Source organism: Martes martes (genome assembly GCF_963455335.1).
Source record: "Martes martes genome assembly, chromosome: 10".
Classification (NCBI taxonomy): Eukaryota; Metazoa; Chordata; class Mammalia; order Carnivora; family Mustelidae; genus Martes; species Martes martes.
The window spans coordinates 101,840,576-101,967,978 of NC_137898.1; the positions used below are offsets into that span (position 1 = coordinate 101,840,576).

At 48.6% G+C, this 127,403-nt stretch overlaps 5 protein-coding genes across 8 annotated transcripts; all 5 read left to right on the forward strand.

The window, feature by feature from the left end:
* The first annotated feature begins 1,055 nt into the window (after positions 1 to 1,055).
* On the forward strand, positions 1,056 to 10,109 carry MPZL2 (myelin protein zero like 2). The gene is made up of 5 exons (XM_080815571.1): positions 1,056 to 1,303; positions 2,332 to 2,498; positions 2,981 to 3,191; positions 6,593 to 6,740; positions 9,709 to 10,109. The coding sequence occupies exons 1-5, from the start codon at positions 1,246 to 1,248 to the stop codon at positions 9,770 to 9,772; spliced, it is 648 nt and encodes a 215-aa protein (XP_080671697.1). The 5' UTR covers positions 1,056 to 1,245; the 3' UTR covers positions 9,773 to 10,109.
* A 4,576-nt stretch (positions 10,110 to 14,685) lies between these two features.
* MPZL3 (myelin protein zero like 3) lies at positions 14,686 to 38,122 on the forward strand. 2 transcript variants are annotated; one of them, XM_080815865.1, is made up of 6 exons: positions 14,686 to 14,811; positions 24,161 to 24,327; positions 27,243 to 27,453; positions 28,795 to 28,960; positions 30,913 to 30,976; positions 35,068 to 38,122. In XM_080815865.1, exons 1-6 carry the CDS (start codon positions 14,739 to 14,741, stop codon positions 35,092 to 35,094), a joined length of 708 nt encoding a protein of 235 aa, XP_080671991.1. In that variant the 5' UTR covers positions 14,686 to 14,738; the 3' UTR covers positions 35,095 to 38,122. The 2 variants fall into 2 exon arrangements, with proteins under 2 accessions (XP_080671991.1, XP_080671990.1); XM_080815864.1 differs by lacking the exon at positions 35,068 to 38,122 and having other exon boundaries at positions 14,688 to 14,811; positions 30,913 to 31,527.
* A 119-nt stretch (positions 38,123 to 38,241) lies between these two features.
* JAML (junction adhesion molecule like) lies at positions 38,242 to 66,849 on the forward strand. Of its 3 annotated transcripts, none has more exons than XM_080817840.1 (11): positions 38,242 to 38,858; positions 39,077 to 39,192; positions 44,392 to 44,455; positions 47,239 to 47,393; positions 49,292 to 49,517; positions 54,316 to 54,428; positions 56,669 to 56,906; positions 59,987 to 60,125; positions 62,356 to 62,416; positions 64,058 to 64,144; positions 65,728 to 66,849. In XM_080817840.1, exons 3-11 carry the CDS (start codon positions 44,413 to 44,415, stop codon positions 65,797 to 65,799), a joined length of 1,134 nt encoding a protein of 377 aa, XP_080673966.1. In that variant the 5' UTR covers positions 38,242 to 38,858; positions 39,077 to 39,192; positions 44,392 to 44,412; the 3' UTR covers positions 65,800 to 66,849. The 3 variants fall into 3 exon arrangements, with proteins under 3 accessions (XP_080673966.1, XP_080673968.1, XP_080673967.1); XM_080817842.1 differs by having other exon boundaries at positions 38,750 to 38,858; positions 64,061 to 64,144; XM_080817841.1 differs by lacking the exons at positions 38,242 to 38,858; positions 39,077 to 39,192 and adding an exon at positions 39,299 to 39,452.
* Positions 66,850 to 74,570: 7,721 nt separating this feature from the next.
* Positions 74,571 to 83,441, forward strand: SCN2B (sodium voltage-gated channel beta subunit 2). The gene is made up of 4 exons (XM_080817732.1): positions 74,571 to 74,655; positions 81,782 to 81,948; positions 82,236 to 82,446; positions 83,041 to 83,441. Exons 1-4 carry the CDS (start codon positions 74,586 to 74,588, stop codon positions 83,238 to 83,240), a joined length of 648 nt encoding a protein of 215 aa, XP_080673858.1. The 5' UTR covers positions 74,571 to 74,585; the 3' UTR covers positions 83,241 to 83,441.
* Positions 83,442 to 96,115: 12,674 nt separating this feature from the next.
* Positions 96,116 to 115,995, forward strand: SCN4B (sodium voltage-gated channel beta subunit 4). Its single transcript, XM_080815572.1, has 5 exons — positions 96,116 to 96,441; positions 104,182 to 104,354; positions 105,382 to 105,610; positions 108,175 to 108,304; positions 112,125 to 115,995. Exons 1-5 carry the CDS (start codon positions 96,381 to 96,383, stop codon positions 112,216 to 112,218), a joined length of 687 nt encoding a protein of 228 aa, XP_080671698.1. The 5' UTR covers positions 96,116 to 96,380; the 3' UTR covers positions 112,219 to 115,995.
* Positions 115,996 to 127,403: the final 11,408 nt, after the last annotated feature.

The following is a 127,403-nucleotide window of genomic DNA, read 5'->3' on the forward strand; positions in this document are numbered from 1 at the left end:
AATCGTCAGTTTCTGGGTTGCTAACCCGGGGATTAGGGTAATTCTTTTCTGCTCAGGGTTAGATTCCTACTCAAGCTGCTTCTTCATTCAAGGTGTAACCTTAGTTTGTCTTCTGCTGCTGTTTCTAGACCTGCTTCATTGATCTGTCACAATTAGTCACCCTCTTTCCAGACAAGGAGGCACCTTTTCTCATTTAAGTTCCTCAGCTCTCCAGATTTTTTAGGCAGATGGCTGCCCTAAAAATGGCAGATGAAATCTGAGACACAGGAAAGTTATTATGAAAACTTTTTCCTTGAGAGTCCTCTGCGTCCATAGTTCATGCTGGGTGTAATTTTGCAGGAAGAGCATTAGACTTAAGAGTCACAAAAGTTTCGGTTTTTACCAGCTGTGCAACGTTGGGCAAATCACTTACCTTCTCTGGGCTCTTAGTATCCTCTTAGCAAGACTTCATGGGACTATTGGGGAGGCGAACTGGGTTGAGCTAGTAGCTTACATGGGCAAGGTTGATGTCCTGCTTCTTCTTGAAGTTCTTCAAAGTGTAGGCATCATTAAACATGGAGATTTGTTTGGGCTGGTTTATTTTAGGTGGGTGTCCGGAGAAAGCTACAAACTAGAAAAGGCACAGAGATCCTTGTGCTAATGTTTGACTAAAAACTGAGGGTATAAACTGGAGGACTTTTTGTCGGAGAGGGGCTTAAGGCATTCGGAGTGTTTTGGAGTCAGGAATCCGGTCTAGGCCCCGTGGCCCCAGGGAGGTGCTGGGGAAGCGGAATCATTGCGAGGTGATTTCAACAATCACTTCCCAGGCCAGCGGGAAGCCTGCTTAGAAAAAAACGGTGTGTGTTGGGGGCCAGACCCAAAGCAGCCTGGGACATTCCAGATTGGTATCACATCCTTTGGCTGGTTCTGAGACCATCCAGAGGCCAGAACCCCATCAGAGGAACTGGAAAGTAGGGAGCGGACTGCAGGGTTTGGAACGAAGCGCAGACTGCCTGTAGCACAGAAGGCGGGAGGGAGGAGAGGAGGAGGGCAGTAGGGAGCTGAGGCCCCACCTCATTCCAGCAAAGTGCGGCAGCGGAGCAGGGGTGAGTCAGAGGCACCGGCGCTCAGCCTCCCAGTAGGTGAGGGGCTGGCGCTTCTCTCCGGGGAGCAGCGCGGTTCTGTTCTTACCGGGGTGGCCTTGGCAGGCTGCTGGAGCCCTCGGTCTGCCCGGTCTGGTCTGCGCGGCCAGGGCTGGGTTCCCTCATGTATGGCAAGAGCCCTTCGCGTGCTGGGCTGCTCCTCCTTGGCATACAGCTCACAGGTAAGAGCCGGCGGGCTTCTCTCAGCCTCTGCTCCTTCCCTGCCTATCCCAGAGAGTTAGCTAAGTGCCTCCGAAGTCACAAGAGCTTTGTTGGGGAGCCTGAGCCACAGTGGCTGTTCGTTCTGGTTTTGACTTTACTGAAAACTGAAGTTGGTGGCTTGTTTTTGGAGGACTGATTTTGGACAAACAGGTTTAGGTGTGTTTCGGCAGCTAGTGATTTGGGCACAGAGAGGGCTTTTTAATCTCAGGTTACAAGTCTTTTTTCTTTTTTTTTCCGTCTGGCTACTCTCAACCTCCCACTGCAGGCAAGACTTGGCACCAGGATTTCTGTGTGTGGGTCTCATTTGGGACTCGCAGCAGCCCTGGAAAAGCGGAGAATTTAAGGAGAGAGGGCCCTCCCCCCACCCCCCGTAATTTTGAAACTGCCCCAACGTGCAAGTTCTCAGTGTAAATGTCATGGTAAAAAAAAAAAAACCAACAAAAACAACAACAACAAAAAAAAAACAAAAAACGCCACGTGGTATAGAAGTTCCAGGGGTGCAAGGAGAAGCTGGGTTGCATGAACTCAATTTCTGCAGAAGGCTACCAACAGTGTGACATCATGACCTAACAAGGACCCTGTCCAGAAAACTTCTAGGGGACCATGACTCACATGCTACATCATGCTTAATCTGAATCCATGTCTGATTCATGTTATGATTAGTTTTGATTTGTTTGTTTCTGCTTTCAATTTTATTTGCCGACCTCTGTAGTTCGTTAGAACAGCTTGGAGTGGGCACCCTGAGGCTGGGGTACGGTGCCGTGGAGAAAGTGAGGGCACTAAGAAGGCTCGCTGAGTGGTATTCTGTGTTGTTCTATGGCATGGGAAGGTCCCAGGGGCATGTAGGTGGGAGTATGCAGACTCAGGATGAAGTAAGTTTGAGAGCTGGGGCATCTCTGGTTTCGTGCCTCGCTCGGACGTTTATTTTGGCAGTGTCCCCAGAAATTCTCTTAATACACATCTTCCCTTTCTCTTTTCTTGGCGGCAGCCCTTTGGCCGATAGCAGCGGTGGAAATTTACACCTCCCAAGTGCTAGAGGCTGTCAACGGGACAGATGTTCGGTTAAAGTGCACTTTCTCCAGCTTTGCCCCCGTGGGTGATGCTCTGACGGTGACCTGGAACTTCCGGCCTCGAGATGGGGGGCCCGAGCAGTTTGTAAGTAGATTATTGTCATTGGCCAGGGGACCTTGGTTGGGAGAATAAGCCAGTTTGTTTCTCCTCGCCCTCCCTTTGCTTTTCTTAGCAACAAGTGCAGGGCAAAGCTGAGAAACAATTCTTGGGACAGAGACAGAACTGCGAGGTCCATCAGTGGGAGAGCAAGAGGTTCTTTTTTTTTTTTTTTTTAAGATTTTATTTATTTATTTGACAGCGAGAGAGAGCACCTGCAGGAGAAGTGGGAGTGGGAGAGGGAGAAGCAGGAGTCCCACCGAGCAGGGAGCCCAGTGCTGGGGTCCATCCCAGGACCCGGGATCATGACCGGAGCTGAAGGCAGATGCTCAACGACTGAGCCACCCAGGCGCCCCAAGAGCAGAGATTCTAGGCGGAGAGCTGCAGATGGGGCAGTGAGTCTGGCCCCCTCCACTTCCACCTCCCTGCCCACGTACTGAAGAAGACTTTTGGCTGCTTCTGCCTTCTAGGTATTCTACTACCACGTGGATCCCTTCAAACCCATGAGTGGGCGTTTCAAGGATCGGGTGGCCTGGGATGGGAACCCTGAGCGCTATGACGTCTCCATCATCCTGTGGAAGTTGCAGTTTGATGACAATGGGACATACACCTGCCAGGTGAAGAACCCGCCTGACGTTGATGGACTGATAGGGGAGATTCGGCTCAGCGTCGTGCACACTGGTAGGTCGTGCGGGGTTGTGGGGGAACGGTTTGGGGAAGGGTGAGAGTGGGTCGAAAAGAGGGGGGTAACCTTTTGTGACGGTTGAAAGGGTGGAGAGTGGGGCTAGCCCTTCAGATCCGCAATCTACAGAGGGAGACTGAGGAGTCGAGGGGTAAAAAGAGAAAGGCTTTGTTTGGCTGTGGAAAGAGAGAGTTAAGCAAACTGAGGAGGGAATCTGTTACAGAAATGGCATTGAGACTGTAAAACGGAAAGGAAGCAATTCTCTGGTAAAAGGCTAACATCAGATCCGTTCATTCACTCATTTATTCTCCAGATATTTATTGAGTACCTACTCTGTGTCAGGCACTGTCCCACACTTGACCCACACTAGCTCATTTAACTCATATGACCATCCCAGGCGGCACATACCAATATCGAAAGCTCTCCTTTATTAAGTCCTGCAACATGCCAGCGGTTTTGCATACGTCCATCTTTATTTTATTTTATTTTTTTTAAAAGATTTTATTTATTTACTTGACAGACAGAGATCACAAGTAGGCAGAGAGGCAGGTAGAGAGAGAGGAGGAAGCAGGCTCCCTGCTGAGCAGAGAGCCCAATGCGGGGCTCGATCCCAGGACCCTGGGATCATGACCGGAGCTGAAGGCAGAGGCTTTAACCCGCTGAGCCACCCAGGGACCCCTACTTCCATCTTTATATATCACATCAGTTTATTGTGCTCTCAGTGCTCCCCATTTTACTAATGAGGAAACTGAGGCTCACAGAGATTAAGTCACTTGTCCAGATTCATGGAGCTGATACACGGAGCCATTTAGAACTCAAACCCAAGCATCTTTAACTCCAAAGCTGTACGAGTGCACCGTATTGCTTGCAATCCTGTAAAGGCAAACCCGGGAACTGTGCCAGATAATAAAAAGCAAAGACCATAAAACTTCAGAGCTGTAAATCTGGGTTTGAGCCACTGTTATCATTTACCAACTGTCAATAAATCTTTTCTTTCTCTCCTTACACTAAGAATAATAGAGCAAGGATTATCGTAAGGATAAAATGAGATAATAGATGTAAAAATTCCCTAGATTCTCACCTGCACTGAAAAAAATATGTTTGCATTGAAAATGATAATAGCGACCACATATTGAGTGTTTATTGCATGTAGACACACCATGGAACAATTTACACAAAATTTTTTTTTAGTTTATTTATTTTAGTGGTTGCTACACCCAGTGTGGGGCTTGAACTCACAACCCTGAGATCAAGAATTGTGCGCTCTTCTGACTGAGCCAGCCAGGCACCCCAGGAATAGGTTTTTTTAAAAAATAAGAACTCAAGAAATGGATATTGTTACCGCTGTTTAATACCTTGAAGAAACTGAGACTCAAATAAGTTAATTACCCCAAATCACACAGCTAGTAAGTGGTGGAGCTGGAATTTGGACCTAATTCTCTTTGGTGCGTGCTCTTAACCAATGCGCGTAATATTACTACCCAAAATGTATAAGCCTGTAAAGTGGTAGGGTTTCCTCCTTTCATTCCTAGTATCATCCTTGGGGCCCCATCAATAGATCTGTGTGACCTTGGAGAAGTCATTTGAATACCGAAAGGAGTAATAGAATGTCCTGGGACCTCAGTTTCTGAATTCATCTGCATCTAACCTGCATGAACAGGTTAGACAAGAACATGTGGTTCTTAAACATATGGTGATCACGGCTCTGAGAATCTAATGAAATCTCTAACTCTGCTTCCCACAAAAATGTACACATACACATAATATGACATGGGGTTTGTGGACTTGCAGGCCCCCTTTCTCCCCATCCTCCTTCACGGACTCCAGGCTGGGAACCCCTGGGCTAGACATTTTTCTTTTTTTTTTTTTTTTTTGAAGATTTTATTTATTTATTTGTCAGAGAGAGAGAGAGAGTGAGCACAGGCAGACAGAGTGGCAGAGGGAGAAGCAGGCTCCCTGCGGAGCAAGGAGCCCGATGTGGGACTCGATCCCAGGACGCTGGGATCAAGACCTGAGCCGAAGGCAGCCACTCAACCAACTGAGCCACCCAGGCATCCCAGATATTTTTCTTTTTTTTAATTTTAATTTTATTTTTTATTTTTTTAGACATTTTTTCCTAATGTCTTTTCTGGCTCTGAGGGTTTACTGAAGTTTATTTATTTAATTAAAAAACGATTTTTTAAAAAGATCTTATTTATTTGTTTGACACAGAGAGTACAAGTAGGGAGAGCTGCAGGCAGAGGGAGGGGGAGAAGCAGGCTCCCTCCTGAGTAGGGAGCCCAATGCAGGGCTCTATCCCAGGACCCTGGGATCATGACCTGAGTTGAACGCAGATGCTTAACCAATTGAGCCACCCAGGCAACCCTTTAAAAAAAGATTTTTTTAAAAAAAGATTTTATTTATTCATTTGACAGAAAGATCACAAGTGGGCAGAGAGGCAGGCAGAGAGAGACGGGGAAGCAGGCTCCCTGCTGAGCAGAGAGCCCGATTTGGGACTCGATCCCAGGACCCTGAGATCATGACCTGAGCCGAAGGCAGAGGCTTAACCCCTGAGCCACCCAGGCGCCCCTAAAAAAAGATTTTATTTATTTGACAGCACAGAGGGAGAAGGAGAAGCAGACTCCCCGCTGAGCAGGGACTCAGGTCTCCATCCCAGGACCCTGAGATCATGACCTGAGCTGAAAGCAAATGCTTAGCGGACTGAACCACCCAGGCACCCTGGGTTTACTGAAACCTAAATCAGAAATCAGACTAAAAGCCAAGAGACCCAGGCTTCACAGATTCTGCCTGGTTTAGGGACCTTTCCCTCTAGGTTCCCTCTTGCATCATTTTATCTACTAGACTATAGTTACTGATTAACTTGCCTATCCTCCGGGTGGGCAAGAGTTCCCTGAAGGTAATGCCTTTTTTGGCTTTGTATTTCCATTGCAGTGTCTGAACATAGTAGGTCCTTAATAAGCTGGAATCAATGACTGACTGAATGCCAGAGGTGAGAGGGAGTTGAGGAGAAACAGCTCTGGGTTTGATGAGGTCAGCAATCACCTTATCCCACAAAGTGGTTCAACTGGCTCCGTGGTTCTGGAAGTTTCAGGCTGCATCAGAATCACCTGGAGGACATGTTAAAACAGATTGCTGGGCCCCGCCCCGCCATTCAGCAGGCGCCTGATAGTTTTCATTTCAAAGTTCTTAAGAGTGCGCTGCTGCTACTCCTGGCACCGTAGTTTGAGAACCACTAAAGTAATTCATGTGGCTTGCTTATTGCTCCTAGAGGTCCCATGGTAATATGGTGAGAGAAAGGAAGATTCCATTTAGTGGTGAAAATACATCCTTCTTCTCGCTTTAGGTTTCATCACATCCCTTCTCTTTTTAGAAACATGAGATCCGCCTTTTCTCCTTACAGTCCGCTTCTCTGAGATCTATTTCCTGGCCCTGGCCATTGGCTCTGCCTGTGCACTGATGGTCATAATCGTAATCGTGGTGGTCCTCGTCCAGCATTTCCGGAAGAAACGATGGGCTGAGAGAGCTCATAAAGTGGTGGAGATAAAACCGTAAGGCTGGGCAGTTCTGGGAAGTCTCCTAACACTCTTCTATCGTGACTCTTGGTATTTTAATGATTGTTGAACAGATGTTCTTCCCTCTGAGTAAGTCTTGTAAAAAATTTAAATTCGCAGGATGGATAAATTAGGGTGTGATTTAGTAATCTTTCAGAAGCTTTCTTGATGTTATAGAAGATTTCATTATAGGCTTTATTATGGAGGATTTGATATTATCAGAATCTGCTTACATAAAACTTTTCTAGGCTATTCCTTACTTTTGATGTAAAGTGTACATTTGTGAGGACTGCTGGGCAGTCAGCAGGGGTGCCACAAATCAGTGCCTAGGAAATGCAGCCATGCTGATGGAAGGTATTCAATAAATTCATAGTTTTTGAGATGAAATTGACCTATCATAAATATTCACCTTTTTAATGTTCACAAAGTTATGTGACCATCACCACTAATGCCAGAATTTTCATCACCCTCAAAAGAAACTCCATACCCGTTAGCCATCACCATTGTCCCCTCCACCTACTGCTGGCAGCTACTAATCTTTCTGTGGATATGCATATTGTTCAAAGGTGAGGAGAATGTAGAGTGCCCCCCAAGCTGAGAAGGCACTTTTTTTTTTTTTTTAGATTTTATTTATTTATTTGACAGAGAGAGAGAGAGAGAGATCACAAGTAGGCAGAGAGGCAGGCACAGAGAAAGGAGGAAGCAGGCTCCCTGCCAAGCAGAGAGCCCGATGTGGGGCTCGATCCCAGGACCCTGGGATCATGACCTGAGCTGAAGGCAGAGGCTTTAACCCACTGAGCCACCCAGGTGCCCGAGAAGGCACTTTGAAGCATAAATGAAGTAGGCAGCCCCATACAGAATACACCGAGTTTTATGTTGAGTGATTACTGACAGGGAGGGTCGGGAGGACCACCATCTGGACAGCTGCACAGGTAGTCTCCTCAGAAGTCCCACGTTTTAGTTTGCTGGTTTTATTTATTTGTTTGTTTGACAAAGAGAGAGAGCACAAGTAGGCAGAGCGGTAGGCAGAGGGAGAGGGAGAAGCAGGACCTTGGGATCACGACCTGAGCTGAAGGCAGACACTTAACTGACTGAGCCATCCAGGTGCCCCTCATTTGCTGGTTTTAAAGGAGCGGGACGTGTGGGACAGTGTCAGATACACGTGATTGGTTGCTAACATTTAACCGACTTTCTGGCACCACCTCTGCCTCTGTAGAAAACTCTATTATCTGCACCAGTATCTTAATGGGCCCCTTGAAATCCAGAACAGGCTCCCTGGATATTCTGGTTTTGGAATGTTGAATATGGAGTTTTCACATTTAACTTTTACATTACATCTTCTATATTACTCTAGAACATGTAGCCATGAAGAGGTCATCAAGGAGACTACAACAAGATGGTGGGTCAAAGATAGAGTCAGCATGGCCAACATTCCTACACCTACTCTGGACATTCATGATGATCATACAGTGTGGCTTCTAATGTCTGCTTCTTTGACTTAGTATAATATTTTAGGTTCATCCCTGTAGAGCATATAGTAGTAGGAGTACTACATTCCTTTTTATGGTTGTATAATATTCATTGCATGTACATACCACACTTGGTTATCCATTCAATTGATGGACTTTTAGTTTTTTTTAACTTTTTGGCCAATATGACTAATGTTGCTATGAACATTTATTTATAAATTTTTGCATAGACATGTGTTTTCAACTCTCCTGGGACTAGAATTGTTGGAACATATAGTTACTGTATGTTTACCTTTTTGAGGAATTGCCAGACTGTCTTCTAAAACAGCTACATCGTTGTATACTCCTACCAGCAACATAGGAACTTCTAACTGGTCCGTGTCCTTGACAGCACTTGTCTGACCTTTAGATTATAGCCACCTACTGGGTGTAAAGTGGTATCTCACTGAGGTTTTGATTTGCATTTTCCTAGTGACTAATGATGTTAAGCATCCTTCCATGTGTTTATTGGCCATTTGCATATCTTATTTGGAGATCTATCTATTCAAATATTTTGCCCATTTACAAGTTAGGTTTGTCTTCTGTGGGTTGCCTTTTCACTTTCTTCTTCATGTCCTTTGAAGCACAAAACTTTTAAATTTTGATGAAGTCCCAGTCATCAATTTTTTTCTTTTGTTGCTTCTGCTATTGGTGTCATATCTAAGAAACCATTGGCTAACCCAAGGTCCTGAAGATTTATGATTGTTTTCTTTTTTTTTTTTTAAAGATTTTATTTATTTATTTGACAGACAGAGATCACAAGTAGTCAGAGAGGCAGGCAGAGAGAGAGGGGGAAGCAGGCTCCCCACTGAGCAGAGAGCCTGATGTGGGGCTCAATCCCAGGACCCTGGGATCATGACCTGAGCCAAAGGCAGAGGCTTTAACCCACTGAGCCACCCAGGCGCCCCTTGAGTTAATTTTTGTATATGGAGTGAAGTAGGAGTCCAAATTCATTCTTTTGCAATTGCAGTTTTTTCAGTTGTCCCAGCACTGTTTGTTTCTTTTCCTCAAGAAATATTTACTGAAGTAAAAAGAATTGATTTTAACACGCCCAATGAAGCCAACTCGGACATTAGGGATTGACCACAAAGCAATAAAGATGGCTTCTAGTTCAACACAGAACTTTTTCTTTTTTCTTTTCTGAATAAGGAATGGAATTAGAGGCTGGATACTAATGATAAACTGAGGTGTCTGCCTTACCTCCTTCAGGTTCCCATCTAAAAGTATTCTGAGGCATGTAGAAGTTCAGAGACCCAGAGTCATGTGGAGGCATGTGTATTATTAGATAGATGGCACTAGTGGCGTAGCTTTCTGTAAGCTTGGATCTGTTCCCAGTTGCAGGTAATGCTTCCCAAAACATGGGAGAAGATACATCGCCTGGAGCTTGCTTTCTAAGATTTGCGTCCTTTGTTTCTTATCATTTTCACCTGACATTGGTTTCTACTTCTTTGTTACAGAAAAGAAGAGGAAAGGCTCAATCAAGAAAAAAAGGTCTCCATTTATTTAGAAGACACAGACTAACATTCTTAGATGGTGAGGCTCATAAATGAGTTGATTTCTTTCCTTAGCTTTCTCGTCTGGCCCATCTCTAATGTGGATCTCCCAGATTTTAGGACTGTTAGGTGTTTTCTGCATGAACCTGGAGGAGCCGGGTCAGGGAGATAAAAGTCTTCTACTAGTGTTATGGACAGCTTCCTCTTAGGGTTTTGTGCAAAGGATGAGGCTGCTAGACCGTGCTGCCATTGAAGATGGGAGAATTCTAAGATTATTCGAGGGTTTGTGGGTATGTTTACCACGACCAAGAATAATTCACTTTCAACATGTAAATAAATCTTTATTTTTTTAAATGAAAGAAGTGATATCTGCTTGTTTTATTTTGTTGTAAACCAATCGTGGCATCAAGAGAATGACTCAATAGATATGTCTGACATTTTGACAGAACTTTTATACTACTTGGAATTGATTTCAACTCCATTCATCTAGTTATTGGAACTATGAATCTAATTTTAGTAGTGTATAGTTTTATTTTCCCGTTTTTCAGGTTTTTTTTTTAAAAGATTTTATTTATTTGACAGAGAGAGAGAGAGAGGGATCACAAGTAGGCAGAGAGGCAGGCAGAGAGGGGAGAAGCAAGCTCCCTGCTGAGAGGAGAGCCCGATGGGGGGCTCGATTCCAGGACCCTGAGATCATGACCTGAGCTGAAGGCAGAGGCTTAACCCACTGAGCCACCCAGGTGCCCCCGTTTTCAGGTTTATTATGCTTAAAGGGTAGGATGATTTATTTTTTGTATGATCAGAATTTTTTCTATTTTCTGAAGGAAGTCCACTATTATTATTTGCAAAAAGAGTCACATTTTTGTAGCCTAAAGTTCAGGGAAAGACCTCAAGGATTTATAAAACAGAATATGGAAAGAAATTATTCTGTTGTAAAACCAGAAGAATTTGATATCAGAGAGAGATTTTACTGAGGGCGGTTGCCTTTTTAAAACCAAGCAGATATGGTTTTTATAAAACTTGGATCGACAAAACAAAAAACAAACATCATCTAGGATACTGAAAGGGTCTAACGGTCAGGGTCATGGAAAATGAAGATGGAAATGAAAAGAAATTTAAGGAACTAACACAATCAAGTGCAGTGTGACTGGATGTCCTCACTGGATGGATACTAGGTTTGAACAAACCAGTTGTAAGAAGATTTGGGGGGGACATTGGGAGTCTTAAAAGTGAAAAGTTTGAATATGGATAATATTAGGGAATTACTGTTAATTTTATTAGGTATAATAAAGGTATTATGGTTATGGAGAAAAATGTCCCTATCTTAAGTATACATTTATATGTAATACACATTTATTACATATAAATTTATATATGCTTATATGTAACAAATTAAAAACCAAATAAACATATGGCAAATAATGCAAAAAATGCTTTAAAATTAGATGATGGGCAAATTCTAAACACTCTCTTTTCTATTTTTCTATGTGCTTGATTTTGTTTATAATAAAAGAGGGCAGAGAGAGAGAAAGAGAGAAAGAGAAAGAGAAGGCATGCATGTATGTGCATGTGCTATGGATCTTTCAAATGTCCATGCAAGGCAGAGGCTATGAATTAACGACACTGACACTGAGAAGTATATGACACTGAGAAGTATATAATAAGGGTCAGGAACACATTTTAAAAGTTGAATTAGGAGGAGAACAAGTACATTAAGAATATTTTCCTTCACAGTGGAGAACATGCCTAATAATATATATTTAGTTTGTAATTCCAGGTACCTCTCTGCACTCTTCCCAACTGTGTTATCCGTTTAAGCTTTTATATTTCAGGAAGCTGAAGATTCCCAAGAACAAGAACCCTAGGATAAGCTGAAGTTAACGGAAGATTTCTTTGGCTTTTCCATTCGTGACCTGGCTTCCAACCAGCTCTGCAGTACATAACCATCTTGATGAGCAACATCTCTCTGGAGCTGGCCCTTTTGAGCAGATATCAAACTCACACACAAACTATTACTAAGGTTTTATTTAATTTCAAAGTGCAAACATTTTTCAAATGCTCATTATTAGCCTTTTGTACTAAGAAGCTATATTTTTGCCCTTAGACACTCCTTGTGGATGATTAATTGTACACACATACGTTGGTATCAAATGAGATGAAAGCCAACGTGTCTGTCACAACATTTCCTTTAACATGTTAGTTTCTTTAGAGTAGTGCTTTTGCTACTAAAGTTAATGTGTTTACTCCTTCCTTTTCACTCTTAATTAAAGTGAGCTAATTCTCCCAGCTATTTTTGATTGATTAACAGGAAATCTTAAATTCAAACTGTTAAAGAACAGTTTGATTTTTTGTGGCTATCCTTAAGGATGGGACACATCTTGTTTTATTGACTTTCTTTCAGTATCCTAAATGATGTTTGTTTTTTGTTTTGTTGATCCAAGTTTTATAATAGCACAAATCTAAATTACAGAGTAGCTAGAAAAGTTTATAAATGCTTGTAGATTGACAAGTGCCACCCCAGGATGAATCACTTGTCACCTTTTTTTCTGTGTTGTGAAAAACAACCCATACTGCAGGTTTTTCATGAGTGGTGAATGCTGCTTAGCTTACTACTATTCAGCTATTTTATAACAACAGAGCAAAATCTACGCTCACTTGCGGAGTGGAATCATTAAGCAGTTACATGGGAGGATTCTGAAATAGTAAATTATGACTGTAAAAATTTAGGGCTGGTGAAAAAAATCAACCCTAAGTGATGATAATTTTGTACAGTGTTATAGAAAAAGCTCTGAGAACTGTATGATATTATTTATTTTTTCCTTTTCTTTATCTTATTTTATTTTACTTTAATTTACTTCCTTACTTAGTGGGAGGGAAGACTTGGTATGGGGCAAAGAAATACCAAAATTAACAATATGAAACCAACTTTGTTTTTTCCTTTATACTAGTAGAGAAAACACACTTTATAAGTGGGCTTCAGAAAGAAGAGTGCTTTTTAAACTGTTTAATCTCCCCAGTGTCTTTCCAAACCTAAGCTATAGAAGCATTTATTCAAAATGTACAAAACTTCTGAAAGTTTAGTTGCCCCTCTCCCCCATCTTTATAGTCTAATATTTTCAGTTTTTACTGACTGGGCCAAAAGTGTTCTTTCTTTTAACAAACTGGAATTTTCAGATAGGTTACCTGTATTTAAAGATGCTGAACTTTGATATTTTTTTGAGTATTTTAAAAATAATTGGTACAATTTACACATGAACCTTGATTCTGAATTCATTCCGTACCTGTCTTACTTTGTCTATTACACTGAAAAAGTAGTTTTAATACTTAATTTTGAAACTAAAAGTTAGATTTAAGGTTTATACTATCTTTAACTCACATTTTCTATTTTTCACCATAATTCAACCTTTGAAAATAACATATATTTTCCAAACAGTTGGCTTGGATGATATTCCATAAGTGTAATGAAGAAGTGGTTAAAAACTCATGGAAAGTCTTTTCCAGTAAAACTTGTAGCTTGAGTCTTGGCTAAATATTATTCAGGGGTTAATACGACCCTGTTGTTCAGTGTCTTCTTCCTAAAGATAACTTTTGTATTGTAATTTATTTTTTATTGTGCCTTAAACACATATGTAAATAACGTTTAGTAATAAAGAATTATCAGTTATATAATTTGCTTATATACAAATCTAAATATTTTACACAGCAAGTACCAAAAAAACAGATGGTTATATACTTTATCTTCACTGAGGAATTTTCTTAGAGGGAACCTGGAAGTCAATAATGGATAAAATTAGTTTATACTGGATAAATGTATATTCCACATTGCTTTGGACAACCGGGAATTGGGCACAACAAACTACTTAAGTTTGGGAGCTCTTCTGAAGGAAGGGTGTCATCTCTTCTGCTCGGTACCCTTACGTTACCTTCTCAATGGAGAACATCACTAGCTTTCAAGTCTGGTAACGGAATGGGAATCGAAAAATGAGAGCTTATTAAACTTTCCCAAAAGCTGAAGCATACTTCTGTTCCCCTCGTTTTCATTAAATACACGCAGATTCCGAGAGGATAGGTTGACTAATGATCGGAGCAGGGTACCATCCCATCTCTTTTTTACTAGAATGGGACACTATTACTTCAGTTTACTCCCATCAATGTAAAAACATTACTTGCTCACTTTTCCCACCAAAAGAATTCCTTTTTTCCTCTATTATATGTTGTAGTCATTTCATCAATGCCACTGCGAACAGCAGTTTAATAATAAAATACCCAATTTAGGGGCGCCTGGGTGGCTCAGTGGGTTAAAGCCTCCGCCTTCTGCTCAGGTCGTGAATCCAGGGTCCTGGGATTGAGCCCCGCATCCGGCTCTCCGCTCTGCGGGGAGCCTGCTTCCCCCTCTCTCTCTGCCCGCCTCTCTGCCTACTTGTGATCTCTGTCTGTCAAATAAATAAATAAAATCTTAAAAAAAAACAAACCTAATTTACATAGCTACTGAGCTGGATGCGTGAGAGCTAAACACAAAACACGAACCAGAGACACTTGACGTACACATTCGTCACGAAGGCCTAAGACCTATTTGTTGACTGATCCTGTATAATCTCCTAGGTCTCTTCTAACTCTAAATTTATAGAAGCCTATTTTGAGATAGTTCAAATAAAATAATCTGTAGGGAGTAAAAAATGACTTCTGAGGAGAGTCTGAGGATCGAGACTTGTACGACAGAATTCCATACAAATAAATTGTTATTTTTCCAAAGTCTGTCGCTTAATTCATTGCCAAGCAAAAGTGAATAATTGATTCCTACTCGAGGTTTAAAAAAATCGCGGGTCGGAGCAGGTTCAGGTATGGCTCTGGAAAGATGCCACGTTGCTATGGCAACTTCGAATCGCCATTTTAAGTGTTCTCGCGCCTCCCGCCCCTGACGTCACTTCCGGTATCACCTGTGTGGTTACCGGGAGCCGTAAACAAGGTGTGCAAGCATCCAGAGAGCTGTCGGGATGCAGCAGAGCGGAGCGGCTGGAGGCCGTGGCTGCGCTCTGTTCCCACTGCTTGGAGTCTTGTTCTTCCAGGGTGAGAGCGCCCGCTGGGTCCTCCAACTTCCGGCCGGGGGGGGTGGTAGGGGAAGACGGTCGGTTTTCCGGTTCCGGTGGGGGGGTCTCAGGAAAGCCCCCATACCGCGTCTAGACGTGCAGGAAGTGGGATGGTGTGGGCAGCGCGTTCTCTTGTGTTCACCGCCCACTTGAGGGCCGTTGGCAGCTTCTCAGTGCTTTCCTGAGTCCGGGGAGTTCGACCACCTTGCGTGACTGCTTTGTATTCGGGGAATCATGGCGGGCTCTGGCGTTGTGGGGACCCCGTGCTATCTTGTGATGAGTTACCAAAGGTCATCTCTGCTGTGGTTTTGTGGGCCGTACGTCCTGATTAGGAAGGGGCAGTTCTAGCGTTCAGGAGTTCGTCTCTAATTTTGCGAAAGAAAATCGTCACTGTTGGTACTTTTATTTTTTGTAGGTGATTGTCAGGGCCTCGGAAGTAAAATGTTTATTCGTCCCAGAAAGGGGTGTGCTGTGATTGCGTTACAGTAGAGACGCATTTTGTGGAGGAAAAAGCAACTGCTGTAGCGTTTTACTAACATTTTTGAAATACAAGAAAGAGCCTATCAACTCTGTTAAAAATTTTAATCTATTAACCAATTATCTTAAGTACAGTTTTCACACTATGGCATATTCTTAGAGTTTGGATAAATTTTGCTTTCATGCAGTTTTAAAATTGCATGAATTTCAGCCCAACCTAATTACCTTCTTTTTAGGGCGCAGTTATGGATGTGTGTGTGTGTGTGTGTGTGTGTGTTCTCAGGAACTTGTGTGTTAATAGAGCTACAATCAGAGTGAATTGTTAACTTCATAAAATGTCCCTGTGGGTAAGTGGGAATTTCTGAAGAGGGCCCTTGACATAAAGAGTTCATTTGTTCTAAATCTCAGCGGGTAAGGCCAGGAAGTTACTTATTTGATGACTAATATTCATGTTGCCAGCACACTCCCTGATCCCTCCCAGTGCTCTGTCATCACAAGTGTCCAGTTTTTCAGCTGATTCTTTTGCAATATAATATTTAGGCTGACCTATCACTCCAAATAATCCCAGTTTCATCTCTCTGTCCCTCTCACAAATACTCAGATATTGTCCCGTTGAGAAAAAAAAATGCTAGGAAGGATAGGTGGTTTCTTAAACTTGATGCCATTTCACATTGAAAAGCATCCACCAAATACAGCAGACCAAATAATTCAAAAGTAAAAATTTATTTTATGGCCCATATATACTCGAATTGATTTATCTTTTGTCTTTAAAAAAAATAGCAGCTTTATTGAGATAGAATTCACATGCCATACAACTTTCCTATTTAAAAGAGAAAATTGGGTGGTTTTTCATATATTCACGATTTATGGCATCACTACCACAGTCAATTTTAGAATATTTTCATCATCCCAAAGAAAAACTCCATACACAGTAACAGTCACTCCCCATTCCTCCCTTCCTTCACCCTCTGACAGATACCAATCTACTTTCTGTGGCTATGACCTGTTTATTCCGCACATTTCACATAAATGGGGCCATACAATCTATGTTCCTTTGTGGCTTGTTTCTTTCACTTAACATGTTTTCAAGGTTCACCCATTTTTTAAACGTTAGGCAATAGACTTCGGTTTCATACCAGTGTTTATTTGCTTTTCCTCTTCAAAGATAGCACCCATTAAATGATTAGCTTGTCTGAATTCTCCAAGTTATAAACATGGTCCTGTTACATCAGTTGTCCTAGTACATAGAAACAACAGATCAGATAGCTTAGGGTTCTTATACTTAACCTCCCTTTAAGTATGCACTTTTATGAACCAAATGTTGACAGATTGTATTTTGGAAGATTAGGTGTACAAAACTGGGAGTTTTGTTATATTTTTTCATTCCTTCTTTGTATAAAATTACGTATATTTAAATGTAATTTTCTTGTTTTCCTCCAAAATTTAAAAAAATGTTAATTATTATTATTAAAAATAATTATTATTTCCATTGTTGACTATTTTGACCTGGAAAGAATTTTTTTTTACTCAGGAGAAAAGATAAATATCCCAAAGGACATTAGGCCTAGGATGAAAAAAATTTTTTTAATTTTTAAAATTTATTTATTTGACAGAGAAAGATACAGTGAGAGAGGGAAGACAAGCAGGGAGAGTGGGAGAGGGGAAGCAGGCTTCCCTGCTGAGCAGGGAGCCTGATGTGGGGCTCAATCCCAGGACCCTGGGTTCATGACCTGAGCCGAAGGCAGACTCTCAACGACTGAGCCACCCAGACGCCTGTAGGATGAAAATTTCTAAATGAATGTAATAGTGGTTTAGTTATTTTTAAATTTTATTTATTTTTTCTTATTTTTTGAGTGGAGCAGACATTATTTTATATTTGTTGATTGTAAAACACTTTCTTAAAAAATCTTTTTTTTTTTTAAGATTTATTTATTTATTTGACAGACAGAGATCACGAGTAGGCAGAGAGGCAGACAGACAGAGGAGGAAGCAGGCTCCCCGCGGAGCAGAGAGCCTGATGTGGGGCTCCATCCCAGGATCATGATCCCTGGGATCATGACTGCAGCTGAAGGCAGAGGCTTTAACACACTGAGCCACCCAGGCGCCCTTCAAATACATCTTTAAAAAAAAAATTTAGTTTCAAATGTAATAAATGTTGATTTGTGAAAAATAAATTACCTTTGGCTTTAGTCTAAGATCTTTTTTTTTTTTTAAGATTTTGTTTTTATTTATTTGACAGACAGAGATCACAAGTAGGCAGAGAGGCAGGCAGAGAGAGGGGGAAGCAGGCTCCCCGCCGAGCAGAGAGCCCGACGTGGGGCTCGATCCCAGGACCCTGAGATCATGACCTGAGCCGAAGGCAGAGGCCTTAACCCACCGAGCCACCCAGATGCCCCAGCTTTAGTCTAAGATCTTACCTTAGCTGAAATTAAGAGTTGGATGGTTAAAAGACTGAGCCACCCAGGCGCCCGAAAACACTTTTTTTTTTAATTTTTTTTATTTTATTTATTTATTTTTTAAAGATTTTATTTATTTATTTGTCAGAGAGAGAGTACACACAAGCAGGCAGAGAGGCAGGCAGAGGCAGCGAGAGAAGCAGGCTCCCTGCTGAGCAAGGAGCCCGATGCGGGACTCGATCCCAGGACCCTGGGATCATGACCTGAGCCGAAGGCAGCGGCTTAACCCACTGAGCCACCCAGGCATCCCCCGAAAACACTTTTAATTTCAGTATAATATATATAGAGAAAAATGAACATATCGTAATTGTACAGCTTAATGCATTTTTAGAAACTGAACACACCTGGGTAACCAGCACCTAAATCAGAGTATAGGATGTTTCTGGTATTTCAGAGGCCTTCCTTATACTTCCTTCCAGTCATTATCTATTCTCTCCCAAGGGGAACCAACATCCTGACATGTAGATTAGTTTGTTCATCCATGGATCTTACTTTTCTCTATACATTTAAGACCCACTTATCCAGTGTTTAGATTTCAGCAAAATGACTTTAGATATTGATAACTTTGTGGCAAAATTATGCTCATGAATATGAAATTCATATATATTAACAAGAAGTTGGTTTGTAGGTAGATTTATTAATGGTGTACTTACTCTGATTCAGTAACCAAGTTTTGCTCAGAACTTGTAGTTTTTATGCTTATTTTGCAATAATTTTTGTTTCATAAAAAGGAAACTGTTGGTTTGGTTCAGTTTAATATTACTGAGCATCCACAATGTGCTAGTTTCTGTTTTGAGGAGCTCAGGGTCTATTGGAGAAGATAGACAAGTCAACAGATAATTTTATTTTATTTTATTTTTATTTTTTAAAGGAAGAGAGATTTTTTTTAAGATTTTATTTATTTATTTGAGAGAAAGAGAATGAGAGAGAGAGCACGAGAAGGGGAGGGTCAGTGGGAGAAGCAGGGAGCCTGATTGGGGACTCGATCCCAGGACTCCACGATCATGACCTGAGCCAAAGGCAGTCGCTTAACCAACTGAGCCACTCAGGCACCCCAACAGATAATTTTAGGATCTGGTACTAAGAAATGTGGAAGCACAGAAGAGGTGCCCTGAATCTGCTGTGAGGGTATAGGGAAGATATCCTGGATGTGCCACCAAAGTTAAATCTTGAAAGAAGAGGTTAGAGATAGGGAATGAGTAGAATTCCATCGTAGAGAGGAACATGGGCAAGGCATAGAGGCATTAAAGAATTTTAATTAATTAATTTTAATTAAATTAATTAAAATTAATTTAATTAATTTTAATTAATTTTCTGAACCTTATACTTTGATTGGGTTAACTCAAATCACATGTGGAGTTTGTATGCATATGTAACAATCAGTGTGCTGAGTTAGCTAGAGGACGTTAATGAGATTCTGACTTATAACTGTGACCTCTACATTTCTTCTTTGCTCTAAACCAGGGTTGGCAAACTTTTGTGAAAGGCTAGAGAATAAATATTTTCGGCTTTGTGGGCCATATGATATCTGTTGCAACTACTTAGTTCTGTTTGAGTAGCACAAAAGCAGCCATAGGCAATACATAATGAATAAATATGGCTGTGTTCTAATAAAACTTTATTTACAAAGAGACATTGGAGGCTAGATTTAGCTCAGGGGCCATAGTTTGCTGATCTTTGCCCTACACCAATTATCCATTGACATTATCTCTTGGCTATCTCAAAGGCACATTAAACTTATCCAAAATCAAGCTCATGTTCTTCCCTGCCCTGCCTGGTACTTTTCTTTCCTATGTCAGTGAATGTTATCACCAAGTCAGAAACCTGGGAGTCATCCTTGATACCTCTGTTTCCCTGACATTCCACATCCAATCTACCACCAATTCTTGATGATTTTACTCTAAGTATTCTTAGTTCTTTCCATGTCCACTATCACCAACTTAGTTCAAGCTTTATTTCTCATTTGACTATTGTAGTAGCCTTCTAAGTTTTCTCCTTGTATTTACTGAACACCTCCTAAGTGTCTTCCCTAGAGTGATCTTTTAAAAATGAAAACTTCATGTCTCTTCTCCCTCAGTCCCACATTTAAGTATTTTCCATGGCTTTCCCATTACTCTAAGAATAAGGGCCCATATCTCTGAAGTTCTGCGTGATCTGCTTCCCGCTTACCTCCTAGCCACATCTTTCTTTCTCTCATGCTTTTTGTGTTGGAGCCATACTGCCTTCCTTTTGGTTCCTTGGCTGATTGTGCTCCTTCTTGGCACAGGACCTTTGCATATGCTGTATTCTCTGCCTGGAACTCTCTCCCTCTCCTCACCTTGTCACCCTTCCTTCAGAGCTCAACTCAAAAAGTAACTTTTACAGAGAAGCTTTTGTTAATCAATCCCTGCTCCTCTCCATAACTGATGAAGTTCCCATAGTCACTCTCTTTGTCTTTGCTTCATAGTACTTATCAGATTTGTAATTATACATTTGTCTTTGTGATTATTTGATTAATGGGTTGAGTTTTTGCTGTATTTTAAGATCCAAAGTAGGGAGTGTATTTATTTTGCTCACATTTAATTCCAGGCTCAGAGGGTGGCACAAAACAGATCCTCAATAACTATATGTTTGAAGAATGAGTGAATGAATAAGAGTATTGTCATGGAAGCCTGGGGATAGAGAAAGATAGAGGAAGAGGTCACTGCGTCAGAGAGATCCAGTAAGATCAGGGTAGAAAAGTACCTAGTGGAGTTTTTAATCCCTTGGGTTTTGTAGTTTTAAGACATGACACCCTTTACCAGAACTGGTAGTAGTGTGTGTTTTGTACTCTGGGGGGTCCAGAAGTGAATGGGAAGGGAGGAAATGGGAATGCCAGTGTACACTGCTCTTTCACGAAGTTGGCTTAGAAAGGAAAGAGCGGGCAGAGTTGGTAACACGTAGTATCACAGGGTTAAGGAGAGATCGTTATTATTTTGTTTTACTGTTATTTGTTTTTAAGGATGGGAGAGACTGGGGCACTTGGGTGGCTCCATGGGTTGAGGCCTCTGCCTTCGGCTCAGGTCATGATCTCATGGTCCTGGGATCGAGCCCCGCATCCCGCTTTCTGGTTGGCGGGGAGCCTGCTTCCCTGCTCTCTCTCTGCCTGCCTCTCTGCCTACTTGTGATCTCTCTCTGTCAAATAAATAAATAAAAATCTCTCTAAAAAAAAAAAAAGGATGGGAGAGACTTCTTTGTGTTTAGAGGCTGAAGAGGGAGAGAGCCCCTCTGAAAAGGAAGAGTTTGAACAGAGTAGAGAGGTTTTTCTGCTGAAGAAGGGCTTGGAGGGGAAGAATCTAAGGGCAGAACCAAAGGGGTTGCCTTGCATAGGAAATAGGATACCACACCCTTTCAGATTGGAAGTATGGATGGGTGTAGACACAGGAGAGTGCCTGGCTGGGCAGTTTGTATAGCCTTAAATTTCTTGAAAGAGTAAGAGGAGACATTTTCTTCTGAGAATGAGGGATTTGGAGGTTTCATAGAGGGTAGTGAAATGGCAGAAGTTGGAGGAATTAGAAAGAGGAGCTGACCGAGGCTGGTTAAAGGGTCATCACGCTTCCTTAAGGGCTCAGCTGTAGATAGACGCCATGAATTGTTATGGTAACGATCCGTGCATTTGTGTGATTTTTTTACCTTCTTTGTACACCAGCCATTGTACACCAACCACTTCTATAGTCTAGAAGTGGTCATCTAGGACTGAGCTTTTCCTGAATGGGTTCACTGGAGAGAGAGGAGCGTACAGGACTTAAGAATGTTGGAAATAGTGTATAAATGGAATAGGAAGAGAGCGGGTGACTGATGAGCACTTTGTTCCTATACTAGAATTTTTGGTGACCTGTCCACCTCTTTCTCTCAGTCTCTGTCTGCTCCCTTCCCTCTTGAGTTTTTGCCCTCCAGGTGCTTGCGTGTTACAGGGGAAATAGTCTTTACAAATTGAGGTACATGTGCTTATTTGGCCTTATGGACTAAATGTTATGAGAACAGTGAAGAAAGAGCAGTGAGCTGTACCAGGGAATCTGGGAAGGCATCCCAGAGGGGACTGCTGTTTGAGCAGGTTTTTGAAGGTTTGTGAGCATTGGGGGGTGTGGTATGGTAGGAACAGGCAGGATTGGTAGAAATGGGGAGAGCCTTCCAGACAAAGCCATACTCAGAGAGAGGCACAGTGGCATGAAAGGACAGAGTAAATTTGGGAAGTGGTGGACATTCTGGGCATGGTGAAAGGGATGGGATGGGTAGGTGGGTGGAGTGGTAGAAGTTTGGGGCCAGACTGTCACTTTGTGGATTTTATTCTATAGCCCAAGCAGGAAATATTGAAGGTTTTTGAATGTGTGTGGTATTCATTTTAATAACAACAGCTAACATCTATTGAAAGGTTCTCTTTTAGATGCTGTGCTAAGCATTTTTTAAAAAAGATTTAAAAAATTTATTTATTTGACAGACAGAGATCACACGTAGGCAGAGAGGCAGGCAGAGAGAGGGGGAAGCAGGCTCCCCGCCGAGTAGAGAGCCTGATGTGGGGCTCGATCCTAGGACCCTGAGATCACGACCCAAACTGAATGCAGAGTCTTAACCCACTGGGCCACTCAGGTGCCCCTGTGCTAAGCATTTTATGTATTATCCTATTTAATCTCATTGGACCCTCACAGTGATCCAGTGAAGTAGGTCTTGTCATTCTGCCCATCTACTGAGTAAGGAAATTGAAACTGGGACAGGTTAGGTAACTGTGATTAAAATCTTACAGCTAGAAAGTATAGCTGGGCTAGACTGCAAGTCTAGGTCTACCTACTTCTCAATCCATGTTTTCAAATCTCTTGACCGTACTTAAATTTTAGGATAGGGAATAGAATGAGGGAGAGTGTGGATTATCCACCGCTTTCCAGCTTCCAGTTTTAGAGCTGGGTCTTAAGTGGTGTGTAGCATGGGTTGGGAGTAAAGTCTTGGGAGAGAGTAGGAGCTGAGGGATGAAGGCTTTCCAGGCAGAGGAACAGCATTCGCCAAGTTACAGAAAGAATGACAAGTTTAGCATGGCAAAGTCAGAGTGGATGCTATGGAGGAAACAGAGGCAAGCCTCATTTTGGGGATGGGTCAGATGCTTATAAGAGCTGTGAGCTCAGTCTTGGTCTCCTCCTTTTAAGAAGAATGTGAACAGACTTGATTGTCTTGAGCGGAGCAAGAAAAACGATTCAAAGCAGACAGAGGTGAAGGTGTTGATGACTCATGACTGTGTCTGTGATGGGGGTGGTTGAGGGAGAGCAGGCAGAACTGAAGAGGTGCACCGAGCTCTCACTCTGGGGGGGCAGGCAGGCTTTCCACTGTTATACCTGTTTTAACTCATTTATTCCTCACACTGACCTAAGGTAAGTGCTGTTATTAGCATTCTCACCGGGGTGAGAAACTGAAGAGTCAAGTAACTTGCTGAGACCACAGAACCCGAAAGCCATAGTGCTGGGATTTGCATCCTGTCTCAACCAGAGGCACCACGGGTGTGTGGCTGGTGTGTGGGTTTGCTCTCTTCTGAGTCCTCGCCACTCTGTGTGCCTTGGCCTGCCGAAAGAATCAGGGTTTGTTGCAGTGGAGAAGAAAGCAGTAAAAACAAAGTGCTGGTGACTTTGCTAAAAAATGGCTCCCTCGTGGAAGATAAATTTCTACTCAGTGTTTCCTGAGAGGGGATTGGTCAGAAGAAAGGGGTATCTGTGTTTGGGGGGAGCTGGAATGCCAAAGCTGGATATATGAGCCCATTTTGGCAAGAGTCAAATCTCTAGAGAGTGTAAATATGGTATCTGATTTTTACATTTTAGAGTGCATTAAATTGTTCTATTTTCCTTCCCGTGGTTTACTTTTAATGGATGCGGGATTCATTAACCAGTTTTAAGAGAGGAGAAGGTAAAACACGACTGGATAGAACAGTTTTCTAAAATTCTTAAAAAAGTGTCCTCTTCTTATTTCCTGTTCTCGTTTTGCTGGCGGTTGAGAAAGTGGTAGCTTCAGGTTACAGACAGGCTGTGCTCGGGGTAAGTCCCTCAGACCACAGCAGCTGCTATGATTCCTGGGGCATCAGTGTGTCACCGAGGGGGGTGCATGGCATCGCCTTTTAGCGGCTGTGGGCGGACCTACTTGTTTGTACTTCATTTCACCACAAGTCTGTGTTTGGAAAAATGCTGGTGTGATCAGGTTTCACATTTGTACTCAAGCACCCATTCTGTGACTTAATACTATAAAATGACAAAAATGCACCTGATTCAGGCAGATACCTGCTCCTTGCCCTTCTGGGCCTCCCCGAGAGCCCAAAAAGCGATGGTGTCTCTGTATTGCTCCCTCACATCTTATCCATCCCACCCAAATGCATACCTTTTAAATGTTTGGGCTTGCTTTGATCAGGTGTTCACATCGTCCTTTCCTTGGAGATTAAAGCAGATGCCCATGTCCGGGGTTATGTGGGCGAGAAGATCAAGCTGAAATGCACCTTCAAGTCGACTTCATCTGTCACTGACAAACTCACCATAGACTGGACGTACCGACCCCCCAGCAGCAGTCGAACAGAATCAGTGAGTGTTTCCTGTTAAGGAAATATCTTTGAGTCCTCAGTGGTCAGCAGCTCTGGAATCCTTTTATTCCAAGTCCCAGGCATACCTCGGGCCTTTGCATCCGAGAATCAGACGTGAGCTTCTGTATAAATAGCAGAAGATGAGCTTCTACCCGATATGGCATTCATTTGGTCACATAGGGCTTTTTATTTTTCCATATGAGAATCTTGCAAATAAGCTATAGGAAAAAATTGTCAGAAACTCAGAGGAAATGTGGTTTAATTTTGTTCCCCCTTTGTTGTTTCCTTTTGTGTGTTTTCACATTCAAGGTACTAAAAAGAGTACCTCCAGGATTGTTGGATAGAAAAATTTTGTAGGTCCCAATCACAGACATCTTTTCTCATAAAGCTGCTCATTTCCTATAGTATGAGGTTGTCTCAGTGGGTGTATCGATTGGTGGATCTGTACTCTGTGGATTTATCTTGGCTTCGTCTCCTAGTATATAAACACCTGCATTGATTTATATGGTTCCCTTTGAAGGAGATGGTGGCACCTCATGTGGATGACAGATACTGTTGGTGACAGATGGTCTTGCAGTATTAGAAGCCATATAGTTTATACACACATATAAAACCCGTTTATGGTTCAGATCCCATTGTGGATGTCTAATTGAAGATTGCAGTGCTATAAAAAACCCTTTCTCTTTATGCTTCCAGCAATATCTTTAGTTCAGGATAGATGCTATCAAGAATGTGAACGTTGCTGTAGGTAAGATTGTATTTTTTCCAAGTATCCTTAATTCTTTTATCCTGTTTTCTTCACTGGAGAACTTTCTCTTTGGTTTTAATATCTAAGCTTTGAGTTTTGTTTTAGGACCCATTAGCGAATGCCATGTAGCTAGGAGCCAGGAGGGGGCTCCAGCCAAGGGAGCTAGGCTGTATTCGTGGTTACTTTTCCTTTAGATTTAAAACAGTTCACGTTATTTCAAGTGGACAGAAAACTACGGCTGGCCTTGTTTGACTCGGCCTCCTTGGCCAAAAGTAGGACAGAGCAAGCAGCAGGGGATCTTCTTGGGTCAGAAACCTTAATTGCAAACAGCACTTCCTGTACGGTGCTGTTTTCTGTGAGCCTGGTCAGAAAGCAAGCGCACACTCGTTGTAAATCCGTGGACCTTTCAAGTCATGTGACGTGACTGTCACAGTCAAGTGATAATTCAGGTCACGTCAGTCAGGAGTCTGTCAGACTAATTGGTTGGCAAGGATTTGGGAATCACCAGTTTAACTCGGAACTTACAGGTTGGATTAATCTTGAAGATACATAGCAGGCCTCATTTTGTCAGTGAGGAGTTTCAAACCCTTTTATATAGATGCTGGTAATCATTGGTAGTCATTCTTTACCTCCCTCTTTGTGTGTGTGTGTTCGTGTGTGTATGTGTGTGTGTGTGTTTTAAAGACTTTTTTTTTTAGATTATTTATTTATTTGACAGAGATCACAAGTAGGCAGAGAGGCAGGCAGAGAGAGAGGAGGAAGCAGGCTCCCTGCTGAGCAGAGAGCCCAATGCGGGGCTCGATCCCAGGACCCTGGGATCATGACCTGAGCCGAAGGCAGAGGCTTTAACCCACTGAGCCACCCAGGCGCCCCTAAAGATTTTATTTTTAAGTCATCTCTACACCCAACATGGGGCTCGAACTCACAACCCTGACATCAAGAGTCACCACCAACAGAGCCAGGCAGGCACCCCTTACCTCCCTCTTTGAAACACTCATCACACATGTTATTATTTCTTAATATCTGTCTTTCCCCTTAGACTGTAAAATCTATGAGAGCAGGGACTGTGCCTGTTTGGTTCTCAGTATATCCTTGTGCTTAACACAGTGCCTAGCACATAGTAGGTGTGCCATGACTCGTCGTTGAGTGGATGCGTGAACAAACGAACTAAGAAGTGATCCAACAACTTCTCTGGGAAGTTGCTCTTCAAAATTGGGCAATTTAGTGGTTGTAAATGGGGGAGGTACCAAGTAAACAAAGAAAGAGGAAACGCTTGAACCTTGCATAAGAGAGAAAGATCATATTGTCTTGTAGTCCCTGCCTGGCCTACCACCCGACATAATGAGGTGCTTTGGGTGACAAAGTGTCTGATCATCGATCTGAAATGGCACCATTTAAATTCAGCATCCATTCATTGAGTCCTGATCATCACTTGGCTTGGGGTTTTTATTAATTGCCAAGACAGATAACCTAAGACAGGCTTGATTATATTGTACCTACAAAAGTACAAAAGTTTATCCTCAAAATAAACAAAAGCGTCCTCTGCCCACTTATGACCTGTGTGCCTTTGAGTAACTCACTTAGTTTTTGGCCTTGTTTCCCTCATGCCCCATGGATTGTTCAGTGTTGTTATGCGGCTCAAGTGAGTAAACCTGTGGGAATCATTTGCAAACCAGAAAGGACCATGCAAATAAAAGATGCTACTTTAGAATAGGGTTTCTCGGCTTTGGCACTGTTGACATTCTGAGCTGGTGAATTCTTTGTTGTGGGGGACTATCCTATGCATTGTAGGATTTTTGTCAGTATCCCTGACCTCTGCTTGCTAGATGCCAGTAGCACTCTGCCCAGACTGTCTCCAGATATTGCCAGATGTCTCCTGGAGGCCCCCACTGCCCCTGGTTGAGATCTACTTCTTTAGGATTTCAGGGAGAATTTAGAAGATCTTTGAGACCTATGATCCTAGGACACTTCCGTCAGGCCTTTTCCTGATAAGTTGTATTAACTTGTCTTTTAACTTAATGATGGAAGTGAGCAAAACATTAAAAAAAAAAAAACCCAACTGAGAAAACCCATTATGCATTTGTATTTTATTTGGGACCTTTTTAATGTGACATTTTCATTGCATTTTGCAAATTAACTTTTGTTTTGTTATGGTGTTGCTTTCTTAGATTTTTCATTACCAGTCCTTCCAGTACCCAACCACAGCAGGTACATTTCGGGATCGAATTTCCTGGGTTGGAGATGTATATAGAGGGGATGCGTCTATCAGCATAAGCAACCCTACCCTCAAGGACAATGGGACATTCAGCTGTGCTGTGAAGAATCCCCCAGATGTGCACCATAATATCCCTGCGACAGAGCTAACAGTCACAGAAAGGGGTAAGCTAACTGCCACTGACCTTCTCCTGCCGGGCTCTGTGACTGTTGTGCTGCCTCCTGGAGAGGTCTGGGACAGGCAAAACTACCCGTGGGTGTAAGCCAGTCTGCCATCCTGAATTGTCTACAAGGATGAATTTCTTAACTTGATTTTGCAAACTGAAGTTGTCATTCAAATATTGTTATAGTTTCCCCGTTATCTATTCCTTATTTTAACTTCAGGGGACCAGACGTCTTGTGGAACACGTGGCAAACCCCTAAGAAGATGGAGGCTTCTTATCTGTGTGATTTGATTTCCCCAGTCTGTTCATACCCTCAGTTATGAGGCCATCTTCTTGCCCGTGTGCTGAAAGGGTGCCCCTTCTAATGATGGGAGGCAGCACATTTGTTTTCTGTTGCAAAGGGCTGCAGTTTCCTTTTATCAAGAAAGTGCAAGAAAGTAGGTTAAGGACTGACGTTTTTTCTTCATGATTCTCGGGTGACTACTGAGTGGTCCTTCTCATCCTCAGTTGGACTTGAACCAAAGATGTACAGATACAGAACTGCATTATGGGTCATGATAGATGCCTTACCATCTCCCAGGTCTTTCTCAAGTCTGTCTGTCTCTCTGTCTTTTCCCCTCTCTCTCTTTCTCCGTCCCTTTCCCTTCTTCCTCTCTTTCTTTTTTTAAGACGATAACTCAAGGTTTCAAAGGTAACAGGCATTTTCATGCTGCAGGCTGAGTAGGAGCTGAGTATAGTTTGGTCGTGTGACTCTGATGCCTTAAAAGTATGTGCCCTTTGATCCAGGAATCCCATTTTAAATTCTATCTTAAAGAAAAAGAGGTAAATATGAGGATTATGTACAAGGATGATCATCATAATGTAGCTTGTAGATTCAAGGAATTAGAAACAGCTCAAGTGTCCAGCGTCTCAGGATTGGTTCAGTAAATTACTCAGTGTGATAGAATACGGTACATCCATGATAAAGTAGCATGTGGAAGGAGTTTTTGATGACATGGGAAAAATTGATCATCTATTACACAGAAAAGGAGCTTAGAAATAGTCTGTAAAATACAATCCATACTTCTAAAACTCGCACTCTGCTCCCTGACTGCAGACCCATACCCACATACTCCTAGAAAGAACACCGAGTGGGTAGATACCAACGTGTCAATCCTACGTAGTGGGATTATGGGTGCATTTTGTTCTTCTTTGTAATTTTGTGTACTTTCTACCTCTACCACAATGAATTTATTCTTGTTATAATCAGAAGAGATACAAGAGCAAAAGCAAAATGTAGCTCCTGTCAAAGGAGGCCCTTCTGCACGTCCCTCCCTCCCACCTTCCCTTTTTCCTCTTCTAGGTTTTGGCACCATGCTGTCCTCTGTGGCCCTCCTGTCCATCCTTGTCTTCCTGCCCTCCGCTGTGGTGGTGATTCTGCTGCTGGTGAGGATGGCGAGGAAGTCTGCAGGGCTGAAGAAGAGGAGCAAGTCTGGCTATAAGAAGTCGTCTATTGAGGTTTCCGATGAGTAAGTTCAGCTGGAGCGCCGAGCAGTTAACCCCTTTCCTCTTCAGAACCCTGCTTTGTGGATAGTCCCTAGAGCCCTGACCCACCCCCTTTCTCTTTCCCCAGGCCAAGGTTAGCTCTAGGAGTACTGGAAGGAAGGTTGGAAGTGAAACTAGTGGATATTAATATGGAGAGAGAGATGGAGGGGTGAATGTAGGGTCCTAGTCTCTGCGTTGGAAACCAGATTGTACTATGCTATGGTTTTTGTTTTTTGTTTTTTGTTTTTGTTTTTGTTTTTTTTAGATTTTGTTTATTTATTTGACACAGAGAGAGTGAGAGAGGGAACACAATTAGTGAGAGGGGGAGAAGGAGAAGCAGGCTTCCTGTTGAGCAGGAAGCCCGATGTGGGGCTTGATCCCAGGACCCTGGGATCATGACCAGAGCCAAAGGTAAACGCTTAACGACTGAGCCACTCAGGTGCTCCTGTGCTATGGTTCTGCATATAAATTCTGAAGTGGTGGGGGTGTCTGCCTGGCTCAGTCGGTTCAGTGTCCCGCTCTTGACTTTGGCTCAGCTCATGATCTCAGGACTGAGAGATCAAGTCCTGCATCAGGCTCCGTGCTGGGTATGATGTCTGCTTAAGATTCTCTCTCTCCCTCTCCCTGTCCTCTCTCTTTTTCTCCCCCTCTCTAAATAGATAAATAAAAATTCTGGAGTGGCTATCACATTCCTTCAGAATCAACGGGCAATTCCGACAAGTCAGTTACTTTTCCCTTCTTGTTTTGGCGCCAAGCTGATGTGTCCCATTAGAAGATGCCTAAGCAATGATGAAGGCTTTAAGGATAGTCTTGGACAGGAAAACCAGTTTAAATAAGCAAGATGTGTTCTTGGTCAGCCGATGCTCAGAGGGGCTCATGGGATTGTGATTATCAAAGGCATTTATGAAACATGTTGCCAGGGAGCAGGCCTGACCCAGTTTTCCCTGGGAATAAATCTACTAAAAACAGGTGACAAAAGTCTGCATAAAACCCTTTTTGATTCTCCATTGTCTCTATCTGAGGCTCTTGGCCTTGGGAGGAAGTCTTCCCTGGGGAACATTTTCTTTTTTTTTTTGCATGTGTGCATATGTGTATTTGTGCATGTGTGTTTATTTCATGGGAGAGAGTGCCCTTTACAGGAATCTCTAGCCCCCCACAAAAGGTAAGGCGCTCTCGGTAGAAATACCAAGATGTCTATTTCTAAGTACCATCTAACAAGATTCCTATGCTCCAACCTTCAGGCCCCTTGTTCTCTGACATTTCATCTCATTCACTCCACGGGCCAGATACACAGCATATTTTCTTCTCTAAATAAGCCGCACTCACTCAGATCTTTTTTCTTTTTTTCCCCCACATGCTTTTCTCTTGCTTGGAATCCTCTCCTTCCCTCCTTTGTTTGCCTGGAAAACTTTTCCCGATCCTCCAAGACCCAGCTGAAATGTCCCCTGTCTGGAGTCTCCCTGAGTCCTTCCCGGAGAACAGGTCACTCCCTCCTCTTTCCTACCCTAGCAGTTTGACCTTAAGCTTATTAAAACATTTTATTACATTGTGTCATAATGTACTTGTCAGGTTGCAACAGGTTCCTCACACCCAAGAGGCTGTGAGCTCTTCAAGGGGCAGTGTCTTCTTTATGTCTTGGTCCCCAGCCCAACATAATGGCTCAGATGTGGTTGGTGTTCAGTACATTTCTAAGCGAATGATTGGGTCCAGCTCCGACTTACTGGGCACTTGCTACGTGTCAGACACTGTGGTGCGTGGTTTGCATGTGGTTATTTTTTATCCCAGTGCTTAAGTAACCTGCCTACTCACCCTCCTAGTGAGTGGCAGAACTGGACTTTAAAACGAGACCTGTCTGACTTGGACAGCTGTGCTCTTACATGCCCTACTGTACGGAGGACAGTAATTGTTCAGATTTGCTTTGTCCTTTTTTCTCCAGCACGGACCAAGAGGAAGGGGATGACTGCATGGCGAGGCTTTGTGTGCGTTGTGCTGAATGCCTGGTAAGCCTGTGCCATTTCTCTGTTCACCATTCGTGTTCCATTTTCCTGCTTACTTAAGGGGATCCTTTCCCCTCAGGGGCAGCAGAGGATATGCAGGTAAGGTCCAAAGCAAGGTATGAACCAAGGTACTCCCCCAAAGCATTTTGGTCTCAGGGGACCGATTCTGACCATTATTTTGTTTTCTGTCGCATGGGCATAGGGTGGTGTCCTTAGGTTGGGGAAGGTTAGGGAAGTCTGCTTACTGACAGAGAGCACCCTGAATGGGGAGGGCCTGTGTCACCAAGGTCGTGCTAGGAGACTTTGGCTGGCTCAACTCAGAATCCTGAACTGAATTTTCCTGCTGTGCCTCAGTTTTTTCCCCCAGGGAATTAGAGTGATACAACCTTTTAGGTGACTTATTGCTTTATCAGTAAGAAATACCCATGATGGAGGGGGCGCCTGGGTGGCTCAGTTGGTTAAGTGTCTGACTCTTGATCTCAGCTCAGGTCTTGATCTCAGGATTGTAGGTTCAAGCCATATGTTGGGCTCCATGCTGGATATGGAACCTACTTAAGAAAAAAAGAAAAAAAAAAAAGGAAAAAGAAAAAAAAAAAAAAGAAAAACCCATGTTGGAAGACCTGAGTGTTGATTTAAATTTCAAAAGGCGGTCATCCCTCCATTTTTTAAGCTCTTGCTATGACTGGTAGGCTCGCGTGGCTGTCCCAGCGTCCTAGGAGGAGAGACTCTCTGATGTAGGGCGGTTGGAAACAGGTCAAAAGCAACTTATGATATAATATGAAACATACCTGTCATTGTGGGGTTTAAACTTGAGTTCTCTTTGTACTTACTGCCAAACTCAGCACTTGGCTGGACGGCTGTAGGCCAGCTGTTCGCTGCAGTGTCCTTTGTTTCTCTCTGGCAGACTGGAGTGTAGTAAGCTAAGAGGAGAGGAAGGTTGAGGAGAATCTAACAGTAACCCTTCAGGGTTTGAATGCTCTAATAACACAAAATAAGTTAGTGTCACGCTTATCACCATCCATATTTCGGATATTAATTCATTGAGCAGTTTTTTCCCGAGTATCTGATATGTGCCAGATGGGATTCTGGGTACTTCGGAAACACACGTGAACAATACTGACGAAAATCTCTGCCCTCAAATAACTTACATTCCTTTCTATGCGTAGAAAACTCTCATTCTTCAAGACACGGCTTCAATATCACTTTCTCTTAAATTGTGGGTACAAACAATAACTAAATCTTTTAAAAATAAGCAAAACATGGAGTATACCAGATGGTACTTAATGCATTGGAGAAAAACAAAATAGGGAAAGAACATGGGTTGGCTGGATAGGGGGGTATGATGTGTACCTCACCAAAGTGATACTTGAGCAAACACCTACAAGAAGGAGACAGGAAGCCATATAGCTGTTGTGGAGGAACGTTCGGAGGAACGTTCTGGATGAGGAAATGGTAGGCGAGGTGACTCTGGAGGGGTCATGATGGGCACGTTCTTGGGACAGCAAGGAGACCAATGTGGCAGGAATGAAATGAGCAAGGTGAAAAATAGTGTTTTTTGATGTCAGAGAGACAATACCATATATTTTTTTAAGATTTTATTTATTTATTTGACAGAGAGATCACAAGTAGGCAGAGAGGCAGGTGGGTGGGGGGAAGTAGGCTCCCCGCTGAGCAGAGAGCCCGACGCGGGACTCGATCCCAGGACCCCGAGAGCGTGACCTGACCTGAGCCGAAGGCAGAGGCTTAACCCACTGAGCCACCCAGGCGCCCTGACAATACCATATCTTATGAACATAATAAGTGAATGGAATGAATTGGGCTTTTATTCTTAATGAAATGGGATGCACTGGAGGTTTTTGAGACGAGGAGCACTTTGTATTTCCAAAGGCTCACTCTGGCTCCTGTGTTGAGAATAGGTGGTACCTTGGTCAAGGGACCATGACAGTCAGAGAGTCCAATTAGGAGACTTTAGCAATAACGCAAGTGAAAGAAGATGGTACTGGTTTGAAGCAGGGTGGTAGGAAGTGGCTGTATTCTCATTATAGTTTGAAGGTAAAGCAGGAAGGATTTATGGATGGGTTTCACATATCTGTGAAAGAATGAGAGGAAATCAGAGATAATTCCACAGCTCTTAACTTGAGCAACTGGTGGAATAGATAGAACGGGTAGAGTGGGTGTAGACTAGAGCCCTGGAGCTCTCCCAGGTTGATGAGTTGAAAAGAGGAAGGGGAATTGGTAAAGGAAGCTGAGAAGGAACATCCAGTGAGGTAGGAGAAAACCAGGAGAGTGTGCTATCCGGGGAACCGAGTGAAGAATGTGTTTCAAGGTAAAGAAGGTGATTAACTGGGGTGCCTGGTGGCTCAGTGGGTTAAAGCCTCTGCCTTCAGCTCAGGTCACGATCCCGGGGTCCTGGGATCGAGCCCTGCATCGGACTCTCTGCTCGGTGGCGAGCCTGCCTCCCGTCCCCCCTCTGCCTGCCTCTCTGCCTGCCTGAGATCTCTGTCTGTCAAATAAATAAAATCTTAAAAATAAAAAAAAGAGAAGGTGATTAACTGTGCCCATTGTGGCTGAGTCAGGTCAAATAAGATGAGGACTAAGAATTGATTATTGGCTGATCTGGTGATGGGGAGGTCATAGGTGACCTTGGCAAAAGCAGCTTCAGGAGAAGAGAGGGGAAGAAAGCCCGATGGGGGTCAGGTTGAGAAGGAACGCAAAGAGAGATATTGGTGACTGTGGGTGTAAACAGCTCTTGCAAGGAGTTTTGCTGTGAAGAGAAGCAGAGAAGTAGGGTGATAGGTAGGAGGGAGATGTGTGTCAAGAGTTACTTTCTGTTTAAGATGGGGGAAATTATAGCACATTTGTGTGCTGATGGAAATGATTCAGTAGAAAAGGGAAAAATGATGTTGCAGGAGGGCGAGGGGAGGTGGCTGAAGTAGCTCTAGGATGTGATGCACAACAGGGATACTGGCCGTAGACAAAGGCAGGGAGGGAGCGTCCATGAGAAGAGTGAGGAGCGCCATGCCGTTGGGCCCAGATGCCGGTGAGTGCACACATATTGTGCCGGGAGCTCCCTGCTGACCCCTCTCTTCCCGGTGTCAGGAGAAAGCAAGGTCATCCTCGGAGAACAAAGTGAGGAGGAGGTGCTGGAGGTTTGAGGTTTAAGGAAAGAGGGAAAGGTGTGGAACAGTCGTCCAGGAGAACAGGAGAATGATGGGCCAGAGAAATGTGATGTGCCAGGTAGTACTAATGGGCCACTTGAGCTTAGAAGTAGCGAATACAAGTTTAAACAATACAAATAAGAACAGTAGTAACAGTGGCTAATCTTGAATCAGTGCTTACACAGTGCTAGGCACAATGCGAAGTGATTTCCATACACTGTCTCATTCAGTTCTTGTCCCCTTTCTATGACGTGTCTGTATTTTTATTACCCCCCCCCCATTTTACAGACAAGGAAACTGAGGCCTAGTGACGTTTAATAACTTTGCTCAAGGTCACACAGCCAGCAAGGGGTGGAGCTGACATTGGAACTGAGAGAAACCGAGAAACCCAGACTCCTAGCTGCAGTCCTCATGTTCTGATGCAGACAGCCGCCTTTTCTTTTCTTTCTTTCTTTTTTTTATTTTTAAGATTTATTTATTTATTTATTTGACAGAGAGAGAGAGCGAGAGCACAAATAGGCAGAGAGGCAGGCAGAGATATAGGAGGAAGCAGGTTCCCTGCTGAGCAGAGAGTCCGAGGCAGGGCTTGATCTCAGGACCCTGAGACCATGACCTGAGCCAAAGGCAGAAGCTTAACCCACTGAGCCACCCAGGCGCCCCAGACAGCTGCCTTTTCATGTGTGCTGAGGTTTTAAAAAATATCCACCATGGAAAAGGGAACTGTTAGGGTTTCAAAGTATTAATTAGTCCAAAGACAGCAAATCTATCGCTGGTCCGTGAGGCCTCATGGGCACGCAGGTGCATTGAGCCCGTGCCGTTTTTATTGTTAATGTCACTTCGTGCTGCGTTCTGTCAAGTGGTCCTAGCACGACATCTTTGTCTCAGCTCTGACAGTGGCCACGTGTCAACACCACGACTGCTGTTCTTTCCCTCCAGGACTCAGACTATGAAGAGACATACTGATGACAGTCTTCATGACACAAGAAGAGTCACCTGCTAGCAGAAAATGTCCCGTCCCACTGGCAGCTAAAGCCTCTCGGAGAAGCAGGGCTGGCTTGGAAGCAGTGCTGGAGGATTCTAGAAGTCGTCAGGAGAGACTTCAGGAACCATTTATTTATTGAAGAAATGTTCTTTTTATATTTATAAACTCTTTAAGGACTCTTCGAAGAAAACTCATAACTACCCCTTTTAATGACTTACGCTCTAGTCGAATGAAGGAGTTCTCTTCCTGAATAGAAAGATGGTTTTTGTTTTCCCTGTGTTCTTGAATGTATTACATGTTTTCTTCCAGTTATCTGAGGGGAATCCTAAATGTTGGCCACACCGTGGATGCCAAAATATCTTTAAAAAATGAAATGGAGCTCGTAGCTTCCTGATAGGCTACGAGATGAAGTGTTTGTTGGGGGATAAGTGTCCTTTGTTCTTTGCTCCATGAACGTTTTCAGCTGTGAATCAGCAAAGAGCATGCACTCCTTGGTTTCGTGACACCATTGGTTGTGTTTGGATGACTTGGGACCCTAATTTCCGTGGAGCTGGCAGGGCCGGGAGTCCATTGTTTGCTTTGACTGGGTTTTTAAAGTATTAAAGTGTCATCAATTTATAATTAAGGAAGGGAATGGCGACCTAGAGGGGTCCCTTCCTTTTGTCTTGCTAGGTGCAGTTTGTTACTTTACTCTCTTGTAGCTGACTGATTGGTTGTTTCCTTCTTGATGTCCCGGAGCAGAGGCAAGAAAAACTCTTTGACAGGCTTTTAGTGGGGAATGTAGACATATTTTCTCAGTTATTTGCAAGGAAATACTCTTTTTAAACAAATGCCATTCCGAAGTTCAGATGTTGGATTGGCTTTAATGAGGCTTCTATTTATAGAAAATAGTCTTTTTGACCTAAGTCATGCTTCAGAACTTTTTTGTGTCCTAAAATGCGCCAAATATGAGTGAGCTAAGGTATTTATGTACGAACGGTTTTTACATAATATTTGACATAAGGAAGTGAGGTGGTACATAATGTTTACTCGTTTCTGTTCTCTGATACCTTACATCAACTTCCTCCATTTTCCCGCAGCAAGCGATTTCAAACTTTAATTTCCATAGGATTTTCTGTAAGCCATTAAGAGATAGTGTGACATGTCCAGAAGGATCGACAGTGTAGTCCTCTGTAAAACAGCGGTAGAGTTTACTTCTCAATTATTAAGAGAGAAAAAGTATCCCCTCTTCCCATCGTCATTTTTTTTAGGAGGAGAGTCCGAGATCCTTCACTAGGTGGCTCAGGAGGTTTCCATATTATAGCCTAATAGGCTGTATACAGTATCCAAAAAAGTCACTTCCCCAGGATTTATTTTTTAAAAATTTGGGTTATTAGTTCTTGAAGTCATCGGTAAAGACTTTTAAAAAGATGGCATAGATTTGTCCTGGCCTCTTTTGTCGGCCTAGTCCATACATAAGAGAGTCTGGTTAGTTAATTAGAAATTGTGCTTTTGTCTGGTCATGTAAGGAAGTGGAAGAGGAAAAGACACATTGGCTGTTTATTTCCAGTGGTTAAGCCTCAGACTCTTGAGCTGCTTGGGCTCGTCTAGTGAGACAGTCTGACACCTCAGCAGAGAGGGGAAGATGTGTCTGAGCAACAAGAGTAAATACTTTGGGCTCTAGGAGATCGGAAGATAGAGATCTAATTGTGAGGCAGACTTCTCGTGGGTCCTCCTGTCTCTGAGAAAGAGATGGTGCTACAGGAACCCAGCTAAAACCGCATTTCATGAATTGAGGAACTGGTTTTATCTGGGTTTTCTCGTAATTTCCCTTCAGGCCTGTGATGAGGATTAATCCGGCGTGTGTTGGGGGGGGGGGGGTTGTCCCTCCAGGTAGATGCTGCCGCGTGGAGACTTGGTCGTCCTTATTTTGTAGCCTTGATCATGATTTGAACAAGTCCCTTTCTTCTTAAGTGACTGGACAGTAGCATCCTTCATGGGAAGAGAGTAAGCTGATTGATCATTCAGTCCGCTCCTCGGCTTTAAAAGGTCACATCAGTCATAGGGCTGCTGTCCTCACTCATCTCTTATCCTGAGTCTGGCTTACAGCCTTATAGCTTTTTTCCCCTCTTCTTCCCTCCCTTCTCCTCTCTCCACTCCCCTGTCCGTCCGTTTGTCTGTCCTTCCTTCCTTCCTTCCTTCCTTTCTCTCTCTCTCTCTTTCTTTCTTTCTCTTTCTCTCCTTCCCCCAAAGGAGCAGAAAGCAGTGTTTGGATACCTGCCTTCTTTAAGGATGGAAAGCAGATAAAGGTTTTTTTGTTTTATTTTGTTTTATCTTTTAAAATATCTTCTCAGGTGCTATTCCCTCTCTTTTTATTTTTTTGCTGGTCTGGATACAGAGCACACTGTCTGAAGACCAGCCTTGTCTAGAAAGGAAATCCGATTCTGAAAGCTTCAGACGGGCTGAAAAGCCTTTCAGAATTTTTCTTTGGCTGCTGAAGGCTTTACTCGTGGTTACATTACCTTGTAAGTTTTGCACATTGAGCTCTTTATTCTGTTACCAAATGTGAATTTATAAAATGCTTTGTGTTTCCTATGTGGCCTGTTACCCCAGGCTTCTTAGAGGATGTCTTAGTTCTCTGCAGCTCCCAAAACTGGGCACTGGTGCTTCAAGAGGGAATGTTGTATGTCCCTGTGTAAAAAAAATTGTTGGAGGCCAAATCCTGACTTTGAAAGTTCTATTGTGTCACTCTGTTATGGTTCCAGATGAGTGCTGTAAGAAGACCCAGAGGGAGCAGACCAAGACGATCTTTTAATTGGGTTACTGGAAACTTCGCTGCCAGAAGGGGCGTCTCCCTTCCTTTGACCCCCGGGTGGGGCTGTTGCAGTGTTAACAGCTGTATTTCACTGTGTTTTTGTTTTTGTTTTTTTTTGTAGGCATGTGTACACTGTTGGGTCATATTCACAGACATCATAACTCTTGAGATCTTTACCACATCACAATTAATAAACTGCTTTGCACTTTCTGGCTACTTTTTGGTATGTGTCTACATATAAAATGAGAGCTGTCAGAGGCAAGGGGAGGAGGTTGTGGTTTCCAGCAGCAAGCAGGCATTCGTCTGTAAGCAGTGCCCCTGCAACAACCCGCATAGATTCGGTGGTCTGTGGGAGCCGGCTCACAGAGCAAGAGCTGATTCAATTTTTAGGAATTTTACAAGCTTGAAACAGGCCATGGAGGGAGTATTTATCTACGTTGCTGGCTTATCATGCAACCATGTAGCATAGTCCTGGAGAGTGCAAGTATTCAACAACTTTTCTTTTTATTTTTAAAAGATTTTCTTTAATTTTTTTTTGAGAGAGAGAGAGAGCAGGAACAGGGTGGGGGAGAACAGCAGAGGGAGAGGGAGATGTAGGCTTCCCACTGAGCAGGGAGATGGATGAGTGGCTCCATCCCAGGACCCTGAGATCATGACCTGAGCTGAAGGCAGAGACGCTTAACTGACAGCCACCCAGGTGCCCCTTCAACAACTTTTTGAATGATACAGGACAAGTTCCAAAAAATGGCCATGTGTAGGTCAAGCCAAGGTTGAAGGTGTGTATGGAGGACACTTATTTTGAAGGGGCGACTTACAAGCAAAAGATGTCTTGAAGTGAAGAAGCTTTGAGTTCTTATCTACGATGTCCAAATCACCCAAGGGGTACTTGGGATAACGCACTACCTGTGTCCCGTAAATGCTGACGTCTCCTGGTCAGAGGAGATCAACATGGTAAGTTGGAGGACTGAGCAGGCCTATCTTTGGAGGCAGGGACTGAGTGATTGCCTGGCTATGTTGCACTTCTCTGTTGAGAGAAAAAAATGAGAGGCCACTCTATTTTTATTTTATTTTATTTTGTTTTGTTTTGTTTGTTTGGGGGTCACTGTATTTTAAACAGAACAAAACATTTTGTGTTCATCTTAAATTTGTTGTATTCTGTTTGCATGCAGCTGGTTTCTTTCTTGGAGAATGTCCACCCAATGCCATTGGAGACCTCACCCTCAGAGAGCTTATAATCTAGAAGGGGAGACAGCACGTGCCCTGGTCTGGAATCAGGCTCTCCTTAGTAAGTCGAGTTTATTACTCGCTTTTAGAACAAAGGTATAAATAAGAATTGGGCCGTGGGCCAGATGACAGAAATGAGAAGCTTGTTGTAGAGGTTCCTGTTTGCATCTCTGTAGCTACCCCAGAATGTATGCATTTGGTTTGTTCTGAGCCTGACCTTCTGTCAGGCAGAAGTCTCTGGAGTCGGACTCCGGTACTGCACGCAGCAGAGCTACTGTGTTGCTTCCCCTGGGTGCGTCTCATCATCTCATCTTCTCGTGGGTAAGCCATTGCTTTGCATTTCTTAAGAAGCGATTAAAACTTTGCTCTCTCAAGAGAAGACTGGTTCTGAAGGTTTTAATTTGATGACCACATTTGTAGGAGGAAACTGGCATAAGGTAGGCTGCTGAGTGCAGTTTTCCTTTATGTAGTGTAGAGTCTCTTCTGATAAGATCCCCAGAGAAAAGTGGGGTAAGAGGTTTGCTCTTAATGAAAGAGCAGATGATGCTGGTGGTCGTAGGACTTCAGCTTATAAGTTGCCTGTGTTTTTTAGGTAGAGCAGTGACTGACTAGCTGTCCTCCTGACTAACTGTCCTCCTGACCAGTTGTCCTTTAGCTCACGGCAGCAATTCTCCCTCACTGTTGCCCTTCTCCCAACCCTAGACAGGCCAATATATATATATTTTTAAGAATTATTTATTTGTTAGAGAGAGAGCACATGCTAGCGGGAGGGGCAGGGGGAGAGGGAGAAAGAATCCCAAGCAGACTCCACTCTGAGTGGGGAGCTGGATATGGGGCTCGATCTCACAACCCTGAGATCATGACCCCATCTGAAACCAATAGTCGGGGCTCGAGCGATTGCATTACCCAGAGGCTGTTAGACAGGTCAATATCTAACCTTAAGAAGCCATGAACTTAAACCTCTCAAGAGAGCTAGACTCATGTCCTTGCTCGTCATGACCTTGGCAAAGCTCTGACCTCATGAAGGCCTTTTGTAGGGTGGTTTGGGTGTAATCCCATCCAAGGAGGGAGCAGCAATAATGATTTCCAAAGTCCCCTTCAGGTTAGAGGGGTGACCAATGTCACTGAGACTGTGTTACATGGAGCCATGTAACCGCCCAGCCCAATGTCAGATAAGTGGTCTTGGAAGGAAAAATGAGGATGCATTTCAAGAAGTTCGTGCCGTAGAGGGGTTACATGGATTCATAGACCTAAAAACAATGAGACCCTGGAGGTGTGCGGCCATGGTAAACTGAGGGGACTTAGCATGGAGGAGGGTGGGGAGTGGGGAAGGGAGAGGGGAGCGGGGGGCGGGCCATGGGAAGGAAGGCTGTGTGGTTGCTGTTTGCTCAGTGGTTGGTTGTCCTTATGGGGGCAAACGGCTGCACTCAGAGACAGCACCTCTCCCTGTCTTGTCTTGTGATATTGTAATATTCGGGGGTCATTCTCACATCCTGTGTGGTAGTCTCATTGTCATGAGTCTCTTTTCTGAAGGTGTTTTTCTGCCATCATTGTGCCAAGGGAAACAATTCCTCTGCAAGGTTAATAATGGGAAAGGGGATCCTTTAGTTACAACTCCCCAGGGGTGACAGAAGACGTTTGCCAGGAGTTCTGTTGTGAAAACACCATGAGCTCGGGTCCAAATGTTTGGCCACCATAGGAGCTGCCTTTCTGTGCAGAATTACCTCGAGAAACCTGCTGAGGAGATGGCAGGATCTGGGGAAGAAGCTGAGAATTTAAATGGAGTCTCATGAAGGTGCTTAAGGAGCATCTAATGCTTTGGTTGGATTTCTAAAGACGGAGATCCATTTATATAGATATTCTGCGTATATGTAAAATTCTGAATTTCATTACCCAGATACATACATTCAGGACCTAGCTTTCGGCATCCATACACACACACACACACACACACACACACACACACACACCCCACACATATGATAGGAATTTGTGAATATTTGCCAACTAAAGGAAATCGAAACTTGACTGAAGTGTCCTGGGCCCTCTTAGGTGTTGTTCTCTGTTTTGATGAGTGGTTCCCGGATCCTGCCCTGGGCCTCACTCTGCGCTGGCCCTGGACGTGCAGAGGGACAGAGGCTCAGGTCTTGGCTTCCTGGAGCTTATAGTCTTGGGAGGTGAGGGTGGAGAGCAGGACTTTAATCCAGCAGGCACACAAGTAAAGAGAGAGTTAGAAATTGTGACAAGTGCCCTGAAGGAAAGAGAAATAGCACCTTTAAACTTGTGGCTGGGACTCTGACCTGGTGAGCGTGGCTCAGGAGAGCTGTCCCTATGGAGACCATGTTAGCCTGCGATCGGAAAGCTGCACTGGGGCTCACTGGGGGAAGCTGGCGGCTGGAAGAACATCCAGTCAGGGGAGCAGATTCATCCTGTTGGGATAAACGAAGTTCAGGGAAGTTGGGTCCTAAAATATGGGATAGCTTCTCAAACATGAGGAGCAGTACTGCGTCGTGAGGGGACAGGTTCTGATCGGGAATGCCTGGGTTTAAATCCTGGCCCTGTCACTGGCTGAGCATTATTAGGGAAATCACTTCACCCGTGTGTGCCTTAGTTTCCCCATCTGTGAGGCCTCATTGGGTTGTCGTGAAGATCACATGGGTCAATGGGGGGGGGGGGCTCAGGCGGTTCCTGGCACATTGCTCTCGGTGACTTAGTGCACATCAATGACTGAGTTCTAGTGTGCTCCTGTATTAACTAGGAGGGGAAGAAGTCCGATCCGTGAATGTTAAGGAGATTGAACAATTTCCCAGAGATCAAAAGATTAGTTAATGGAAGGTCTGACCCAGGAGGAGAATTTTTGAGAAATTCAGTGCTTTTTCCATGAATTCATTACTCCTCTCTTCATTTACAGAGAGTTCTAATGGTGCGTGTGAGTACTTTGAACCAAAAATGGTATCTTCTCTTCATTAGATTGTTTGCACATTTCTTAAAATTTGTTTGCAAAGGGTTGAGTGTGGCTCTGAGTGACTTGAGTTTGGTGACTAGGTTCAGAGTCTCTTTGGGATCGCCAGTGTCCTCTTAGAATAGAATGGCCTGGTTGTAGGATATCTAAGTCGATTTCAACGTGATGGTCACATTGGCAGCCAGCAGCCCTTACCCAGCCTACGCCAGGCACCTTATTGTTGCGGTGGTGCAGATCCGGGGCACTGGTAGACAAGAATGCATGGTCCTTCTTGAGATTCTACACTTACTGGGGTTTGGTGTTAGACCTGTAAGTCAGTTGTTCCTCCTCCAAGCAGATGGTGCATTGGACAGACAGGGGAGCACAACCGACTCCCTGAAGAAGAACACACCCAGAAGGTGCAGGGATCTCCAAAGTCCCAGATACGGTGAATTCACACCATGACACACTATAAAGGAAGTTCTTTATCATGCTCATCCATGTATGTGTGGGGTGGGATGGGCATCAGAGCCAGAAGAGGACTGAGGCTATCTTGAGAGAGATCTTCATTTTCATCAGATGTCCTTATGTTTGGGGGAAACGTAATGTGACTTTTGGTATATCTGAGTCAGTGTTAATATCTATATCGTGATGGGATTCAAAAATTGAAACTTGAAAGTTTCCAGTTCATTCTTATTCATCATTTGCCATTCTACCTAAGGGTAGATGCTCAGAACCCAAATCTCTTCTAACACAATGAATTCTGTTTCCTATCTGGCTTTAGGTTATGAAAAATAGAATCTTATGTGATAATGATTTCTTCTTTTCAAAGCGTGGTTATCTACATTATCCTATTTGATCCTCGCATTATTCTCCCATGTTATGGGCAAGGGAACCGAGGTTGAGCAAGGCCAGCTGACATCTCTCATTAGTGGGACCTAGGGTGGGACTTCTTTGAACAGTTTGATCCTGATTTTCCAGATGGAGGATTTTGTTGGTTAGAACTCAGATAAGGACTCTCTTAGGTAATCATTTTTAACAAATTAAAATGGCCACCATATGTGCTAGACTTCCCAGCGGAGCTGGGTAGGGTGCTGTGATGGTAGTACACAAAAGAGACCTTTCCTTCTGGAAGATTCTAGGTAGAGTTCCTTCAGGGGCAGGATGTTTGGGGTGCAGGGGTCATGACTGAAACCAGCCACAGTAGTTGGTAGGAACCCAAGGCTGGTTGGATTGTAACTCCTTGGAGCTGGTCTTCTTCTGTTTTAATGAAGAAAAATGTGGGCCGGGGCACCCGGGTGGCTTAGTTGGTTAAGCATCAGATTCTTGGTTTCGGCTCAGGTCATGATCCTGGGGTTCTGGGATTGAGCCCCACCTCTGGCTCTGTACTGGGTGCGGAGCCTACTTAAGATTCTTTCTCTCCCTCTCCCTTTGCCCCTCCCAACTCTCTCCCTCTCTTAAAAAAAAAAAGTGAGGAAAAAAGGGCAAAACTCCCCAAAACCTCAACATGGACATTTCATGCAGCTTCTTTCTCCCACAGGGCTTGGTAAATTAACTAGACTGAAAATTTTCTCCTTATTTGTGTATCTCCTTTCCCACATGTCCTGAACATTCTCTGTATGTTTAAAGTAGCAATTTTGGGGGCACCTGCGTGGCTCAGATGGTTAAACATCTGCCTTTAGCTTGAGTCATGATCCCAGGGTGCTGGGATTGAGTCCCACATGGGGCTCCCCCAGCAGTAGGGAGTCTGCTTCTCCCTCTCCATCTACCCTTACCCCTGCTTGTGCTCACTCTCTCTCTCTCTCTGTCAAATGAATAAATAAAATCTTAAAAAAAAAAAGTAGCCATTTTAATTTAGTTGGATAAATAGGCAAAACTTTCATGCTGAGTCTCCTGTAATCTCTTGCTTGTGTGAAACCTGAGGTTGTAGGACGGCTAGGTTGTCACCTCAAGGATATCCTGAAATTAGTTGCTTTTTTCCTCTCGAAAAGCCACTTTCGTCTAATCTTCCCTTAACAGCCAGTCTAAAGCGGCCCCCAAGTGACTCTCCAAACACCGCTCTGTTTTGTTTCATCAAAGCAGATTCCAGCATCTGCCACTTTCTTGTTCATTCATTTGCCTCTTTTTTCGCCCTCCATCTCCCCCCCCCCCCCAGTTTCAAACTGCACGTGAGCAGGGACCCTGCCCTTTTTGTTCGGGGCTGCCTCCCAGAGCCTCAGACAGAGGCTGGGCCCACAGAGGCACACTGACTGTGGGTTTGCTAAATTAACAAACTTCTCTTGATGCGGTTTTCTGATTTTTGTTTTCTTTTATCTAAAGATTGAAAAATTGGCGAGCAGCATGTTTTGCCCACTGAAACTCATCCTGATGCCAGTGTTACTGGGTAAGTAGAAACCAAGGGACCAAGGAGGGGGCTTGATTTCTTGTAAGTCTCGTGCAGTTTCAAAAGGCAATTTTATATATTTTCATTTCCCCCTTGGTTTGTTGAAAACGGGAAACCCTAACCTGGAACTTTGGCATTTTGCTGGAACAGCTGTTTCTGAAGCCGGGGAGCAAACGCTTTCTTGAAAAGCTGAATCTTCCACTGTTTCTGTTAGACACTGGAGGCCTCCGGGGCCTGAGCTGGGGGTTCTGGGACCTTCCTTTGGGCTACAAAGAAAGTGTCTCGCCGGCATTCCCGGACTCTCAGTTGTGACTTGAAAAACCACAGCTAGTGTCAGATCAGGAAATGGAATCACTGGAGAGCCCAGAATCCCTGCAGCCGTATTCACGCTTTTACCATTCCAGCCTTCTTGTAGTTCTGCAAATACATCGGGCTCTTTCACAGTCCGGGCCAGTTTCTTTTGCCAAGAACTTTCCTCTCCTCACCTTCCCTGGGCAAGCCTGCCTAAGCCTTCCTGACACTTCAGAGTTCTCCTTAAACTCTGCTTCCGTCTAAAAACCTCCTCAGGCTGTGTACTCTCTTGTTCTCGAACCCTCCGAACCCTCTGCACTCAGGGCTGCTGCTTGTGGCTCAGCGGTTCTTTCTAAGTGGTTCACCTCTCTCCCGGCCTTTTCTCTTTATCCACAGATCTAGCTCTATGGGAGGAATAAACGACTCAGGATGTTCTTTGCTCTCATTGTCTCTTATTTTCCTTCATCATCATCATCATCTTATTATTATTATTTGTACCTGGGCGTAGTAACCTAAACACCAACTCAGCCAAGTAGAAAAAGAAATGTCTTTGCTGTAATTCCAGGGAACAGAGAGTGTGCACCCAGGCAGACAGACATACGGACACCCACCCCACCTCCCCGGAAAATAGGATGTGTTTAAGAGAATTTGTTTTCACAGCTGTCATGCTCTGAGGTCTTTAAAGATTTTTTATTATTTATTTATTTGACAGACAGAGATCACAAGTAGGTAGAGAGAGAGAGAGAGGAGAAGCAGGCTCCCTGCTGAGCAGAGAGCCCGATGTGGGACTCGATCCCAGTACCCTGGGATCATGACCCGAGCCAAAGGCAGAGGCTTTAACCCACTGAGCCACCCAGGCGCCCCGCTCTGGGGTCTTTAGACATTGCCTCAGAGGTGTGGGAAGCAGCCCAGTCTTCTAACCTCCCAGCCCGAGTTAACAAGCCAGTCTTGGAGCTAATGACTTGGTGGTATCAAGGGGCATTCTGTTTCTTTGTAGAGAGGTTTGCCCTCCTTTGTAGAAAGTCTCATTTCTTCAGCCATTTCTCTACAAAGGTGACCCTTTGTAGAGGTGGAAGCTTCTCTTCACTCCCATGGCTGCACCTGCTGTCCAGCTGCCCTTCACTTACTTCCGCATACAGCGCTCTCCGCAGTAGATTAAACGCACTTCTTACACCTTTAACCACACGTCAGGCTGCTCAGCTCTTCCTTACAGGAAAATTCCAGATTGGCTTTGGAGCTAATTTTGATTTCTTTCAAAACAAGCCCCTCCGGAGGGTTTAGCGTTCCTGTTTTCTTTTCCGTCTTCCCTACTGTGTGCCTGCTGTTGGGCAGCAAGTGAACTGTCTTCTCTCGGGCCAACAGCTTGCACGGAAGGGCTGGCACGCTTTCTGTTTATTCCCACATGCGTTCCCTTGGCTCGTCCTCCACATAAACCGGCCAGCATCTAAACGTGGCTTTCTTGATGCTGTTGTCTCTTTGCATAGAGCACATCTTGTAAAAACAGAAATATCCGTGTGATGGTTTTCTCTTTTAGTGAAAAGAGAAAGGCCTTGAGGAATATACAGATAGCGGAGCGGTGCATGCTGTAAAACACCGTGAGGCTGAGCAGCCAGGGCTGATGGCCAAGCTGGAATGGGAAGGTGGGGAGAAGACAAGCACAAAGGAAATTCAAGGGGAGAGCTGTGTTCTGGATTGGCCTCATTTTTTTTTTTTTTTTAAAGAATGTTTTCTTTTAATTCTTTTTTTAAAAAGATTTTATGTATTTGTTAGAGAGAGTATGTGCAAGTGAGTGGGGGGAGTGGCAGGGGGACAGACAGACTCTGGGCTGAGCACAGAGCCTGACGCGGGGCTCAACCCCAGGCCCCTGAGATCCTGACCTGAGCCCTAACTGAGAATCTGATGCTTAACCGACTGAACCACCCAGGCGCCCCTGTATGGGCCTAATTACAAGGACCTCTAGGACAGTCAGAATTGCCAGCAAAGTCAGAGTAAGCTTCTGAAAAGGAACTAAAGAAAAGGAAAAGAGGAAGGAAGCCAAAAATACCTTTAAAAAGCCAAAATATTGGCTTTTCAAATAGGGAACCCATGGGAAACTAGGAGCAAGAGACATCTCATTTCCTGTTTATGGATGTCTCAATTCATGACTTGAAAGGAGGATGTCAGGGTTTCTCTTCTTTCTTTAGAAAGGAGCTTGGAGAAAGGAATTCTAGAAAATGGGGAAGGGTCCAGCTGGGAGAATGGGAGCAGACATGCATTTTTGCACAACGAAGATTGTAGAACCCCTCTGACTTGGGAGGCTTGTGTGTAACTAGAGGGTATCTCTCTTACCTTTGGGAATGTCATGCTGGCTTGAGTGACAGGCCTCTGAGGACGTCGTCCATGTCGGGTCATCTGGGGAGGGAAGATGTAGAGTTATTTAGTGATTGATACTGATTTTTTTTGTTGTTGTTATTTGTCTAAACGATATCTCCTCTTGCCTTTGACTTCTATAGATTATTCCTTGGGCCTCAATGACTTGATTGTTTCCTCCCTTGAGCTAACAGTCCGTGTGGGTGATTCAGCCCTGCTGGGATGTGTTTTCCAGAGCACAGAAGAGAAGCGTGTGACCAAGATAGACTGGACGGTCTCATCAGGAGAGCACGCCAAGGTAACAAGGAGGGAATATTACTGTTGAAGCCCTGGCCAATGGTGTCAGGAGAAGGGAGCGGGGGGGATGAGGGAGAACCAGGTCATCAGGTGTCATGAGATGGTGTTGCAAGAGTCTGGGCTCTGAAGCTTGTCAGGACTGGGCCTCTTCCTAGCTTAGCCCTTTGGCTGCGTCATCAGCTGGGCAAGTTACTCAACCTTGTTGAACTTCACCTTCCTCATCTGTGAAAATGAAGGTCATTATCATAATGGTAATGCTTACCTTTTGGGTCATTGAGAAGTCATGGAAGACATGCACATAAAATTCTTTTTGTTTCTTTTCTTGATGTCTGCCTTTTGTAGAGTAGTATAGATGGGTGGGAGGACTGAGAAGGGTGAGAATGTGGGCCTAGACAGAAGAGGCATGAGAATGATGTCACAGGAATCTTTTGTGGGGGAGAGGACCAGATTCTTTGAGCATTCCGTGCCCCATTTATGTGCTCGGGCATCACCTCTCTCTCCTTCATGGCTATTTCAAATGTTCAAGTGTTGGGATCGGCTGATGTAGCATGGCTGAGGGAGGGTCTTTCATGGGAGCTCTTTGGAGTGGGAAACGGTATATAAACCTCGTTAGAGGTTCTATGGAGATATTTGTATCTTAGGATCATTTTAAAATACATCCTAAGTAATGGGTTACTAACAGTAAGGTCTCAAAGTTTGCTACTGAAATACTCTTTCTGTAGCTCATAACATGTTATTCCTATAATGCTATTCTCACTCAAATTTTTATTAGTATTTTTAATCATAAGAGGGATAGGCCCATGGCGTAAGTAGGAATAAGAATTTCTGGGGGCGCCTGTGTGGCTCAGTGGATTAAGTCTCTGCCTTCTGCTCAGGTCCTGATCTCAGGGTCCTGGGATTGAGCCCTGCATCGGGCTCTCTGCTCGGCAGGGAGCCTGCTTCCTCCTCTCTCTCTGCCTGCCTCTCTGCCTACTTGTGATCTCTGTCAAATAAATAAATAAAATCTTAAAAAAAAAAAAAAAGGATTTCCCAGGGCTCTCCGTCCCAGCCTGGAAACCACACCCTGAGGATGACTCCTTCTCAGGCTGTGTGATATGCTGCCTGGAGGAGGGCAGAACGGGGAGGAGCAACAGCTAACACACCAGCCAGAGATTATCACAACTCCCAGTCTGAGGGATTGCATCATGCCTTTGAGTGCCATCCAGCCCAGGGGCCATGGCAGAAAATAGGGTGAACAGGAGAAAAGGTTTTCAAAAATTCTGAGTTGAATCCCCAGAGTGGTCTTCAGAGTGGGTATTACATTTTACCTTAAACGGTAAGAAATGACTATGCTTCACAATTTGCCCTTGTATAAAATAAGGCACCAGGCCTTGTTCTAGTTAGAGCATTGCCTGGCACATTCTTATTATTATTTCTTATTATTCTTACTATTCTTATTATCTTATTATTCACTGGGTACCAAGTACTTTTTGATCATGATGATGATGATGATGGTGGTGATGATGATGGTGGTGGTAGTGATGATGGTGGTGTTTGTGATGGTGGTGATGATGATGGTGGTGGTGGTGGTGATGATAATGACGGTGGTGGTGGTGGTGATGGTGGTGGTGGTGATGGTGATGATGGTGGTGATGGTGATGATGGTGGTGAAAGTGATGATGGTGATGATGATGATGGTGGTGGTGGTGATAATGATGGTGGTGATGATGGTGGTGGTGGTAGTGGTGATGGTGATGATGATGGTGGTGCTGGTGGTGGTGATGATGGTGATGATGATGGTAATGGTGATGATGGTGGTAGTGATGCTGCCACTGGCACAGAACAGGGTCTTTTGGATCCAGACTCCTAGGTCTGGTGCCAGTGACTCTAGATTTTCCCCGATGTTGTGTTGCCTTCCAGGAGGATTATGTGCTGTACTATTATGCCAACCTCAGTGTGCCTGTGGGGCGCTTCAAGAATCGTGTGCACTTGGTGGGGGACATCTTACGCAACGATGGTTCTCTCCTGCTCCAAAATGTGGAAGACGCTGACCAGGGAACCTATACCTGTGAAATCCGGCTGGAAAAGGAGAGCCTGGTGTTCAAAAAAGCAGTGGTGCTACATGTACTACCGGAGGAACCCAAAGGTACGTGAATGGGCAGGAGGAGGGTGAAGAGGCAAGAGATTTAGTGTGCAGAGAAGGAAGGGAATAGATTTTGTTCAATGAATGCCAGCCTTTGGTCCAGATATGTACAACAGAGTGAGTCCACACTGATGGGTGCTCTTTAAATAAAAATAATGAGAACGATTATTTTATTTTATTATTTTTAGAAGATTTTATTGATTTATTTAGGGGAGTATGGGGAGGAAAAGAGGGAGAGGGGCAAGCAGACTCTAGAGTGAGCTTGGAGCCCCATGTGGGGCTTGATCTCACAACCCTGAGATCATGATCTGAGCCAAAATCAAGAGCTGGTTGCTTAACCAACTGAGTCACACAGGCGCCCTAAGAATGATTATTTTGTGATTACCTTACATGTGTCCATCCTTGTGAAAATGCTGTGTAGGAGGTATTGATCCTTTCATTTTACAGATGAAGTCACTGAGGCTTAGAGAGGCTTAGATGTGACTTGCCCAAGCACACGTATTTATTAAATGGCGTATCTGGTACTTGAACCCTGACACCTCCGACAACAAAGTCCCTATTCCTTTTACTCTACCCTGGTGCTTCCCATCAGTTATCCACACTGATGCCATGTCCATATCTCGTAGGTTCCTGTGTTAAGTTCTGGAGATAGAAAAAAGATGAGATCTCTCTAACTTCTTTGGACTTCATTTTCTCATTTGTCCATGGAGGGAGTGGCTTTCGTAGACTGTGGTTTTAAGCTGTGCCCTGATGAAGCCTGAAGGTTCAGCAAACCTGGTAGGCTGCACAAAGGGTGAGAACAGCCCAGAGGCCTGGGACAGGTAGGACCTCAGGCTCCTACCTCAACTGCAACCAAAGTCCTTTCTCTTTTTCCTGTTTTATTCACTGGGCTGCCAGGTAAGAGTTTGTTTAAAGAAAGAATTCTGCTGCTTCAAAAAAGTTTGAAGACGGCAGAATTAGCTACATTCTTTGAAAGTGTGCAATGAGGGAACAGTTCGTGGCCTCAGGAAAGCTTGCAGTCTAGCTAGGGAGCTAAAATCTGGACCTCCTCCCCTCCCCCAGCTGTTTGGGTTGGGTCTGTGAGCGAGCTCCTTTGGAGCACCTGGTGCTCCTCGTTGGTGACACTTACCACACCTATCCAGTGTGTCTTCGCTGTTCGTGTGGGTCTGTATTCTCTGTCCTCTGTTCAGCCCTGGACACCATGCCTGGCACAGAGTAAGCAATCAATAAACATTCGCCAAATGAGTGAATTTCTTGAATTAGTATCCCTCACTTGAATCCACTTTCTAAAAAACTGGATTTGGAATTGTAGAAGGAATAGTAGAAGGTGGCCTCTGGCCTCTCTCCTCCTTTTTCCTACCTTTTTTTTTTCTTTTCTTTTTCTACTTTTTTTCTTTTCTTTCTTTCTTTTTTTTTTTTAAAGATTTTATTTATTTATTTGACAGACAAAGATCACAAGTAGGCAGAGAGGCAGGCAGAGAGAAAGGAAGGGAAGCAGGCTCCCTGCTGAGCAGAGAGCCCGATGCGGGGCTCGATCCCAGGACCCTGGGATCATGACCTGAGCCGAAGGCAGAGGCTTTAATCCACTGAGCCACCCAGGCACCCCTTTTCTTTTCTTTTTTTTTTTTTTTTTTAATTATGTTGTGTTAGTCGCCATACAGTACTTAGTTAGTTTTTGATGTAGTGTTCCATGATTCATTGTTTACATATAACACCCAGTGCTCATTGTAATACGTGCCCTCCTTAATACCCATCACCGGGCTCACCCATCCCCTCAACCCCCTCTCCTCTAAAACTCTCAGTTTGTTTCCTGGAGTCTGCAGTCTCTCATGATTCATCTCCCCCTTTGATTTCAATTGACATTTTTCTTTTGCTTTTCAAAGCTGTATTTCTCCAGAAAGAGGAAAGGAATCAGGTGTTTCTCCAAGGATTATCTTTGGGCTACTCCTTTCTGCTTTGTCTTCTGATGCCTTGCCCAGACACAAGCATGGTGTACAATGTGGGCAGCTGTTCCCTCTTTGAAGAGACACAGAAGGCATGAACTGAAAGCCAGTTTCACAACCGGAGAATCCATGGAAACAGTCCAGAGCAATTTTAGGGTTAGTCACATAACTTCCCACTAGTCCCTGGAGCAACCTGTGTTTTTCCTTCAAGCCAGAAAGGGGGTAGAGCCAACTCCTCAAAATGTGCCTGGTGGCCACTGGGCAGTTGTGCAGCTTGCTTGACGGAGGTTGTCTTCCCCCATGTGAAGCCTCTATACTTTCTTCCACAAAGTTTACTCATCAGTTTATAATCATTCTATGCTTCTACTCCTTCACTTCCTTTTCTCTTGGTTCTTATTTTAAATACTATAAGCAATATTCTTCTAAAAATTTTTTAAAATAATTTTTTAAAGATTCCATTTATTTGATAGAAAGAGTAGAGAGGGAGTGAGAGAGCATGAGTCGGGGTGGGGGGGCGAGGGGCAGAGGGAGAGGGAGAGGGAGAAGACTGCCTGCTCAGTGGGGAGCTGGATGCGGGGCTCAGTCCCAGGACCCTGAGATCATGACCTGACCCGAAGGGAGACGCTTAACCCACTGAGTCACCCAGATGCCCCTATAGGCAATATTCTTGTAAATAAAAATAATGTTAACTTCCTGTACCTTTGCTCTAGAATCAGTTCTCCTTCCACTGATGTGAGGTGGCACAGAATAGTGAGTGAGAGCTTGGGCTTTTCTTCCCTCAGGCCTGGGTTTATGTGCTGGCTCTGCCTTTTACGGGCCATTGTGCCCTTGGGCTCTCTCACCTTCTTCCTCTGAAAATGGGAGAACAACAGCACATATCTCAAAATACTGTAATGACTAGCTGACATGCTACATACACGGTGTCTGACACATGCCTGGTACCATGAAAGGTGCAGGATCGTTCAGTGTTTATTATTGCATTTTATTTTATCTTGTTTTATTTATTTATGTATGTATTCATATAATTTTTTAAAAGATTTTATTTATTTGAGAGAGAGAGAATGAGAGAGAGCATGGGAAGGGGAAGAGTCAGAGGGAGAAACAGACTCCCCCTTGAGCAAGGAGCCCGATGCGGGACTCGATCCTGGGACTCCAGAATCATGATGTGCGCTGAAGGCAATGGCTTAACCAACTGAGCCACCCAGGTGCCCTTATTACTACATTAAAAAAAATAAAGTTCAGTTCTTAATGTACTTTTAGATTTAGAGGGACTCCCCCCCCAACTGATGTTCTTTGGAGTGAATTTTTATTACTTTCAAAATGATTCCCTCCATAGAGTTTCAAGTTCATAATATTTTCTCTTGGTTTCCTCCTATCGTGCATCTCTCCTGCTGGGCAGAAAGTTCACATTCTCCCAGAGAAACAGTTCCGATGAAAAGGTCAGCTTATGCACTTTTGTTCCTTCATGAGCTTTGCCCGATGTGCTTTTGAAGGAATTCTGTCCAGTTAAGACTTGTTAAGGCTTGGGTCTCCCTAAATACCACCCTGCCTTTCATTTCTCAACTGACTTTGTGGTTGATTTGTGTAGAACATTGTTGAAAAACCAGAAATGCCTTGCTAATTTTTTTTTCCAGGAACCCCTCAAAATGACTTATGTAATAAGCATATGATGGGGGTCAGCTGCTCATACAAATAAGCAGAAGGAAGCACCTAGGAGTTGGGGAGCCCGGAGCAGGGGGAGAGGGATCTTCTGGAGGGAGTGGGGGCAGGGATTAAGACAGAAAAAAGAACCAAGAGGAAAACTGTCTATTGTCTTGGCCTAATTCGCAAGCAGTCCTGTGACCTGTACTGTAGCCAGAACTATCCTAAGCAAGTCCTAAGACAACTTGTAAAAAAAGAATATAAGAAATTGAAGAAAATCGCCTGTGAATCAGTTTTGCAGCTAGAAGAGCTGGTGGGTTATATATAAGCATGAAAGTTATATAACTCTCTACTTCCTGTTTACGTTCCGCAGATGTGGGTATCTAAGTTGGTGAATAGAAAGGGGGGCTTCAGGATTTTTTGTACTTCCTCTAGCATAGCTTGAACTGGAGCTGGGGCCTCAGGAAAAATTCTAGAAAAGGGGAAGGAGCAGGGAACTAAAGGGAATCACAAAGTGTTTGTTGTAGTTCGAAGACCCCTCAGAGTTGATGAGTGTGGGTAGCTCTCTTACTCATGGGGTGTCCTGTGAGTGGCAGGCTTCTGGCTACTACTTCATCCACACAGGATCATCTGGCTCGTCTGTGGAGTGAATTTGCGCAGTATTGATTGATTGATGGATTTTTAAAGATTTTATTTATTTATTTGGCAGACAGAGATCACAAGTAGGCAGAGAGGCAGGCAGAGAGAAAGGAGGAAGCAGGCTCCCTGCGGAGTAGAGAGCCCGATGCGGGGCTTGACCCCAAGACCCTGAGATCACGACCTGAGCCGAAGGCAGAAGCTTTAACCCACTGAGCCACCCAGGGACACCTATTTATTTATTTTTTAAGATTTTATTTATTTACTTGACAGACAGAGATCACAAGTAGGCAGAGAGGCAGGCAGAGAGAGAGAGAGAGAGAGACAGGAGGAAGCAGGCTCCCTGCTGAACAGAGAGTCCCATGTGGGGCTCGATCCCAGGACCCTGAGATCATGACCTGAGCCGAAGGCAGAGGCTTTAACCCACTGAGCCATCCAAGTGTCCCAAATTTGTGCAGTATTTAGTGGTGACATTGATTTTATGGCTGAGGAGCTTTGGCTAAGCATGAGCTCTTGTGAAGGTTCTTTGACTTCTGTAGACGATACCTTGGGTTTGACTTGAGTTACCATTTTATCCCCAGAGCTCACGGTCCATGTGGGTGACTCGACTCAGCTGGGATGTGTTTTCCAGAGCACAGAAGAGAAACGCATGACCAAGGTAGACTGGACATTCTCATCAGGAGAGCACGCCAAGGTAAGGAGGAGGAACCGTCGGTGTGCAGTGGAGTGCCTGGCCGACGGTGTCAGGACAGTGTGGGGAGAGGGAGAATTTAGGCTCCAGGTGCCATGGGCTTTGAAGCTTGTCAGAAGTGCTACTTGGCTGGGCAGCTTCGGCTCTGTGGTGGGAAGAATAACTCTCATGAAGATGACAAAGAAGAGGATGACATTCCAGCTGCTGCTGCTCAGCCTGTAGGGCTGTTGGGACACATATGCTAGATCATCCCCGTGAAGCATTTGTGTGTGCCTTGGCCACTGCATTTGAGTTTCCTTCCTCTTTTCCCATCCCCTCTTTGTAGAGTCCAGGGGAGAAGGAGGGGGATGACTTCTGTGGCCTTGTCTCTAAGTTCTGGGCTAGGCATAAGAATGATTGTATTCTTGTTTTTATTTGGATTATTTTGATAAGTTTTCTTCTGTGTCCCACTGCCCCACTTATGGGATGGAAGGAATTTTCTTTGTCTTTATGGGTGCTTTGATGTTGGGATCAGTAGGTCCTGGGGGCCAGGGTATGGAAAGGTTTGTGGGAACTCTGAAGCAGCAAGTGGCAAGTTAGTTCACTAGACTGGTGGATGTCCTCTGTGCATGGCAATGTCCTCTATGCATGGGTCAAGGTGTGTTGTGGGGGAGATCCCAGGTCACTTATTGCTAATAAAAATTAAGGTGCAAAGTAGCTTTTCTATTAACATATTCTCAGTCATCCCTACAAAAAAGTCATTTGTACTCACTTGATTCCCATATGCTGAGTGGGCGCGAAAGGGTGGCGTTGTGGTGGAGGGTGGGGAATTACATGTAGTCCCAGGTCCACCTCTGGGAGCTTGTCATGTGTTTAGATGTCTACCACTATGTGAGTCACAGCAGAAAATAGGTCGAGAAAGGACATTTTGATCTGTGAATTCAAAACACAAGAGATAAGATATTAGGGACCAGGTCTTCTTGTTCATGTTGTTGTCTGTTTACCTATTTCCTTTCCTTAAAAGCTTTTAAAAATAGTAATATTTACTTCCCTTTATTAAAAATTCCAACACTTACTCATTTAACAAGTGTTTTAAGCTCAATGTGGCAGATACTCAGAGCTCCTGCTTTGATGGGAGACTTAAGATCAAGGGAGATACACAGTAAAATAATGAGGAAATAAATATGTAATATGTCAGGTAATAGAGCTATGGAGAACAAAAGAACAGACATTTGTGGTTCTCGTTTTACATAGATGGTCAGAGAGCCCTCCCTGAAAAGATGACATTTGAGCAGAGATCTGCTGGAAGTGAGGGAGGGAACCATGTGTATTTCTGGGGGGAAGAGTGTCCCAGGGAAAGGGAGTAGCAAGTGCAAAGGCCCTGAGGTCAGTACTCAAGGAAAGCAATAAGGCCGTGTGGATGGAGTGAAGTGACCCAGATAGGTGAGGGAAGAAAAAGTAGAAGATGAAATCAAAGAGGAAGATGGAGTGGGGCAGATCATGGAGGGCCTCGTACTTTTAGTTGAAATGGGGAGCCATTGGAGGGTTTGGAGTAGAGAAGTAATATGATTTAACTTCTATTTCTAAGGGCTCACTTGTTGAGAATAAACTGTAGTTGTGAGTAAGCAGGGAGACAAGTAAGGAAGCTCCTTGCAGGAATTCAGGTGAGGGATGGGGTGGGTTGGACCAGAATGGTAACCGTGGAGGAGGTGAGAAACGGCTAGATTTCGGATCTGTCTTGAAGTCAGAGGTGACAGGATTTGCTGAGGGATTTCAATGTGAGTTTAAGAAAGAGAAGAATTAAGGGTGACTCCAAGATTTTTAGCCTGAGCATCTGGAAGAAGGCTTTGCCATTTACCAAAAAGGGATGGACTGGAAGGAGCTAAACCAGCTAATAATTTGGAGTTTAGTTTTAGACATGTTTCAAGTGCCTATTGGAAGTCCAACTGGAAATGCTAAGAAGTGAAGGTGTACCTTTACTTCCTTTCACTGGTGAGGTACAAAAAAGGAATGCCCCTCGTCCCCTTTTCTTCCTCATGCCTTTCTGCCAGTGGGACAGTTGTTCATGGTTTGGTGTGTCCTTCACAGCTACACATGCTACACACGCGTGTGTGTGCATGACTCATGATGTCATATACTGTCTGATCATACCTTCACTGCCCACACATACAGGGCCCCATGAGTCCCAAGAGCCCTCTACTCCACCTTCCCTGTCCCCATCTTCCACAGTCCTTGCAAACTCATATGTTGCCTTTCCCTTCCAGGAGGAGGTTGTGTTACGTTATTACCCCAAATTCAGTGTCCCTGTGGGGTACTCCCAGAACTGGGGCCGCTTCCAGAACCGTGTAACTCTGGTGGGGGACACTTCCCGCAATGATGCGTCTATCCTGCTGCAAGGAGTGAAGGAGTCTGACAGAGGAAGCTACACCTGCAGTATCCACCTGGGGAACCTGACCTTCAGGAAGACCACTGCGCTGCGCGTGATCGTGAAAGGGCCCCAAAGTATCTGACATTTGGTTGGGGAGGGGTGAGGGGCCTCCAAGCTGGGAGGCATGGCCAGGACTAGGGTGAGGTCCGAGAGGCATCGAGGGTACAAAATTGTAGGAGGCATGACTCTGAGATGCTGTACTTCCACGACCCTGACACAAGTCCTCACACCCTGGACTTAAGTGACCTTCACGGTGATGACTCCTTCAATCTGGAGCCCGAGGCACCTTGCTTGCCTCACTCTAGTTCTGGCCCTGCGGGTGCCTCAAAGACGAGGGAGCTAATATTTGGTGAACTCCAGCCTTCCGCCAGAACTCACTCCCTGCCCGTCTAATATACTGATTTAAAAATACAGGAACTCAGAGATGGATTGGAGCTGATATCCAAAGTCTTTTTTCCTTGGATGCTGTACACTCTGTAGCAGAAGGGAAAATGATTCTGAGCTGGTGAGAGACAGAACAGAGCAGAGAGAAAACAGGAAGGGACCAGAACCCAAAATAGAGGTGTTCTCTGATGAAAGCTTCTCTATTCTGGCAGACATTGTACATTAAGGCCAGTGGTGTGTCGGAGAATAGAGACTCAATTGTGTGGACCCAGAGAGGTTGATAAGTGAGGGCTTAAAGTTAAACGGTAACACAGTTAACAGTCAGGATGTGGCCTGTGGACTTTGCCTGTTGCTGGAGCCCTTTGCTGGGGGTTGGCTGTGGTTTGTTGGGGGTGGGGATATGGGTGAGGAGGGAACACACCTCTACCTCTGACCAGAGACGAGTCTCTGGAGGCACCTCGTTTTAAGACATAACAAAGGGGTGCGCCTGGGTGGCTCAGCCATTAAGCGGCTGCCTTCAGCTCAGGTCGTGATCTCAGGGTCCTGGGATCAAATTCTGCTTCAGGCTCCCTGCTCAGCAGGATGTCTGCTTCTCCCTCTGCCCCTCCCCCCTACTCATGCTTCCCCTCTCTTCATCTCAAATAAATAAAATCTTTAACACACACACACACACACACACACAGAGCAAAGGGTCCCAGCTGGAGGGGGAAGCAGGACAGATGGATTTCTTCACTCTCAGAAGTCTTATTTCCATTTCACAGAGAAAATACACACTATGAGCAGGAGCTCACTCAACCTCCAAGCCCCCAGCCCACCCCCTCCAGGCCTACCTCCAGCTGCCCGCATCCTCCCCTGTCTGTCTGTCCCACCACGCCAGGCTCCCTTCCACCCCGGGCTCATCCAGACTTCTGTGCTCCCATGGCATTTTCTCCCTGTCTCGGGAAACTAACGCTTTCTAGTGGCTTCTGCCATCCAGCCTATAAATATGCTCACCTCTTCCTCTCACCTTCTGTCCTAGTCTACTTTAGCTCTTATCCTGTGTCGTCGTCTTAAAACAGAAACTACTCACATCCTATACATTCACCCATGTAAAGCCTACAACTCGGTGACTTTTAGTATATTCAGAGTTGTGTGTCCTTCACTGCAATCAGTTCTCGATTTCTGTCTTGACCTAGCCAAGCAGCTTGCTCAGAGACCATATGTGGTGCCTCCTCTCTCGCTTCCCAATAATTCCTTCGTGCATTGCATCCTGGCTCCTGCTTCCGCCTCTGCTCTAGCTTAGGTCACCAGCATGGCTCTAACTGTCCACCCTCGGCCTTCTTTACCCCAGTCTTGGATGCCGTATTCTCTGTATATACAATACATTCTATGTTGGATTCATTCTTCCTTCCTTCTTTCCTCCTTCTCCTCCCTTCCTCCCTTCCTTCCTGTCTAATCCATCTATGTACCCATCCAAATTCTAGCCAGATAGTCCACAAATACTTCATATGCAACACACCCCAACCCGCTTCTGCACTCCTCTCCCCGGCTCATCTCCTCCACCTCAGTCAACGCCATCACCCTCTGCACAGTTTCCCAGCTGGATGCCTGGGAGTTGTAACTGATTCTTCCCTTTCCCATGACCCCCAATCTCACAGGTCAACCAGGCCTGTCGTTTCTACTGCTGACTTTGAGTACGCCTTCCTTCCAGTGCTACATAACACTCTAGCTGTCTTCCTCTCTGTCTTGGCCTGTAGACCTCCCGCTGGTGTCTGCTCTCATTCTCAGCCCCGCTCGCACTCTCCCTGCAGCTCTCCGTGCCATCGCTCTAAATCACAAATCTCAACTTTCTGTCCCGGGGCTCAGAGTCTTTCGGTGGTTGGTTTCTCCATCGTTTACATCAAGAAAGCCAGACACTCCTGGGTGGGATAATCAAGGCCCTTCATGACCGAGACTCTGCCATCTGTCCAGCCTAATTCCCCACCTTGCCCACAATTGCAACTTTGAGCCAGACCCATGGAACTATTTCTAATTTCTGGAAGTACCATCCCCTTGGGCCTCCAGACCTTGTGTGTAATGCGCCCCCTTTCCCATATTGTCTGCCCAACAAACTCGATGTTTCCTTAAGACTTTTAAACTTTAACGCTGTTGTTGAGAAATTCTCAACATGTGTTTCCCGTAGAATTGGGTACCCTTTTGGACTTCCCATATGGACTTCTGTCATGGCCCCGATAGCAGTCTGTGGTTTTCTGTCAACATGTTTGTCCCCGTCCTTGAAGGGATCATGTCTTATTTGTCTTTGTAGCTTCTTTGCCTAGTGATACTTGGCACCCAGGGGTGTTTATGTACATATTTAGGGTAAACTGAAGAAATGAACGAAGGGTACCATATGGGTGGAAATGCTTCACCTGGTATCAGGACTGTGGGTCTGAGTGTTGTCCCATATATGCTTTTGAAACCAAACACTTTCTCAAAGATCTGAAGCCTCTAAAACGTCTGTTATTTTATTTTAAGGTAGAATTGTTAATATCAATGTCTGCTGTCGGTAAAGTGCTATTCTCTTCGCCCACCCATCTTAATCTACACTGTAGGTAGGGGTAAGCAAGGCGGCCAGACTTGGTTCTCCATCGAATGGGGACAGCTGGAGTACTGGTGTTTCAGCGTGGGGTGAAGTCTGGCCTTCTCCCCCAAATTCCTGGCTTGGCTGTGTCTCCTTGGCATAGAACTGGTGGGACTCACAGCTCTTTTGTGGAATATTGAGACCCTCTCATTGCTTTTCTCCTTTCCCAAGCGTCGGTGACCCCACTAGCCCTCAGACCCGAGATCCTGGGTGGCAATCAGCTGGTGATCATCGTGGGGATTGTCTGTGGCACTATCCTGCTGCTTCCTGTTCTGATACTGATCGTGAAGAGGACCCACAGGAGTAAGAGGTACAGGGCTGGGTCGGGAGGCCGGCGGTGATTCGAGCCTGAAGCGGAAGAGTGAGAGGGCCCTCGCTCTGCCATCCTCACAGAAGCGGGTACTTTAAATAGAATCGTCCGTGGTTGTCCCGTTAGATGTCATCTCTGTTGTGACCCCAACCCTCCACTCGCTGTGTTCCAGGAAGGCCTCGCATGGCCTTACACCCTCCTCTTTCGTTTTGGTATTTTACAGAGATTAGCAGCTCTTTTGTAAATGGGGTTCTGAGGGGAGCATAATTAAGAGTATAAATCTTATACAAGAGCTATAAGCTGCCGTTCAATGCCAGAGAGAAGTGGTTTTTGAATTATCCACAATACCCACTTCACAGGGAAGATTGGATCTTGAGGGTTGTCGGGGGCTTATTTAAAGGAGCACATTCCAGGGCGCCTGGGTGGCTCGGTGGGCTAAGCATCCGACTCTTGAGTTCAGCTCAGGTCATGGTCTCAGGGTCATGGTATTAAGCCCCACGTTGGGCTCCGTGCTCAGTGCGGAGTCTGCTTGTCCCTTTCCTTCTGCTCCTCTCCTCAATCACCCTCCCCACTCTCTGTCTCTCAAATAAATAAAATCTTAAAAAAAAAAATAAATAAAGGGCCACATTCTAATTCTGAGAGGCTATTTTTACATGGATACCCTTAGGTTCTAAGTTACTTATTGTTGAAATATGTTGTTAAAGTCTTGAATTTCATCTACCTTCTCCCAGCATCTCCGAAATGCCCAGATGCCCCGACACGGCAGCCGCGTTTCACTGGCGGTGAGCAGGGCCGTGTCCCTCCATTTACCCACCTGTCAATGATGGGATCCATCGCTGAGGCAAACCAGCTCTCTTGCCGAAATGCTGTCAGTGGGCAAAGACCCCCATTGCAGGTGCTGCCTGCTGAGTCTCCTTTCCCCACAAGACACGGACTCTACAAAAAGCGCTTGGCCTGCTGGGTTTGCACTTGTGTTCCCCAGGGCCTCTCTGACTTGGTTTGCACTTGGTTGGCCTCTCCGAGGGTCTTTGGTCTGGGCGTGCAAATGGCCCTGAGCCCAGAGGTAGACGGCCATATCAACTCACCTCCCCACTCTGGGCCTCAGTTTCCCTCACAATGAAATCAGTAATTCCACGTCTACTAGCTTATCCTAAAGAAACAACCAGGCTGGTACACTGAGATCTGTACACACGGTTGCTGTAGCACTGATGATAATTAAACATGGAAATCACCCTCGGTGAATGTCTGCTACTGATTCACTGAATCAGTATCCCACTCCGGGACATACTGCTCGATCCCGGATGTAACGATGTGGGAAGGTGTCCCATGTGTAGTATGGAATATGATCTCATCTTTATAAAAAAGAAAATTAGATAATGCTCGCTGCAGCAGCATACACAATGAAATGTATTTTATGTGAGCACACGTAGGCCTGTGTCGAGAAAGAATAATTCCAAAGAGTCAGTAGTGCCGTTTGAGAGAAAAGACAAGGTGAGTCCCACAAGGGCAGGAGGTTTACCAGGACTTCAACCTCCAACTCTCTCTGTTTCTTTACTATTTGAATGAATTTTACAATGAGAGCATACAACCTTACAATGAGAAAGTATGAGAAAACAATTTCCTCCACTTTGGGACCAAAAATATATATATATGATTTCTTTTCTAGGTTCAACCCCAATTTTTTTTTTTTTTTTAGTTACCTTAGGCCAGAACAGAAAAAAGGAAGTACATTCAGTGGCAGATGCAGAAGGCAGATGGTCAAGAGATCAAAGGCCAAGGGCTGGGAAGGGGCCAGCGCTGGCGGCTGGGGTGGGGGCGGGGAGGAGGGGGCGATGTGGCCGTGTTTCTGCTTGGCCGCCTCCGCGGTGTCGCCGAGCTTTGGTTGCCCCCTGCTGGCTCAGCTGCGCCTCCCCAGTTCTGGATTCTGGTAACATGGAATCCTGTGGCGGCGCGGCGCTCGCTGTTCATTCCTAAAAACTGTGTGGACAGAAAGATGTTAGCCAGGAGATAGAGAAGGCAAAGCTGTTGAGCCCAGACTCCCTCCAGAATGCCTCCCTGCTCTCCGCCATAGAGATGCACTTCCCAGAGTTCAGGGCGAGCTGGGGAATCCAGAGAGCAAAGTTCCTCCTCTGGGGTCCCCCTCTTCAGGAGGCTCGGTGGGGTCTCAGGCCGGGCCCCTTGTGTATACAGTGCCGGCCGGTTCATTCCACCTGCTTTTCCTGTCTTGCAGCTCAGGAACCTCCACAACCCTGGTAAAAAGCCTGGAGAACATAAAGAAGGCTGATCCAGAGGTAAGGAAAGAGCTCAAACCTCCGTTTTGCCGCTGCGCCCTGTGCGGGCAGGGCGGGGCGGATTCGGCTCCATCATCCAAGTGGCGTCACTGTCTTTCTCTGTGGCCTGTCTTGCTTGGTGTTATATCTCAGCTGTGCTGGCCAGTGCTGGGCACGGAGAGGGGCTCGGGAAACCTTCATCACCAGAGTGAGAGCCCCCGAGGAGGGAGTGGGGTGGGTCCATGGGACCTCCTGGTAGGGCCACAGGAAAGAGCACTGGACTTAGAATCAGAAAATCCCCGTTCATGGGAGGCGTAGGTGGCTCAGTCCGTTAAGTGTCTTTGGCTCAGGTCATCATCCCAGGGTCCTGGGATCGAGTCCTGCGTCAGGCTCCCTGCTCAGTTGGGGAGTCTGCTTCTCCCTGTCCCTCTGCTGCTCCCCCTGCTTTTTCTCTCTCTTTTGCTCGATCTCTGACAAATAAATAAATAAAATCTTTAAAAAAAAAAAAATCCCTGTTCAAGCCCAGCTCTGCCACCTCTCAGAGCCACGCTTTTCTCCCCAGTAAAATGAGGATGAGGACCAACATATTTGACTGTTTTAAAGTTCAGATAACCTGAGGTTCTGCAAGGGCTTCATGATCTCCAGGCGCTGTGGGAGCATAAGGGAGAATTAGGGTACATTTAGGAGTTACATGAAGGAGTTAACGGTTGAGATTAAATACTCAGGGGCCCTAAGAAAGGATCAAGAAGAACTTTTTCTTCCATATTAGTTTGTCATGGAGCTATATTGGGGTCTGAGAAATGGATTCATTTCCTTGAACTCCCTTTCCTCCCTCCCTCCCTTGTTTTTTTTTTTTTTTTTTAACATTTTATTTATTTATTTGAGAGTGAGATAGTTGAGAGAGAGCATGAGAGGGGAGAAGGTCAGAGGGAGAAGCAAACTTCCCATGGAGCTGGGAGCAGATGTGGGACTCGATCCCGGGACTCCGGGATCATGACCTGAGCCGAAGGCAGTCGCTTAACGGACTGAGCCACCCAGGCGCCCCTCTCCCTCCCCTGTTTTAAAAACTCCTCTTGGAATATTTACTTTCCCGTGTTTTGCCCTGTCTGTGACCCAAGGGTAGGATTTTGTCACAACATGGCGCAGGGGCTTCCAGAAGCCCAAGAGTTTGTCACTGGATGACATCACCTCCCCAGATAGTGACAGGAATGTGAATCACAGAGTATCAGTGACCTCACAGATACAAGGTCCAGCGAGGGCTGTCCCTGCCCTACAGACCCTCTTGAAGAGCTGGCCCTGGTTAGTTGCCATGTCATCCTGCCATGCCTTGAATTAGGAAATAAGCACAAAGTACAAGTAATCTGGCCAGACAAGGGTTCCCTGCTGCTACCTTAAAGTGCCCGTCCAAGCAAAGAGGTTTGTCTTTTGAAGCAAAGAATTTGGTTCTTAAGGTAGTGCTCTTTGCTGACTGGCCAATTTTCTTAATTTTTGAGAAGACTGGGGATTGAATTATCATCATCAATGATCATTTTTCTGGCTCTCAATAGCCCTCTGGTGTCGACGCCCTGCAGATACTTGTAGATGGCTTTTTTCTTTGGCACGTAACGTTTACTGATTTTTAGTAATGTTTATACTATTCCACCCCCACCCTTCCCGCCCCAGAAGCATGTTTACTCTTCAATAGCCACACGGGAGCAGACTGAGGAAGAAGAATCCAGTGGAAAAGCAGAGGCCACCTACATGACCATGGTGAGAGCGCTTCTGGGCCCAGCTGGGCCTTCTGTCTGGAGGGCAGAAAAGTTGCTGGCAAGGACGGGGCAACGTGGCTGGGTCCCTGCTGAGGGCAGAGACTTTTCTATGTAGCAGGGAAGTCTGGGAAGCTGACACTCTGCTGGATAGAAGAGTGACACCAAACTTGCCTTCACACCCAGTCTCAAGTATTTAAAGGTCGTTAGGGCTAACAAGGGTTGATTTTAGTGGTGAAAAGAGGCACCTTTGTCAGGGAGAAGCAAAGTGCCTCTGCCTCCTTAGAGGTTAAGCAGAACCTAAAAGAGAAGGTACCACAGATCCTTGGACAAACGTCGTGTCGCAACTTTCCTTCTGATCCGAGAGTCCCTTCCAGTTCTTACGTTTTTAAATTCTGTGGCTTGTGTTGTTCTGACACCCTGTGATTGCCAGGAAGGCTGCATTCTATATAGTAATATGGAGTCGGATTCCTGCTGTCTCCTTCCTCCACTCCCCAGGCAAATGCAGCACCTAGAAAAGGCACCTGGCGTGTAGTGAGTGGGAGTAAGGACAGAAGGAGCGAGCTGGCAGTGGGCACGGTGCTATGGGTAGGCTGGTAATAGGCATCCAGGCCATGCAGGGAGCAGTGTTCTGCTGGGCTCGGGAAGGCTGGCCTCCTCCATCTGGGGGATGGTGGCTTGCGTGTGTTCCCATCACACCAGCTCTGAGGACACACGACTCCCAGATGATCGCAGCGCAGAAAGATCAGGGGCCTGGCGGGGTTCCACCTAGTGGAACAGTAGCTCCCCTCGGGAGTCGTGTGCAGTCCCGTTTCCCCCGCCGTCCTTCTCCCGTGATCACCACTGGTGCTCCCGGCGCTGCCTGGCCTTGTGCGGCCTCTCGGACACCCGCTGCTGACAGCTGCACGGACCGGTGGCCAAAAACCTGTGAGGCCTGCTTCCCCCGTGTTTGGCGGAGGCGCTTGGATTGAGACTCTGCGGAAAAGAGCACTTCTGTCGTTCGGGAACGGGTCCGGTGAAGCCAGTGTGGTGACGGGCCAAAGCCACAAGACTCTTAAGTCCTGTAGAGGCTGGTCAAGTTGTTTTAAAAGGCCGTATTCCCAATTCAGGAAACCTCTGGGTGAATCCGGGCCTGCGGGCAGCCTGCGGGAGTTCTCGGGCGGAGAGGCGTTACTTGGTTAAGGAGCAGGGAGACAACAAACCTTTGATTTTGTTGTTGCTGTTGTTGAACTGATTACGTTTGCTTCAGAGGAAGGGCACCGCGCCGTGTCCCCGTTCTGGGGCCGGACAGCCAGTGGTTAACATCCCAAGCTTTGAAGCTGGGCAGACCTGGGCCCGACTCCTGGCTCTGTGACTTTGACGCTGGATGATCGCAGGCAGTAACTTAGCCTGTCTGACACTCAGTTTCCTCATCCCTAAAATGGGAATCATAGTACCCACCTCCCAGGTGGTGAGGCTCTCACACAGGAGGGCTTGTGAAATTCAGAATTGGGCCAGACGGATGGAAAGAGCTCAGTATATGGCAACTATTCTGGTGGAAATACTTACACGTGTGCTTTGTTTCTTTCCTCCCCCTCCCCCCGGCAGCACCCAGTTTGGCCTTCTATGAGGTCGGCACCCAGTAACCCACCCGAAAAACGTCAGCTGGGGGAATTCTAAAGCCAGAGCAAGACGTTTGAGAAGAAAAGAGAGTTCCTTTTGTGCTTAGCAATGGCAGAGACTCCTCTGTGTGTCCTGAGTTACTGGACGGGTCCTTCCGGGACCCGCCCTGTCCCCCGAGTTGTTCTCTTGCCTCATTGGTCGAAGGGCTGAAGAAGGAGGATTCAGAACCCAGCAGAAAGACTGGACAGCTTGGGAGGGACAGGCCCTGGCGGAGGGAAGCATGGATACGGTCCTTCCGGCCTGGGACGCTGGCCCCGGGGACCCTGGCTAAGCGGCCGTGGTGGCCTCGAGCATTCCCTCACATCCTCTGCTTCGATGGTGCTCTTTGTGGATGGATCCCTGGGAAGAGTCACAGAAATAAAAACCAACCCAAACGATTCCTTTGGCAAATTACCCCTAAATAAACATGGCTTGTGGAAATCCTCCTCTTTGTATACCTGGCTGGGGGCAAGCAGAGGCTTGGCGAGGAATTTAGAGTCAGGGACGCCTCGGACAACCGAAGTGAGAAGAGACTTTCTTGACTCACGCTGGAGGCGGCGTTGGCCCTGGGACCGTGCGTTGGCGAGCAGGTTGGAGTGGGCTATGAATACAGCTGGAGGATTTAGCCCAGCCCCTGCTGGCCTGGTTGGGTATCAGAACAGCAGGAGGCTCTTCGCTGGGCTTCGCTGGAGGCATCTGAGCTGGAGTGTAGGCATGTGTCTTTTTCAGAAGTGGTGCTTATGGGCTGCTGAAGTGGACAGCCACTGAGGTAGCTCTTGGTCTGAAAGGTGAGGTTCCTATACTTTTTGGTTACCATCATAAGATTTCATGAGGTTTGTTTTAAAGATCCTCTGGTTCTTGGGGCGCCTGGGTGGCTCAGTCGGTGAAGCTTCGGCCTTCGGCTCAGGTCATGATCCTGGGGTCCTGGGATCAGGCCCTGCGTTGAGCTCCCTGTTCCTTGGGGGAGTTTGCTTCTCCCTCTGCCTCTCCTCCCTCTTGTGCTCCCTCTCTCTCTCTCAAATAAATAAAATCTTCAAGAAAAAATAAATAAAGGTTTTTTGGTTCTGAGCTCCCATTTCTAGCCTGGGCTCTGCTCAGACCCCCTCTCCACCACCACCGAGGCCCTTCCTCGTTCTCTGCACCCGCATCCCACCCACTTAGCCATTCAGGGCATGGATTTCTGATCTAATCTCAAGAGGAGCTTTTTTTTTTTTTTTCTTTTAGAATTGGGGAGGGGCAGAGGGAAGAAGGAGAGAAAGAACCTCAAGCAGACTCCCCTCGGAGCCCAATGTGGGGCTCGATTTCACAACCCTGAGTTCATGACCTGAGCCAAAATCAAGATTCTGATGCTTAACCAACTGAGCCACCCAGGCGTCCTCTGGAGCTACATTTTTGAAGGGTTCTCCTAACTCTCCAAACTGCAGGACCCTCTTATAACACATCCATTATTACTTCTTTCTCTTTTACCGACTGTTCTTGGGTGTCTGTTTGGAGTCCTGTCCTGTAGCCTCTGTTCTTGGTTAGTTGTGGCCAAGAGTCATTGAATGCATCCTTCTCACCTGTTACTCTAAATAAGGAATATGTCAATAATTTATAATACGTGCATCTTGTCCAACACGTACCAGAGAAGTGACACGTGCTGCCATGGTAAGTAGAACAGAGAGAAAGACTTTCATATCCTAAGAATTCATGGAGAGGAAGTGATTTCATTTGGGAGTGGTTGAGTAACATGCTCTCCTGGGTTAGGGGTCCTTTTTTACTTCCTGAAATATTATCTGCAGAAGAGGAGGACTTTGAGGATACGAGTTAGGTGGATGGATGAGGATTTTAATTCTGGTAATCTAGATCAAAGAGAATATATTGGGGTGAGAGCTGGAGGGTGGGCTGTGCAGTTACCCACATGCTCCTGCAGGGGGCGGTTGGATGGGGGAAGTGTGGGCACGCCTGGCAGGGGCGGACTGGTCCAAATTTGAACTTGAGTCATTCAAAGTTTGGCTTTCATTCTGGGTGGAGCAGTTATAACTGAGGAGGAGGAGGAAGAGGAATCCTACTTCTCTCTCCCAATCCTACCTCCCCACAAACCTTTCTTTGATACACAGTCCTCAAGTCAAGGTGGGGAGTGGAAATCACAGCTGTCACAAATTAATTTTGCCTCATACCAGAACAACCCTGAGGGGACCATGAGAAGATCTGCTTGCTTCTTCATGCTCTTCTCCTAGGGGTGGTCGTCTGTTAAATGCAGGAGCATGAAGGAAAAGGTGTAGGGAATGGGCTTCAAGTTCAAACAGGCCTGCCTTTTGCCCTTTCTTCAATGTTGCAAAGTTTACTTCAGTTCTTTGTGGCTGCTTCCCCTGTATTTAAAATAGAGACTCAAAGGGTCTTTTTGCGAGGACTACATGGGGTCGCTTAGGTGCCAGTGCCTGGTGCGGACCCTCCAGCCCCTTCCAGTGTGTTCTTCCCTAGTTGGGTTGGTCTAACGGTGATTCAGTCCCCATCTCTCATTAATTTTTATTTCTATGGGCAGAAAGCCCTTTAACCCAACACACCTAAATCCCTCTTCCCACCCAAAGGAAGGGAGAGCTAGGATGCTGAGCTTCTGGAAGGGTTTTGCTGGGGGGGGGGGGGTTGTTCCGCAGGTGGGAGAGCTCCTGGAGACAGCCAGCTGGATCTCCTTGTGGTCCCGCCTTCAGCTAGTGCTTCTGTTGCTTACATTTGCACTAGTTTAAGTCCCTAGAACACCAGATGCTCCCACATTCAAAGGTTTCCAGAAGTATGCAGGCTTTTGCCAAAGGAAATCGGGCCTTGAAAGGGGGAGGGGGTGGGGCCCCCCATGAATAATGGAGAAGTTAGCAGCCTCAGAGCTTGGCTGTTGGAACTGAAAACACTTCAGCCTGTCCCCAGGGACCTGGAGAAGATGTGTCTCCTGGAAAAGGCTGCCGCCTTCCACCAGCCCTTTACTCTTTGTTCCTGGTTCCCACCCGGCTTTGCCTCCCTTTGGCTGATCAGTACACTTCCGTGTCTGCATTGGCGGCTTATCATATGAAACACTAGCCGTGCGCACGCACATGTGCGTGTATGTATGTGGGTTTGGGAGGGGGCATGCTTCCCCTGAATGAACTCGGTCACTTAGAGCCAAAAAATCTTAGCTTGCAAATTTTGTTCCAACACAGACCAGTTATCCCCTGGTTAAGAAAAAACAAAGTTTCTAAGGACTCTTGACCTTCTGTCCAGGCCAGCTAGCTCGTGAATGTGGTCTGGTCCTCCTCAAGGGAGATCAGGCGATCCATAACCACTTCTGTAAAACTCAGCTCTCAAAACATGTCTTCTTTATCAAAAAATAAAGGAACTCAGAGTTTTCTCAGAAGGCTAAAACCTTTCTTTAAAAAAAAAAGATTTTATGTATTTATTTGAGAGAGAAAGCAAGCACAAACAGGAGAGGAGGAGAGGGAGAAGCAAATATCGCTCCCCCCTAAGCCCACCCCCAGCAGGGAGCCCGCTGCGGGGCTCGATCCTGGGACTCCAGGATCATGACCTGAGCCCAAGAGAGACACCTAACAGACTGAGCCACCTAGGCACCCCAAAACCTTGCTTATTTTATAGATGATGAGAGCAACAGTGATTGGCCTGTCCCAGAACTTTCAAAGCACCTGTCTGAACCCCACATCTTATGTTCATGGCCTTCTGAGACTGGGGGGCTTGTTGTCTGTCCATCCATTCCTCTCATTTTTTTTTTTTTCCCCATGGCAGGACCCGTCTGTCCCATATACTCGTGTCCTTTCTGCTTCTGAGCCTTCGCTCTTGGTGTTTCCCTGACTAGAACTTCCTGTCCCTTCTTGCCTGCCCAAATCAACATTCTTCCAAGGTCCTGCTTCAGTCCCCTTTCTCACATATCCCTGAATGTGTCTCCATTTACCAGATCTTATCTCCTAACATGCTCCAATTGTCTCACAGGTGTGGGGCTTTATTTTCTCAGAGATCCTAAGCTCTTAGAGACCTTGTTTTTAGGTCTTTTCTGTGTCTTTTGCAACATCTGACTCCCCATGGGAGTCAGTCCCTTGTTGAATGGGATTCCTAGAAATGGCGTGGGACAGCACGTCCGGGGAGCTGCTGGACCTGGCTTCCGGTTGGGGTTCTACCCCACCTTGGCTGTGTAAGTTCAGGCTGGTGGAGTTTCTGCCCTTTCCCCAGATATATTTATTTATTCTCGTGTGCTCAGGGACAAGGGAGAGGCTCTGCTCAAACTCAAAATGAGACCCACCCCCTGTCCTTAGCTGTAGTTATGTTGGGGAGACAAGACAGGTAAACAAAAAAATGACAATCCTTTCTGGTATCCAGGCAATACCGGGTGTACCTTTGTTCCTGTACCCCTTGTTGAGGGGAGTTTATACCTTTGACTCCCCATCTAGAATGGGAGGAGGGTGAGCTGTATTTCATTGGCGGTTGAGTCTCTAGCTTCTAGCCTGGTATCTGGCGCATGGGGGACATTAAGTGGATATTTGAGTTTGTTGAATGAGGGAGTTGATAAACAAATGAGTGAACGTACCAGTGTTGCAGGTGCACAGAGAGAAGGGGTACATAGGAGGTAAGGAAGAGGTGAGTTGGTAGCAGATTTTTTTTTAAAGACTTTATTTATTTATTTGACAGACAGAGATCACAAGTAGGCGGGGAGGCAGGCAGAGAGAAAGAGGGGAAGAAGGCTCCCCGCTGAGCAGAGAGCCCAATGATCCCAAGACCTTGGGGTCATGACCTGGGCCCACCTTTAACCCCCTGAACCACCCAGGCAGCAGAGTTTTGAAGAAAGACTAGGAGGTTGCTGAACAGACAAGAGAGGAGGGGCACTCCCAGAGGACGAAACAGCAAAGGAAGGATGCCAATATGTGAAGAGCTGGGCTGGGTGAGAGGAGCCACCCAGTATGCAAGGGCTGGAGATGGGCTTGCAATAGAGGAGAGGTGAGTAGAATAGTCCCCGGCTTTGTTATTTCTGTGGCTCTGCAGACCCTGGGACCAGCATCTCATCCTCAGCTCGCTCCTGCTTCCTGGACCTGGCTTCTCATTGCCCCTTGCTCATGGATTGCAAGCCTTTTACTGTTAGTTGAAGTCAAGACTTGAATGTGCTCAAGAAGCACCTGGAGATCTTACTAAAAATGCAGACTGTGGTCTCATGGGTCTGAGGTGGGGCCTGTGGCTCTGCATCTCTCAGCAGCTCCCACATGATACTGTGATGCTGGTCCGGGGACCACGCTTTGAGAAGTGAGGCTTTAAGGCAAACGGGCTAGGGAGGCTCTCTGTAGAATTGGGATTGGACATTCCAAAGACAAACAGAAACTACCTTCCTTTGGATTACTGAGAACACTGCTTCTCCCAGCAGGGTGGGTGACGGAGTGTTATCTAATAAAATATTCAGGGGTAAATGGCACTGGGTAGAAATGCCAAAATAGAGGGCTTTACTCCCCCCATAGCCCATTTTTTGATATTGGTGTCTTCATTCTGTGAAACACCTCTTTGAGTTTCAGCTTTCCTGGCTTTGCTGGATCCCAGGGAACAAATGGGCATTTGGAGGCCCAGGTGAGCCATGGAATGTTCTGGGGTAGCCCCCCTCCTGCCTCACCCTTCTGCTCCCGATCTTTTGACCCTTAGTCCTGGGCGATCGAGCTGCATAAAGGCTATTCTGTTATAAATTGTACACACGGTTTCCCTTTCCCAAATTTTGGATAGAAGCAGAGGGACATTCCTTATCTCAGATGTCCCCAGAATAGAAGTTTCTGGACCCTATGTGAGACCCAATGAGCCAAGGAAGCAGCTTCCCTGAGCCCCACAGTCACCCTCCGAGACATTAAGGAAAAGGAGGAGGCCGGCTACGTCAAACCAAAACTCTCCGGCTGACATGTGCCTGCGGCAGCTTGGGTGGCTGAGCTGCAGACCCGGGCTGGCGTTGCTGGGGCCCCAGCGGGGGGCCAGCCTCTCCCTCTGGGCACAGCGGAGAGCCTGGCAGCTGCCGGTGGTGGAGGAGGGCTGCGGGGATGGACACAGGCTGTGGCCACTGGAGGACACTTTTCCCTAGGCTGCCCCTCTGCTCCTTTGCTGATCTCCCTTCCCCTGGGCTGTGCTGTCCGTGTGGAGGAACCTGCTGAACCAGCCACAGCCAGACACGAGTTAAGTGATGGAGTCTGTGGAGATCTGGGTGCGGAGAGACACCTCTCCTCCCGCTGCCTTCAGCAACTACCCCCTCCCCCCAAACCCGGCCCACGTCACTCCTTCCAGCCCAGAACATCTTCAGCAGCCTTGGGGGCTGATTTCACTGCTTTCAGCACGATGTCTGCTTTCATTCATTCATTCGTTCTTCATTCCTTCTTCGGTTCGGTCATTCAGGCTTGCTCCTTGCAGCGACTACGTATCCCTGTGTGTTGTCTGCCTGCTCTGAGCCAAACACCGCACTGGGCTCCCATTCTGTTCCTCCACACCCCGCGCTCTAGCACCCTCTTCTCATAGCCTGTGCAAAGGTCCCTCGCTTTGTCCCTTCCAGTCTTCTCTTCCCTGTGTCTCTAAACAACCTGACGGGAGGTCTGGGGTCTCTTTCCCTTGGTGATGGGTTGTGTAGAATTCTGGAAGTACCCCCTGGCTCACATAGACCTCAGTTTGAATCCTGGCTCTGACTCTGCCCTCACTGCCTACCATGTGTCATCTTGGGTGGGTTAAGGTCTGTTAGCCTCAGTTTCCCCATTTGCAATTAAAAAAAGAGAGAGAAGAAGAAATCCCCATCCCAGGGCTGGAGTTCAGTCGAGATATCACCTGTGAAGTACTTGGCACAGAGTGATCACTCAAAAGTATGAGCTGCTCCCCCTTTGGTGCCTCAGTGGCCCTGGACAAGTGTGAGGGATTGCTGCACAGAAACCTCCATTCTACTGAACGTCTCCCCGGAAGGGCCACCTTGGTACTCCAACCCAAGTCCTCCTACTTGCGACATTTGCCTCTTTTTTCCCTCTTTTTTCAAATGGAAAGTTTTCAAACCTGCACCACCGAAGACAGAACTGTGTAATGAGCTCTGTGCACCGGTCACCAGGTTCAACCATGAACAGCAACGTCCAGACTCGGTTCACCTACCCGCCACTCCTTTTTTTTTTTTTTTTTTTTTTTTTGTGGAATATCTTAAAGCAACTTCAAGCCACCCTATCATTTCACTTTAACACTCCAGTGTGCATAACAGATAAAGATGTTCAAATCAAAATCACAGTAAGATACCATCTCACACTGGTCAGAATGGCTTAAATGAACCACTCAGGAAACAACAAGTGTTGGCGAGGATCCGGAGAAAGGGGAGCCCTCTTGAACTGTTGGTGGGAATGCAAACGGGTGCAGCCGCTCTGGAGAACAGTATGGAGGTTCCGCAAAAAGTTTGAAATACTTACTCTATGACCCAGCAATCGCACTACTAAGTACTTATACAAAGGATACAAACATAGCAATTTGAAGGGGCACATGCAACCCAGTGTTTATAGCAGCAATGTCCACAAAAGCCGAACTATGGAAAGAGCCCAAATGTCCATCGACAGAGGAATGGATAAAGAGGATGTGGTGTAGATACACAATGGAATAGTACTCAGCCTTCAGAAAGAATGAAATCTTGCCATTTGTGATGATGTGGATGGAACGAGAGGGCACAGTGCTAAGTGAAATAAGTCAGTCAGAGAAAGACAAATACCATACGATATCACTCATATGTGGCATTTAAGAAAAAGCAGATGATCATAGGGGAAGGGAAGGAAAAACAAAGATGAAATCAGAGAGGGAGACAAACCATAAGAGACTCTTCACTCTAGGGGACAAACTAGGGTTTGTTGCTGGAGGGGAGGGAGGTGGGGGGTGATGGGCATTAAGGAGGTCATGTGATGTAATGGGCACTGGGTGTTACATGCAACTGATGAACCACTGAACTCTACCCCTGAAACTAAAAATCCAGTATATGTTAACTAAATTGAATTTAAATAAAGAATTAAAAAAAAAAGATGTTCAAGAACATAACCACAATATTTTATCACACACAACAAAACTAAGAATTATTCATGAATATAATGTAATACCCAGCCCACATTTATTTTTTCCCAGTTGTCTCAAAAAATGTCTTTTTACTCGATTTGACTGGGTGTCAGGATTCCCCAAAGGTTCGTATTACATTGTAAGATCTCTTAGTTGTTTTTACACCAACCTGCTTTGACATGTTCTGTTTTCAGTGGTAATGGTAGAAAAATGAGGAAGTCCTCACTTCCAGAAACTCTCCCCAACTCACTTCCCAGAACTCTTTCCAAATAAAACAAGCATCTCCTTTTGGGGTGTTTTAAAGAGTACCCCCCCTCACTTTATAGCAGTTTTGAAATGAATGAGCTTCTCTAACAACCTGTAAATCCCAACAGTCATCCAAGAGAAGAAGAAGAAAGAAGAAAGAAGAAGGGAGGCAGGACTTGGTTTAGTTCTTGGTTTAGGGGGAAAAAAATCCTGGGGAACTTTGTTCTTTTCAGAAAGACTTTTTTATGCCCTCCCACCTGCTTTTCAAAATCCACCAACCACAGAATTTACTCCATCCCCCTTTTTCTCTCTCTCCCTTACACACTCCCTCTCTCTTTTTAGCAGCAACATACAAGCCGGCCATATTAGAGAGATGGAAATAAAGCTTCCTTAATGTTGTATGTGTCTTTGAAGTACCTCTGTGCATTTTTTTTTTAGCATCTAACCATTCCTCCCTTGTAGCCCTCGGCCCCTCAAATCACCCTCTCCCTTATCCCACCCGACTAACATCTCAGTCTCTGAAAATGCACAGAGATGCCTGGCTACCTCGCCCTGCCTTCAGTCTCACGGGGCTCAGTCTCTTTTTCTCTTTGGGTAAGTTAGACTGCACATCTGCATGCTCCTGAGGGTCCAGAAGTGTAGCCACAGCTGGAAAGAGGATGGGGGCCGGGGGCAGGAAAGGAGACATTGCTGGAGCTTCCCTTCATGTCCTTGGGGAGGGAGGTACCGGGGACTGGGGGAAGACATTGTTGGGGACTGCATAATGCTGGGACGAGCTGGTCACAGAAATGTTGGGTCGGGGATCTGAGTGTTCCTCGGGGGTGACAGTTATCACGGGAAGTGATTTTTCTTTGGGTTCCCCTGAAATGGACTTACGTGGGGGTGGGGGAGGAGGATAGGTCGATCTGCAAAGTCTCTTTGTGGATTTTTTCTAAGCTGCTGCAAATATGGGGTCCTGGGTCTTCATGCTCTCTTAAGGGGCTTCTCTTGTGGACCATGATCTTTGGAATCCGGTGGATTTAGGATATTAGGAAAGAATGTTTGGGGGAGTGGGAGGTAGAAAGTTGAGTCTGGGTCTTGTTTCCTGGAAATCTGTACCATTGATTTGTGGAGATGTGTCGGGGAGCGGGCGGGGGGGGGGGGGGAATCAGGCTTGAAGTATGGTCTCTGCATTGGGGAGAGACTTGCTGAAGCAAGCGCTGATGGAGGCCTCTGGCGTGGGCCAGATGGAGTGGAGGAGGGAGTCAGGTGAAGGGATCAGGAAAAAAAGAAAAAAAAAAAAAAGGAACTCTTTGGCTGAGTGTGGCTGTGGCCCTTTAAGACCAGCCCAGCCTTGCAGAGGGCCTTGTCTAGTGATCCGAATGTTAATTTCTAATTTCACATTGGACCACTCAGGACTTCCTGGTGAGTAGGTGGGCTAGAGAATTATTTGCAAGCCTGCTTTATAGGTAGTTTCCTTCTTGCTCCTAAACTTACTCATTGCTGATGATGTAGTTGGTCAAGCCCAGGGATTGTCAGTGGGGATAGTCCCCATTGCTATCCTCCCTCCTCCTTCCCTCCTTCTCCTTGTCTTTCTCTGGTGTGCTGTGTTGGATATTGGGCAGGAGTGCTAGACAGAGACAACACAGAGCCCCTGGCAGCTTGCGTCATAAGGCCTATTAGCTTTGCCGAGTTACTGGACGTATTAACAACAGAGCAGGAATGTTATGGAAGCCTGGGCCATACAAAGACGGAGAGCCTTGGAATCAGTTTTGGATTTAAAATCACCTTTACTTCATGACCATAGACAAGAGACTTGACCCTTCTGAGCTTTGGTTCTCTCGTGGGTAAATTGGAGAACGCCTGGGTTTTGTGTAAAGCTGTAGCATACAGCAGGTGCTCAATAATAGCTGGGCTTTTCACACGCCCAGGGGCCGTATGGCTTATTTAGTCCTCAGGATAATCAGTAATCGAATGAGGTAGATGCTGTTATGATCCTTCTGTTATGGATGAGGAAACAGGCACAGAGAAATGAAGTAAGTAAGTTACTTAAATTAAGTAACTGAAAGTCACACGACTAGTTTAAGGTGAGCTGGAATTTGAACCGGTTTGTCTGACTTCTAGTACTTAGCTGTTGAACTCTACTGCCCCCAATGCTCCTGAAATGGTACTGCTATATTAACAATAATGGATCAAAGAATCTCAAGGCAGGCAAAGAGATGGGGAGTTGGGCGATGACCTGGGTGTAAGGAGCCAGGGATGGAGGACAGGTGGCTTCCTTGACAGTTAGAGAGAGCTTCTTCCTGTGGAAGGGCGACAGTCTTATGAGAGGCTGATGTAAGTGAAAAAAGGAAGGGGGCTCCGTGACTGTGACCAGGGAATGTCTTCGGGGAGGATGGGGTCTGGAGTGAAGAGGTCAGGGAATGGGGCTTGTAAAGTGGTGGTGGGAGGAAGCTAGAGCCTCTGCAACCTGGGTGGTAGGTCTTGAACTTGAACTTGACTGATGCTATGATGAGGTAGGCCCTGGCACTCCAAGTCTAAGGACTCAGGTGGACAATGGAATTTTGGTGATTGTAAATGGCGTCAGTCTCCAAGGTGAAGGGGCAAATGACAAAGGGGAGACCACATCAGGGGAAGGGTTTGTGAGAATAACTGTAGAGCGGGTAAATCATAAGGATAACCAGCTGGGCAATCTGCCGTACACACAGCAGAGGCACATGAGACTAGTTTTTAGCTAGAAACAGTCCGAATGACTGGACTTGCCAGAGTTTTTCTTAAGACATCGGCTCTGCAGTCACCAGCCTTGTTACCAAGTCTGGGTTAAGTAAGGCGAGGGTAGAAAGTGGAGTCCGGTCCTCACTCAGGCCCACTGCCTGCATCTGCAGGGCTCTGGACATGGAGGGGAAATACCTTTCCTTCCTTCCACAGACATTTATGGAGTGCCCATCTGGCATCATACTGTTCTGGGCCCAGGGATACCAAGATGAGTAGAAATCAGTTCCCCCGAGCCTCCCAAGGGACAGAGGCACACGAACAGATAATGACAGCACAACATCACAGGGCCTGTCCTAATGATAAATCATAATGATGCTGATCATGATAGCAGCGAGCCTTCGTCAAGGGCTATGTACCAGGCATCGCTGGGAACTTCACACATTTGCAAGTCATGTAATCCCTCACAACTGCCCTAGGAGTCACATTCTATTATTGTCTCCCATTTTACAGATGAGGAAACTGAGGTCTGGATGGTTAACTCTCTTGCCTAAGATTTCACTGCTTGGCCACAATGCCATTCTGCCTTCCAGTCACCTGGAAGTGATAGGAACAGGGCTGGGGAGAGGGTCCAGGTGCTGGGCAAGCTGTCATTGGGGCACGCCTCGTGAGCTGTGAACTGCAGAATAGGGAAGAGGGCCCCAAGTCGAGAAGGGTGAATGAGATTCCCGGCCTGAAGCATAAACGTATGCAGAGGCATGAGGGGTGAAAGAAGGTGGGTTTGTCAGGAAAAGTAAGGAGTCAGAGATCACCGGTGTGGAGGAAGCATGGATGGTTGGGAGCTGGCAGGAGAGGAGGCCAAGGCTTAAGTTGGTCCCAGATGGCAAAGGGTTGGAAGCTGTGCCCAGGAGCCTGGACTTGATCCTGAAAGCAACAGGGAGCCAGTGGAGGGGTGGTGAGGACATGCTGCCAGGGGTAGACTTGGCTCGGAGATGGAGATCCTGGTGTGGGGGAGGGTCTGAAAGCAGGAGGCAGGGTCTGTGTGTCACACTCCTCTGGGAGGCAGGGGACTGCCTCAGAAGGTCGGGGAGGACCATTCCTCTGCTTAGATACTCTCTCTTTTAATTAAGAAGAAAATAAACCTACCTCATTGGTTGCTGTAGGGTTGGAAAGAGGAGTGGAGAGAATTCACTTTTGTCTTTGCAGGAGATAGAGCTTGGCAGGAGATGAGCAAATCTGTGTGGTCTCTGAAAGATGGGCCAGTTAGAACAGTGGATAGCATGGGGCCTGGGGTGCCCAAATGTGGCCCCCGAGAAAGGGGGGAAGGCCTGGGTGCCAGTGATGCTTTGGAGCTAAGACCAGAAGCCACATCCTTACTATACCCCCCATTGATCCCCATTTCCTTTCTATCAGTTGGAAATCAGGAGACCCAGACCTGGTCCCAAATGGGACAACCAGGACTGAGCTTCCTTTCATGGATGTTCCCTTAAACAGTACCATTCCCCTCCAGAGCTAGGGGCTGGCAGTTTGGGGCTGGATCTGCTGTGGAGACATTGGGGGGAGGTTGTTTCCTGGCATGCCTTGGAATATCACCAGGCCTCAACCCCTCATCCCTGTCTGGAGCCTGGCAGCCTGGGCCAAAATGGAACTTTGTCACTTATTAGCTGTGAACTTGGGCTATTCATGTAAATTCTTTATGCTCAATTGCAACATCTAGAAAACAGGGTGGTAACAGGGCTCTTGTAAGTATCAAATGATACTGTCATATCTATGGAATGAGTAAGACAGCATCTGGCCTGCAGGAAGCACCCTGTTGTTGGAAAGTCCTTTCTGTGGCCCTAGCTGCGGGCTCCGCCACTTTCCGGGAGCCGCAGAGTTTATTGGGGTTTTGCTCACAGCTCTGACCTTGTCGCCTGGTGCTTTCTTCATCTTTAATGGGGGCCTGGATTGGTGAGAGGTCTAAAACCCTGGTAGGGGACTCAGGCTGACATGGGTGACTTAGAGTAGGAGTCAGGAAGCACGGTCTGGCCCCGGCTTGTCCCTGTCCTCTGTGTGTTTCCCCCAGTGCCTCACTTGCCTCACTGGGGAAGCGGTGGGTCTAGGTCCCCGATTCTGGGAATGCCCCTGTCTGGCTTCCTCTGTTGTGGCAATCCCTGCGTCTCTCTGCGCTTGGGACTCCCTGGTTGTCTCTGACCACTAGAGGGCGCACGCGTCCCTCCCGGGGCCTCCAGCCTGGGCCAGGAGGCTGGGCTGCAGGAAGAAAAGGGACTCCGCATTGCACCTCTGCTTCCTCTGCCCAGCCAGAAACGACCTCCCCACAGCTCTGCCCTTCCGCACGGCAGGGTGCTGGCTCCTTCTCAGTGGAGGGGGCTGCCTGTGGAATTCAAGTTCTCATCCGAGGGGGCTGACCCGGGAAGGCGGCCAGGGATAGGTCAGCCTGTTTCACAGCACCTGCTTTCTGGGGTCACTCGGAGACCCCTTTTGGGAAGGAGCCCTGGGAAGGTAGCACTCGGAGGGGGTTAGAGAAGCCGGGGCCTTGCTCGGGTAAGAGGTGAGCTCAGGACAAGGCCCTGCCTGGTTGCTTCCCTGCAGATTTCTCTGCCTCTGCAGAGCGAGGGCGGCAGTGGCATTTTCTGCACACCTCCTCCTTGCCTGGCGCTGTGCTAGGTGCTTTCATAATGCTGATGAGAGCGGGGATCCGGGAAATGGGCTTTGTTCTTCTTGGCAGGCCCACTCAGCCTCCCCAGGTCACGCTCCCCTAGTGAGCGCAGCCCACGCTCCCAGAAGCCAGGGCGCCTAATGCCTCCACCGAAGACTCCGCTGCGACCTCTAGGGCCAGCAGGTCGGAGCCCCTCCTGTCCTAAAGTCCCGTCCACTGAGCCCTGGCCACTCATCCCGGGGGAGGAGCTGAGCAGACCGACATCCCCGTTTGCAGGCTGCACTGCGGCTGCTTCCGGGGAGGGGCCCAGCTGCTGTGCGCTACACCGCGGTTTGGCAAGGTGAGACCTGCAGGCGATGCTTCCGGCCTGCTGCCGCGGGCCGGCCGGTGCCAGAGCTGGGGGAATGCCAAGGGGCTGCCCTCTGCCAGGACACTGTCCCAGAAGGCCTTCCTGTTTAGGGGGGCAGAACTTAAGGAGAATGTAGGGTAGCAGGAGCTGTCAGCCTGCGCATCACGCTTTTAGTATTTTCTCTTTAAAATGATGATGGCAGCCCCAGGAGGTGGGTGTCATCAGTCGTGTTTTACGGAGCAGGGCACTGGGCCTTGGAAGGTGAAGGAGCTTGCCCACATCCTCCCAGCGATCGAAGGCAGAGCTGGAAGGGGCCCCGTGTCTCAGGGGATCTCCTAGTCTACGCTCTTCCTGTAGCCATAGCTTCCTAGCCACGCCCTCTGCCCCTCCCCGGTCTGCACCCCTTCTGCTTCCCACCCCCAGGCCCCAGAGGGCTTCCTATCACACACACACAGAAGAAAATCCGAATCCCGAATTCTGGCCCCCCAGAGCCCCTGGTGCCTCGCCCCTGCCTAACTCTGGGATCCTACCATTTGCTCCTTGATCCCTGCTCCTTGTGATTCAGACACGAGAACTCATTCCAGCCACTGGGACTGTGGTCCTGATGTTCCACTGCTCTGCACTTGATTCCTGCAGGATTTGAGATGGCTCACTCCCTCACCTTGTCAGGGGCTGCCTACACATCAGCTCCTCTGAGCAGTCCTCCCTGACTATGGGTAGGAAACAACACCCCTTTGCTTTGCTTTAATTCTTACAGTAGCTGCCAGACATCACTACATAGTTACATTATAATTTTCTTCCTTGTTAGTGTGTGTTCCCTTCCCTAGATGGCAAACTTCATGTGGCGGGGACTCTGCCGCCATTGCTCACCGCAGTAAGTCCTGGGGCGTAGGCTAAGTGCAGGGGCGTGGGGGGTGACTTGTAAATATGGGGTAAATGGGTGAATGTGTGGCTGATTCTGGACGTTCCTGTTTAACTCTATAAACAAAATGAATATTTTGGGATGAGGTTTTAATGATATTGGCAGAAAATCTTAGCGTTAAGGTCGGGACTAGGGTGAGGCCAGTGAGGGACCTACGGTGTGCAGTTTAAAGAGGTGTTTGCCTGACCCCGAGGGTGGATGACCCCTTAAATTCTGTGTCCAAGGCTTTCTGCCCCATGGAGATCCCTGCGGCTTCAACTGGAGGGGCGTGGGCTCCCTCAGCTCACCCTAGCCTCTGCTCCGCTGGGGGTGTCCGAGTGGGCCGGGCAGCCCCAGCACCCAGCTCTTCTACACTAGGCCTGGTGCTCCTTATAGGATTTGACAGAAATCTGCTGTCCCCATCCTGTCACCCTTCAGCCTATGTCAGCTCCTTGCTGGGATGTTTCCAGGTCTGACATCTCCAGAAGGGACTCCTGTCCTCGTAGACGCATCCGTTGGTCCCTTGGAATTGTGCCTCTTCTTCTGGGATGCCTCTTACCTCCCACTGCTTGGCTGCCATTTTTCCTGCTTGCCAGAAACCCGGGGAAGAGCAGGGGCTGGGCTTTCCTGTGGCCCTCGTGCAGAGAGAGCAAGGCCTTCTGAATCTTCACCTGTCCTGAAGGCTTTCTGCCGTGTGGGAGACACTGCAGCTTCGGCTGGAGGGGCTTTGGATCAGCAGAGTTGAGAAGGGGGAAACGGAGGCCAGCACAGTGGAGTCCCTTGTCCACGGTCTTCTGCTAGCAGGTGGCAATAGTAGAGCTGGGGCAGGACAGCCAGATGAGGGGTTACACATCTATGGTCCTGGGAAAGACTTGGGGCCATTCGTCTGCTCTGGCTTAATAGGCGACTTCTCTCCCCACAAGCCTTGCTTTACTCCAAGGGACACATCAGGTACCCTGGGGAGCTTTGCTCACCCCACGCCACTCCCTGACTCATTTCAGACCTAAGGGACCCAGCCCAAGGCCAAGGCTCTGCTCCTCTCCCCATCAGGTGCAGAAGGCTTGCCCCCTCCCTGGCCCCATGAGCCAGAATCCTCACCAGCTTGTCACTTTATCCACAGTGCCGCCGGGGCGGACCATGGAGGTCACAGTACCTACCACACTCAACGTCCTCAATGGCTCTGATGCCCGTCTGCCCTGTACATTCAACTCCTGCTACACAGTGAACCACAAACAGTTCTCCCTGAACTGGACCTACCAGGAGTGTAGTAACTGCTCTGAGGAGATGGTGAGTCCCCGGAGGGGTGCGGTGGTGAGGGAGGGGGCAGGAGCTCCTGGGCATGAAGCCCACATTTCCCACCGTCTGCCCCTTGCCATGGACCAGGACCCTGGGGATCCCGGTGGGCAGTCTGCTCCAGAGGGCTCCGGCAGAAGGTGTGTGGTCACACCTGGGTGGCCCTGGGAGGGCGGCAGAGACCTGGAGGTAACCGCCTCTCTTCCAGGGAATCAGGTGCATGGGGGGAGGGGCACCCCCTCTCCTTGCAGCCCCTAGCTCATGCAGTTCCTCCTCCCCAGTTCCTCCAGTTCCGCATGAAGATCATCAACCTGAAGCTGGAGCGGTTCCGAGACCGCGTGGAGTTCTCAGGGAACCCCAGCAAGTATGACGTGTCGGTGACACTGAGAAACGTGCAGCTCGAGGATGCGGGCACCTACAACTGCTATATCATGAACCCACCCGACCGCCACCGCGGCCACGGAAAGATCTACCTGCAGGTCCTCATGGAAGGTGAGTGGCGGGCAGAGCGGGCAGCCGGCTGCCCTGGGGCCCCCGCCTGTCCCCCGCCCCACCCTCCAGCAGGAGGTTCACCCCGCTTCTAGGGAAGGGCTGTGCCTTCCTGAGGTGGGAGCTCTGGCTTGTGGGGGCGGTGGGGGTGGTTGGGGGGAAGGCATCCCTGTTACTTCCTCAGGTCTCTGAGGACTGGAATCAGTTCTTATCCTTATAATGACCTTGGTCCTGGTCATGATGCCACGGTCATTGGTTGGGCACGTGCTATCACGAGAAGTCAGCCACCTAAGGTCATGCAATGAGTGAATAGCACAATTAGAACTCAAGTTTGGGTCTATTTGATCTCAAAATCCGTGCTCTTAAATTCTGCATTTTACTGTCCTTCCCTGGGGCTTTGAGGTGCCCTGCGATTTTGGGGTGGGGTGCAGAGAGCTCAGGGGCCTAGGTTGATTGTGGCTTTTACTACGGTGCTTTCTATGCCAAGCGTCCGGTGAGGACCACCCCACGTATACTGCGGGGAGGAGGGGGCCGTGGAGGAGGCTCCCTTTCCCTGCCCCGGTGCTCAGGGGGGGTCTGTTTCTTTTCCTTCTCCAGAGCCCCCTGAGCGGGACTCCACAGTGGCCGTGATCGTGGGCGCCTCCGTGGGCGGCTTCCTGGCGGTGGTCATCTTGGTGCTGATGGTAGTAAAGTGTGTGAGGAGGAAAAAAGAGCAGAAACTGAGCACGGATGACCTGAAGACGGAGGAGGAGGGCAAGACAGACGGAGAGGGCAACGCGGACGATGGCCCCAAGTAACACGGCCCCGCAGCCCCTCCCTCGCGTCCTGTCTTCCTCCCACCCTCCACCCTGCACACTGTGCCCCCCGCCTGCCCTCTCTTGGTGTGCTTCTCTTGAACCAGGGTCCCAGGGCCCACCTGGGGCCTCCCGAACCCCTCACTTCGTACCCCCCACCCTGCACCAAGAGTGACTCACCTCTCTTTCATTTGGGAAACCTGCCATGGCACGTGGGACGTGTGGGCCCTGGGGAGGGAGAAGTGGGCTCAAACTGCCTGTCCCTGAGAGGAGGCAGGAGGCCTGAGCGAGGGTCCCAGAGAGAGAGAGGGGGTGAGGGGGAGGTCAGCGGCCCAGCCTGCCTTGTTTGTGGACTGGTCTGGTGGGCCTCAGGGAAGATCTGCGGATGGCTGAGGGGCTCTCCTGGGCTGCCTCAAGAAAGCCTGGGCTGGTCCCTGAGCTGCTCCAGGCCAGGCAGCTCTGTCAGGCTGGGGGGCTGCTGAAGGGTTCCTGTCACTTGGGTGGGGGGGCATGTTGAAGGGATGACTGCATTTCCTGGGCCCTGAGGGGAAGCCTTGGCCCAAGGACCTGTGCTCTTACCCCCCTCTCCTTCAACAGCTGTTACCACAGGAGCCTGGGGGGGGGGGTTCTGTTGGCTGCGAGTCTCTTGGGATTGGGGCAGGGGGAGCATCACATGAAGACTCACGGAGCTGGGCTGAGGATGGGTTGTATCCTTACAGGTAGTGGTCATTTTTCACCATAGTGAACTACTAAGAGCAGAGAAATTTCAAAGTTGGCTAAGGTCGGAAGGGGTGGGGGCTCCATGGTAAAATGGAGTTGGTTACAGTCTGCCTTCTCCAGCGGGGTGAGGGCCCTCAGTGCGGGCGTGGGGCTGGGGAGGGTGGACACGGCCGCGGAGGAGTTGAGGTACAGACTGGGGCCTTCATTCAGGCCTTCTCTTCAAACTTTCTCAGTGAGCCTCAGCAGGATTTTTAGCTTTTCCTTTCCAGGGAAGGGGATGCCTTGAGGGAAACATCCTGCCGCCATGTTTCACCCTCCAGGCCCCAGGGCCCCCCTCTGTGGGGAGGCGAGTAGCATTTCTGGAAAGCCAACTTTCACTGCCATTTTACTCACATTAAGAGGGAATTATTTAAGCCTCAAGAGAGGGAGAGAGACAGAGAGAACCTGCTGACGTGAACTCTACCTTGGAAGACCCTCAGAGATCAAGGCAGCAAGCCATTCCTTACGGGTGGGGAACCAGGTTCAAACTGGCAAGACTGAGGGTCCCGCCCTTCCCTCCTCTGGCTCCTCAGTCTCCAGTTTGAACCAACAGAGCCATAGTTTTCCCTGTGGCAAGGATCTCTGCGGGCTGCTAGACAGGGAGGTGAGGTGAGGGAGCCGGGCTGTCCACTGCCTGATCCTCTCCCAGGGCGCTGGGGATGGAGGGATGGAGTGGGAGAGCAGAGCTGCTGGCAAGCCCTCCCCCCCCATCCTAGACTGACCTTCTTCAGCATTTCCCCAGCCTTTCCAGGAGCTCAGACCCTGCCCAGGCTCTGGGAGTCAGTGTCCAGGGCGGGAACCGGTCTGAGGAAAGGGGGTAGAGACAGGATGTGACAGTCTCAGGGAGCATTCTCTGCCTCTGCCAGGCAGGTGGCCAATTTGGGGAGAGAACAAGAACGTACAGGAGGTTAAGTTTAATTCACTTCAATTCGACATCCATTTACTGAGCATCTCCTGTGTGCCGGGCACCGTGCCGGCCGCCGGGGGGACACACAAAGCCATAACAGAGTTGGGAACTGTCAGGTCAGCACTGTGGGGACCAAGATTCTTTTTTTTTTTTGGTGCATCTAATTCCACCTCTGCAGCCACTGCTTCCAGGGCTGGAGTTGGAGAAGGAAGAGAGTCCCGAATCTGGGCCCTGGGAAGGGAAGAAAGGAAGGAAAGGGGAGTGGGGAGGTGCACAAGGAACAAGACGATGGGCCAGGCAGAGTGGGCGAAGAGTGGGGGACGGACAGCCTGGGTCACAGCTCCTGGGTGGGGGGAGTCCAGCTCCGTACCTAACTGCCAATCAACACACTGCCAATGGGAGTGGGCTAAGCCACCAGGATGCCTGGGGCGGGTGGGCACAGCCCATCCTTGGAGCCAACCAGCTAAGAGGGGAGCAATGATACCAGCTGAGACCAAGGGCGGTTGGGACACACTTCTGCAGCCTGCAGATTTCACTTTCCGGCAACCTCTCAAGAGCTCTCCTCTCCCAGGATGAGTGGGGAATCTGTGCTGATGCGGGGCACTTTTCTTTTTCCAGGAGGCGTAACATTTAGGGGAAATTTTTGCGCGATTCCCTAGGTTTATTCTAAGAAGTCCTAACTCTCCATCAAGAAGCCCCAGACTTCTGGGTTCATTCCTTTCAATGCCCTGACCCAGTGGGGCCCCCCGGCTGCCCACCCTCATGGGCGCTTTCTCTTGCAGCCCCTTAGAATCTCTTCTGGAGGACTCCCAGGGCTGCCTCCCCCAGAGCCGTGAGGTTGGGAACAAGATGGGGCTTCTTTGAGTAGAGGTGGGGAACCAGTGACATGTTCCCACAGCAGCCATTTCTCTACCCTGCTTTCTAGTTTCTGCCGGCAAGCTGCTCCTGTCCCTGCGGGGTGGGGTCCGACCCCACTTCCAGCTGCATGTTCCCATCACTGCGCTCTGCTGGGTCCAGTCTGCTGGTTTCCTCCACCACCCCTGCCTCTTCTGTTGTCTTGGAGCTCCCTGTCTATCTCTTCCTCCTAATCAAGGGCCACTGTAAAGAGATGGGCTGGTCAAGCCAGGGACTGAACTTCTAAGAACAAAGTACAATTTTTCAGGACTGAAATGCCTTGAGGTGCCTTGAAACTGGCTTTGAAAATGGCTACCTGCCCCTTAGCTATGGACTAATCACAGTTATTCCCAATTTATAGAAAGGAAAAGCTGATTGGATCCATATTTTCTCCCCGGAAGTCCCCTTGGGGAAGTCGGGCTGGTAAGTATTTACAAGGTCAGGTAAAGCAGATGGACAATGGGAAATACTGGCCAGGTCCCAGAAGAGAGTCCCGGGCCATAAGGATGGCATGGTGTGGTTGGACTGAGTGATGAATCAAGAAATTTCCTTGCAATTTGTCTTAAGGACAGACAGCCTGTGCCTCTTGCTGACGTCTTCCTCTATTGAAGTTTGCTGATGCATTTGCACATAGGTATATAGGTATAGATATATTCTATATACAAATATAAAACATTGTGTTACATCCACCCCAAAAGTTATACTGGGTGAGGTGGGGGAAACCATCATTTCTCAATGTTTTGAGTTAATTCACCAAAGGCAAATTACGGAATGTTCTTCTTGCTTTTTGTGCACTTGGAGGAGAAAACCCAACTACTTTCGCACTTTCTAGGTTTTATGTGCTACAGGGTGGTTGGAGGGGGTGGCGGGGAGAAAAACTCAGTGGTCCTCTGTGGCCCAGCTGCTGTGATGTGTCTGCTTCTTGGAGCAGACTGCGTTTCTTTTGCAGTTTGCTGTATTGCTTGGATCTCTTGGCTGCAATAAACAGATCATCTCCCCTGAACATCCCTCGAGTGTGGCTTTTTTCGGGGGTGCAGAGCGGGGTAAGTTGGAGGCTTTGGTGGAATGCTGCCGGGGATTCCTGCTGCTCCTTTCCTGGGAATCCCGCTGATTATTGCCTGGTCCTCAGCAAGGACACAGTCCTGCTCTGTTCATGTTGAGAAATGGCTCATGTCTTTCCCCCTTTGCCTTCTCTCGGAATCCTGGGCACTCTCTCCACCTTGGAAGCACCCTGAAGACAGAGTGGCTGAACACCCACTTCTTGGGGGCCTCTTGGTTATTTCTGGGATGACGAGTCTTGGGCACAGTGACACTGTTAAACGGATGTTGGCCATTTTTTCCATAGAAGGATGGGCCATCCTTCCCCCCAACCCCCACCAATTTCTAAGCCGTGTCTCACTAGGCAGGCACTTCCTTTGCCTGCTCCGGACTTGGTGGGTGGGGTGGGGGGGATAGATGACAGCTGCTCAGAGTCTGCCCTCATGCCCGTTCACGGGTGAAGGTGGTAAGGGGGAAGAGTCAGGTTGTTCATGTCCCATCTGAGTACTGCTGGATCGGACTTGCGTGCTGCTGCGGAATCCCACTCTTGGGACTAAGGACGCCCTCCTGGTGGTGGCTGGGTGGGGGGACGCTCCTAGTCCAGACATACCCAGTCTTTTTCTTTCTTGCTTCCTGTCCTTAGTCTCTGCATTTTTTACCTACACACACACACACACACACACACACACACACACACACATGCACGCACACACACGCGCGCTTGCGCGCGAGGAAGATAAGAAAACTTGAAACCTTCTGAATGGCAAGGAAATGCGGAAGTGGTTCATTCCTATTTTTCTTCTGGTTTCTCTGTCATTCTGTCTGCTCCTTGGCCACCCAGAGACCCTTGCCAGTGGTCAGTGGCCAGGTGCATGTTAGAATATTCCCAGGGGACACTGCCATTGGTCGTTGTGACACCAGCAGGGGTTCTAGCCGCTACCTGAGAGGGAAGCCAGAGGGTGGGGCAGCATTAAACAGAGATGGCTGGTGTTGAACCAAATGAAAGATGCCTTGGTTTAAAAGGATGTCTGTCCTCCAGAGGCAGGGCAGGTGGACTGAGCAGCAGAAGGCACTGAGGATTCTGGCTGGCTCTTTCTGGGGTGGGGCCAGCATCTTCCTTATTCTAGGGCTTTTCTCCCAGAACACTTTGGAACCGGGCCTGACTTCTGGGAGAGTTGGATTTGGCTCGGGCATCTCTCTTAAACTGATGTTTTCTTTAGCTCAGCCTGCTTGGGGCCGGGGAGGAGTTCGGATTGCAGAATGAGGTTCCCGGTGGAGGAAGAGCTAGCTCCCATTCTGGTGTTCAGAACTGGTCACCAGCCTTCTGTATCCCCCACTGAGATACAAGAGCCTCTCAATTCCCGCTGCTGAGCCCCTGCGGGGCTGGGCACCCCATCCGCCTGTCCACTGCCTGCTGTCTGGAAGATGAGTCTATATAGGGGCAGGGAGGGGGTGTTTCAGAGTCCCTAGGAGAGGTCCCTTGGCCAAATGGAGTGGGATGGGAGGGGAGATCTTTACAACATCAGAGACAGGAGGGATCTTGGGGAGCTGCTGGTCAAGCCTCCTGAGTATCCTGAAGGGGAAGCTGAGGACCATAACAGGCAGGTGACTTGCTACGGCCACGTGACGAGTCAAGGATAAGACAGGATCTCCTATTGGACTCTAGGTTGGCAGTTCTCCCCACAGTCCCCAGTCTGGGCACAGCTGGGCACAGCTGCACACACCAGACCCAGATCCTGCCCGCCCCTCTCCAGCTGGGCCTGGGGGGAGCTAGAAGAGGCCCCATGCTTCTGCACGGGGTATATGTAAAGCCAAGATCCAGAGAGCAGAAGTGTTCCTCCCAGAGCCCCAGCTGGCTAATGAAGAGCCTGCCCTGGAAACCAGTCTCTCCTCCCCAGGTAAGACCTTCCCCAGGCTGAGCCGATGCCCATCATGACAAGAAGATGCCTGTCTCCCAGCTCCAAGGCCCAGAGTCCTATTCACACATTGCCTCATGTTGGTTTGTATACGGGCCCCTCTTAGACCACTTGTCTCCTTCTCATTTCGCCGGGCTGGGGGCAGTATCTATAGACCTCCAGGTAAGACGAGTCTGGGCAGTGTCCAGGGGGCTGTGGGCTGGTCAGCTTGGATAGGAGTGTGAGCCCCCACTAGGTTTCTGGCCCTCCCTCCTGGCATTTTGAGGGCTCAAAAGGTCCATGTTGGCAGGGCACCACAGGGACTCTTCTCAGATGGCCCTGGTGGCCTTGCCCCCCTCCCCAGACCTCTCACCCTGAAGCCCACCAGGTTCTAGTCATTCCTGGCTGCCCACTGCCATGCTGGTGTCCAGGGCACCAGACACCTTTCAAGACAAGCTCCAGCCGTCCAGTGGATGAGCTCTCCAGGGGGCCTGGGGGAGGGAAGCCCCTCCAAGAACTATATCCTGCCATTGTGACCTAGGTTAGATCCTAAGATAGACTGTCCTTGCCTAGGATCCCCTAGCCCTGCAGGACGGAGGAGACCTCTGGCTAGAAGAGCGAGAAAGACTGATAAAGGAGCTTTTCCTTTTCTCTGGCAAGAACGACCTTGAGGGTCCAGGAGGCACCAGGGAAGGTGGCAAATGGGCACTGGGCGCTCAGCTTGGCTACTTGGGGTTCCACGGGAGGGACTTGCCCTACAGCCCTGGCGAAGTCACCTCGATCCCAGCCACAGCTGGCTCTGCTTCTCAGCTGGGACAACTACCCCATAAACAGGTGACGCACGGACCAGGAGCCATTTGCCTCAACAGACTGAGAGCCCCTCTTGTGGGCAAATGGGCAGACGAAGAGGGCTTGTTCCACGGAGGGGATGTGAGTATCGCAGCTGTTGGTCAGTACAATGGCTGCGTCTGTGGCCACAGGGATAGGGGTTAGACTTGTCCCATTCTGCCCCAAGGCCGAACATTAGGGCAGGCGGGCAGAGACAGGTATTGATCCAATGTGAAGTCAGAGATGTGCCAAGGGTTGAGTTTCTCTGAGGTAATGAGATCCCCATCCCGGAAGGTAGTCAAGTGTGGCTTGAGGGTGCTGTTGAGAAGACTCATATATCAGGGCATACTTTTAGATGCCTTCTAAGGTCACTGACATGGCCCTCTGCAGCCCTTGTTTTAGGATTCAAATGATAAAAGGGGGATTAACTCTTGCTTGCCTGAAGACAAATATGACCTAGACAAGGACCAGCTCCCAACCCTCTGCCTTCTTACTCAGCCACACTCTTCCCCAGCCTGCCTCTGTCCCCTTGTGCCCTTTACCCTGTTCATCTTTACCTGATTTACCCGTGGCGGGGAGAGGGGAGGTGGTGAGCGCCTATTCACACGAGAAATAGACCGTGAGAGGCTGGAGATTTGGAACTTCTCTCCAAAGATCAGGCCAAGTGTAAATTGTGTCCTTGGCTCTTTGGTCAGGGCAGACCTTTCCCCGTCCTTCCAGCCCAGACTGTAGGTAGAAGGTGCTAGCTTTCACAGCTTCCTTCTCGGTGGGCTCTCCTAGCTTCGCCAAAGTCTCCAGCCTCTCCGTCCCTGTGGCTTGCTCACGCCTGAGCTGGGGGTGCACTGCTGCAGCGAATGGCTGTGGGGTCAGGTTCAAGTCCAGCTGAGGGGGTCGGGGTGAGGTGTGGGGAGGGGAAAGGGAAGGGGCAGATGAGTGAGAGCTGGCTAGATTAGTAGGGATAATCACCATTGGCTGAGTACTGTCCCTGTACCTGGCCCTGGAACTAAGCATTCTATGGATGTCAGCTGATGGAATTTTCAGGGCAACTCCCCAAATATGCATTCTTTTCTCACTTTTACAGATGGGGAGGCCAAAGCTCTGCTATATTAAGTTCGTCTGCACACAAAGTGACATGGCCATGGCTAGAAAGGAGCAGAGGACTCAACCCCGGGGCAGGGTGATGCAAAAGGCACCGCATCACACAGCGAGAAAGGGAAGAAAGGGGCAGAGGACTGACCTCTCGCAGCCCAAAGACCTAGGAGTGAGTGGGGGAAGGGTGGCTTGGCACCAACCTCAGAATGACCACGGACCAGGTGAGGGCAAAAGGGTTTGGGAGCAGAGGCAAAGGCTCCTCAATGGGCCCCTAACAGCCCACCCCCTCCATGCCTGGCCCTTGACCCCACAGCTCTGTGCCTATAGCTCTGGTCTCTGCTGGCCGCCTTCTCCTCTCTTGTCTTCTAAAAACCTATAAAACCACTTCTTGGCTAGGGGCAGTTGTCCCCTGGTCCTACCCCTCCTCCAGGGCCTGTTCCATACTCCAACTTCTCCAAGCTACCCTTCACTCCAGGGAGCCGCCTCTCCATCTCCCCCACCTTCGCCCCCTGCCTTGTCTCCCACCCCCCCCCACATCTTCTCCTCCCCTCCCTTTGCAAGACCTCCCACTCCTGCACTACAGTGTTCTGGAGCAGACAGGATCAGAATATTCAGGGGGTTGGGCCTGGCACTCCCCACCGCACTGTCTTACACTTCTGTTTTGGTCAGGCTGTCTCAGCGCCCTGTTCAGGGCAGAACCAGGTCTAAGGTCCAGGAGGACATCTGGCCATCCAGCTGACAAGGCAGTCCCACGGCTGCAGTGAATGTCAAACCTTCCCAGTGCCTCCCGCCCCCAGCCCTTCTGAGCCCCCACGCTCACTTGATAGGATGGCAAGGGAAGCAGGAAGTCAACACAGCTCTGGGGAGCTGGCTGGGGTAGCGGAGACCCTGCCCTGGGGCTTCACGCCCCACCCCCATGTGACTTAGAATCAAGAGATTCCCAGGACTCACCCCATCTCTGAGCTGCGGCAGGGAAGCCAAGGTCTGCTCCTAGAAGTGGGCACACGCCCCTCTCCAGCTTGGGACTGTCCGGTGAGCACCTCCTTGGTCAGGACGGTTCAGCTCCCGCCTCCCTCTGCCCTCCTCCTCCCAATGAGCTCATCTGTCTGGGGCTCCCCACCCCCTTTGCCCGAAGGGTTGTTTGGATAGAACCTGGAAGAAAACAGAAGAGGAGGATGGGTGTGATGGAGGAGGTGGCTGCCTACCTGCCGGTGCCCAGAGCCCTTAGAAAGTGGAGGGTTCGGGAAGAGCTTATCTTTACTCCAACTCCACCATGCGAGGTGGGCTGGGGAGCCCTGGCTAGGTGGCCAGTACCGTCCGCGTCTCGGACTGCTAGACCACGTGCCTGCGGGGCTGGTTTGGTGCATGCTGTCTTGTTAACCCCCTCGGCACCGCCAAACTTCAGTGGATGCCCAGACCTTAGCTGGGGGCGGGCGGGCACTCCGAGCTGGAGGGAGGGAGTGGTGAGGAGGGACATGCGGGGGGACAGATGCAGGTGCACTAGGAAGGAGGCTCGCAAAAGTTTGTCCAGGTAGCAGCCACCCAAGCCCAACCCTAGAGGCAGAAGGGTTTGACGGCATTTAACTTTAAATTAATGCAGGCATGCAGGCAGAGAATCTCGCCTGCATTTCCACAGTCCTGAGGCTGGGGCTCTGTTTATAGCCAGAGGGAGGGCAGCTGAGGGAAGGTAGTGGAAGCAGATCCTGGTGTAGATCAGAGGGTGGTGGGAGAGGAGCTGTGGGGTGAGGGGTGCGGGGGCTCCCCGCAGAACCCCGTGTTCTCTGCCTTTTCCTGCTGAGTCTGCGCCACCGCCAGTGAGCTCTGTTACCTGCAAGGCCTGGACAGGGACAGGCACAGGGACAGGAGCTGCGCGGGGGCTTGTGGGGGAGGAGAGGGAGGAGGGGGAGAGGGGTGGCGGGCAAGGACCTGCGGGAGCCAGAGTCAGGAGGCTCCCTGCCAGGCTCCTGTTACTTAGGAGGAACTCCTCTTTAAATAGCTCCGGAGATCTCGGGAGGTCTTAGTAGCATTCCCTCCTCCCCCCCCCTGCGTGGGGTCTAGGTGGCCGCCTTTCTGAGAACCGACAGGGGATGGAGCCTTCTGTCTACCTGCTTTGGTAGAAGGTGGGACGCCCAAGGCAGGCGGGCGTGAGTGCCTTCCCTTGGGAGAGCATTTCTCGGTCAGTCGCCCAGACCTTGAGCTCTGCCCCCAGGGGCTCCCCCTCTCCCCAGCTACACGGGACCCTCCACGCACTTTCCCTCCTGGCTCCAGTCCAGCTGCCTGGAGGGCAGGAATGACAGGTTGCCTGCCCTCAGAGAGGACCATTGGACTGTTTCAAAGAATCTATGTGGTCCCCCCTTTCTCCTTCCCCTTCAATCTGGACCCTATCTCCACGCCCCCTCCCCCTTCGCCCAGATGACAGCTCCCTGACAGCTTCTTGGCGAGGGGCTCCCTCCCCATCCGCACCCCTGAAAACTTGTTCTTCCCCGCATTTCTGAGCCAGGCTGCCCAAGACGTGAGTGTGCATTCCCTGTCACCAAGGAGCAAGCCTGTCAGGGTGCCACTGGTCCCAGCCACCATCCCCGCCCTCAGGGGACTTCCAGTGGAAGGAGGGGAAAGAACCAAAGTGCCAGGTGCTGCAGTGCATAGTTGCACCCCCACCGGGAGACAGGGGGGGTCTTGAGCTGGGCGGAGGGGGCTAAATCAGGGAGGTTCCTCAAAGAGATGGTTCTCGAAGTTCCTCAAAGAGATGGTTCTCGAAGGGTCGGAGAGGAGGAGCTCTGACCTTCTGTCACCCTGTCCTCGAGCACCCTCGGGAGAGTCCTCCAAGTTGGATCAGTGGGCTAGGGTTTTGAGAATTTCTGAGGCAAGTGCTCTAAAAATGTGGAAATCTTCAAGCCACTAATGCATTCCTCAAGCACTTTTTCTGTCCGGGGTGTGGAACCCTCCTGATGTTCTTTAGAGGAAAGCCGAGGGTGGAGGGAGGGAATCACATAGTGGGGGAGGTTCTAATCCTGGCTTTGCGACACACATTCTCTGTGACCTTGGGCTATGCATTCTGCCTCTCTGGGCCCGGTTCTTCAGCTGTGAAATGCGTGTGTCTCCTGAGGATCCCTCGGACTCTCAGCAGGGTCAAAGGGAGGCAGTGGGGAGGGTGGAGGGCACTGGGGACACGGGGCCCCTTTCCGGGCGGCCAGGATCTAAAGATAGCCAGAGAGCTCTGTCCCCTCCCCTCCCCTTCTCTGGGCAGGGGTCACTTGCCTTCCCTTTGGCTCACCTCCTCTCTCACCTCAGCCTCCTGTTCTGAGAAACATGAGCCCTGCTGTAAAAATAAAGCGGGCAGGCCCAGATGCCTGAACCTGTGGATCTAGTGTCCAGGACCTCCTGGGGGAAGGAGAGGGCGGGCCTGGAGACGGGAAGAGACTTAGCATTTTGGGGGGGCCACAGACCTCTTTGAGAATAACAAGAACTAAAATGGACCGCGTGTTTACCCCCTGTCTAGCACTCTGCTAAACATTTTTATATGCAATGATATCTCATTCGGTCCTCATAGCTAGGTCCACCCCCAAGGCTCGTAAGGCCTGGAGTAAGTGTACAAATGGAAATTACATATGTGCCTAAATATGAGTTCTAAATCAGGATAACAAAGGGTTAAAATTTATCTATTGTCCTCTGAATTGATGACTTTTCCTTGACCTTAATTTGAAGACCTAGTCCAAAAGGCCTTCTCTGGTCCACTTTCATGGGTGCCTGAGAACATTTCACCTGATGTCAAGTTCTAGACACTCTCCAGCCCCCACCCCCCAAACAGTTGTACCTTGCCCACCACCTGGGTGCACGGTCAGGCAGGGTTGGCTCCTGGGAGAAGGGGCCTGGGGAAGAGGCTGGCTCAGGGTTGAGTCATCCGAGCAGGGAATTCCAGAGGCCCCGGTCTTCAGAGCCTGGTCTAGGAGAGGGAGGTGCATGGACCACCCTCCCTTTCTGCCCCACGGGACCCCCTTGCCCAGGGGGAGATTATAGCCAGAGGAGGGCCAGAGCAAGGCCCTGGGAGCTCAGGAGCCCAGGGCCCCTGAGGCCCCTCCCTGTCGTCCAGCCTAAGTGTGGCATTGTTCTTAACAATCTCTAGAGGCAAATATCATTCCCTTCACCAGAGCACAGATGAGGCTTCTGCAGAAGACTGCGTAACTTGCTCAAGGTCGGACGGCAGTAGACGCTGGAGCTGGGACTGGACTCCCCAGTGCCTAACCCCAGAGCTCCTGCAATACTGTCACAGCTCACGGAGGAAAGGCAGCGGGCCCCTCTTCTGGAAAACCAGGCATTCAGCATTTCTCAGCCAACCTGGGGGTGGGGGGGCCCATGATCTCCTTGAAGCCCACGAGGGGCCCCAGCTTAAGAAGGTGGGGTGCTGGTGAGGCAACGGTGAGGCTGTGGCAGGGGTCAGGGCGTGGAGTGGGAGCAGGTGTTCGAGTTTGAATCAGCCTCCAGATGTATGAGGAGTGGAGGACCAGGGAAGGAGACGGGATCCGTGAGTGATGGAGGGGTCTGGATGGTTGGCAAGGGACTGCTGAAGAGGACAGTGAGGATAGCAGACACTGGCTACCAGACCACCCCAAATAGCGTTTCTCAGTCTTCCCTCAGAGGTTACATAAGGCTTGCTGGGTAGCGGTCTCACCGCAGCCCTGCTACCTGGCTGTAACCGCAAGCAGGGAGGCCTGCCCTGGGCTCCTTCACCCCCAGACCCCAAAAGGGAGGCCCGGGGAACCTCCTGGAGGAGGGGGCAAAGGCAGAGTCTGAAGGGACAGCCTAGGTGGGAGAAATGAGAAGTAGGGGTGTGGCGGGAGGGTGTAGCTGGACGCAGATAGGGAGTGTTTGGCCTGGTTGCCTAGCTGGGAGCAACACGATTTCTCAGGAGTCCACGAAGAAATGGGAGAGGTGGGTGGGCGGGGGGGGGGCGGCAGTTTGCTACTGGAAGCTTAGTTCCCGGAGCCACGAGCCACGGGGGCGAAGGCGGCGGGCTGCGGGCGCGGGGGTCCGCAGTGAGCCAGCCCACACCTGCTCACCCGCTGCGGCTGGGCGACCCGCGGGCGTTCCAGTGGTCCCTCTGCGGCCCGGGGAGAGGGAGTCGCTGCCCTACTCGTGGTCCCCAAAGAAGAACCAGCACATCCTTCCAACACCAAGAGCTCCCTATCTACTCCCCCCAAAACTATCCTCCTAATTGGCAGCTCACCGGCGGGGACGGTGCGGGCGGCTGCGGGTGCCTCTGCAGTGCCAAGCCGCAGCCGCCCAGCCCGAGCTGGAGAGGGAGTGGGGTGCCCGGCGTGCTCCCGGGGCTCCCGGGTGGCGAGGCAGGGCGCGCCGGGCAGGGTGCGCAACGGGCGGGGGCGCCCCGGGCTCCGCGGCGGCCACCGCCCCTCCTGCGGCTGGAGCGCTTCCAGAGCAGAGGCGCAGCGCCGCTCTCCTCTGCGCCCTCTCAGCGGTCCTCGAGCTCGTCGCCGTCCTCCTCCCCTTGCTCCTCCTTCTCCTGCCGCTGCCCTCAGCAGCAGCTCCAGGAGCCGGCTCCTCCTCTCCCTCCCTCCCCCAGCTCTTGCGCTCTCTCCGCTAACTTTCCCGAGCCCCGGCGGGCGGCGCAGAGCTGCGGGCGGCTTCGCGGCCCACTGCAGACCGCGGGCTGCGAGCGGCTGTGCCCAGTATCTCGTCCCCGCGCCCCCGGCGCGCTCCGGAGACCACACGAAGATGCCCGGGGCCGGGGACAGAGGCGCAGCCCGGGCGAGATGGCTGGGCACTGGGCTTTTGGGTAAGGCAGCCCCGGCTTGATCCCTTCTCCTCTTTCTCCACCCTCTTCCCCCCGGGGAGGAGACACTTGGAAGTGAAGTGCCTCGGACCCGGGTGGGCTTTGGAGCGTGGCGTGGTGCGGAATAAGCCCTGCTGCCACCAGTTTCTTGCCGGCCGCCCTGCTCGGACGGCTGTGGCCCCTGGGGACCGCGCGCGTCCCCCGCCCCAGCGGCAGCCCCGTGATTTGTTCTTTGCTGTCTCTGGCGCCTTCAGCTCCAGGCTTCTGGAGCTGCGTCTCGGGGCTGCGGCACGGGTCTCCCGGGTTCCGAGGTTTAGGGGTGCTAGGCGAGGGTGTCTGTGCCCTGGGTTGGGGGTGGGGGGGATGCCAGGGGGTTGCACGTGTGATTGTTGGGATGGTACTTTCTACCCCTGCCCAGAGCTGTTTGCAACTTGGATGCTTGTTGCCCAGGCATCAGGCATGCACCAATTGGAGGGGGTGGAGAGGGGAACGCGGGGGCGGAGGGGGGCTCCCCTTCTTCCCCTTCTGGCCTTTTTTCTCTTTGTCTCCTCTGCCCTCTATCTCCTTCAGTGCCCACTGTCTTCCCTGAGGCTCCACACCAAGAACTGGAGAGGGTTGGAGGGACTTGGAGGATCATTCAAGCCCCCTTTTAGGAAGGATCTTGTCTCTCTTCTTAGGAAGAGATCCCACAGGGAGAACCTGTTTAATCTGCTCTCAGCTCTTGGTTTTGGGGGTGAATGTGAAGACTGAGGAGCTAGAGCCAGAGACCACAGAAGGAACAGAGTCTTAATATCTATTAATATGGACATGATGGTTTTGAGTGGTGAAGTCCAAGAGATTAGAGAATGAGATTGGTCCAGAATATAATCTCCTCGTAAAACCATAGCTGGATTTTGACGTAAGCTGACTCCATCTCCGGCACCTGGACCTCTTCCTGTTTATACTTGTCAGATTTGGCTTTTGGCAGCTCCCCTCCTCAGACTGGGCGCATGATGTAGGCATTTGTGTTGAAAACAGGGAGACCCAGCTTTTAAGGGCAGTCGTTGCTGTTTCCGCAAATGTGAATAAACCCTCTGCAGACCTGCATGTTGGCACATGGTCCTGGAGGGAGAGAGAGTATTTCTCTCACTCACGGGCCACTAATTTCATTACATGCCCCCAGCTAGAGAGAAGATGCTGGTGTTTTCTCCTGCCCCTTTGGCACAGATGTGTGCTGGTTTCACCGTGACCCTAATGATGTTGGTCCCCAGGAGGTCTAAGGCGTCTCTTCCCAGGGGTGGGCACCGTACTGCTGCACACCCCACTCCCCCCATCCCATTTCTGATCAGCTCCAGTTCTCATGGTGACCATGGCTGGGGTAAGGGGGTCACTGGGGACTTCATATGCATGTGGTTGTTAATCCAGCCCACTTATCAACACCTCTGGCTTCCCTTCCACCTACTGCCCAGCTGGGCGGTGGGATGCCAGTGCCTGGGCCATTAGAATATTCATAGAACCACAGTGGGAAACCACACCACACTACACACTGGGGGAGGACTGTGGGCAGAGTCTCAGTACTTTTCTCCAGGGGGAAGTCCCCATTTCTTCCAAGGACTGTTCCACTGGGTAAACTAGGTAGGAGCAGGAGCTCGTTGGAGCCGGTTTGGATGAGGCCCTGAGCTACCCTCTGGGAGCCCAGAAGAAAGCAGTGATTTTCAGGTGGGAGACTTACAGGCCCTACAACTGGTCCTGCCTACTGCTTCCTGTCCCTCTGGTTTGCAGAGCAAATACCACCAGGGGCCCACTTTGGACCTCATCCAGGTGGCCACTGCTGAGGCCACCCAGGGGGCATTGCTTTGATCTTGGGACCCAGACACTGTCCTTGCCCTCAGTCTGGCCCGGGGAGAGCAGAGGCAACTGGACAGCCCATTGCAGGAAGTGTGGAAACCATATCACAGAGCTCCTCAAAGGATGAGGAAACCAGGGTCCAGAGGGGGAAGGTGACTTGCCCAACAGGGCCAACTGATGGTCACGTGGACCAGAATCTAGGTCTCCTGGGCTCTGTCAGCCCAACTTGCCTCCTAGTTGACCAAAGTCGGCTGAGAGGGAAGGTCAGCAGGACTGTGCAGATGAGCTGAGGGAGGGGTGAGGCATGCAGGAATGGAGGCCTGGGGGCCCAGACAACTGTGGAGACTGGGCACAGAGCATTAGGCTCCCAGGAGTCCTCCACCCCCCCCCCCCAGTCCCCTGGCCTCATGTCAAGCTCAGTCTCACAGACTGATCCTACAGATTTCTCCTAACCTCACAAGACGTCCTCTTCTTCAGTGGAGGAAGAGTTTCCCAGGCTGCATCATTGCAGCTGGGGTTTCCGTGGATGCCAGTCCCTTCCCGAGCTTGTAACTGGTAATATATCTGTCCTGCCCGCCCCTTCCTTGTTCCCTCATTTGCTTAATTGCTGTGATCTGTGTTTAATTATCACTTGTGAGGGCGCTATGTTGCACAACCCTCTTTCCCTTGGTATGTATTTATTAAGGGCTTGTTTAATGAGAACACAATTAAGGAGAGGGTGCTCAGACCCGCTCAGAGAAAAGGAAAGGGAAGGGGAGGTAAGGAGTTAATGCAGAAGAGGGCAGGGAAAGGGGAAAACTGGTGGGGGCGTGGGGTGGGGTGGGGGAGAATGTACCAGGTTTGAATCTGGCCCTGGTGATTGTTTTTTTTTCTGGAGATGCTGGCTTACGGGGTATCCCAAAGCCCTTTGGCCTGTCCGTCCCCCCACTGGGTTCTGTGTGAAAGGTAAACTCCAGCACAGATTCTCAGACTTCGCCCTCTTGCTGAGTGCGGGGAACCCCGCATAAGCCTGGGGCTCATTCTGCAGCCCTGCAAGAGGAAAGACAAGCACACCGTTTGGGCTTGTTGGCAAAGCTGGTTTTGTTGAGCATCCAGTAGTCTCTGAGGGCCATGCTTCTGTCTCCACGAAGCTCCTGGGGGTGGGCAGGAAGTATGCAGGTTGCCTAGGGAGAGGGAGCTAAGATCTTTCCTTTGTCTCTGGGCCCAGGGGCCTTGGTTGGCCCAGCCATGCCTCCCACAGCCCCCAGGGCCTGACCCCCAGGAGGGGTCTTGTCCTGCTGCCTCGGCCCACTTTCTGCCTCTCAGCTCTAACTTGGAGCCTGTCTGACTCCCCTGGGGCCGCAGAGTATCAGCTTCCCTATTACAGTCAGCCTGTTTCCGCCTGCCATGCCAGGCAAGGCCTTGGAGCTAAACTTAGAGTCCAGGCCACCTTGCCCCTCTTTCCTCCCTCCCCTCGGGCGGGGTGTGTGTGTGTGTGTGTGTGTGTGTGCCCGTAACAGATCCTCGGATGTGGGAAAAGATGGCAGACCATTTCCTGCCTTGGCAGTTGCCTTGGAATGTCTGCTGGGGGCCTGAAGATTGTGGCTGGTGGGAGTATTTAATAATAAGATTTGCATGCACCGAGTACTTTTATTGCTTTAGTGGAACTTTGGAGGCCCGAGTCAATCCTCAGACAAAGCCCCGTAGCACCCAGGTGAGGATGGGAGGGACCGAGGTCTTCAGAGAGGCACGAGTTTGCTGGTTAGGGCCTTTCAGTGAGCAAAGGCAAAGCTTTGGCGCTCAGGGTGGAAAGCCACAGGATCATGGGGACTTGCCCATCGGTCCCACGATGTCAGAGAGAGGACCCCAGTCCCAGATACACATGTGCACACACTGAAATTCTCAACAGCTGAAATTCTAAGCAGCATCTTTACTCCATGAGGTGGTACAGGGGGCGAGTACAAAACGTGTGAATGGCCCGGACACAAGCTCAGCAGACACTGGTTACTAAGCGAGGGGTGCCCTGGTTACTTCCAGACCTGGGATGAAGGCCAGACCTGCTCCCCTCCCTCCTTCGGAACACCATCCTCCTCTACCCGCAGGGTGCCTGGGGTCAGAGGGATGGACTCACTGAAGCCCTTCCTGTGTTTTGTAAGCTTGTGTTTTGGCTTTACACCAAGCTCAGGAGGTAGGAAAGACAACGGTCCCAGTTTGGGGGCGGGCGTCCTGGATGTGGCATCCCTGACTTTCTCAAGGTCAGCAGGCCAGCAGGCAGAGCAGGGCCTGCCTTGCACCTGCTGACCGTCCCCCCACCCCCGCCCCACCGCTCCTGGCCTGGCCATCCTCCTGAAGCTATTCTCTGGGGGTCTCCAGTGGATCAACACTCTGGCCTTGCTCCCTCTGTCCCCCTAGCACAGCCTCACAGGGGAAAGAGCACGGGAGACAGGCCCCTGGGGCTTTCCTATGCAGTAGCCTCTCAGACATTGCGGGCAGGGCTTCCAGATTGCTGGGAGGATGTGTGGTGCAGAGGCCGGCCCTGCCCACCCTCTCTGATGCCTTCCCTTGGATAGGGCTCTGGACTTATCTGTGAAAGCCTCTGTGCCTTTCCTTTGTCCCCTCCAGGCTGTGGGGAGAATGGCAGTGTTTCACTGTGGCAGTCCTGAGGATCTTACTTAAGTCATTCACACAGGCACGCACTAATCAGGCAGAAATGTGCATTGTCATGAGCTAGACCTTAAAGAAATAGTCTGTCCTCTGTTCTGGACTGTTCTTTTGCTCTTTTTTTTTTTTTTTTTTTGCTTCTACCTATTTAAAGCAGTTTGAAAGATTTTACTTTTGATGTGTATTTTTGGTACTCTTGGAGATCCCATTTTGGCTGGGGTCGAGGTGATCTGACCCCTGACTTGAGTTCCCCCATCTTCCCCAGGATCCAGGTTCCCAGGCAAGGGGTTCCAGGGAGCACTGGAGGCTGGAGCTATGGTTCTCCTTGGAGCTTGGGTCCTGAGGGAGGCCTGTGGTTATCAGGAAGCTTCTCCTGGGGGCTTTCCTGTCATAGCTCTGTATTCTGTTCCTTGGTTTGGAAGAACAGTGCGGGTGGGAAGCAGAGCTGGGTTCTCCTACGTCATCTGGGCTGGAGGGTGGACTCTCCTGTCTGGCCTCTGTCCCCAGACCTCCTGGGGAGGTGGGCCGAGGAGCAGGAGCAGAGGTAGAAAGAAAGCCTTGAACGCTAAGCAGAGGTAGCCTTGACAGTGTCAGTACCTCTTATTCCCCTCATTGGGGGTGTGGCCTTGAGCAAGTTCATGTCTCTGAGCCTGTTTCTTCATTCTGTATACTGAGGATAAAAATAATGACTACACAGGATTAGTATAAGGATTAAATGAGACAATGTATATAAAATGCCTGTCCTTTCTTAGCAGAAATGCCCAGTCCCCAATTCACCATTTACTCTGTGGCCCTGGGCCAGTTACTTAACCTCTCAGAGCCTCAATTTCATCTAATCTGTAAAATGAGAAAAAGTCTACCTATCTTTTGGTGTTCTAATAAAAGTTGGTGTTCCTATGTAGAAACCCTCTAGCACAGTGGTTCTCGAGGTATTGTCCCTGACCCCAGCATTCCCTGGCGTCATTTAGAAATGCAAGTTCTCAGGCACTAGAGCTACTGAATCAGAAACTCCAGAGGGAGCGCCAAGCTCTTTGGTGCCCTCCAGGTGATCTGGTGTTCCCTCAAGTTGGAAAAGCCACTGCTCTAGAACACTTCCTGGCACCTAAGAGCTGATTGAAGAAGGAGGGCTAACTTCTCAGCACTGATGGGAACCTTGGTGGGCAAGTCCCACTATATTAGGATGTAAGAAAGGATTTTTTTTTTCGCTTTGGGGCTTTGCATGCTAGCTAGAAATGTTTCTTGTTGATCTTAGGCAAGTCACTTAACCTCTCCGTGCTTTGTTGTCTCCTCTGTAACAGGGACCTATACTAGTATGTCTCTCATAGGATGGGGGTGAGGATCAAATGGGCGCATCAGCTATTATCGACAGTGGCAGGGGTCATGATAGGTCACTGGACCCCTGGGGCTTCTTTCTGACCTTTGGAGGTAAGAGCACTCCCCTTTGCCTTCAGAAGCTAGGGTGATGCGAAGAAGGTGAGAGGAACCCCAAGGGCAAGGAACAGGGCAGCCAGCTCTCCTCAAGCCTTCTCTGTCATTTAAAAAGTATTGTTTAGGGGAACAAAGCAAGGGAAAGCTGGATAGGGGCCATGGGGGATCAAGGTAGACAAAGGAGGTCCTTCCTTGGGAGTAAGGATGGGCGAAAGAGGAAGGTTCTTGACCTTTAAAACAGAGATGACCCTGGCTGTCTTGGGAACAACACCAATTCTCGGGATGGATCTGGGCCGACAGAAGGTTTCAGGGGGCCGGGCCAGTACACCTGGTCAGCACAACCGAGTGTCCTCCCATGTGGAGCCTTGTAGTCCTGTCACTACAGCGGGCAGTGAGAGTAACGGATCAGTCTGGGGCCTCAAAGAGGGGTGTTGTGGGATCGAAGTAGCTGAGGGAAGGTGCGGTCTGGGAGGAAACATCGGGGAAAACTTTGGGACAGGAATTAGTCCAGCCGTATGGCTCCTTTCAACTGCCCACCAGCTCTTAAGCCAGACCTGGGCTCAGACTTCAAGAATCCCTAGAAGTTGTACAACTTTGGGCAAGACACTTTGCTCTTCTGAGCCTTGCCTTTCCCATCTGTAAATGCAGGATTAGTGATATCCATCTTACTGGTGTGGGGTGGGAAGGCAATGGAATTACCCACTGGCCGCTGGTAGCAAGGTTCTGGGCCCAGAAAGGGGGTCACTGGGAACCTGACTAGGACTCTCTCTGAGACCTCAGGTGCCCCTTTCACGTCGTGGCAAGGGCACCACCTAGGCATCTTATTCTGAAGTCCCTCCCCTTGGGTCTCCTCCAGGACTCTGTAGGACAGGAGGGCCAGGGCCCCTTACAAGGACTCATGAGGGGGGTCCCAAAGGCCAAGAGTGGAGACTGATGGTTTCCACTCGCCCCAGCGGCGGGGGCGGGTCCGGAGGGACCAGCGGTCCTGCACACTCTCTCCAAGCCGTCCCGGCTCCAGCATCCCTGGGGTCGGGAATCGGCCTCCACCGGTGTCTCCCGCCCTCCCTCCCACTTTCCCTCCTGGGATCGCGTTCCGCGCGCTCGCTCGCTGCCACCCGGTGCGGCCCAGCCTCTTCCCCGCCTGGGCCGGCTCCCTCCTGTTCCCAGGGTCCAGGCCCGTGGCCCGAGGGTGTAGGACCCGGCCGGCCGGGCACGCTGGGGCGGGAGGTGGCCCTCTGCCTCTCCGCCCGTTGGGGCCGGTGAGAGTGTCCAGGGCTTGCGGATGAGAGGCGGCGGCGCAGTGTCGCGGGCTGCGTTTGGCCATTTTCTCTTCACCGCGAGGGACTAGGCTCCGGCACGCCCCCCCCCCCCCCCCGTCCCGGGCCCCGCCCCACCCCCATCCGGGAAATGTAACCAGGGGGCAGCGCACCGTCCTAGGCGAAACTCCCACGGCAAACAGGTGGAGCCCGTCCCGCGCACGGGGTGGTGCGGGGATGGCACCTGCGGGGATGGCACCTGCGGGGATGGCACCTGTGGGGACTGCGCCCGCAGCGCGGCCTCGCGGCAAGGGCCTCGTTTTCCTGGGTTGGGGTGACCTCTGGTGGTCATTCCGGGTGCCACACGGGCAGTTTTCTGGCCCAGGCCGAGGGGGAGAGATGAACGAGGGCAGGTGGCTCAGGCAGTGTTAACTGAAGTAAAGAGAACCATCCTCCGGAAGTTGATACACAGGGTGACAGCGACCTCCCTGCCTGGCCGGGCCACTCCTCCCTGCCCGAGTGTCCTCTTCCAGAGCTCCAGGCTAGAGATTCCAGTGGGGTTTTCTTAAGAGAGGTGGTGCCTGTCACACAGGTCTCTTCCTGCTCCCGGTGTCCCTGTCGCTGGAGGTGTCTGTGGGAAAGGCCACCACCATCTACGCTGTCAATGGCACAGAGATCCTGCTACCCTGCACCTTCTCCAGCTGCTTTGGCTTTCAAGACCTCCACTTCTGGTGGTCCTACAACCTCAGTGATACCTACAGGACTGTAAGTAGTAGGGGAAGGGACAGGACATCTCAGACACTCCTCCCTTCCCTGTCGCCTCACCCCTGCCTTCCTTTCCCCTGTTCTGGTCCCTTCTGGACTGACCTCACTGTGATGGTCCCCAGAATCCACCTATTGTCATCCTTTCTCCTAGCATTCTTTCCAGAGCCTGTCCAGAAGGATCTAAGTGGGACGGATGCTTAGATGGTATTGCCAGAATTTGGGTTTGTTGGAATTCTTGGCTAGAGTCCTTTGTCTGGTCTGAAGACATGCCTGAAACTTGGATAACTTGTGTAGAAATAATTCAATTTAAAAGACAGGAGAGAGAAAGACCTTTGGAAGGCTTGGAGAGAGGAAATGAGAAGAGTCCAAATGTGAGAAGGGCTGGGGAGCTGGACCTAGAAAGAAGGGAGAGGCGGCTAGGGAAGAGAAAGGTCTTCTGAGGGAGCACTGGCGGGGCTGTGGGCTGGAGGTGGGGATGGACCAGCCCGCAGGTGTTTAGTGAGTACTCACTGTGCAGTCTCGTAGGGGACCCGAAGTGTACATAGGAGGCCACAAGAGACCAACTCTGGATGTAATGAAACACTGGGCTCAGGGCCGCTGATGGACAGTGCCGTAGGATCGACCCAAATCTTGATGGAGGGCCAGAATTCAGATGGACTGGGTACAAGTTGTCAGCAAAAGCTGTGGATGGTGGTGGTGACAGAGGGAAATGAGAGTGGTAATCGCCAGAGCCATTATGTAAAAGGCTTTTATGAAGAAAGAGATAAAAGCTGTGCTACGTTCCAGGGAGATCTTAATGACAGAAAATGGGTTTAGCTTGAAGCAAGTGAAATTCAGGTTAGACAGGCAGCGCTATCGGTATTGGAAGGAAACCAAGGTGGGGGGGGGGGAGCGCCTCTGGCTGTATGTAGGCTCTCTCAGGACCTGGACAGTGAGGCACCCGAGGAATGGGCTGGAGTGATGCCATGACTCTTGAGGACCACGATTCTGTCTGAGCCTCCTCTTCCCCACCCCCTTCCTCCCGTAGCTCATAGATGGGACGGTGAAGAACGAGAAGTCCGACCCCAAGGTGAAGTTCAAAAATGATGATCGCATCACTCTGGAGGGGTCCACTAAGGAGAAGATGAACAACATTTCCATTCTGCTGAGGAACCTGGAATTCAGCGACACAGGCAAATACACCTGTCACGTGCAGAACCCCAAGGAGAATAATTTTCAGCACCAGGCCACTATCTTCCTCCAAGTCGTTGATAAACGTAAGCAGTGGGGGCTGGGGTGAGGGCAGTGGGGTGGGAAGCATGGCGGGGTACCCCACTCAGTGGGGTCAAAGGGCATTTCAGTCAAATGGCAAAATGGACCACATTGGTGTTTTCTTTCGCTTTACGCTTTCGAAAGTTACTTGAGTCACTTCTGGAAGCTCAGATAACCTAGCTCTAATACCTAGTCTGCCCCTGAATAGCTTATGATACACACTTTGCCCCTCCAAGCCTGGTTTTCCTCACCTACAAATTCTGCCTCATCCTAGGATGCTCATGAGAAGTAGGGATGGGATATAGGATGGTTCGTGGTGGGAAAGTTCTCTGTGTGAGCTCATGATTACCACTCTTGTGTACGCCCCTAGCAACTCTTAATCGAATGCCAGGCATCAAACCAAAAGGGACGTGAATCAAATGCCAGGCATCAAACCAAAACCAGTGTTCTTTCTTGAGGAAGGACTACGGTCCAGGGTAAGACCAAAAATGGGTCAACAGAGGACAGACAGAGGAATGGAGCATGTAGAGCCACAGGCAACTGAGATTGAGTCACTGCTCCCCTCTGGAGGCGGAACCCTCGCTGAGGACCACAGTCTACCACAGGTGGGACAGGGGGACAGGGAAGAAGCCTGTGAGGAGCAGCCAGCTGGTCACATGACCGCCGACACTAGAGGTGGTTAGAGAAGGGGCTGGTGGGGTTATGCTGGGCTTCATGGATGGGGAGCCTGGAAGGTGAAGGGGGCACAGAAGTAGAGAAAAAGGGAAGAGACCTGTTTGTGCTGCAGACCTGTTTGTGCTGCAGTCCCCAGAGAGCAGGGGACTCACTGCTCTCCTGGATGAAGTGAGGTGCTTGGAGAGAGAGAGATGCCCATGGGTTCACTGTTGGCTGTGCCAAGGGCAGAGCCAGAGGCCTCTCTTCTTTTTGGTCTGGATGTTGTCCCGCTTGTGCTCAGCCTTTGCAGGAGGGAAGAGGAGGGGAAGGGAACCAATATTTATGGAGGATAAATTTATGGAGGATCTTGAACACTGAGTTAGGTGCTCTCCCTTACCTTTGCACCTTTGTCCCTCCCATGTCTCTTTGAAGGGATCTTTTCTCCCTTTTTATAGATTCCTTCATTCATCTAGTCAACAAATATCTGTTGGGCAACTACTTATGTGGCACCTACTGGGACATGAACAAGGTAGACAAGTTTCTGCCCTTATGGAATTTCCCTCTAGTCGGGGGAGATATGTAGTAAACAAAATAAAGAAGAAAATGGTGTTGTATGAGAGAGCATGGCTGGTGTTGTAGGGAAAAAGCAAAACGGGGAGGGAGAGATGGGGTGCTAGCAGTGTCACTAGGGAAGGCCTCACGGAAAAGGTGACACAGCATAAGGACCTTTGAGGGAGCAATGAGGATGTCTTTGGGAAGATAGTCCAGGCAGAGGGAACAGCAAGTGCAAAGGCCCTGAGGCCTGTACTTGAACATCAATGAGGCCAATGTGGCTGGAGCAGGGCAAATAGCAAGAAATGAGTCAAGTTAAGCCATGTTATGTGGGGCCTTGTAAGCCTGTATGAGATGGGAGCCATTGAGTTAACCTAGAACAAGCTCTCTGTGGGGCCAAGAATAGACAATGAAGTAAGGAGTCCGGTTAGGAGGCCTGTACAAATGTCCAGGCCAGGATGTCTTGAGCCAATGTGATATTGAGAGATCAGATTCTGGAATTTTTTTTAAAGATTTTATTTATTTATTTATTTAACAGAGAAAGACAAAATGAGAGAGGGAACACAAGCAGGAGGAGTGGGAGAGGGAGAAACAGGCTTCTTGCAGAGCAGGGAGCCCAATGTGGGGCTCAATTCCAGAACCCTGAAATCATGACCTGAGCTGAAGGCAGATGCTTAACGACTGAGCCTCCCAGGCACCCCTGGATTCTGGAATTTTTAAGTTAAGTCTGTTAGGAGTCTCAGGGGGATTGAATGTGGGGTTTGGAGAAGGGAGGGGTCAAGCATGACTCTAAGGATTTTGGTCAGAACAAGGGAAAGGATGGCGTTTTCTCAACGGAGGTGGGGAGACGGAGATTGGAGCAGGTTCCAGAGGTCACGAGTTCAGTTTTCAGATGAGGAAACTGAGGGAGAGGGCTTACATGGCCAGCTCAGGGTTACCAGCCTATTAGTGACTGCTGAGACCCTAGAGTTAAAATCCAGAAGCCCTGACCCCAAAGTTTTCCAGTCACGTAAAAGTCGTTACAGGGAGATTCTTGATTTTTCCTGTGTGGACAAAGGAGGTCCAGAAAGAGACACGACATGCCTAATGTGGCAGTTTGGGGGCCAAGTCAAACCACAGTGGGCCCTGAGTGTGAATTATTCCAGAACTGTGTGTGTGTCCATGGGAGGGTATGCATGTGGGGGGGTTGTGTTGTGCCTTAGCTGGGTAGACGCCATGTTCCAGCTTCTGTTTCCTGTGGGGGTGGACACATCCCGGATGCCAAGGTTGGAGGGGTGTAGCCATCGGGCTGTCATCGTGCTGGGCTCCAGGTGACTCCTGCTCCCCTCACCCGCCCCCTTCTCTCCCTGTTCTGGCCATACAGTGGAAGAAGTGGACAACACGGTGACCCTCATCATCCTGGGCGTCGTGGGTGGGGTCATCGGGCTCCTCATCCTCATCCTGCTGGTCAAGAAGTTCATTGCCTTCATCATCAAGAAGACTCAGGAGAAGAAGTGAGTTGACTCCATTGTGTGCTCCTGTCCTCCCACTGACCCACCACCCACTCCTGTCTTGTGTTGTGGGTGTTCCCAGCATCATTTCATTCCACCGTCATCTGCCCCCATCTGCCTTCATCCTTCCATCTGTCCCCTCGTCACATCCTCTCTTCCCACTCCTACTACTCTTTCCTGTCTCCCAGCCCCTCTTCCTGTCCCTCCTAGTACATATTTATTGAGCACAGTGGATTCCCTGAGTGCATGAACTTACTCTTCCTTATCCTGCTTCTTCATGCATCCCATTAGCTTCTCTCTTTCCACTTGTACCTCCCCAACCTAAGTCCTACCAAAGGATTTAGATGCCTTGTTTTTTTTTTTTTTTTTCATCAGAGAAAAGCCAAGATTCCATGTATAGAAACTCTAAAATGGGAAGACCCTTCTAGAGAGATTGGAGTCTTACTGTGAGACTCTGGAAGTTCACATGGGGTAGACTAAAAAAAAAAAAACCCCAAAAAGGCTGCTAGGGCCTCCCCAGAAGCCTCAGGGTGAGCTCAGGTTTGAGGGAAAACAGGGAGATAGAGAGGGTATGAGCTCCAGGCCCAGAATTGCCAGAACTATGTCAGGCTTCAGAGAAGCAGGAGTGAATGTAAAAAGGCGTTTGGAAATTGTATTTTTTTTAAAGGATTTTATTTATTTACTTGAGAGAGAGAGAGAGAGCTAGAGAGAGAGAGAGAGAGCGCGCACACAAGCATGAGTGGGGGGAAGGGGCAGAGAGAGGGAGAAGCAGACTCTCCACTGAGCAGGGGACCCCGTGCAGGGCTTGATCCCAGGATCCCGAGATCATGACCTGAGCCAAAGGCAGGTGCTTAACTGACCGAGCCACTCAGGTGCCCCTGGAAGTTGTATTATCAGCAAGAAAGATGAGAGGAGTCATTGGAACAGAGAGGGGGGTAGCAGCAAGGAGATGTAAGGGGGAAGGGAGAGCTGCTCTCTTTCTGTTCCTGTTCTTTCTGCTTTGTTGAGAGGAGGGAATTAGGCTTGAAAGGGCAGAAGTTGTGCTGGTAACCAGGGACGGAAGCTGAAGTCGGGGGGATGTTAAGGGGACGGCACCAGGGGGTGGGGAACGGGAGGGAACTGACTGAGACAGATGAAGAATTCTTGGATTGTATCCCTGCATCGTGGCCAGAGTTTTGGAGATTTTGAAAGAGAGGCCAGGGGCATGGGGTTAGACCAAATTCTCTTTTTACTAACCGGTTTTGCTATTGATGGTTAGCAAAACTGGAGAACAGATTATTCAACCCGTGGTTTAAAAGCACTGAGAAAGGAAAATAGCGATCCTTGGGAGCTGCCATGGGCTCATCAAGAAAAGGCAGACCAAACATTTTCTTGCCAGGGCACTGGTGGACCAGGAGATGGCTACGGGTGCTTTTTGTTATTAATGTTTTTTTTTGTTATTAATGCTTTTTGTTATTCACTGAACGCCCACCATGTGTTAGGTACTGTGCTAGGTATTTATGTAATAGCCATGATTTTTATATTTTACAGTTGAGCGTGGTGGGGCTCAGAGTGGTGATGTAGCTTGCCCAAGGCCACACAGCTGGAAAGTGATAGACCTGAGATTTGCATCCTGACATTTGGCTTCAAAGCTTTAACTACGGTCACTGTATCCTACTGATTTGGGGAGTATATCCAGAGTTTGTTCATTCCTTCTTTCATGTGATGGCTGTTTTTGAGGTAGTGTGTACAAGGCACTGTGCCAGGTGCTGTAGGAAATTCTGGAAGGAATGAGATTCTGCCCGTGAGTAAAGAAGACAGGGCGTGTATGCAAATCAATGTGAGACAAGGTAGAGAGGATGGGTGCCAGCAAAGACGTGAGATAGAATGATCCAGGGGTTCCCAAGAGGGTGGAATACTAGGAAAGGGTTTTTGGTAGAAGGACATTTGTGGTAGGCCTTGCAAGACGATCTAATGTAAGCCCTGGGGAGGGTGAGGAGAAGGTCGTTCCTGAACTGCTGAGAGCAGAGTCAGGGTCTAGGAAGAGACATGTGTCTGGAGAACAAGGCGTTTTGTCAGTCGAGAAACTGGGGGGATGGGTAGGGGGAAGGAGAGAACAAGCCTGCACAGGGCGTTGCCGGGAGACCCCTGGAGACTGGGGAGTCTGGGTTGAGACTGCCTTTTTTTCCTGGGTTCAGGGGGGCTGGTGAAGGCTTTCAGGGCCTGGCATGATCAGAAGGCTTTGGAAGAAAGGGTCTGGCCTTGGTGAGCACGGGGACTGGGCAGGGGGAGGCTGGAGGTGGGAGACAGACCACAGGGAAACCTGAGAGGGGTCCTCTGAGTGCGAGGAAAGCCTGCATGAACAGCAGAGATGCAGTGGCTTCCCCAGAAGAAGGGAGGTGTTGGACAGCATCTCAGGGTTTCCGCTCGTGGGGCAGTTCCCCCTCTCTCCTTTCCTGCTCATCTTTGTCGGTCTCAAATTCTGTGACCTGTCCGAAAAGCCCTCCCTGACCCTTCGGAGGAGGCTTCCTATGTGGATCCCTCCTTGGTAAACCCTTCCTCCTATCACCTATCACATCATACTGTGGTTACTCATTGAATGTCACGTTCTCTGGAAGACTGTGAGTTTTCTGAGAGCAGGCAGCCTCCTAGTCTGACAATGTGCTTGGTACCCAGCAGATTCTCAGAAAAGCAATATGGAGTGCTTGGGAGTACAATGATGTGGACGGGAATTGTCTGGGTTGACTTCCTTAAGTATAGAGATACGTAGGTAGGTAGATCGATCGATCGATCGATTTGCATAGAGGTCTTTACTGGTATGCCACAGGCCTCTGCTGATTCATTGTTATTAACATTTGAATTACACCAGGAATGATATCAAGTTTTCAGGGACCTAGTGACTATGTTGGAGAACAAAACTGGGATCTAGGAGGAGCTTGAAAGGCTGGAGCTACGGACTAAATTTTGCAGAACAAAACGGATGAGGACAAAATAGTTAAGTCCTTCCTGAAGGCCTCGAAGCCGGCTACACAAGTCCGGGGTGAGGCTGAGATAGTTCAGCCACAGCAGCTGTGAAACAGGCTTGGAAGTTTTCCGGAGCAGCAAGCTCAAACTGATGTAGCTGTCAGGTTCCCTGGAGTGCTCTGCACAGCCCGGGTGCTGCGGGTGAGGGTGGGGTGGGACATGCTCACTCTGGAGCGTGTCCAGCTGCCAGCAGGAGGTGGGGATGTCTTCCCATGTAACCATCTCCCCTTCCTGCTGCCATCTCCCGTCCTACCACACTCTGCCCACCCCCGCCTTCCCTGCTGCCCAGACCTCTGCCTGCACTGCCGCTTGCATGAGCATTCTTCTCCCTCTGGTCACAGCCAGCTCAGAGAGGAGGGGGGTCTGCGGAAGGAGCTCTTTGACCTTGCCATACTGCCTGCTGGCCTGCACCCTTCCCTCTGGGTTGGCACAGCCTGGGAATTAACCTGGTTTGGCTTTGCCTGTGCACTGACCTCTGGGACCAGCGCCTGGTGCCCTTGCCTTCCACCGGGCTGGGATGACTCAGTGATGGCGGGCCTTATGGGTCCTCTCTGCGTGCCGGGCCCTGTTCTAGGTGCTTAGTGATGCCTCACAGCACCCCCATGAAGAAGGTCATCGTCATATCCATTTTATAGATGAGAAAACTGAGGCGCAGAGGGGTTCGGTGACTTGACCTCTTGCCACCTTTGCCTGACAGAGGGCCAGGGGGTCGGCATGGGGCTGGTCACCGGGCCCAGACTTCTGTCCACAGCCAACCCCTTACTCTGGCCCCTCTCCTCACCCGCTCACCAGCTCCCTCTCCTCCTTTCTCCTTCTCCAGGAAGGAGTGCCTCGTGAGTTCCTCAGGAAATGATAACACAGAGAATGGGCTGCCCGGCTCTAAGGCGGAAGAGAAACCACCAACCAAAGTGTGAGCCCCCGCTGGGGGCCAAGCGGCAGCCCGGGCCTCATTTGCTGATGACGAACTGATGCTTGAGCCATGTCCGTGAACCCACGTGCCTGAGACACCTGCTGCTTGGCTCCAACTGTAGTCTTCCTGGGGAGAAACTGGGGTCCTGCCCGGTCTGCCTGCTCCCTCCCAGCCAGGGCTCCCCAGGGATGAGGGCTGGCCAGGGGAGGGGGCTTGCGGAAAGTTCAGGAAAGGGAAGGAGGGCTGGGTGGTATGGAGGGCAGTTCCCCTGACACCTGGGGTACATGGGGTCTTCTTTAGTCTCCTCACCCTGTATGAGCAATACCTTGGTTTTCCTCCAGATTTTTCTTTAAGAGAGGCTTAATAGATGGACCTAATAGATGGACCCCTGTGAATAATAGTGTGGAGATCTAACCCTTTTGGTGGTGGATGTGGCCTAGAAGATTCTGTACAGGATCCGGGGTGGGAGCCTACCGGAGGGGTGCCGATAGTGAGAGGCTCCGATGGATACTGACCCCCCAGGTCCCTCTAGTAAGGCGCTTCCCTCCCTCCCACACAGGGTGTCTGGCAGCCCCCGTTCCATCACCACTCCCCAGATCCCCGCCCCCCCCACTGCTGCTTGGAGTCTGTGAACCCTCCCAACTAGGGCTGGCCACCCTGGTCTTGGGGTCCCGGCCCCCCTAGCCTGCTCCTCTGATCTCTGAGTTTCCAAGGGGCTCGTGAGGGGGAGCCTCCCGCCTTCCTGGAGCACTGGGGGGCTGCCTATGCCTTTCCTAGCATTTCTCCTCGGGGAAGCAGACTGCAGAGATGGGAGAGCCTATGTCCGGGACCTCTTGTCCACTGGGATGCCCACCCCAGCCCCACCCATCCTGGCTGCCCCTTCTTGGCATGGCCGGCCCATTGCCGCCCCTGGGAACTCCTGAGCTTGCCTCCCCGCCGCTCCTCTTTCCTTGAGGCAGCAGGTGGCATCATCTTGCTTGAGGTGTTGTTCCCTCAAATCCTCCCCTCCCGTGGGTTCACACCACGCCTCCCTTGCCCTTGCCCACACCTTCTCCCCTGGCCCAGGGTCGTTCACCTCCACCCTGGGGTCAAGGGCTTGCTTTCACCTCAGGGATCCTCTTGCTTCAGAAGAGGGGGCCCCTTGGGTTTTCTGGCTGCTTCCTGTTCAGCCCTGTCACCTCCTCCCCACCTCCCCCGGGGTTGGGGAGGAGCAGGGAGAGGGTGCTCAGTCTTCCTTTGCTTTCCTGAGAACTGGTTTGCACACCCCTATGTGGGGGGCTGGACTGTGCCTTAGTTCGTCATGTCCAGGCTCATCCCCTCCATCCCCTCTCCAGCCTGTGCGTGACAGCCAGCCCTGGGGTGCCACTATGAGGGGTTCCCCAACCTGCCTCCGCCCAAGGTCATGCTGGGGACCAGGGAGCTGGGGTGGTGCCACCCATGGCCCCCTGGACAGTGACGGAATCTTGGAGCTGTTGGGAGACAGTGGTGGTGTCCCCACGGGGCGGGAGGGATTAAGTGAGTGCTGCGGTGTTAGCGGAGGACTCTGCCATCTGCTTCTGCTCGCTTCCTCTCCGATACTCTGTCCTCTGGGCCTGGGAGGGATGGGAGGGCAGTAGCCTCCCTTTCCAGAGGTTTTTTTTTTTTTCCCCCTTTCCTTCCTCCTTTCCAAAGAGGTCATGGGGACTGCCTCAGAATTCTCCCTGTTAAAAAGCAGCTGCAGGCTTCCCCCAGGATGGGGGTAGGGGAGACTGAGGAACAGCAGCTCCGGCAGGTGCCCGGCTGTGGCCTGTGGCCCTCACCCCACCTGATGGGTTCGCAGGGTCCTGCTCTGATCTGCCTCCAGGATTCCCATCCTTGTCCCCCCAGAACCTGAGGCTCAGGCTCAGATTGTCCTGGTTGGGAAGCAGACAGACAAGAGCTACCAGCCATTTGGAAAACTTCTTGTGTCTACCTTCATGAAAGCTGCTTTCTTTCCTCCTCCCAGTTCCAACATTTGAACGAGCTGAATCAGCTGGGCTCCCCTTACTGGCTTTGGAGGAGGCCAGGTATATAGAGCAGGGAGGCCGTGGGGGAAGAGCATCATCCTTTCCACTCCTGGGTCTACTGTTGACTGATAGGTGGGTCATGCACCTTCTCTGGGCTCAGCTTTTCCCACCTATAAAGTGGGTGTAATCATATGTACCTACCTCCTGGGTCGTGGGGCTTGGTGAGTTTTTGTTTTAAAAACAAACAAACAAACAAACAACTTTTTGGCTTGGAAAGGGATCTAGGAGGCCAGGCATTATAATTGGAGGAATTGTTCCAAGTAGTCTGTCCTGTCCTCACCTCTGTGTCCCATCCCTAGGAGACACACACACACACACACACACACACACACTCACACACATGCACACTCGCACGCATGCACTTTCTCTCTCACTCTTGCGCACTCTCTCTCTCTTCCCACTCCTCCCCCTTGGAATTATTTTAGTCTTTGTAATATTAGAAACCTTGGCTCTGATGCTTAAAGCTTCTTATCCACGGCTCTTGTTTGGGCGTTTCCAATAGAGGTGAGACGATAGGGACTCTGGGGGATATTTTGGGTAGTCCCAGTGCCTGGGGACACTATGGGCATTTAGTGAGCGCTCAGGAATGCTCAGTTTCATCCTCACAACAGAGAATTGTTGTGCCCTAGTGCTGGGGTGAAACCCACGGAGGAACATGGGCATGGATTTGCAGTAGAATGTCTGTGGGCAAAGCCAGCTTCTCAGAAAGAGCCTCAGTGCGTGCAGATCTGCAGGGGCTGGTGAAGGTGTTTCCAGGGCTTGTGTGCTAGAGAGAACCATTTACAGAACTGATCTCGGGAGCCCTGCAGGCACGCAGCTGTGCTGACAGTCAAGTCAGTGAGACCAAAGATAGAGTTTTCTGAGCTTCCCATCTTTGACCTCAAAACAGGACCTCAGCATTCCAGGCCTTGGGTTTCTCCCCTGGGTAGGAGTTGAACAAAAGCTCATCAGGATGAATCTATAAGGCTAGAATGGTCTGGGAGAGGGGTCAATGGACTTCAGATGTTACCCACCTGGCTGGCTGACCAGAGCAGGAGGTGAAGCGAGGGGTGTGACAGCGTGTCCCAGAGATTGTGGCAGGTGATGGTGTGTGTGGAGACGCATGCCTATGGCCTGGGGGGTTGTGCATGGAAGTGGGGATGTATGGAAGTACATGTGCCTGAGATGGGGGAGACTCGGCACATTTGGGGAGCCATCTTCCCTGGCCTGAGCTATACTTGTTGGGACACCAGGAACCTGAGAAAGGATAAGAGACTGAGGGGAAGACCAGCCATGCTCTTTGGTTCCATAACTCCGTGACTCCATGACTCCCTCCCACTGTTATGGACAGCTGCCAGGAGTGCTAGGAGAGGGAGAGCAAGGAGGGGAACGTCTCGGAAAAAAACCCTACAGCTTGTTTCACCTCACTGCGTCCCAGGTTGGAGTCCCTCCCTCCCACCTCCCACCTGATATTCAGAGCTTTTGACTATCTTATGCATGGTTTATCCCTCTGGCTTGGATGACAATACCCACAGTCACTTTTTTTTATATAACTATAGATCAAAACAATGCAGCAATGGGTCTGAGGCCTCTGGTCCATGGGTGCCTCTGGGAGGCACAGATATGCACACACCCAGCAATGACTTGTGTTCAAGCACAGAACGGATGTGATCAACTATCCTGCCTTTATAACACGTTTGGCATTGTAGAATTTTATTTAGCTTTGCCTTGAATGAAATAAAAATTATGTTTAATAGAAATGGCTTGGGGTTTCCATCTTTGACTTATTGAGAGTTGGGTTCCGGTTTTGTGGCTTGCCAGCTGTAACTGGGACAAGTTCCTTTACTTCCCTGAGCCCCAGTCTCCATGTCTAAAATATTACCTGCCTAGGTAGGATCACACATGGAAAATGTCAAAGAATGTGTGGCCTGTTTCCAGGCATTCAAGTTATATTGGTGCTGATTCCTTCTCTGGAGAAGTTGGAAAGCCAACCTTTTAATACTGGCATCCTTGGCAGGCCTCCCTGGACTACTGACCTTGGTAATGATCCCAGTACCACTAAATGCCATCGCATCCCCTTCCCTGGGCCCCCTGCCCCAGGATAACATCTGGAAACAGCTGAAATCGGCTTCAAATGAACAAGGACAGCCTTGGAGAGGAAGAGCACTGGACAAATACCGCCTGGTGACGTGAGCACCCTGGGCTTTGCTTGGCTGGTTCCTCCAGCCAGCTGTTCTAGGCACAAGCTATCTGGTGGTAGGGGAGGAAAGGAGTTTTGGCTTATTATACCTCAGGAACGACCCTACCGATGCCCACTTCATATCATCGATCTCAAATGAGCATGGATTACTCAGGTACTCCTGCCTTCAGAAGAGTTTCTGGAATTGGGGATATGTATGAACGTCTTCAGGCCAGCAAGAGTGGCGTCTACTCTGCCTGCCTATTTCCTCTCACACCTGAAACCGTTTGATCAGCAAATCTCATCAGCTCTATGTTCCAAACAGGTCCTGAACTCAGTCACCTGTGACGCCGTCATCGGCGCGTTGGAAGCCGGCCCATGCGCTCTCACCCGGATTCCCTCAGTACCCTCCCTCCCTGCTCTGCCTACTTCTGCCCAAGCCCGTCCTCAGTCTGGTCTCTTGAGTGGTCCCTTCAAAACAAAACGAGATGATGTCATCTGTGCTTCCAGACAAGACAGAGACTTGGGGACTCTGTACCTCTGAACCTCAAACACCTACGGAAGTGGAAAGACGAGACGATATGGTGGCTTTCAGATGTAGGACCCCAGGGATGGGAGGACGGTGATTCCTCAAAGGGACAGACAAGTGAGGTAGCCCTCCTTGGTAGGCCGAATTCACAGCCTGAGGAGGATTTCTAGGCCGCGGTGCAGGGAGGGGACCCGGCTATGGCCGGCGACTCTCTCAGTTGATGAGAAACTGAAGGGTGAAGGCAATTAGCATTCCCAGGGCCTGACACCGGCCCAGGGTCCTCGCGAGTTTTCAGCCGACGCCGCGGATAGTGCGTGTGGGAGGAGATCACGTGACGCCGGAAGCGCCACCGGAAGAGCATGGCGGGGGGATCCGAGGGCTGGCAGGGTAGCCTTTCGCCTAGGGCTGATCTCGCCGCCCTCCTGAGGCAGCCCCCTTTGAACACCCTGCCCGTGGGAACGAATGAGACAAAGTTGGTGGCGGTGTTCCTACTCCGGGCCTGGTGTGAGCGCCGGGGACTGGTCTGGCCACCCCTCTCTGGCGGCTCTTGTTCAGCCTGGGGTGGTTTCCTCACGCGCGCGTGTCTCTGGGAGCAGGAGGAAGCTGCGGGGTTCCCTCTGCGGGTCCCCCAAATTCTCCCTGTGAAGCTTGCTGTGCCCGGGACTTGGAAGGTGAGCCCTCCCGGCCTTGTAGCCCCGTCTCTGGTGTTGTCAGCCTCTCTGTCCCGTCCTGTCCTGTCCCGTCCTGTCACAGATGTGGGGCGCGTGGCTTGTTTGTCTGCCCTCAGATCACTTCCCCGGGCTGCCTCGTGTCCTGGGTCCGAAAGCCCTTCTGTCCCCAGTTTTTGAATTGTTTCAGATGGGAGAGTGAATTTACTCTCCATTTCTGTCAGGAGAGATTGATGAAACTTCCAGTCGCATAGAAACCTGGACACACGTGTTGGTAGAAGCTTCGTTTGTCACTGCCAAAAAAGGAAACACCCTGCTTGTCCTTGAGCTGGTGAATGGCTGGACCGTCCGTCCTGTGGCTTACCCCTCTATAGTAAAAAGCTCTGTGCGCCCGTATGGATGCATGATGCTGAGTGAAAGAAGGCAGACTGGAGAAAGTACCTACTGTATCGTCCCACTTCTGTGCGGTCCTGGGAAAGGCAGCGCTATAGGGACGGAAAACAGATGAGTGGTTGATGGGGGCTGTAGGGGGCATGGGGAAAGCTCTAAAAGGCAAGAGAGGCTTTTGGGGGGTGTCAGAGCTGTGGTTGCTTGCTTGTCCATGGTTGTCAAAATTGGTAGAACTCTACACTAAAGATGATGAATTTTATTGTACGTAAAGGATGTCTTAAAAAATTACAAAAAATTAGATGGTACTCTTTTTGGTCAGAACCTTTCAGTTTGTCTTACTCATTCCTCATAATAGCCCAGAAGACCCTATTGTTCTGCTCCCGTTGCCCCCCGCCCCCCCTTTTCCCCTCAAGATTTTACTTATTTATTTGAAAGACTGAGCAGGGAATGTTGGGGAGGGAGAGTGAGAAACAGACTCCCTGCTGAATGGGGAGCCCAATGTGGGGCTGGATCCCAGGACCCTGGGATAATGACCTGAGTGGAAGGCAGATGCTTAACCGACTGCGCCACCCACGTACTCCCCTGTTGCCCCTTTGATATCTTTTTTCTGCTGACTCATAGTCTGGATATTCTCCTTGCTGAGGCTCAAAACAATCAGGGGCATCTGGGTGGCTGGGGCGTCTGGGTGGCTGGGGCGCCTGAGTGGCTCAGTGGGTTAAGCCTCTGCCTTTGGCTCAGGTCATGATCTAATGGTCCTGGGATCAAGCCCCGCATCAGTCTCTCTGCTCAGCAGGGAGCCTGCTTCCCCACCTCTCTCTGCCTGCCTCTCTGCCTACTTGTGATCTCTCTCTCTGTCAAATAAATAAATAAAATCTTAAAAAAACCCCAAACAGTCCACCTCCTTTGGTCTCAGGACCTTTGCACATGCTCCTCCACCCCTCACAGGTGTCATTCTTCTAATCATGTCTCTGGTCAAATATCTCTTCAGAGATTTCCCTTGCTATCATATCTACAATAACATCTCCCACCAGTGGAGATACTTTTTCTTTATCCTGCTTTATTTCGAAGCATTAATCTCTAGCAGACCTATATATGTTTACTTGTTTATTGTGTATCTAGGATGTAAATTTCATGGTAATAAGGGCTATGTCTATTCTCTGGGGAAATCTAGATCCCACGCCCTCCTCCCCCACCCCTTTCCTTGAAGGGATGGGATCTATAGAGGCCCTGGGTCTCTAAGGATGTACTAGTCCTGTCCAGAGGGAGGGCAGCCCACTGGGACCAGAGTGAACTTTGAGGTCAGTCGTCTGAGTGCTTGACAAGGCAGAGCACCTGTAGATGGCTTTCAGGTGGGGCATGGGAGGGGCAGGAGTTCAGGGCCCTGTGTGTGGTTTGCAGACCAGCAGCATGAGCAGCACCAGTCAGCTTAGGAAGAATTTCAGGCCCCACCTCCAATCTACTGAAGCAGAATTTGCTCTCTAGCAAGTTTCCCAGGTGATTTTTATGCACATCCCACAAGTACTAGTCTCAAACTACAGGCAGATGTGGGTCCCTGGCCTGAACCTGGTTTTCATCCTGGCACTGCCTGCCCATTGTTCTCCCTCATCTTTAGCCCGAACCAGGTAGTGTGGAGGCTGCTGGGAGCAGTCAGGAGAACCCCCAACCCTGTACAGTAATGACGCAGGCTAACACAGATCGAATCCCTAGGGTCCCAAGTCACCTTCCTGCAACATATCCAAGTCTCATTCTATTCCTGGAAGGCAAATATAATTGTTCCCATTTTACCTGAGACAAAAGCAAAGCACTGAGAAGTTAAAAAACAAAAAACCTGAAAAAAATTCCCAGAGATATAACTCTTAGGTAGCAGAGCTAGAATTTAAACCCCGTGCATTTTGTGAAACAAGTAGACAACCATTTATGGATGTTTGTAAGTATTAATATGCCAGTCACTACCATACCCTGTGTGCTTGCTGGCTGGGCCCTTCTCTGAGTCCTTTACATGTATTCAGCCATTTGACCCTCAGGGCACCCCTGCGAGGGAAGACTTGCTATTGTTAGTCCCATTTTACAGATGGGGAAATGGAGACCAAGAGATGTTCTGTATTTGTAAAGAGTCTGGAAAGGTACATATTCAGCTGAGATCAGTGGTTGCCTCTGAGGAGGGAGGTCGGGGATTGAAGGGAGAACTTTGACTCTTTACTTTAAATCTTCAGCATTGTTCAGAACTACGTAATCCATTCACAAACACATACTCTGAGTTTTAAGTCAAGGTGTGCCTGCCTCTAAAGCCCAGATCTTTGCTACCAAGCCATCTTGGTCTTGTCCTTTCTACTGCCCATTCTGTCCCCTCACACTGTCCTCAGAGCACGGGACTTCTCCCTGCCCTGCCTTTGTTCCAGCTGATTCCCCCCCCCCCCCCAGCTGGATTTGCCTTATTTGGCTGCTAGTTCCACTTCGGATGCCTCTTTCCATAGCATTTACACACACCTGGGTTACAGTGCTCTCCACATCATGTTAGAGTTCTCCTCTGAGCTGCCCCACTGCCTTGATGTGCTGGGCTGCACCTCCCTCTCCCAGCCCCTCTCCTGGTACTCGGCCCAGGTTCACACTGAGGGCCCAGTCACGCTCCCTGGGATGGCTTGCTTTCACAGGAGGGCTCTCATGCAGCTGCGAGAGCCAGGGCCCTGCTCTGGCTTTGGGCTCTTCTCTTTGGGATACAGCTTCCTTCCTTCCTTGCAGAAGAGGAAAGAATCTTCTCTACCCACCAACCTCTTCTCCACACCCTCTCTTCCAGAGATGAGGAGGTTCTGCTGTGAGAATCTGTGTTAGCCGTGGTATAATTTCTGGCTCCCTCTTGCCCTGCCAATGCAATCACTTAGGCTCTAACTGTGCAATGCAAAAGTAGGCCTGTCTCTGCACATGCTGAGATTAGCTGCTGAATGTCACCCTAGAACATTCTATGAATATATACACGTATACAGCAATATCTTTATGTATATATGGTTATATTTTTCATTAATATTCTACTTTAAGTAAACTTTGTAATTTCCTTTCTAACGTACGGATTATTTAGATGTCTTTTATATTTGTTTTTTATTTTTTGTAAAAGGTTTTATTTATTCATTTAACAGAGGAAGAGTACAAGCAGGGAGAGCAGCAGGCAGAGTGGGAGGGAGAAGCAGGCTCTCTGCTGAGCCAGAAGCTGGATGTGGGACTCGATCCCAAGACTCTGGGGTCACAACCTGAGCTGAAGGCAGTTGCTTAATGAACTGAGCCACCCAGGTGTCCCTACATTTGTATTTTATATTTTATTTTTATTTTTAAAAGATTTTATTTGAGAGCATGCATGCAAGCATGCGCAGGTGTGTGAGAGCCAGCATGGCGGGGGGAGGAGCAGAGGCAGGGGGAGAAGCAGACTCCCCTTGAGTGGGAAGTCTGATGTGGGGCTCAATCCCAGGACCTGAGATCAGTACCTGAGCTGAAGTCAGACACTTAACCAACTGAACCACCCACGTGTCCCTATTTTATATTTAAAAAATTGTTGTTTGCTATTGCCTTTAATAGCATTACAGTCAGAGCGCTGAATCTTAGCCTAGGTTTCTTTGAAAACTTGTCTAAATTAAAAGTACAACTTAACGCTTTTTCATGTGGTTCTGTTGCAGGGAAGCAGGAGTCAGGGGAAAGGGCTGTGAGGCAGGGAGAGGGAGAAAGCCAGCACAAGATATAGGACTCCTGAGCTGACCACAGCTCCATCAGCTGAATCACAGGACCGTCCCTGGGGAACTAGGGCTTCTCTGAATAGTTCCATCTTGGGAAGTAGAATGAGTAATTTATCTGCTGGCTCGGTCCCGTCTCCTGTCTTCCATTATTCAACGTTTGTCCTATAGATAATAATTTTCATGTTATGTTACTCAGCCTTTCCAGGCAGCCCTGGGGAAAGCCAGAGTTCTGTGGGGGCAGTCTGCTGGCTCTGGGTGCTGGGGCTACTGTGGCTCCCACCGTGGTAGGCGTGATGAAGACCACCCAAACCAGAGCCTGGCCCTGGCTCCAGGTGGGGGGTGGGGTGGGACTGGTGTGTTAGAAATGATGGCAGTTACCGGGACTTTAGAACCACGGAAATGAAAGGGGCCAGAGCTGGGTCCATGCAAGACAGGAAGCCAGGCTTAGAGGTGGGAGTTTGGGGGATGTAGGCAAGGCTGGGTTAGAGATTGATGGGAGCACAAAAGTGGGTCTGATGGGTGCCCATATTACTTTTGAAATGTGTTGAGACTTTCTTTATGGTCTTACGTAGTTGACTTTTACAGATGTGCTTGAGAAGGATATTCATCTTCTAAGTGTTGAGTGCAAGATTCTATACCTGTTTGTTAAGCGTGCTAATCATATTATTGAATCTTCTCTACTATACTGATATTTTAACTGCTTGACGTAAATCAGTACTTGAGAGAAATATGCTGCAGTCTTCCTCTGTGATGGTGTTTTATCAATTTCTCCTTGTAGTTCTGTTAGTTTTTAGGGCTATTTTATATTCTGTTCATATAAGAAAAACCTATTTACTGAGAAACATTTCATTTTTTTTAAAGATTTTATTTATTTGACACAGAGATCACAAGTAGGCAGAGAGGCAGGCAGAGAGAGGGGGAAGCAGGCTCCCTGCTGAGCAGAGAGCCCGATGTGGGTCTCGATCCCAGGACCCTGAGATCATGACCTGAGAGCCGAAGGTAGAGGGTTAACCCACTGAGCCACCCAGGTGCCCCCGAGAAACATTTCAAATATACAGAAAAGTAGAAAGAATAGTAAACATCACTTCAATTTCTCACTTGACATTTTGTCTTATCTGCTTCAATTGTTGTGTTTTTCCTGAAGTAAATTACACCTTCATGTCATTTTATCCCAAATATTTCTGCATGCATGTTTAAAATTAAGGATATTTTTATAAAGTATGATATCATCGTCACACATAATGAACGGTTTCTTACTATCATTTAATCCTCATATCCTATTCACATTTCCCCAGTTGCCTCTTTGCCCAGATGTCTTTCACTGTTAATTTGTTGAATTCAAGACACAATCAGGAGCTCGTATTTGGTTGTTATGCCTCTTAAGAGCCTTTCATGACATTGACTTATGGCAGAGATTGGGTCACCTGTGTAGTTGAGTGTCCCACCTTCTGGATTTATCTGTTAATTTCCAAGTGGTGTCATTTAACTCATTCCTCTAACTTATATATTTCCTATAAGCTGGAAATTAGATGTAGAGGTGTAGAATAAGCATTTTTGATAAGGGGTCTTGTGGTGTTGCAACCTGAGGCATTCTTCATATTCACATCGGGAGGCACGCAGTGTCTTGTCATTCCACTGTTAGTGGGCAGGGTGATGTCAGCCTGATTCCTTGATTTTAACATTAGAGTTTCCTCTTGAGATTAGCAAGGAATCTGTGGGGTGATACTTGGGCATTAAGGAACTATCCAGTTCTCCATAAACCTTTCACTTAATGCTTTTCACCTCCATTGATGATTCTTGCCTGAATCCATTATTTCTTTTTTAAAAACTTTTTATTTAATTTTAATTTTAATTTTTAAATTAACATATAATGTATTATTTGTTTCAGGGGTATGGATCTGTGATTCCTCGGTCTTACACAATTCACAGCACTCACCATGGCACATACCCACCCCAGTGCCCATCACCCAGCCACTCCAACACTCCCACCACTCTCTCCTCCAGCAACCCTCAGTTTGTTTCCTGAGATTGATTCTCTTATGGTTTGTCTCTCTCTGGTTTCATCTTGTTTCATTTTTCCCTCCCTTCCCCTATTATCCTCTGTCTTGTTTCTCAAATTCTTCATATCAGCGAGATCATATGATAATTGTCTTTCTCTGATTGACTTATTTAGCTCAACATAATAGCCTCTAATTCCATCCTTGTCATTGCAAATGGCAAGATTTTTTTTTATGGCTGCCTAATATTCATTCATATATATATATGGGTATATATGGATATATATCCATATGGATAAAGAAGATGTGAGATATATATATATTCCATATGTATATTTCCATAGTTTGGGTATTGTGGACATTGCTGCTATAAACATTGGGGTGCACGTGTCCCTTCAGATCACTACATTTGTATCTTTAGGGTAAATACCCAGTAGTGCACTTGCTGGGTTGTAGGGTAGCTCTATTTTCAACTTTTTGAGGAACCTCCCTACTGTTTTCCAGAGTGGGTGCACCAGCTTGCATTCCCACCAACAGTGTAGGAGGGTTCCCCTTTCTCCGCATCCTTGCCAATGCCTGTCGTTTCCTGACTGGTTAATTTTAAACATTTTGACTGGTGTGAGGTGGTATCTCATTGTGGTTTTGATTTGTATTTCCCTGGTGCTGAGTGATGTTGAACACTTTTCCGTGTGTGTGTTGGCCATTTGGATGTCTTCTTTGCAGATATGTCTGTTCATGTCTTCTGCCGATTTCTTTTCTGGTTTATTTGTTCTTTGGGTGTTGAGTTTATAAGTTCTTTATAGATTTTGGATACTAGCCCTTTATCTGATATGTCATTTGCAAATATCTTCTCCCCTTCTGTCGGTTGTCTTTTGGTTTTGTTGACTGTTTCCCTTGCTGTGCAAAAGCTTTTTATATTGATGAAGTCCCAATAGTTCATTTTTGCCCTTGCTTCCCTTGCCTTTGGCGATGTTTCTAGGAAGCAGTTGCTGTGGCTGAGGTCAAAGAGATTGCTGCCTTTGTTCCCCTCAAGGATTTGGATGGATTCCTGTCTCACATTGAGGTCTTTCATACATTTTGAGTCTATTTTTGTGTGTGGTGTAAGGGAATGGTCCACTTTCATTCTTCTGCATGTTACTGTCCAATTTTCCCAGCACCATTTGTTGAAGAGACTGTCTTTTTTCAATTGGACATTCGTTCCTGTTTTGTCGAAGGTTAGTTGACCATAGAGTTGAGGGTCCATTTCTGGGCTCTCTAATCTGTTCCATTGATCTGTGTGTCTGTTTTTGTGCCAGTACCATACTGTCTTGATGATTACAGCTTTGTAATAGAGCTTGAAGTCTGGAATTGTGATGCCGCCAGCTTTGGTTTTCTTTTTCAACATTCCTGTGCTATTCGGGGTCTTTTCTGGTTCCATATAAATTTTAGGATTATTTGTTCCATTTCTTTGAAAAAAGTTGATGGTATTTTGATAGGGATTGTATTAAATGTGCATATTGCTCTAGGTAGCATAAACATTTTCACAATATTTGTTCTTCCAGTCCATGAACATGGAATGTTTTTCCATTTCTTTGTGTTATCCTCAATTTCTTTTTTTCTTAAAAGATTTTATTTATTCATTTGACAGAGAGAGAGAGAGATCACAAGTAGGCAGAGAGGCAGGCAGAGAGAGAGAGGGAAGCAGGCTCCCTGCTGAGCAGAGAGCCTAATGTGGGATTCAATCCCAGGACCCTGGGACCATGACCTGAGCTGAAGGCAGAGGATTGAACCCACTGAGCCACCCAGGCGCCCTTCCTCAATTTCTTTCATGAGTGTTCTACAGTTTTCTGAGTACAGATCCTTTGCTTCTTTGGTTAGATTTATTCCTAGGTATCTTACGGTTTGGGGGGCTATTGTAAATGGGATCAACTCCTTAATTTCTCTTTCTTCTGCCTTGTTGTTGGTGTATAGAAATGCAACTGATTTCTGTGCATTGATTTTATATCCTGACACTTTACCGAATTCCTGTATGAGTTCTAGCAGTTCTGGAGTGGAGTCTTTTGAGTTTTTTACATAAAGTATCATATCATCTGCAAAGAGTGAGAGCTTGACTTCTTTGCTGATTTGGATGCCTTTTATTTCTTTTTGTTGTCTGATTGCTGAGGCTAGGACTTCTAGTACTATGTTGAATAGCAGTGGTGATAGTGGACATCCCTGCCTTGTTCCTGACCTTAGGGGAAAACCTCTCAGTTTTTCCCCGTTGAGAATGATGTTCGCTGTGGGTTTTTCATAGATGGCTTTGATGATATTGAGGTATGTACCCTCTATCTCTACACTGTGAAGAGTTTTGATCAAGAAAGGATGCTGTACTTTGTCAAAGCTTTTTCTGCATCTATTTAAAGTATCATATGGTTCTTGTTCTTTCTTTTATTAATGTATTATATTACATTGATTTGTAGATGTTGAACCAACCTTGCAGTCCAGGAATAAATCCCACTTGGTTGTGGTGAATAATCCTTTTTTTTTTTTTTAAGATTTTATTTATTTATTTGACAGAGAGAAATTGCAAGTAGGCAGAGAGGCAGGCAGAGAGAGAGGAGGAAGCAGGCTCCCTGCTGAGCAGAGAGCCTGATGTGGGGCTCGATCCCAGAACCCTGGGATCATGACCCGAGCCAAAGGCAGAGGCTTTAACCCACTGAGCCAACCAGGTGCCCCATGTGGTGAATAATCCTTTTAGTGTATTGTTGGATCCTATTGGCTAGTATTTTGGTGAGAATTTTCGCATCCATGTTCATCAAGGATATTGGACTGCAATTCTCCTTTTTGATGGGGTCTTTGGTTTTGGGATCAAGGTGATGCTGGCCTCATATAATAAGCTTGGAAGTTTTCCTTCCATTTTTATTTTTTGGAACAGTTTCAGGAGAATAGGTATTAATTCTTCTTTAAATGTTTGGTAGAATTCCCCTGGGAAGCCATCTGGTCCTGGGCTCTCTGTTGGGAGTTTTTGATTACTGCTTCAATTTCCTTACTGGTTATGGGTCTGTTCAGGTTTTCTGTTTCTTCCTGGTTCAATTTCGGTAGTTTTTCCCTCTCTAGGAATGCATCCATTTCTTCCAGATTGTCTAATTTGCTGGAGTATAGTTGCTCATAATATGTTCTTATAATTGTTTGTATTTCTTTGGTGTTGGTTGTGATCTCTCCTGTCTCTGAATCTATTATTTCAATAGAAGTTGGAAATTTTGTGTCATTCACTGATCTTGATTAGATCTTGATTAGCTACATTTTTTTGTGTGTGTAAAGAAGAGCTTCCCCTCACCACCTCGAGCCATCTTTTTACCTGGAGGTAGATTTCTATGGTGAAGGAGAATGATGCTTCCCCCCACCCCTCTTTGAATGCTATTTCAGAATAAGGTCTTGGTTTGACAGCCAACTCTATTGGTGACAAAGGGATTGTATTTTTTTCCTTTCTTTTCCTGGTGAATTGATCCTTTTGTGACTATCTATTGATTCTCTTTATCCTAAAATCAGTTTTGTCTTTTTGTCCTAAATCCCTATTTTTAATAAATATCATATAGCTTTTCCAGCTTAAATTTGGTAAAGTGCTTGTGTTCTAGATTGTTTTCATTTTTTAAAAAATTTTTAATGGTTCCATAACCTAATGTTTTGGGTTTGTCTTTTATAAACAACATGTAGCTTGATTTCAC

Bases quoted from the DNA above. Each gene is read 5' to 3' on its own strand.
- MPZL2 (XM_080815571.1), top strand. From the start codon at position 1,246: ATGTATGGCAAGAGCCCTTCGCGTGCTGGGCTGCTCCTCCTTGGCATA. The intron at 2,499-2,980 runs GTAAGTAGATTA...TCTGCCTTCTAG, and splicing joins ATGGGGGGCCCGAGCAGTTT to GTATTCTACTACCACGTGGA. The intron at 3,192-6,592 runs GTAGGTCGTGCG...TTCTCCTTACAG, and splicing joins GCTCAGCGTCGTGCACACTG to TCCGCTTCTCTGAGATCTAT.
- MPZL3 (XM_080815864.1), top strand. From the start codon at position 14,739: ATGCAGCAGAGCGGAGCGGCTGGAGGCCGTGGCTGCGCTCTGTTCCCA. The intron at 24,328-27,242 runs GTGAGTGTTTCC...TTGCTTTCTTAG, and splicing joins GCAGCAGTCGAACAGAATCA to ATTTTTCATTACCAGTCCTT. The intron at 28,961-30,912 runs GTAAGTTCAGCT...TTTTTTCTCCAG, and splicing joins TCTATTGAGGTTTCCGATGA to CACGGACCAAGAGGAAGGGG.
- JAML (XM_080817840.1), top strand. From the start codon at position 44,413: ATGTTTTGCCCACTGAAACTCATCCTGATGCCAGTGTTACTGG. The intron at 44,456-47,238 runs GTAAGTAGAAAC...TGACTTCTATAG, and splicing joins CCTGATGCCAGTGTTACTGG to ATTATTCCTTGGGCCTCAAT. The intron at 54,429-56,668 runs GTAAGGAGGAGG...TTTCCCTTCCAG, and splicing joins CATCAGGAGAGCACGCCAAG to GAGGAGGTTGTGTTACGTTA.
- SCN2B (XM_080817732.1), top strand. From the start codon at position 74,586: ATGCACAGAGATGCCTGGCTACCTCGCCCTGCCTTCAGTCTCACGGGG. The intron at 74,656-81,781 runs GTAAGTTAGACT...CTTTATCCACAG, and splicing joins CAGTCTCTTTTTCTCTTTGG to TGCCGCCGGGGCGGACCATG. The intron at 81,949-82,235 runs GTGAGTCCCCGG...CCTCCTCCCCAG, and splicing joins GTAACTGCTCTGAGGAGATG to TTCCTCCAGTTCCGCATGAA.
- SCN4B (XM_080815572.1), top strand. From the start codon at position 96,381: ATGCCCGGGGCCGGGGACAGAGGCGCAGCCCGGGCGAGATGGCTGGGC. The intron at 96,442-104,181 runs GTAAGGCAGCCC...CCTGTCACACAG, and splicing joins GCTGGGCACTGGGCTTTTGG to GTCTCTTCCTGCTCCCGGTG. The intron at 105,611-108,174 runs GTAAGCAGTGGG...CTGGCCATACAG, and splicing joins CCTCCAAGTCGTTGATAAAC to TGGAAGAAGTGGACAACACG.